This window comes from Carassius carassius, chromosome 15 (assembly GCF_963082965.1).
Source record: "Carassius carassius chromosome 15, fCarCar2.1, whole genome shotgun sequence".
NCBI lineage: Eukaryota > Metazoa > Chordata > Actinopteri > Cypriniformes > Cyprinidae > Carassius > Carassius carassius.
Window position 1 is genome coordinate 2101523 of NC_081769.1, and position 144179 is coordinate 2245701.

The 144179-nt window shown below is 39.0% G+C and overlaps 5 protein-coding genes and 1 long non-coding RNA gene across 6 annotated transcripts in view; 1 reads left to right on the forward strand and 5 right to left on the reverse strand.

Annotated features, from left to right (window-relative positions):
* Nucleotides 1-5372: 5372 nt before the first annotated feature.
* Nucleotides 5373-18098, forward strand: LOC132158994 (neuronal pentraxin-1-like). The gene is made up of 5 exons (XM_059568639.1): nucleotides 5373-6137; nucleotides 11260-11554; nucleotides 14452-14702; nucleotides 16061-16240; nucleotides 17521-18098. Exons 1-5 carry the CDS (start codon nucleotides 5532-5534, stop codon nucleotides 17728-17730), a joined length of 1542 nt encoding a protein of 513 aa, XP_059424622.1. The 5' UTR covers nucleotides 5373-5531; the 3' UTR covers nucleotides 17731-18098.
* A 12341-nt stretch (nucleotides 18099-30439) lies between these two features.
* Nucleotides 30440-43257, reverse strand: LOC132157989 (cytohesin-2-like). The gene is made up of 12 exons (XM_059567230.1): nucleotides 43077-43257; nucleotides 40657-40807; nucleotides 40300-40366; nucleotides 39119-39237; nucleotides 38133-38213; nucleotides 37895-38007; nucleotides 37509-37657; nucleotides 34031-34142; nucleotides 32550-32626; nucleotides 32196-32267; nucleotides 31907-32061; nucleotides 30440-31048 (listed from the first exon to the last, which is right to left on the reverse strand). Exons 1-12 carry the CDS (start codon nucleotides 43141-43143, stop codon nucleotides 30961-30963), a joined length of 1251 nt encoding a protein of 416 aa, XP_059423213.1. The 5' UTR covers nucleotides 43144-43257; the 3' UTR covers nucleotides 30440-30960.
* A 5053-nt stretch (nucleotides 43258-48310) lies between these two features.
* Nucleotides 48311-52424, reverse strand: LOC132157983 (solute carrier family 52, riboflavin transporter, member 3-B-like). Its single transcript, XM_059567224.1, has 4 exons — nucleotides 52197-52424; nucleotides 49490-50575; nucleotides 49280-49403; nucleotides 48311-48991 (listed from the first exon to the last, which is right to left on the reverse strand). The coding sequence occupies exons 2-4, from the start codon at nucleotides 50518-50520 to the stop codon at nucleotides 48779-48781; spliced, it is 1368 nt and encodes a 455-aa protein (XP_059423207.1). The 5' UTR covers nucleotides 50521-50575; nucleotides 52197-52424; the 3' UTR covers nucleotides 48311-48778.
* Nucleotides 52425-58359: 5935 nt separating this feature from the next.
* On the reverse strand, nucleotides 58360-85802 carry LOC132158995 (microtubule-actin cross-linking factor 1, isoforms 6/7-like). Its single transcript, XM_059568640.1, has 40 exons — nucleotides 85366-85802; nucleotides 80662-81288; nucleotides 80456-80512; nucleotides 80207-80377; nucleotides 76136-76302; nucleotides 75894-76053; nucleotides 75708-75792; nucleotides 75361-75602; nucleotides 75131-75250; nucleotides 74923-75030; nucleotides 74620-74838; nucleotides 74194-74397; nucleotides 72971-73202; nucleotides 72625-72851; nucleotides 72207-72329; nucleotides 72004-72105; nucleotides 71106-71207; nucleotides 70858-71022; nucleotides 70622-70777; nucleotides 69901-70098; nucleotides 69069-69197; nucleotides 68798-68968; nucleotides 67592-67747; nucleotides 67299-67505; nucleotides 67095-67214; nucleotides 66736-66905; nucleotides 66503-66662; nucleotides 65516-65710; nucleotides 64701-64826; nucleotides 64467-64610; nucleotides 63643-63831; nucleotides 62640-62754; nucleotides 62386-62552; nucleotides 62131-62293; nucleotides 61378-61532; nucleotides 61224-61298; nucleotides 60661-60778; nucleotides 60271-60437; nucleotides 60040-60151; nucleotides 58360-59476 (listed from the first exon to the last, which is right to left on the reverse strand). The coding sequence occupies exons 2-40, from the start codon at nucleotides 81223-81225 to the stop codon at nucleotides 59451-59453; spliced, it is 6267 nt and encodes a 2088-aa protein (XP_059424623.1). The 5' UTR covers nucleotides 81226-81288; nucleotides 85366-85802; the 3' UTR covers nucleotides 58360-59450.
* A 17580-nt stretch (nucleotides 85803-103382) lies between these two features.
* Nucleotides 103383-105178, reverse strand: LOC132157994 (uncharacterized). The gene is made up of 3 exons (XR_009437639.1): nucleotides 104600-105178; nucleotides 104307-104411; nucleotides 103383-104175 (listed from the first exon to the last, which is right to left on the reverse strand). It is a non-coding gene; the product is annotated as an uncharacterized LOC132157994 (long non-coding RNA).
* Nucleotides 105179-105198: 20 nt separating this feature from the next.
* Nucleotides 105199-144179, reverse strand: part of LOC132157987 (plectin-like) — a 73736-nt gene continuing 34755 nt past the window's right edge. The window contains exons 5-33 of the mRNA XM_059567228.1: nucleotides 142958-143035; nucleotides 142477-142569; nucleotides 140495-140661; nucleotides 137614-137729; nucleotides 136948-137054; nucleotides 135736-135855; nucleotides 134330-134425; nucleotides 134072-134199; nucleotides 132611-132704; nucleotides 132081-132235; nucleotides 131149-131473; nucleotides 130296-130373; nucleotides 130057-130218; nucleotides 129832-129936; nucleotides 129171-129266; nucleotides 128959-129084; nucleotides 128680-128832; nucleotides 128447-128601; nucleotides 127461-127587; nucleotides 126825-127008; nucleotides 126070-126227; nucleotides 124964-125139; nucleotides 124682-124820; nucleotides 124168-124524; nucleotides 117875-117958; nucleotides 117665-117769; nucleotides 117396-117494; nucleotides 111891-115244; nucleotides 105199-111659 (exon numbers count right to left, since the gene is read on the reverse strand). Of these exons, the coding sequence (XP_059423211.1) occupies nucleotides 105543-111659; nucleotides 111891-115244; nucleotides 117396-117494; nucleotides 117665-117769; nucleotides 117875-117958; nucleotides 124168-124524; nucleotides 124682-124820; nucleotides 124964-125139; nucleotides 126070-126227; nucleotides 126825-127008; nucleotides 127461-127587; nucleotides 128447-128601; nucleotides 128680-128832; nucleotides 128959-129084; nucleotides 129171-129266; nucleotides 129832-129936; nucleotides 130057-130218; nucleotides 130296-130373; nucleotides 131149-131473; nucleotides 132081-132235; nucleotides 132611-132704; nucleotides 134072-134199; nucleotides 134330-134425; nucleotides 135736-135855; nucleotides 136948-137054; nucleotides 137614-137729; nucleotides 140495-140661; nucleotides 142477-142569; nucleotides 142958-143035 (13254 nt within the window). The 3' untranslated portion in view covers nucleotides 105199-105542. The remainder of the gene's footprint in view (nucleotides 111660-111890; nucleotides 115245-117395; nucleotides 117495-117664; nucleotides 117770-117874; nucleotides 117959-124167; nucleotides 124525-124681; nucleotides 124821-124963; nucleotides 125140-126069; nucleotides 126228-126824; nucleotides 127009-127460; nucleotides 127588-128446; nucleotides 128602-128679; nucleotides 128833-128958; nucleotides 129085-129170; nucleotides 129267-129831; nucleotides 129937-130056; nucleotides 130219-130295; nucleotides 130374-131148; nucleotides 131474-132080; nucleotides 132236-132610; nucleotides 132705-134071; nucleotides 134200-134329; nucleotides 134426-135735; nucleotides 135856-136947; nucleotides 137055-137613; nucleotides 137730-140494; nucleotides 140662-142476; nucleotides 142570-142957; nucleotides 143036-144179) is intronic.

A 144179-nucleotide genomic window follows, 5' to 3' on the forward strand; every position in this document is an offset into this window, starting at 1 on the left:
GGTTTCTCCCAAGGTTTTTTTCTCCATTCTGTCACCGATGGAGTTTCGGTTCCTTGCTGCCGTCGCCTCTGGCTTAGTTGGGGTCACTTCATCTACAGCGATATCGTTGACTTGATTGCAAATAAATGCACAGACACTATTTAACTGAACAGAGATGACATCGCTGAATTCAGTGATGAACTGCCTTTAACTATCATTTTGCATTATTGACACACTGTTTTCCTAATGAATATTGTTCAGTTGCTTTGACGCAATGTATTTTGTTTAAAGCGCTATATAAATAAAGGTGACTTGACTTGACATGCTCAGGTGTGTTTGATTAGAGTTAGAGCTAAACTCTGCAGGACAGTGGATCTCGTGGGCCAGATTTGAGGATCCCTGATGTAAGGTGTGTGAGGTGCCAGTGCCGATGGGAAGCACAGGAAGTTGGAATGCTTTGCTCCCGAAAAGCAAATCTGAGAAACTTTCTGTGACTCTGGGCAATCTGGACGTGGAAATAAGCAACCTTTGTTTTTTTCAGTGACAAAGCAATCTTCAAGATGAATCTCCACCAGAATATGCTTATCAGACAACATCTTGATCTTGCTTTTTGCCAGAGCATAGTCCAGGATAGGTGCAGAACTCCATCCTTTCTGGAACTAGAAAACGATGGATGTAGAAACCGCTCTCCTCCTCTGAAAAAGAGACTTCTTCTATAGCTCTATTCTCCAAGAGCATAAAGCATTTGCCTCAAAACAGGAGTCTTCTTTACATTCATTATAGTGGAAAGCAGGCCACAATGTAGAACAAGCAGAGATCTTTTATACACTGCAGAAACTGTGTTTGCCACATCAAACCCTGAAATTAACATTTATTAAAATTGTTAATTTACCAAACTACTTAAACTAAAAAAACTGTAAATGAAAACCACCAGAACACTACTTACAATTAGTAAAAGTAAATGGCACTATTGGTAAAAAATAATTAAGTCTTATATATACAGTAAGTTGAGTAAAGTAACTTAAATGGATAGTTTGCCCAAAAATAAAAATCTTAAAATAAAAATTTGGAGGGTCAGAAAGCTCTTGGATATCATCAAATATCTTAATTTGTGTTCTGAAGACGAACGAAGGTCTGACAGGTTTGAAATGACATGAAGGCGAGGAATTAACAACAGAATTTTCATTTTTGGCTGAACTATCCCTTAAACCAGTTTAACCAACTTTTTACATTATTTTACATTTTCGGTTGGAACAAAAAATAAACAAAAAATATCACAGATGCTGAGACAGAGTTCAATAACCTTCAAATGGTAACCTGTTTTACAGTGTAACTAATGGAGAGTCCAATAAATCAGAGTTGTTTCCTTTAAGGAACTCTGTCTCGTTGTGACCTCATCTGAGTGTACAGCTGACCTCTGACCTCTGGCTGTGTTCCTGGAAACAGAAGCAGAGCAGACACACAAACACCCATCAGGTCACACGACTTAACTCACCTGACTGGAGAACAATGTGATAATGATACTAGTGTCTTCATGGAGTTAAATTTCTGCTCCGTTTCTGAGAGTTTCTATTTACGAACATCAACTCATCAGATTGATCAGTCAAGAGATCGCTTGGTTAAATGTTGTCAAGTCATTTCTTACATTTCTGTGCTAGTTTTATGTCTCTCATATCATATGCTCTAAGACAACACAAAATAAAACACCACAAACACTCAATATTTCATACAACTTTTTTATTTTTTCGGTCACAGTTTTACATTTCCATTCTGTTGACCAGAAAGACAAACTAGCTTTTTAAGCATCACAATAATCCAGTTTTTATATTCCTTGTTTGGTACAGAATAAAGGAAGTTTATGGATTTTCATCTTCCCAACTGTTAAGAGTGTGACCGGATGGTAATTAATGAATCGCCTTTCTGTGCATGTTCCCTCTGACCTCAATCAGCATCCATCTGTCTCTCTGGCTGCTGTGCTGGACTTTAACTTTAATTAGGCCACTTATCTTGTTAAGACCTGTGACAAGAGCTGCTTGAGCCGTATACAACCATCAACAAAGTCACAAGAAAGAAACATTTACGAGACAAAAATATAAAATAATTACTCGAAACAAAAGAAACTTTAAGTGAAAAAAAGGCAAAGAAAGAATTTTAAATTAAAAAAAAAATAGAACTAATATTAAAATACTAATTTAAAATATCGCTAAAAACTATAATAATAAAGTGAATTCTATTTACATAGAAACAGCAAGTGGAAACACATATTTGATTTTAACAATTAAAACATACACCTTTGAAAAATATATTTTTTATACACTTTTAATCTCAATGATAAAAAATATTGCTATCACAGAGTCAGCAAGGTTTGCGATATACAATGGCAGGTTATTAGACAGCTAGATGAGGAAGTAAACTTTTACTCAAAATCTCATGCTAATAATATATTGTTGTTGTTAAACTGCTATAAAGAAGCATTTTCACTAGTGGTTTTGGAGCCCGCTTTTTATATTGTCTGCTTGGATAATAGCAAATGTCAAACCTAAAGGTCTTTCTAGCACATCCCAAACATTTCATCACATCATTTTAACACAACAGAGGAACTCTAATGAAATTTACTAGAGATAGGCTGGGGTTAATGAGCACAGGACAAAGAGACTTTAACTGCTGCTGAGCACGAGAGGAGGAGAGGAGCGTGTTACACACACTCTGCTGGATTAAGTCCCTTACAAACCTGATTTAGACAAGCAGAACAGGACAAAGCTGCAGGAGTCCACAGACACAGACAGCCTCAACACAGAACATCAGGACAAACCCGATCTGCACTGTGACTGTGAGTCTCTGCTATTGACAGATGTGTTTGATTTGTGGGATGTTGTTATCTGTAGCACAGGTAAAGAGATGGAGATGATCTGATGTGTGTGTCTTACTCCAGTGTGAATCACACTGATGCGCCAGTTCTCTCTATATATTACACATAGAGATTTCTTTATGTTATACTCCATATGATTATATTTCATGAAAGACTGTCTACGGATTGCTGAGAACTTTAGACTGATTGTTTAGCTGCTTATTTTCTGAGAGTTTATTATTTTTAATTTGATCAACAGATGTTAGAACTCTTCAGAGGTTTTCTTTATGAATAGCGTTTTAGCTGAGGTAATGATTGAGGCATTAATGATTAAAACATTTGCATTATTGGCACAAAATAAGCATTGACCATGATAGTCATAACTGCAATACTTTTGTTAATATAGTGCAGGAAGCTTCTAGGATGTTGTGTCATTTTGTTAAGTTTATATCTCTCTTTTTTTGTCAGTGGTTGAGTTACCAGTGTTGTGGATAAACGTTGTGATTAACAATGATAAAAGACTAGAAACGTGCACTTAACTGTATATTGAATGTGCACTTGTAATGCATGTTTTAACATAGATAATATTAAATGAATGAAAATGAAATGAAACTTGTGTACTTAAAGAGAGACACATAAGCACAATTTTAAAATGTGCACATCATAGTAATGACAAATTAATGGTTTTACTTTCAAGTACAAGTCTAAATAATCTTGTGTTGTACTTTAAAGCACACTTATTTAGTTATGTTGACGAACACACAAAAACACATGCTAATTGTAATTTTAACTGTAGTGTATAATTCAGTAATACATTTAAAGCTGCAGTAATACATTTAAAACTTCTTTACTAGACTAAATATAGTTGTTAATACTCTCTCATGGATTCGGAAGGAGGTGCATTAAACTGCATTGTATGTGTCTGACTTAAAGTGCTGGCTTCATTCGATCCCAACAACCAGGCTAATCTTGTGGATTTCGACAGGAAGATAAAGTGATGAAGTGCTGATTGAGAGAGACTGTGGAAGCGGCTCTCAAACACGTCCATCTGTCACGCTTTCTAAGCTTGTGATCTTCCCACACGGTCCAGATTTGATCATGTGCTTCACAACACACAAGTGAGATATTCTTGCTGTATTTGGGTATCAGTAAATGCTTTTTAAAAGAACCAGAAAGTGTGAAAGTGTATGTGTTTTTATTATACATATTGTTTTATACTGAGGTCAGTGGTACGTTTTTCTGGTTTCATCAAAGGTTGGCTGTCTCACAGACTGCAAATATATTTTAATGTATCTGGCATTACAATTCTTGAACATCATCCTCATTTGTAAGTCTCTTTGGATAATGGGACATAACACTCTCTCTCTCACTTAAACACACGCTAATCCTCTGCAGACCCTTGATGACTCATCTTGATTTATCCTCATTAGGACAGACTCTGACGTACACACAGAAATGTTTGTCCGGTGTTAATTCAGTAGCTTTAAGGAACTTAAACTGATAATCCTGAACTCTTAAATGGAGCAACCTTCTTGAAACCTCCTTTGAAAGAGTTCTTGGTGTTAAATTACAGGTTCTACAGATTAATCTAATGGTTAACCGTGATTTTTAAATGTAGTAAATTGCAACTTCAATAGAAATGTGTAATTACTTAAAATATAATTTCAATAGAAATGACATTAAGGTATATTTGTGACCCTGGAGCACAAATGAGCAGTCTTAAGTCTCTGGTGTATATTTGTAGCAATAGCCAACAATACATTGTATGGGTCAAAATTATAGATTTTTATTGCATTCGTGAGAACAAGAGGCAGAGCAAAACAGCAAAAGACACTGGAGCCTGAAGACAAGACAAGGTGAGTACACGGACCAGCTCAAGCTATTGGTAAGAGTTACAACAGTATGGCCACGAACGGGGAATTATAAAGGGAAAAAATTAGAAGAACATTGAGAACAGGTGGCGAACAATTAAGGTTAACAACGGAGAAACAAGGAGGGCAGGGACTCAAATCAAACAGGCAGACACAGTGAGCTGTTAAACCATCCAAACACACATTCACAACCCCAAAAGGCAGGTGATTAGCCCCAAACTCTGACAAATATTGTCTTCCTAACAAACCATACATCAATGGAAAGATGATTTATCCAATATATTAATTATTATTATATAAAGTTTAAAAAATATACTCTTATGACTGGTTTTGTGGTCCAGGGTTTTAGTTGATCATAAATGCTTGTCAGTGCATTCAGCAGTAACTTTAACCTTTCCTTTCCTCCTTTACTTTAAAAAGACTATTAATACAGTTAAAATACAAAATAACATAAAAAGTTATAATTAAGTCCACATTAAGTGAGTCAAAAGAGCAATTTAATCATTTAAAATCATAGTTTAAATTAAAAGATGTTCCAGTCTTCTGAAAATGTATCATGACAAGACTTTTCTTTCTTTCTTTCTCCAGGTTCTGAAGAGGCAAGAGCAGGATCATCAGACAGATTACATGTAAATACACGTGGTCTCTGAACGGCTGATGATCTTGGAGAGAAGGAGGCTGAGAAAGACACAGGAAGCAGCAATTGAAGACGAGGACAGATACAAGTGTAAAAAAGCAGGCCTGCGCTAGTTCAGCTGAAGATACAGATCTAGAAGCTTTAAATATCAAATATTCGACTATTTGATGAGTTTGGCTGCATTCATCCCCCAGAAATGCTTCCAGCAAGCTCAAGAAAGAGCGAGCAGCTTTTCTCCTTCTTCTGTGCCATCTGTCTTTCCGTATGTGCTGGGACAGGAATGCCGGGTTCAGACTACACCCCTCATCCTCGCTTCATCTGCAGCCCTATTCCTGCGGATGCTGATCCCGGGTGTTTCCCCACAGCAGGCGGCCCCAGCGGCCCCGAATCCGGACACCAGGGCGGTCCTGGCGGGAGCAGCAGCGGCTGGTGGGGAATGTCCGAGGAGGCCAAAGCAATGATCCTACACCTGCGGGAGAGTTTGGTGCAGCAGAAGGAAACCATCCTGGACCAGAGGGAGACCATCCGAGAGCTCTCCGCCAAACTGAACCTGTGCAAAGGCTTGAGCCCCACATCCGCACACCTGGCCCATCACACCCACCACACCTACCCCTCAGCACCCGACAACGGACACCTCGGGCTGGAGCTGGGACACTATGGAGACGGGGTCGGAGGGCATCACGCTGGGGAAGGTGCTCTGAGCGAGAAGCACGTGATGGGGGAGATTCCTTCACCCTCATCCACACCGGAGCAGATGAACAAGATGCTGCAGAGCCTCAAGCAGCGGCTGGACAACCTGCAGGTACACGTTTATAATAGGGCTGCCAGTTTAACAAGTTAATGTAATTAAATAGTTATGAAAAAATAATGTGTTTATTACAGATGTGTCAAGAGTACCTGAAAACCATACTTGCGTAAAAGTCTTAGAGCATCTGAGTTTAACAGGATTTAAAAGGTGCAGTAAGCGATTTTTGCCAAACGATGTTGATATTTGAAAGCCCCATAACAAACACACCCCTATCTCAACAGGACCTCGCCCTCTGGCAATGACGATCGAAGAAATAAGCGAAGATCACTCACAAGCATATTCAAACAAAAGCCAACACGGATAAGTTGTGTGGAACACACAAAAAAATGATAATCATCTTTCAAAAAGAAACAACTCAACCCCAGCATACGGTTCGAGCCTTTGACGCTCCTTGAGTTCTCTCCAGCGCTGCTCTGATATTTTCGTGGGTCCTATCTCTTGCCTGATCATAACCCTTCTTTTTAATGTTTTGTTCCTCTGATATTTTCCTCTTTTTATGTTCCAGTTCTTTTAATCTATAGTCAGTCTGCTAATATCCGTCTGGTGCACTCAAATTGAGTGCTCTCTTCTCTCATTCATTATAAGAGATGCAATAGACAAATGCCATTCAAAAACTGTAATAGAATAAGCTGGAGAAAACAAGCAGAGGCAAGGATCTATGTGCTGGTATTACACAGAAAAACCAGAACAAACAATAAGCCAAAAACAAAAGGGAAAGAAGAACAGAATAAAGGGCTAACTGACAGCCATTACATTCAACAACTCACAAAGAACTAAAGAAACATTAGGATTATATATATATATATATATATATATATATATACATACAGTGTAACAGATAGATAAAATAATGTTAAGTTAAATTAAAAAGTCAGGGCCTTTTTGCACTGGATGTGCTGGTTAAGTAAAGTAGCCTTGTTGACAAGTTTGGGTGAGTAACAGTAAAACTCATAAGATATAGTACATTCAGTGCCCTGTAGTTGGCGATATCACTTCTTTAGTCACAGAAATAAACTGCTGCAGAAAAAGCTAGTTGCCATGCAAAATATAATGTGTAACTGACCAGCAGATGTCCCTAATGTGCACTGTGTTAAAAAATTCGAGTAATGAACCGTTTTTCTGTAAGATTTCATGGAAGCCTCAAACGGTTCAGAAAGCCTTAATTTCCCATCACTGCTTTACACCTCTGGGGATCATAACGTATTAACGCAGTTAGCGCTCTGGCTCCGCCCCCAGATCATACATTACATACAAATACGATGCAGTGTACAACTCCCTAAATAAAAATAATCTTTACTTGAGAAAGCAAGGTTACAAAGTACAAATAAATTAGAATAGCTGAGCTTCCACAAAACAGGGAAATACAACTAGACAAAACGGTCAAAAAGGTAAAATACGGCACAGACTTGAGAGCTGGAGACTGGAGAACGTACAGTAGACTCAAGACTGAACACAATAGCAGGGAACAAACACACTTATAAAGGGAAAAACACAGGTGAAGGGAATCTGGGCTAATGAGGAGAGCACTGAGAAAAGATTAGGTACAATAGTGTCATCTGGCGGAGCGGAGGGAGCATAACCGGGATGCATTTGGGCGTCCCCTGCAGGTCAGGAGTGGAACAGCAGTGCAAAGATGAGATCTTTACACAAGTCATGTGCATGAACAAAACAAGACACAAACATGCAACTAATGAGAATACTCATAAACCTTGTGTTCATACAAGATATGACAACATGAAAGCACGCAGCCAATGAAAACTTAAGCTGAGTACTACGCAATACATAGATTATATCGGGCCGTTGCAGCCTAAAGGTTTAGGCCTATGTGTGATAAATGTTATGTTAAATCAAATCAAATATTTCGTTCTAAAGCTACAATTTATGTCTACTTGATTTTTTCTTCTTCTCATTTAACACAATAAAGGCTTTAAAATATCTTTTTTGTGGGTATTTTCACAGCCAAATTTAACTTGTGATTAATTAGATTAATTAATTGAAACATCAGGTAATTAATTAAACAATTTTAATCGACTGACAGACCTGCTTTATTATTATTATTATTTACAATTTATTTGAGTTTATATATATTTTTGTTAACTTTAATAACTTTAATTAATATAATTAATATATATCAATTATTAATAATACAAGGGATGATTAAATGATTGGGCACTCAGTGGTTTAGGGAGGAGTGGTGATAGTCAAGTGAAATAAACGTTGGATTATTGATATACGATCTAAACAAACAGGGAAAAAAATACTTCATTCTGGACTTCAAGGTCATAAACTAGGGGAAATTAGGGGAAGTCGTGGCCTAATGGTTAGAGAGTTGGACTCCCAATCGAAAGGTTGTGAGTTCGAGTCCTGGGCTGGCAGGAATTGTGGGTGGGGGGAGTGCATGTACAGTTCTCTCTCCACCTTCAATACCACGACTTAGGTGCCCTTGAGCAAGGCATCGAACCCCCAACTGCTCCCCGGGCGCCGCAGCATAAATGGCTGCCCACTGCTCCGGGTGTGTGCTCACAGTGTGTGTGTGTGTGTTCACTGCTCTGTGTGTGTGCATTTCGGATGGGTTAAATGCAGAGCACGAATTCTGAGTATGGGTCACCATACTTGGCTGAATGTCACTTCACTTTTTTTTTTTTTTTTTTAAACTTCTTGACCATAGGAAATTAATGGGAAAGACCTTAAAAAAGGAAAACAAGTTTTAAAACAAGTTTTGAATAAAATCATATATATATATATTTATTTATTTTTTCAAATAAATTACATATTCTTATATTGGCTCTACATTTCAACTCATAGAAGTGTCGATTTTGAAGTTCCTAAAGTTTGCATATATGCTTATAGAAATGAAGGTAAAAGTGAGAAATGTGCTTGAAAATTAGATCTGAATGAGATATAAATAAGAATCAAATAAATCCAAAATAATAACAAAATTCAATTGTTCCTACTTATGCTGCTTCATTACAAAAGCTACACTTTTACTGTTCTATGTGTAAAATGACCCGCAACAACCAAGAGGGGCAAAGATTAATAACCTAAAATAACCTAAATCCCTCCAAAGTACATCATTTCATTGTTACTACCTCAAGAAAGTTAGTTTTATTAAACAACAACAGATACAAATACCAAGGCGTGACCATTTTTGAACCTGTCAACTGCAGTGAGATGAAGCCGATGGTACACTTTTTTGTCACATTAAACATTAAGCCCTTTCACACATACAGACTTTTCTGGAAAATTACCGGTAAATTGCCGTAAAGAGATCATGTGTGAACAGGATCTTTTCAAAAATACCGGTAAATTCGTTCTGGCAATTTACCGGTATGAGAAGTTGTAACATTACCAGTAAATTGCCGGAATTCTGCAGTGTGTGAACGCAGAAGGAAAATTACCGGTATGAGTACGTACGAGTTCAGAACTCAGTGACGTAAGATGTCTACTACGGGCCAATCATAACAATGTGACGCATTCACGCACTGTTTAAGAAAATAAAATAAAAATGTCATCCAACTGAAGCGACAGTGAAATTAAAGCGCTTCTCCTTATCCGGGTGGATGAAGAAATTTGTTTTCATCTGAGAGAAACTGTTAGTGATGCAGTAACGTATGATAAAATAACTGTTAACTGTCTCCGAGAGCAATGCATTCACAGGACAAAGTCAGGTCATCAATAAACTGAAAAGATTGCGTCTTAATATCTAAAAAAAAAATTAAAAAAATAAACAACCATCACAAACGAAGTAGTAGTGGAAGTATTTCTTGTTCCTATTATGACTTTTGTCAATCTATTTGGTGGTCCGGCTAATCCTGTAGCTCTAGACCAGTGGATCTCAACCCGCGGTACATCATGAAATCACAAGCGGCCCACCATGCCGAACACAATAAAAAAATAATAATAATAACTTTTAAGTTTTACAACTTATTTTAGTTTTTACATATGTAAAAACACATAGGGTACAAACGAGAAGTCGGAGCAGTGGAGAAGAGAAGAGTGCTGGACATTCGGCATCAACTTTCCATTTGCCCCGCAACTCACTTGAGGATGTTCAGCCCTTTTTTTCCCCAATTCTCCAAAAACAGCTTATACTACTGTTTCAGCTATTAAAATAGTTCAGTTTTGTATGTTTGGTACAGTTTTTGATCATTAAACAGGCCTATAAGTTTTGTTTTTAAAGCGGCCAGCACAGAGAGAGAGTTTACATAGCCTATGTTTAATAAGTTTAGCCTTCTCAAATCATCACGAATTGTCTAAAATAAAATCTAAAGATATAAAACAGTTCAAGCATGTAACAATGTTTTAACGTTAAACCCAGATACATCTGCACTATATCGAATATTTTGTGCGGAGAGTGCAAGATAAAGCACGCTTTTTTGGGACATATAAGTGCAAGTGCGATCATAATATAAAATAAAAAAATATAAAATAAAGAAAACAAACATGCTTTCTGCCGTGTCGTCTTGAACAGGAGAGCTTACAAAAATAAGCTGAAACTCAGCGAATACATGCTCACAGACATGATAAATATATATATAGAAAGTAGGGGTGCACAGATTTCACATAGAGCCGCTGTTACTACACAGAGCCGTTGTTAACTGTCTAGTTGCGCAAATAAACGCTGATGATGAACGTGGATTTGCGCAGCTTCTCCGTTAACAATGGCTCTGTGTAGTACCAGCTGCTCTATGTGAAATCACGCACCTGATGGAATTTACCGCTGATTAGATAACCGGCTTTACTGACGAGATGCGCATAACGATCGGCCGATCTTGATCGGTGCACCCCTAATAGAAAGCTTTAAATTACTACTTAACGAAATAATAAAAACATACAAACAAACAAAAATCTCAATACAATTATAATCCGTATAGAAGGCGCGTCTAATGAGGAGATGATGAGTCAGGCAACTTCAACCTTGGCACACAGACTCAGAAAACACTTGTTTATTATTAAATAATTCAAATATATTTTTACTTTTTCTATTTTTTGTAGGAGTGTGTTTCATTAGGGTCCTGGCTGTCAGTTTATTCAATATTATAATATGTGTTCAGCAGCATACAGTAGTGCAGCAGAGTGCAGGCCTTTTCTCAGAGCACTGTGACTGTGTTTGCAGATGAGAAACACCTCCGGCAGCCACTCCAGCTCCTTGAAGGACCTCCTGCAGAGGAAGATAAGCGCTCTGGAGCAACAGATGCAGCACCATGCAGATGACAGAGAGCATGACAGCCATGACGACCACAGTGATTCACACGATGAGAGTCACCACAGTGATCCACATGACAACAACAACCACCAGGACAACGAGGTGTCCGAGCATGGCCTGCAGGGTCTCGGAGAAGCACAGGGAGGAGCACACAGTAAACTGGACGCGGTCCTCAGTCAGCTGCAGCACAGGCTCGCTGACACGGGTGAGACAGCTGACCAGATGAACCCTGCACTTCAGATGGAACAATCAGGCCAGATTCAGACCTTAGATGCTCTAGACAGATCCCAGATTCAGACCTTAGATGCTCTAGACAGATCCCAGATTCAGACCTTAGATGCTCTAGATAGATCCCAGATTCAGACCTTAGATGATCTAGACAGATCCCAGATTCAGACCTTAGATGCTCTAGATAGATCCCAGATTCAGACCTTAGATGCTCTAGATAGATCCCAGATTCAGATCTTAGATGCTCTAGACAGATCCCAGATTCAGACCTTAGATAATCTAGACAGATCCCAGATTCAGACCTTAGATGCTCTAGACCGATCCCAGATTCAGACCTTAGATGCTCTAGACCGATCCCAGATTCAGACCTTAGATGCTCTAGACAGATCCCAGATTCAGACCTTAGATGCTCTAGACAGATCCCAGATTCAGACCTTAGATGCTCTAGACAGATCCCAGATTCAGACCTTAGATGATCTAGACAGATCCCAGATTCAGACCTTAGATGCTCTAGATAGATCCCAGATTCAGACCTTAGATGCTCTAGACAGATCCCAGATTCAGACCTTAGATGATCTAGACAGATCCCAGATTCAGACCTTAGATGCTCTAGACAGATCCCAGATTCAGACCTTAGATGCTCTAGACAGATCCCAGATTCAGACCTTAGATGATCTAGACAGATCCCAGATTCAGACCTTAGATGCTCTAGATAGATCCTAGATTCAGACCTTAGATGCTCTAGACAGGTCCCAGATTCAGACCTTAGATGCTCTAGACAGATCCCAGATTCAGACCTTAGATGCTCTAGACAGATCCCAGATTCAGACCTTAGATGCTCTAGACAGATCCCAGATTCAGACCTTAGATGCTCTAGACAGATCCCAGATTCAGACCTTAGATGCTCTAGACAGATCCCAGATTCAGACCTTAGATGCTCTAGACAGATCCCAGATTCAGACCTTAGATGCTCTAGACAGATCCCATATTCAGACCTTAGATGCTCTAGACAGATCCCAGATTCAGACCTTAGATGCTCTAGACAGATCCCAGATTCAGACCTTAGATGCTCTAGACAGATCCCAGATTCAGACCTTAGATGCTCTAGACAGATCCCAGATTCAGACCTTAGATGCTCTAGACAGATCCCAGATTCAGACCTTAGATGCTCTAGACAGATCCCAGATTCAGACCTTAGATGCTCTAGACAGATCCCAGATTCAGACCTTAGATGCTCTAGACAGATCCCAGATTCAGACCTTAGATGATCTAGACAGATCCCAGATTCAGACCTTAGATGCTCTAGACAGATCCCAGAATCAGACCTTAGATGCTCTAGATAGATCCCAGATTCAGATCTTAGATGCTCTAGACAGATCCCAGATTCAGACCTTAGATGATCTAGACAGATCCCAGATTCAGACCTTAGATGCTCTAGACAGATCCCATATTCAGACCTTAGATGCTCTAGACAGATCCCAGATTCAGACCTTAGATGCTCTAGACAGATCCCAGATTCAGACCTTAGATGCTCTAGACAGATCCCAGATTCAGACCTTAGATGCTCTAGACAGATCCCATATTCAGACCTTAGATGCTCTAGACCGATCCCAGATTCAGACCTTAGATGCTCTAGACAGATCCCAGATTCAAACCTTAGATGCTCTAGACAGATCCCAGATTCAGACCTTAGATGCTCTAGACAGATCCCAGATTCAGACCTTAGATGCTCTAGACAGATCCCAGATTCAGACCTTAGATGCTCTAGACAGATCCCAGATTCAGACCTTAGATGCTCTAGACAGATCCCAGATTCAGACCTTAGATGATCTAGACAGATCCCAGATTCAGACCTTAGATGCTCTAAACAGATCCCAGATTCAGACCTTAGATGCTCTAGACAGATCCCAGATTCAGACCTTAGATGATCTAGACAGATCCCAGATTCAGACCTTAGATGCTCTAGACAGATCCCAGATTCAGACCTTAGATGATCTAGATAGATCCCAGATTCAGACCTTAGATGCTCTAGACAGATCCCAGATTCAGACCTTAGATGCTCTAGACAGATCCCAGATTCAGACCGTAGATGATCTAGATAGATCCCAGATTCAGACCGTAGATGATCTAGATAGATCCCAGATTCAGACCTTAGATGCTCTAGACAGATCCCAGATTCAGACCTTAGATGCTCTAGACAGATCCCAGATTCAGACCTTAGATGATCTAGATAGATCCCAGATTCAGACCTTAGATGCTCTAGATAGATCCCAGATTCAGACCTTAGATGCTCTAGACAGATCCCAGATTCAGACCTTAGATGCTCTAGACAGATCCCAGATTCAGACCTTAGATGATCTAGATAGATCCCAGATTCAGACCTTAGATGCTCTAGACAGATCCCAGATTCAGACCTTAGATGCTCTAGAAAGATCCCAGATTCAGACCTTAGATGCTCTAGATAGATCCTGGTCAAGTTAGGTCACCTTTATTTATTCAGCGCTTTTAAAAATACAGACTGTGTCAAAGCAGCTTTACATTATTAATAGGAAAACAGTGTGTCAGTAATGCAAAACGATAAGAGTAAACACTCAATTCTCAGTTAAAAACGTTCTTCCATATATCCTGACAAATATGCATCTCCTTCGTCAAGTCTGGTTTAGAGCAGAACTGTCTGAAAAAATCAACCATATAATTTTTTTCTTTAAGACTGGTCATGACTTTTTAAACTTGGAAAATCGATAGATTGGTCTAGTCTGAAAAGTAAAACTGATTACTTCTAGAATAGCTGAAGCTAGTCAAACTAGTTCTTAACATAGTTGACGTTTCTGCAGCTGATAAATCACACGGTTCTGCTGATCATCATCTCCACAGGTTCTAGAAGGATCAGCAGACCCATGGAAGCTTTCCAGATGGGCTTCCCCATGAGGACCAACTACATGTACGGCCGTTTGAAGAGCACGCTGCTGCACGAGATCTTCTCCTTCACATTGTGTCTGTGGATGAAGGCTGGCGTCGACCCGGGGCTCGGGACTCCCTTCTCTTACTCTGTGCCCGGACAGGCCAACGAGCTGGTACTCATCGAGTGGGGAAACAACCCCATGGAGCTGCTGGTCGATGACACAGTGAGTGAAAGAGATAAAATAAATATTGGTAACACTTTAGAATAGGTAACACTTGTTAACTATTAACTACAACATTTCTCTCAACAAATTCTTCATTTGCTGCTGAATAATAGTTAGAAAGATAGTTGTTAGGTTTAGGTATTGGGTAAGATTAGGGATGTAGAATAAGGCATTAATATGTTCTTAATTAGCACTAATACATGGCTAATATTCTAGTAATATGCATGCTAATAAGCAACTAATAAGTGTGACCTATTCTAAAGTGTCTAAAGTGTTTATCTCTGGTTAACTTTATTACTCGCACCTAATAAACGACTTGGGAGTTGAGCACGTCTTCTCCACTACTATTCTAAAGTGTTACCAAAATATTTTACAGGGCCTTACTGAGAATTTTCTTTTTGCAATCCAACTACAGTTAAAAGGTGTGGGGTTGTTAAGATTTGTATTTATTTATTTATTTATTTTTTAATGATTTTAATGCATCTTGTGCCTAGCAAAGCTGCATTTATTTGATCAAAAATACAGTAAAATTGTGAAATATTATTCTAATGTAAAACAGCTGTTTTCTGTGTGAATATCTGTTGAACTGTAATTTATTTCTGTGATGCACAGCTGTATTTTCAGCATCATTACTCCAGTCTTCAGTGTCACATGATCTTCAGAAATCATTATAATATGCTGATTTGCTGCTCAAGAAGCATTTCTGATTTTTATCAATGATGAAAACAGTTGTGCTGCACAATATTTTTGTGGAAACTGCAATACATTTTATTTTTCAGGAATCACAGATGAATAGAAAGTTCAAAAGAACAGCATCTATTTAAAAATAGAAACGATTTGTAACATTATAAATGTCATTACTGTCACGTTTGAACAATTTAATACCCCCATGCTAATTAAAATAAATAAATTAATAATTTCTGATCCCAGACTTTGGGATGTACAACGGTTTCCAATAAGACTAGGATGATGATCGAAATATTATTATAAATATAATTAAAAATATTTTGTGTTTTAAAAGAAAAACCTGATTCCCTTTAACGGTCTAGTAAGACGTCTTCGTTAAACAATGTTTAACATTTAATAAATGTCTAGGTATCAATTTTCACAAATTTGAAAATCCAGAAGGATTCAGTTTCAATTCATCCAGCAGGGACTTATTTGAATTCTAGAGGATTCTATTTGATCCAGTTTGGATCTTAAGAGGATTAAATCATAAACATTCCATAAATGAGCCCACGAGTTCACATTCCTTAAGGATTTCTTTTGACCGACAAATGAAGGACAGATGGTGAAATAAGAGAGACGACAGAGCAGATCTGATCTGATCTGATGTGTGTGTGTGTGTGTGTGGACAGGCAGTGTCTTTGGCGCTCTCGGTGAGTGATGGTAAATGGCACCACGTGTGTGTGACGTGGTCGGCGCGGGACGGACTGTGGGAGGCCTATCAGGACGGAGTGAAGAGAGGCTCAGGGGAAAACCTCTCGCCCTGGCATCCCATCAAACCTGGAGGAGTCTTCATACTGGGACAGGAACAGGTGACATACAGATGCAGCATACAGTCAACAAACTCAGATCCTGCTCAGATTTTACCTGTGCCATTAATCAAAAAACATGAACAACTGGCAACCATACACAACCCCTAACACAGCGTCAAAAGCAATGAGAGATATTTAAACCCTTGTGAAAAAGAAGTGCACTTAATTGCATCGAAAGATAACTTATAGTATAAAATCTTAACTGTAGATGATATGTGACCCTGGACCACAAAACCACTCATAAGGGTCAATTTTTCAAAACTGAGATTCACCTGAAAACTAAATAAAGAAGCTTTCCATTTATGTATGGTTTGTTAGGACAGAACAATATTTGTCTGAAATACAACTATTTGAAAATCTTGAATCTGAGGGAGCAAAAAAAAAAAATAATAAAATAGAAATATTGAAATCATCTTTAAAGTTGTCCAAATGAAGTTCTTAGCAATGTATATTACTAATCAAAAATTTAATTAAATCTGATATATTAACGGTAGGAAATTAACAAAATATCTTCATGGAACATGATTTTTACTTAATATCCTAATGATTTTTGGCATAAAAGATAAATCAATAATTTTGACCCACACAATGTATTGTTGGTTATTGCTACAAATATACCCCAGAGACTTAAGACTGCTTTTGTGCTCCAGGGATACATTTATTAATGAAATGCCACTTAAGTGCACTTAAAGAGAGACACGTTCATGGCTCTTTTTTAACACACCTGAGTACACTTCTAAAAATGTGCTCTTTGTTATAATGTCAAATTATGTTTTCATTAAAAAAACAATTAAATACATGACATACAAGTTTGACCGTAAAGGGTAAGAAATGCCATTAAACTATATTTTAGTGTATCATAAATGCTTTCAGCGGTGCATTCCGCAGTAACACTTTAACCATATTTCAAAGACAACAGAAGTCATTGTTAAATCACGTGTATAAATATGTACTTAAGTGGGTCAAACACTCTAAAGTTCAGCTAATTGCATTGAATATAAATGTAAACTATGATATATAATTGTAAATAACTTGCAATCTTCGGAAAACATTACATGCAGTTTACGCTTAAGTGTATTATTTCCATAATGAATCCTTTATTTTTTACAACTATGCTAAAGGATACTTCTTTTTCACAAGGAATGTCATTAAAGTTGTTTTCAGAGTTGACTTTATGTATAAAGTCACAAGATGTTGAAGTGGTTGCCTTACAAACTAAGTACAAACTAACACCCTGAACTCTGTTTTGAGCTGCTGATCTAAAATTACCCAATCTCCAGGACACACTGGGGGGGCGCTTCGATGCCACGCAGGCGTTCGTTGGTGAGATCTCAGACGTTCAGATGTGGTCTCACGTTCTCACGCCGCACGACATCTACAGCCTGGCATCATGTGGAGGTCACATGACCGGTGACATCATCGCCTGGGCGGAGTCAGAAGTGGAGCTGCACGGCGGGGTCACCAAATACCCCTTTGACCCCTGCCATTAAAGAGAAGGACACGTGATGACAAAGCATTCTGACCAGTCCTGACCTGATCATAATGCAAAACTCATTCAATATTGCCTTCTGTTTACATGAGGACCTTGAACGACCCCATGACCTCTAGGTGTTCACCAGGGACACATGTTTTGTATTGTTTTCATATTCTACACATGGCTCTTCATTGCCATTCAATGTCTGATGCGAGTATTTGACATATTGTCCTAACTTGGACAGAAAGCCATAGATCATAAGCAGGATGTGAAGACATAAATGTAGAAACAGACGGCTCTCGAGGCACTATTTGAGCAGTGAGCTGAAGTTAAAAGACTGATTTACTTGAACTGTAAGAAGAATCTAAAGATACAGTGAAACCAAAGAGACGAGTCGCACACTGCTGATCAGGCTGTTGTGTTTTTACACTGTTTCTGTAAACGTTCTAACTGAAATAAGGGTTTGACTTTATTGTCCAGATGTTCAAATGTTTAGCCGACTCAAAGCGGAGCTAAATAAGCAGCTATTTTGTCATACTTTGAGTGTCAGATTGTCGTAATTTGAATAAGTGTTTAATTTACTGTCAGGGTTTCAAACTAATATAATTTTCCACTAATATACAGTACAGACCAAAAGTTTGGACACACCTTTTCATTCAAAGAGTTTTCTTTATTTCCATGACTATGAAAATTGTAGAGTCACACTGAAGGCATTAAAACTATGAATTAACACATGTGGAATTATATATGGAATTATATACATAACAAAAATGTGTATCATGTGTAAATGTATGTCATATTGTAGGTTCTTCAGAGTAGCCACCTTTTGCTTTGATTACTGCTTTGCACACTCTTGGCTTTCTCTTGATGAGCTTCAAGAGGTAGTCACCTGAAATGGTCTTCCAACAGTCTTGAAGGAGTTCCCCGAGAGATGCTTAGCACTTGTTGGCCCTTTTGCCTTCTGTCTGTGGTCCAGCTCACCCCTAAACCATCTGGATTGGGTTCAGGTCCAGTGACTGTGGAGGCCAGGTCATCTGGCGCAGCACCCCATCACTCTCCTTCTTGGTCAAATAACCCTCGATGCATTCAGTGTGACTCTACAATTATCATAGTCATGAAAATAAAGAAAACTCTTTGAATGAGAAGGTGTGTCCAAACATTTGGTCTGTACTGTATGTGCATTGGAATTTATTATGCATTTAATGTTTTAAATCAACCTGATTTCATTTGTTTGCTGTTTTTAAAATGCAGAAATTCAATAAAGGGGCTTCATTTTGAAAACAGCTTTCATAGCGATTTCATGGTTTCTGACTAATTCTAAAAACTTTTTGCATAATGTTGTAAATGATTTTGACAGCATTTCCAAAGTGAATCCTTCCGGCTCCTCTGCAGTACTGACCTCTCAGTGAACCTGAAGCATGGTCTTCACTGCTATTATCAGAAACTAAGCTATTTAAACAGACCTGCAGAATGCATAAAAACATATTGACTTCACTTGAGATGAGAACCGGTTTGTCTGGAAGTGAACTTGATGTTCTGAGCTGAAATGCATGTGTTTGTGTTCACTGTGGCATTTTGGGAAGACTCTGGTCCGAGTGTCTGTGGTCTGCTGAGGACAGAATAACAAGATTAGACAGTGCTAATCGTTCTGGTTATCAGTCAGGAAATGAGCTAACAAGCTAAAGCGGAGCAGGATGAAAAACAGGACATCACAGCGACACACTTGATATTTAGAGTCCAAGAAGGACATTACATTACCATCTAATGCAAACATAAGCACTGCTTGCAACTGTAAGCTTACATCTTTATATCAAACTGTCAACCCTGAAAATGACATCGTACACATAGTTTTAGGTAGTTTCAAAGTAACAATAACGTTCTTTAAAAAAGTGTGTAAATACTTTGACCTATCAACAACTCTATTACTGCAACAGAGCCACATGACAAAAAAAATATTTTAAGTATGCATTTGTATGACCTGCTCACTAAAACCATAAAAACAGCACTTTAAATAAATGTTAAATGAATAAATAAATAAACATTTATTTCAGCTATTTTCTAAGGATTTTTTTTGCATATCGGTCTAGTTTGTCTTTTAGTACTAAACCTTAAACAAATAAAAGTGTTAAAAAATGTAATTATTCTGTACAGATTATTACAGAATTGCAACTTCATAAAAGTGGTTTCTCATGAGGAAGAGGCTGAATATTCATAGTTTCAATTTTGTAGGTTTAACAGGACAAATAATATTCTTGCCAAGGAAACATTTCACATCTTGTTTCTAGTTTAACTTGAAGTACTAAAACTAAACCTTAAAAAAAAGAATTAACAAGAAATATGTTAAAATAAAAAATCTTAAAAAAGACAATTTAAAAGAAACTGAAGTGATAACTAAAAGACTAAATCTAATTGGAAATTTTAACAAAAAAAATGTGTGTGTATATATATATATATATATATATATATATATATATATATATATATATATATATATATATATAAATAAAATCATACGCTTTCCTATATACTGTACAAATGAGAACAAAATTGCAACTTTATGTTCTCATGAGATAGAGATCGAATATTCATAGTGTCTATTATGCAGGTTTAACAAGACAAATAAAAAAATATATATTTCTTGCCAAGGTAACATTTCACATCTTGGTCTAGTTTAACAACAACAACAAAAAAATCTAATTAAATACATTTAACGATTAAGAACTACATAAACATAAAAAAACTAAAAAGATAAAGGAAATAAAGAAACATTAAAAACATTAATTAAAAATATTAACTATATATATATATATATATATATATATATATATATATATATAATGAGCATACATTACACTGTGCAAATGAGTACAAAATTGCAACTCGATAAAAATTGTTTCAGTGTGTGCAGGTGCCAAGTCTTGTTGGTAAATGAAATCTGCATCTCCATAAAGTTGATCAGCAGCAGGAAGCATGAAGTGCTCTTAAACTTCCTGGTATACGGCTGCGTTGACCTTTGACCTCAGAAAATACAGTGGACCAACACCAGCAGATGACATGGCACCCCAAACCATCACTGACTGTGGAAACTTTACACTGGACCTCAAGCAATGTGGATTGTGTGCCTCTCCTCTCTTCCCCCAGACTCTGGGACCCTGATTTCCAAAGGAAATGCAAAATTTACTTTCATCAGAGAACATAACTTTGGACCACTCAGCAGCAGTCCAGTCCTTTTTGAAGCGAGACGCTTCTGACGCGGTCTGTTGTTCAAGAGTGGCTTGACACCAGGAGTGCGACAGCTGAAACCCATGTCTTGCATACGTCTGTGTGTAGTGGTTCTTGAAGCACTGACTCCAGCTGCAGTCCACTCTTTGTGAATCTCCCCCACATTTTTTAATTGGTTTTGTTTCACAATCCTCTACAGGGAGCGGTTATCCCTATTGCTTGTACACTTCTTTTCTACCACATCTTTTCCTTCCCTTCGCCTCTCTATTAATGTGCTTGGACACAGAGCTCTGTGAACAGCCAAGCTCTTTTGGAATGATTTCTTGTGTCTTGCCCTCCTTTTGCAAGGTGTCAATGGTTGTCTTTTGGACAACTGTCAAGTCAGCAGTTTTTTGTTTGTTTGTTTAGAGTTTATACACAAATACCACTACCAGCAAATTCTATAATACAGTGAGGGTACAGAAATACATTTGGTATAATGAAATGGGTCCCCAAAAGAAACTAAAAAAGCTTATAGGTGGGGGCCCATAGTTTATATAATTTTTTTTATAATAATAAGTGGTAAAGACAAAGTACACAGTTACCACCTGTAACCAGACGATGGTAAATGAACTGAAAGCATGCAAGAGCACACCAATACAGACATAAAAATACATACACATACAATCATACAATCATAAACATACATCCCAGTAGACCATGAAAAGACAGTTATATATTAAATATAGGTTTATAATATTTTTTAGTTGTCTTTTAAAGTTGGAGATAGAGGGCAACACCTTAAGGCCATCATCAATCCCGTTCCAAATCTGCGGCCCCTACAGACAATGCTCATACTGGCGCGAACTGATTTGGTTCTCGTTTGGTATGTGTGCTGGGGGCTGGAGATAGGAACAAGGCTACTCAATCTAGAGTTCAGATTATTAACAATTTGAAACATAAAGCAGGCATTATGATATTTATTTAGCTCAGTCTTAGTAACTCATAGCGATAAAATAGAGGGTGAGTAGGAGAATTTATCTCTGACCAGGACAGAGCCCATATGGCTTTCTTTTGTAATGATGCATGGTTTTTAAGATGACTTGTGAAGGTGTGGCACCATATCACATTACAGTAATTAAGATGTGGTTCAAAGAGAGTTTTATACAACAAGAGTAGGGTAGACAACGGAAGGACATGTCTGATCTTATAAAACAAGCCAACATACTTTGACAGTTTGTTTACAAGATGATCAATATGACATTTAAAGGTAAGAGATTCATCAATACAATACATCAATACAATCTTTTCTATCACCCGATTTAAAAATTGGAATTATCTTAGCGATTTTTGTCATTTTAGGTATAATACCAGTAAATAAAGAAAGATTAATACAATGAGCCAGTGGCTCTACAATGATGTTCGCAATGGCCTTCATGATCTTACAAGATATTCCATCTACACCAGTGGTATATGAGCTCCTCAAGTCCAAAATGATTTTGAGGAGTTCGGTACTGTCTGATGGTATCATGAAGAATGAGTGAATGTAACTACCAGAAAGAAAATTCTTAAAAGTGACACCCTTGGATTGACTTTTTGACAGATTTACACCCATTGAGGCAAAATGATTATTAAAACTCTGTGCAAGATCAGCTTTGGCATCATAGTAATGATATTGTCAATAATACTTTTGGATGTAGGTGTTACTCTAGTAAATCTGTCAATGGTGGGGAAAAAAGAGGAGGAATGCAATGTGTTCATGAAGTCACGTTTTGTTTGATTATTCAGTTTATGTAATAGATCTTCCAGTTTACAATAAAAGGTGTCAAGAGCAGAGTCTGGTGGACGATAGATTACACCGACGATAAATGTTTTGTCATAATTGTTGATCTCAATGACTAAAGACTCACAATGTTTATCCTCTAAAATCACAGATATTTACTTGGAGGCTACTCTTAACATAAAGGCAGACCCCTCCACCTATTCTATTTGGTCTGTTCTTAATGTGTAGATTGTATCCATCAAGGTTAAGTAGTTCGGCATTTGAAAATTCATTGAGCCAGGTTTTACCACACCCAATAACATCGAAATGACAGCTTAAGTTAGGTAGAAGAGAAACAAAATCAGAATGATGTTTGTTTAGACTTCTGATGTGTAAATGTAAAAATGAATAAATATATATATAATTTAATAGTTTCAAGTTATCAGAGTCAAAGACATTGCAAGTAGTATTGGCATCCATATCAATGCAGACGTACCCTCACTGCGGGTGATGCGATTCGTCGAAGGGCCCCCCGACTGGGAATGCAAACTAATACATACAGGGGTTTGTGAAACGCTGCCTGGCCCACGCACCCTCGCCGTGGCCGGGGGGAGTCGAAAGACAACCACCCTCCCCAAGGCTCCGGGACAGGCGGGGAAAGACCCACGTGTAGGAAAGAAGCACGCTGTGGTTGTCCATCCCACACCCCCTCCCGAGGGCTACCTGGTTGATCCTGCCAGTAACATATGCTTGTCTCAAAGATTAAGCCATGCAGGTCTAAGTGCACACAGCCGGTACAGTGAAACTGCGAATGTCTTATTAAATCAGTTCGGTTCAGACCCACCGGCAGTCGCAGAGAGGAGGACCTCTCTTGAACCCAGACGCACCCTTCGGTTCCAACTTTCATGCGCCCCCGGCCTCCGAACTCCTTCGCAGACGGCATTTGCTTTTGCCAGGCCAACCTTAATGATCCTTCCGCAGGTTCACCTACGGAAACCTTGTTACGACTTTTACGTCTAATAGTCAAGTTTGATCATCTTCTCGGCCGATCCGAGGACCTCACTAAACCATCCAATCGGTAGTAGCGACGGATGGTGTGTACAAAGGACAGGGACTTAATCAACGCAAGCTTATGACCCGCGCTTACTGGGAATTCCTTGTTTATGGGAAATATTTTCAATCCCCAGTCCCGATAATGACCGGGGTTCAGACACAAGATGATCTGCCCATTGTGGCACGCGTGCTGCCCCGGACATCTAAGGGCATCACAGACCAGTTATTGCTCCATCTCGCATGGCTAAATGCCACTTGTCCCTCTAAGAAGTTGAGCGCCGACTGCACGGGGCTGCGTAACTATTTAACAAGCTGGAGTCTCATTAGTTATCAGAATGAACCAGACAAATTGCTACACCAACTAAGAATGGCCATGCACCACCACCCACAGAATTGAGAAAAAGAGCTTTCAATCTGTCAATCCTTTCAGTGGCCGGATGAGGTTTCCCATGTTGAACCCAAAGACTCGTGGTTTCCCGCACGCTGCCCAACAGGTCATGGGAATAACGCTGCCGGATCGCGGGTCGGCATCATTTACGGTCGAAATTAAGATGGTATCTGATCATCTTCGAACCTTCGACTTTCGTTCTTGATTAATGAAAACAATCTTGGCCAATGCTTTCGCACGTCTTGCGCCAGTCCACGAATTTCACATGTATACGAATGGCAATACGAATGCCCCCGGCCGTCCCTCTTGATCATGGCCCCAGGTTCCAGAAACCCCACAAATTTAACCCTATTCCATTATTCCTAGCTGCAGTATTCAGCAGCGACAGGCAGCTGTTTGAACACTCTAATTTTTTCAAATTAAACGCTCTGGGCCTCGAAGTGACTGGACACCCAGTTAAGGGCATCCGGGGGGGCGCAGGGAGGCAGGGTCCGGGATAAACGGTGGCTCGCCTCGTGGCAGACCACCAGCCCACTCCCGAGATCCAACTACAAGCTTTTTAACTGCAGCAACTTTCATATACGCTATTGGAGCTGGAATTACCATGGCTCCTGGCACCAGACTTGCCCTCCAATGGGTCCTTGCCCATGGGTTTAGGATATGCTCAATCCAATTACAGGGCCTCGAAAGAGACCTGTATTGTTATTTTTCGTCACTACCTCTCTGAATGGAAATGGGTAATTTGCGCGCCTGCTGCCTTCCTTGGATGTGGTAGCCATTTCTCAGGCTCCCTCTCCGGAATCGAACCCTGATTCCCCGTTACCTGTGGTCACCATGGTAGACGCCTAAAGTACCATCGAAAGTTGATTGGGCAGTAGGGCTGTGAATCTTTGGGTAGACAGCGAATCGATTCGATTTACGATTCAGAGGTTTTTGATTCGATTCAAAAACGATTTTTGCAAATCAGAACGATTCAATTCGATTCGATTAACAATGAAATTTGATTAGATTCGATTATTAACGATTCTATTCTGTAGATTTTAGTATACATCTGTATCTGAGCAAATAAAATATTTTTGGGGGAAATTAATGACCATTCAATAGATTTAAAAACTTGATTCAGAACTTCATTTCAATAGCTTAACTTCTTAGGACTCAAAAATACATTAAGGCAAGTAAACCAAGAAAAATAAAACTACTTCTACATATTCAATGCACCATGAGTGCTTTTATTGTAAACATTGCACACATTTCCTGAACATTTAGGAAATACAGCAAAGTGTGTAAATACAGCAAAGAAAGTGTGTAAATACAGCAAAGTGTGTAAAAACTGACGGCTGAGTATTTTGTATCTTGGTTCTAAAGTGTTTATCATTTCTCGGAAACCAGTGTTTTCCACCACGCTATAGGGGCGCATATCCTTGCAAATAAATCTTGCAATAGATGCAGTTATTGCTTTAGAACGATGGGTGTTCTCGGGAAGACTCTGAAGTTGACCAAATAGGTTAGGAGTAGCACTTCTCACGTCTGACCCTGAAATACTAGCAGCTGCTTTAGGTGCAGGTATTTCTATATTAATGGCATGACGTCTGCGGAGATGGTTGCTAAGGTTCGTTGTATTTCCAAAGTATTTTAATTCAGATTTACAATGTCTGCAAACTGTAACGGACTTGTCAATCTTTCCATTTACTTTGTGAAAGCCGAAGTAATCCCAAACCTTTGATCTCATGTTGGCTGGTGCCTTGCAAATTTCTCCTTCTTCGTTGCCCTCCCTCCATTGTGCACTGCTGCGTTTATTCGAATGAAAACAAACAGGTGCGAATTGAAGATTAGTGACTTAATCCACTGCACCACTGCAGTGAGGGCGCACTTTACGTGCAGACGCAACTAATTTAAGATTTATATTTATTTATTTTAAATAATCCATCGTATATTCGTTATAAAATCGCGATTCATTCGATTTTTTTATATAAAATCGATTATTGACCAAAACAAACGATTCACGATTCAAAAATCCATGTTTCAAGATCGATGCATTTGCATCGGCAGGATTTGTAATCGATGCATCGAGAAAATGAATGAATTGTTACACCCCTATTGGGCAGACATTCGAAAGAGTCGCTGCTGCGGGGGGTGCGCGATCGGCCCAGGTTATCTAGAGTAACCAAAGGGACCAGGGCGGGGACAGATCCCCGACCCCGGATGGGTTTTGGATCTGATAAATGCACACGTCACCGCCCATGAGGGAGGGTCGGCACTCGTTTGCATGTATTAGCTCTGGAATTGCCACAGTTATCCAAGTACCGGGTGGAGCGTTCAAAGGGACCATAACTGATTTAATGAGCCATTCGCAGTTTCACTGTACCGGCCATGTGTACTTAAACCTGCATGGATTAATCTTTGAGACAAGCATATGTTACTGGCAGGATCAACCAGGTAGCCCTCGGGAGGAGGTGTGGGATGGACAACCGCAGCGCAATTGTTTCCTATACACGGGTCTCACTCCGCAGTGGGTGTTGCGCACCCGACCGAGGGTGCGTGGGCCAGGCAGCGGTCCACAAAACCCCTGTATGTATCAGTTTGCGTTCCCATTCAATTGGTCCTTCGACGATTCTCATCACACCGGCCACGGCGAGGGTACGTGGGCCACGCAACCCTCCAGACAGTCCCTTGGTTCAAAATTGGTTTCCGCCAGAACCTAAGTCCACAAAATGACGCATCCGTCCAAATAGAGATGTCAAGTAAAAACGCCATCCCCTATCGGGCTTACCTCCTGAGTGACATTTCCCGGCCTGCCCCGTAGCCTTCGGGAGGGTGGATGTCTGGACAAAGCCCGCATTTCCGACTTAGTCATTTTTCCAACCCCAAATTCCTCCAGGGCCTCCGACCTGCCGAGCGAGGCCGAAGAGGTCGAGGGCCCGCCAGATAGGCCTCTTGCCGAAGAGGCCCTGAAGCCTACGACATGCCACTGGTCACCCAGCGAACCAAGAAATGGAGTAGGGGGCACCATCTCACCCTCATGCCCAGGAGATAGCAGTCTTCCCCATGATAGTGTATCCTACAGAACTAGACTGAGATACCATTTAAAGACCTTTGCAGGGGTTTTGAGTTAATTAGCTGATTAGAGTGTGGCACCAGGTATCTTCAATATTGAACCTTTTCACAATATTCTAATTTTCTGAGATACTGAATTTGGGATTTTGAAAGTGAAAGTCGTGACATTTGGTGCTCTTTTAACCCATCCAAGTGCACACACAGCAGTGAGAAGTGAACACACTGTGAACACACACCCGGACCAGTGGGCAGCTATAGATCCAGCGCCCGGGTATCAACTGGGGGTTTAGTGCCTTGCTCAAGGGCACTTCAGCCATGGGTATTAAGGGTGGTTCATTAACTCCATCCCACCTACAACTCCTGCCAGCACCGAGACTCTAACCGGCGACCTTTGGGTAACTAGTCCGGCTCGCTTAAAATAAATAAACATTTGAAATATATCAGTCTGTGTGTAATGAATGAATACAATATACAAGTTTTACTTTTTGAATGGAATTAGTGAAATAAATCAACTTTTTGATGATATTATAATTATATGACAAGCACGTGTAAGACAGAATGTGTTAAAGGGATCATCAAAATAAAGTGAAACTCTGATATCTTATGAAAGAGGTTGAATACTCACAGTTTCTATTTTGTATGTTTAATAAAATACCCCATGTTTGGTAATAATACGATTCATAGGCAGCAATCAATAAAAGTACACACAGCGTGAATATTTTTATCCATTTTGTTTATTAGAGTCGATTGGCACAAGTGTACCATAACTGAGTTTTCCTTTTGCTACATGAATTTTCCAACAATCTGTACCATTCTGTGGCCAATCAGAAGCCAGGAGAGAAAACTAAGAGGAGGAAGAGGAAATGCTTTCACTTGTTCTACTGTGTTCACGGACTAGCTGAGAGGCTTTGGCACCTTTGCACTTCTCATCAAGAGTCTCCAAAACATATTCAAGTCATTCTAGTGTCTTCATCAGACCACGTCATGCCCGAAATAGGAGTTTAAACGCATAGCTTATTTATCAAGGAATGTATGCTATGTAACACTTGGGAGTCTCTCAGTCACATACGGACGGCCTGTGGCTTCGCACACAACACAATGTGAAGCGGATTCACTTCAAATGATTCGCTACGGATGCTGAATACTGGCATCCTAAACATGTATAGCGAAGCTTAACTGCTCAAGAACTGCAGTACTAGTTACGTACATACTCATAGAGAGTAAAACAAGCTGTGGTTTGTGCTGAACTCTAGTAAAGTGCCATATAAACACAGATTCTAACCCCAAACTATTAAATATGTCTCAATTACTACAGTCAAGCTTTATATTAATTGGGGAAAATCACAAAAGTCGAGCAATATGCACTGCTTAACAACTCTCAGTATTAACCGTTTCATAATTAGTATATTTAAATAGAGCAGTTATTATATTAGACTCCAGGCGAGTCTATTAGTGTTCTGTATGTTCAGTCATTTTAAAGACCTTTATGGATTATTTCATTTCTGATTCTGTGGCCACAAGTAATCTGTAGCCTATTTTAACAGCGATGCCAATTCTTTGACCAGCAGGTTCATGTGAGTGTAGAAATACAGAGCGCTAATAGTCACCCGGACCGCTGGCGTCAGATTCACCCTTTATAGAAAGATGCTTCAGTTCAGTACAACATGCAACCCCCATCCTTAATTCTCACACAGAAAGAAAGAATAAAAAATAAATAAAATAAAAAATGCCATCAATGTGTGTTGTAAACAATCATAACAACATGTATTTATAAACAGAAAAGACAAAATATAAAGTACAGTGGAAAAAGCTGCCATGGACTCCTTCAAACCCAACAGACAGCACTGAGTAAGAGGAGTGACTAGTGTTCACACAAGCAGCAGGTCATCGCTTCGGCGGGCACACATCAGGATCGGGATCTTTTCATGACACGTCGTTCTCTGCCATAGCAAACACATTCGGGAAGATAGGATTTCCAATTGGAATAGCTCACCATAAAATGAACATTCGCTGAAAATGCACTCACTCTCAGGCTTGATGGCAACATGTAATGTAGCATTGCATCAGTGTCTCATCAATGGATGCACTGCAGTGAATGTGTGCAGTCAGAATGAGAGTCCAAACAGATGATAAAAACATCCACAGCACTCCAGTCCATCAGTTAACATCTGAAGAAAGACAAAAGCTGAAACAAATCCAGCATTAAGACATTTATAACTAATTTAACGAGTCCATAATCCATAATAACACTTCCTCCAGTGAAAACATACTTGAAAAATCAGCCTGTTATAGAGTGGTTTCATCAGGTAAATCCGTGCAGATTTCTCTCCTGATTCAGACCAGATGACTGATTCACTGGAGGAAGTGTTGTTATGCATTATGGACTCATATATTCAACAGTTTGAAGTTAAACAAATATATCTTTAAAACATTTCTGAATTACTGTGATGTTTTTATCAGCTGTTTGGACTCTCATTCTGACGGCACCCATTCACTGCAGAGCATCCATTGATGAGACACTGATGCAATGCTACATTTCTACAAACCTGATGAAGAAACATCTCGAATGGACTGTGGGTGAGTACATTTTCAGCAAATACCATAATCAGTCCTTCAATAACATCTTTTTCCATTTTTTTGTTTTGCTTGTGGTAGGAAAGAGTAAGAGAGCTCTTAGCTCACCGAGTCTGTCAAGATCATGAGTCAAATTTCGTTCCAAATTTCATGGAAATTAAAAATTCGATGTCACCCATCAAATGCCTGTATGCATCCAGGAGGAAATGTGCTGCTTGGTTATGGAAATAATGCCAAATAATAATATTAAATAAATACAAATCAGCATTTTTATGACACAAAATCTGTTCTCTTAGTGTGCGGTATAATCTGGACATGTTTTCGTGAGTTCAGTTGAAATACTAGTGTAAGAACATTCAGAAACAGGGCTGTGGGACTTTTAAGGCTCTTTTCTCAAAGTGAAGGAGCTTATTCGAGGATTCACATGTAATGACGTGCGTTCCTACAGATGTTCTGATAGGTCAGTGGAGGAAAACACAACTGTGCACAGGAAATGACATCACCGGTGGGTTTACCACGCGGCCGATACCAACATTAGTGTAAAACGCATATTCTGTTTCACAGATATGCTGAAGTGATATATAACAGGTGAACTCCGTAGCGTTCGATATGTGGTGTAAACAACTTCATTTACATCTTCATTTATAATGTAAAAAAACAAAAAAATAAGTCAGAGATAAATAGTGTCAGTTCAGACTCAGTAAATCACCAGCGACTGAACTAACAAAAGCCTTCAGCGTGAAGCAAACGTCCCGCTCGTCTCTGCTAAAGGCTTGGTTAGATCCGTCCCTGATGATGATGAAGATGAATACACCGATCAGGCTGTTTGGACGTCTACACTGTTTGTGTAAGAACTTCACAGTGCAACGCTGTAAATAGCAGGAACTGGAGCTGTGAGATGAGGATGGAGAATAAAGCAGATTCAACGTCAGCATAACACAGTGAGAATCTGTACAGACTAGTGTGATAGTGAATAACACTGTGTAGTGTGCAAGTGTAGGAGAAGTGTGGAGATAAGAGCTGCAGTCCAGACCACCGCAATCCAGACCCAAGATGGTGACGTTCTGATTCCCCAACGACATCCAACTCTCCATGAACCAGAATAACAGACTGATCTGACGAGAGGACGAGAGCCACCTTAATGAAGGATCACTGGTTTCCCAGAGGATGGAGGGAGCGTATGGATGGATGGATTGAGGAGGAGCGGAGGACTTTCAGGGCTGCTCTTCTTTCTTCTTTAGAGAAATGCGTTTCTTTCTGGCTGCAAGCATCTCGTAGAAGGGGTCCACGCTCACAGCGGATCTGAAACAACACACGATCATCTCATGTCTATTGTCTCATAATTCATATGCACACTTCTAATTCCTCTAAATGATCTGCACGATCAAAACTCTGCTGTTAAACCTGTCGCACACAATCTGACGCAATGTCTTACTAACAGTTTTTTTATTAATCAACTAAAACTTATTTTAGAGTAATTGGTGCATTTGCTTCAGCTGGTGCTCCTTGTGTTGAATCTTGAGTGATTGTGATCAACTAAAGGTCAGAATAAGGTCAGTAATATCTCCAGATGAACTCTTACTGGACTGAAGCAGCTCAGCTTTACTTGATTCTCCATCAATCATGCTTTAGAGTCTCAAATCTGATCCTCAGGATCTTCTTAGGAGCGTTTACTTGTTCGTCTCTCAATCATCATCGTCTTGCATTGCATTATATGTTTTCTGATCATTTAAACATCATCTTACGAGAACATAGATATAGATAGATATAGAGTGACAACTGAAATTGAAATCATTTTATGTAAGTATCTGCTATGCCCTGCTATTATCTTATTTTTGTCCAATAAAATATCAGCATCTGCACCAGATTTCAAACCTTTAATATTCTGCTGGTGAGGGACATATTGGAAGACTTGTGAGGTCAAAATCTACAACTACTCATTTTTCTAGCCTAAGAAGTACACTAGCATATATAATGTGGTTCCTATCAGGAAATGCAAATGTACTTCAGTTATGCAAACATTTGTCAGAGGCTGATAAAAGTTTGGACTGAAATCAGGTTAAATAAGTGTATCCATTTGCGCCCCTTGTTTTTAACAGTCCTCAACTCTGTTTCCTCTGAGCTCGTCCTGAGCCCCTCCAGCGTTGACGGTTCACTCACTTGATGCTGTGGATCCACTCGTCCTTCTCCTCCGGGGTGGGAGCTGAGATCCGGTACACCATGTGGTTTCCCTCCACCACTCGACCGTCGGCCTCCGTCTTACACGCCTTTATCAGCTGCCCGCGGTTATTAGGGATGTACAGCTCAAAACAGTTCTGCACAGAAACACCATCCTATCAACAGTCTGTCTGTGATGCACAGCCCAGCCCTAATGGTCAATAAAGAAACCTGCAGTTGATCTATGAATTAGCTGTATTTGACTGGGTAATGAGAATGTCAACAGACTTACTGGCTTTCTGGGATCTTCGACCTCTCGAATGCTCAGGTTCTCTAATGGTATGATGCCTCTGGGCTCCTTATCCTACACACACACACACACACACACACACACACACACACACATACACAGTCAGTACAAGTTTATTTATACGGCACATTCCACACACAATGTTAATTTAAAGGCCTTTACATAAAAGGAAGTAAAATAATCATAAAAAAACAAGGAATTTAAAAACGTTTTAAATGATTTTAAATTGAATTTAAAGCCGTTAAAAACAGAGAATGATGTTTTTAACATCAAAGAGAACGGACGCAGCACAGTGCTCAATCAGCTAAGCAGAGGAGTTTTGAGTTCTTGACTTACTGTTGTGTACTCAAAGTAATAGAGGCAGTTATCAGTCAGAATGAACCACCGTCTCTTCCATGTCTTCACACGACCTCCTGAGAAAGATGATTACACAGATTAGAGGTGTAAAACACACAAGAAATGAATCATCTCCTCTGTGTCAGCCTGCTGAACTACACAGATACAGGAAGACACGTCTACACATGCTACATTATTAGTGGAGTCTCCTGACTTAAAGAACCAAACTAAATTTATTATAAACCAGATGATTAGGCCTGATGGGTGATGTTTGTCATGTTGGATTGACTGAATTAATTGCAATTCCAATTTTTTGAAAGATTTTTTGCAGATTTTTGTGACTATAAAAAAGATAGAAATAACAACTAACTGAAAATTAGTTGCTGTATGTAACAAAACAGATGTTATTTCCCACTACGTTTCTTACATTTTATTTTTTCACTAACTTTGTGTAAAACTGTTATCTTCCACATCAAATTCAGTATCAACAAACTCTTTCATCTTTCCACCGCAGGAAACACAGAAGCTGCATCTGAAGTGGCATTAGATGTTTGATGAGCTGAGGTGCCATCAATGCATTTACAATGCAACATTTCTAATGCATAAGGAATTTGATAAGATTAAGGTTTTAAATAGTTTTTAAACATACAAATAAGAAATGTTGGGAAAAATGCAAAGATAGTTTTAAATATGAAACCAAACCAGTAGGTGGTTTTAAGGAGTCATTTAGTCCTTCATCCAACAGATTCATTCAAACGCTGATTCATTCAGAAACGAGGCAACTGACTTCATGAAAGGGCTCTTGATTCATTGACTCACTCGATTTGTTCAGATATGTGGATTCATTCAGTAACGAAACACCGCTGTGTTGCTCAGAGACTAAAACAGTTCTGCTGTGGCTTTGATTGGAATTACATTCATCAGCGAAATTGAGTAAAAACACTCAATATTGTGTGTAAAATTTGAGTCACTTAATTTTAACCTCTTGTGTACTGAACTACTAATGTTGTGTATCTAAACCATAGATTACAATTATTATATATATATATTTTTTTAGATGTATGTGATGTCATAGTCAGAGAGAAACGGCTGTACGTACCTCCTGAAGGGTGGACAGCACCAGCATCAGCAGAGAAATCACAGGTCAAGCACAGCAGGAGCCAGAAGAGATGGGGAAAAGAGAACGGGGGACGGATCACGGGAAACAGAAACACACAGAGACACAGGGAGAGGGAAGAAGATTCAAAAGCTTTTAGTGCTTAAGAGATCACAGAGCTCGCCATGCAGAAAGAAAGCAAATCTCTGAAAGTGCGAAACACATTAGAAGTGATGTTTTGCAAGTTTTTTTTTTTTTTTTTTGGAAAACAGAGCAAAGCACAGCACTGAAATAACAGAAAAAATCATGCGACGGCAACGATAGAGACCCCTCCAACAACTTCTGTTAAACGGAAACGCTCCTGGCATTCATCAGTAGGACTCACCCAGTTTGAGGAGCCAGCCTTCTCTGTCCGGGTTGAAGAAAGTGTGCGTCAGGTCATTCCCATCATCCTCTGGGATCTTGAAGGGCTCGTTCTTGATGCTGTCATACAGATTCTGAAGAAAACAACAAGAGTGATTATTTAAAAACATTAAATGTGATGCATTATTTTTTTTAAAGCAAACAAAAAAAAACACTGACTGTGATTTGGGGGAACACAGAGACCCGAGTAAGGCCATTTTAACTGTATTTATGCCCAAATTCAATTTTATTATTATATATTTATTTATTTATTTTTAAGTTTTCTTATATTTTAGTAATTTTAGTGTTCAAAAAGCACAGATTGAAATCATGAAACTTATACGCATTATATTATACGTTATATGCAGAGGTGGAAAGAGTACAAAAATATTCTACTCAAGTAAAAGTACCATTACATTAATGAAATTTTACTTAAGTATAAGTAAAAGTACCAGTCTAAAAAATCCACTCAAGTAAAAGTAAAAAGTAGCTCATTTAAAATTTACTCAGAGTAAAAATTACTTAGTTACATTTTAACCAGTGGGAGGGAGTCAAAAATGGGACAGACCAAGGGTGTCAAACTCAGTTCCTGGAGGGCCACAGTCCTGCACAGTTTAGATTTAACCCTAATTAAACACACTTGATCCAGCTAATCTAATCATTTAGGTTTATTTGAAAACTACATGATATGTGTGCTGGAGCAGGGTTAGGGCTATGGCCCTCCAGGAACTGAGTTTGACACCCCTGGGATAGGTCTATTAATCTCAAACTAGTTGTTTTTAATTAAAGGAATCAGTTATTTAGAATAATAAAACATTTGGGCTGTTATCTGGCAAATCAGTATCAACAAACTCATCTTTTCAATACAGAGGAAATGCAAAAGCTTCATCGGACGTGACATTTAGATGTATTACACTGTTTAGTGCAGGACAAGAATGCATTTAACCTGCAGTTACAAATGCATGAATAATGTTTTGATATGCCAGACATAAAATGTTGAATACTCATTTGAAATTATAAAAACTTAATTATAAAAAAAAAAAAAATCAAAAGATACTTTAAATGTGAAATTAAAATGGCCAGTATGTGTCAGCAAGTCACTGTTAATAAGTGAGTCATTGCGATTGAACCAAATAATTTAAACAGTTGATTCATTCAGAAACGAAACACTGTCATGTTGCTCAGAGATGCAAAATTTTGCTTTGGTGGCTGTGTTTGGAATAAATTTTTGTTGTAGAAATAGAGCAAAAACAATGGCAATATGGTGTCTAAAACGCAAGTCTCTTAGTTTACTGTCCTGTTGTAAAAAAAAAAAAAAAAAAAAAAATATATATATATATATATATATATATATATATATATCAGTGGCGGCTGCTGGTCTTTCAAAGAGGGGAAGCTCATTTTCGGCCTACATTATAACCCTCTGATGGTCTTCATTTGTAGTGACACTCGGGGTCTTTTTGACCCCAGACAATAACATTTCATTTTGTAATAGTAAAATATTTAAATTTTTTACAAATATAATTTTACTCTGTTCATTTATGTTTTTACTAAACTTTGTACAGTTTTTGGAGGATTTAAATCTTTTACATTTCTATAAATAAATAAATATTTATTTAAATAGGCTTTTTTTACAAAAAAAGAAAAAAGCATTTCAGGTAAAATTCACTTCATAAAAGACCCAGATTTCTAACTTTCATACATGGGGATACCATGGATAATTTTATAAGGTTTAATGTAAGATTTTTGCCCATTTTTGGGGAAATTCAGTTCAAAAATTGTAATAAATCACTTTAACCACTAGATGGCTATAGTGTGTGTGTGTGTGTATGTGTGTGTGTGTGTGCGCGCACATTTTCAATCTGTCTTAGTTACCAATTTAATTTTGTGGTGGTTCTGCATTTTACAAATATCAAGAAATATTGCCGCAGTTTGTCTTTCGAATACACTTGAGAAATCCGCGATCATGGGACTGAGCGTGAAACAGCTTCACCGACTTCTTATGGTGCAGACCGCTGTCAGTCAAAAGGAGATCGACAGATCCTCCAATCATCACGCGGAAGCCCAGTCTTCATTCACCTCCAGAGACGCTGAGCGTCCGTGGGCGGGACATAATCGCAGCATTTATCCAATGACCGTCTAGCTTCGGAGCACTGAAAAAAACTGTTCAAAGCAGCCCCATCGAAGTCAATGGACGCTCGGCTTCAACAGGGAAATGCACTGTGACGCTACGGGAATGTATGAGAAGAAAATCGAGTCAGCCGACATGTAGCTGATTAACACAATACATAATACACAATAGTACATATTTGACCGTTGGGTTTTTTTTACATTAGAGGGGAAGCTGAGCTTCCCTTGCAGTCTTAAAGAAATCCCCACTGATCTATATATATATATATATATATATATATATATATGTGTGTGTGTGATTATGATTTTTAGAGGAAAAGACAGTATTCTTTGTGTGATTTTGATTCTAAATGATTTTGATTGATTTCATTCTAAATGCATTTCAACAGACTGAATCACACAGTGAAAGAACACTCTAAATGCGCGCGTACATCATTAAAACAACAATTATGATATTATCGCAGACAATATATATCGCACACTCCGCACCAGTCTTTTTGGCTAATTTGTGCAAAACCTCTTGCTAAAATGTCAAAGCATCATTTTAACCACCAATGCAATGACGCAATTATTTAGCTCACCTCTATATGCTTACGTGGGGTTGATGTCTTGTCGAGATTTTATAAACTGCTAGTTTGGTCTCCCTAGGCAAGCACAGCATACACAGCATAATAGAGCATACATATGGCCAGGGGTTCACTTCATTTCCTTGAGTTCAACTTCAGAATATGACGGGGTTTCGTTTTCAGCGGTGTCTGCACCACTAACGCCTGTTTTGTCCGTCTGCATCTTTCTTGTGATTTTAGCGCCAGTTTGCCATACCTTCCAGGGAGCGATTTTTTTTTTTTACTCAGTAATTAATGTGTTTTAAAATGTAGCGAAGTACAATACTTCAAACAAAATATACTTAAGTAAAAGTAAAATTACAGATTAAAAAAAATACTTAAAAAAGTAGAAGTACACAAAAAAGCTACTCAATTACAGTAACGCGAGTAAATGTAATTCGTTACTTTCCACCTCTGGTTATATGTTACAGTTCAAATTAAAACATGAAAGAAAAATGGTGGGGTACTTCTCAGTTAACAATAAAATTATTATCATTACTTTGAGAGTGTCATAGCAGTCTTTTTGCACTCTAATATTCACAGACACTAGTCCATATCATGATTTGGTTAAATATTTAGACTTACCTTTGATGGATTCATGCAAAATATGCCAGTGACATTCTACAGAAAATTCTATTTTTATGACTGGACTCTAAGTTTTCCTCATCACTGAACTCAGCGGACACTACAGAAGTAACTGAGTTTCTCATGCGTGTGCGCACTCACTCGGAGCAGCTCCTCGGGTAGATCTCCTCCGTCGTTGATGCCTCTGTTCATGCTGATGAAGCGCTCCACCGAGGGCTTGTCCCGCACGTTGGGGTTGTGCAGACTGGTGTTTAACATGATGATGGAAAACGACAGCACGTAACAGGTGTCTGCGAGGAGAACACAGAGTTTAAGGACTGAGAGACATGGTGCGTCTACTCTAGGCTGACTCTCTAACATTAAAATACTCCTGAACTCTAGCAGCAACAGGTTTGTGGTCGACAAGCTCTGAATTGTTTTCTGAATTCCACAAGTTGTTAAATCCAGACACACCTTTTTAATTATGACTATACTGTGCAGCGTGCATTTCTGATTAACCCGATGGGAACTATGTATGCATGTATGACCTGTGCTCTGGAAGACTCCAGGATTGCAGTGACAGTATCTCTGTGCGAAAGCCTCCATCATCCTGTCGATCTTCTGAGCCTCGCCGGGCAAGCGGAAGCTCCACAGGAACTGTCTGTAGTAAACATAAACGTGCGGACACATCAGGGACACAAGCACTGCACAACAACTGCATGAATACTATTCAACAACCAGGTTTATTTTTGTATGAAGAAACATCCAGAAAATCTGCTGACTTACCGAAGTGCTTGTACCAAGTTCAGATCCGTGAATTCGTGAAGATCAACAAAAGCTTGCAATACTTTAATATTGAAGTCATCTCTGAAAGAGAGGGAGACTCATGTATTAACATCTATGTTTTAATATGTTCGGTTCTCAATGATTGTCTAGCCTTCACTTAACTACACGACCGGCGAGATTGAGTCAAATCAGATTCATTTGTATAGCGCTTTTCACATTATTTCAAAGTAGCTTTACATAAAATCATGATGTTAATGTTTATAATATCTAATATATCTTCATGCATTATAATTGCATTTAGCAGATTAGAGCTGGTCGATAATATAGTTTACATTTTGCAAGCAAGTGACAACAAGGCTAGTTGTAAATTATAAAAAAATAAATACTGTAATTAGCATGCTGTTAGACCGTTTGCAGGGTAAATCCTTCACAGAAGACGGTCTTTAAATTAATCTCAAATGCACTCCACTTGCTGCTACTTTTTTTTTGAGCATCAGAAATATAGTTTTTATACAGCTTTTTTCACCAATTCGAAACTTCTTATTTTTTTTACAATGTAATAAAAAAAATATTTACCGTATTTTTCGGACTATAAGTCGCATCAGTCCAAAAATACGTCATGACGAGAAAAAAAAAAAACATATATAAGTCGCACTGGACTATAAGTTGCATTTATTTAGAACCAAGAACCAAGAGTTCACATTACCGTCTCCAGCCGCGAGAGGGCACTCTATGTCTTCAGTGTAGACTACAGGAGCACTGAGCATCATAGAGCGCCCTCTCATGGCTGGAGACGGTAGTGTTTTCTCTTGGTTCATGTCTCTTGGTTCATGTCAAATTAATTTTGATAAATAAGTCACACCTGACTATAAGTCGCAGGACCAGCCAAACTATGAAAAAAAGTGCGACTACGGAAAATACGGTATATATATAAAATCTTGATAATTGTAGCATGTAAGTGTAACACAGAAAATAATTAACAATACCTTTCACCCAGATAGTCTCCTATTGCAGTTTTATTGAGTCCTTCTCCTTTGTACAGAAACTGGGCAATGTCCTCTGAAGTGTGTCTAAGAAGCTCATTCTCCACTAGGAATACAATGCCCTGTGAAACAGAGGACAAAATGTAGAAAAATTAAGGGAAAAAATTATAAAATAAAAATACGATTTAACTTTAAAAAAAGAAATAGTTAAAGCCTAGTCTTTGTGGTAATACAGTACTTGTGCAGCACATCCAAACATTTGCCTGTCATTTATCGACCTCAAATATGGATTATTAAGTAAAAATTTGTAAGTAGCAGCAACTTTACATGGCCGCTCAATCTGATGTTAACTAGAGAAATGTGCGCTATACAGGCGCATCACTACTGAGGAGATGACGAGTCAGTCACCGAAAGCACTAGTTTATCAATACATTATTAAAATGTTAATGCTGCCTTCTGATAGTTTTCCCCTTACACATTCAAAATCATTAGCTTCTGCGGTGTGGCAAGCTTTATGTGTGTACTTGAGCGCTTATTAGGCTACGTAGGCAATGAAAGGCTTATTATAATGATTTAAATGGTTTATTAATAAATGTGCGATTAGTCGACTAATTCTTCAAATGAACGGCTTTTAAGTCGACTAGAAATATCCTTAGTCAAGAGCAGCCCTATAAAATATCCTATGCTCCTGCAACATGACAAAATATTTTAGTTACATATTTTCGTCAGGGAAACCTATATGCATTTTTGATTAAATATATATGGATCTCAAAATCATAAAGTCACTGCTGGAAAGGGTTCAAATATGCAGAAAATGTTGGAAAACCAAAGAATGTGCAGGAGCTGGAGGATTTTTCTGAAGAACAGCAGGAAGTTTAACTGCTCAGGACCAATGAGGGACTCATGAACAGCTATCACAACACAGAAAAACAGTTGTGGATCATCCAGGAAACAACACAGATTACTATGATTCATTGAACTGGGTAATTTTTTATGAATTCAGTTATTATGTTATCTTGTGGAGTATATATAACCATCTGTTATATGAAATGATCAACGTTTGCATATTCTGCAAGGGGTATGTAACATTATGAGCACTGTATAACTGTATATTAAAATGCAACCCTGTGATATTATTGCTGGTAAACAATGGCTCAATTTTTTTTTTAAACAGGACGGCTTACCTTTTTCGGGTCCATGTTGAATTTCTTCCTGCCCATGGCCACATGCCGACTCTTCTGTAATGTTTTACTACAAAAATAAAAAACAGAGAGGAGATCAATACCATTTTCACTATTGAGGGGTGAAGTACAAGGACTGTCTTTGAGTGTTCAACAAACCTACAGCATGTAGAGTTCAAGTTCATGTCAACGACTGCACTGTATACACAGCAACTGAGAGATAACATCTGTGTGCTTTTATTTGAGTGTTATCTCTCAGAGAAGGCAAATTGAAGAACTAAATAAAGCAAACACTGGAGCAACAACAACCAGCAGCCGAAACCGGTTCCCATCCATGAAACCGGCTCATGTGAGACTGACCTGCCGTCCGTGCTGCTCTCCAGCCCCTCCACCTCTATGATGGCTTCCCTCAGCTCCTCCTTCAGCCGCTGGATCTCCAGAAGCAGCGCTCCCTTCCTGCGCCGGATCTCCTCAAGCTCGGAGCGCTCCTCCGGGCTCAGGTCCGCTGGGACTGTGGAGGGACAGAAAGGGCGATGAAATGAGGACACAGTCTGCACAGGCTTTTCATTCCGTTCCTATTCACTATACATCCAGGCCTCTTTCACACAAATCCACACAGTTTTCCTGCTGCGCTTGACATTCCTTAATTGCTGGCCTGTGTCTAATATCATTCACTTTATGATGTGGGATGGAAATGCAAACATGATTCGGCCAGCACACATGGGCAGGGACTGTTTACATACTGGAGACGTTTATATTCAGGATATCTGTGGACTAACGGACGTCTGTTACGACACCAGCTGGTGTTTGGAGGGTTTAAAGAGAGCAAGCCGGGACAGAACAGAGCCAAACCCACAGCGGCTCAGAAAGCAGCGCCTGCAGGCAGAGACACATGCTCTGACGCTCCCCGCAAAACAACATTTTCACAACCTTCATCTCAAATCCTCAAGCTAATCGCTTAAAATAAAAAATGACACCATCGGCTTCTGCTTTCTGAACTGAGTCGGTGATATAAAGCACAATGGGGTGTGACGTCTGAGATCGCTAATGAAAATGCTTCTGCTTTGCATTTTTCAACTTATTATACAATTAATTTCCATTGCACTTTAAATTAGCAGAATGACAATTGTGTTACATTTGGATGACAGAACCAAAAGTACCAACTCACATCAATCCCTTTTCTCCAAACTCCACCTCAAGTATTTTAACTAAAAAAGGTACAGTAGTAATAATAGTATATGTTTTATTTAATGCCATGTCAGTATCTTAGGCTAATTTCATGGCAAAAAAATAAATAAAACATTCCAAGTATAACAAATACAATAAAAACCAGCAAAGAAACAAGATATACTACACAAGATTTATTACATTAACATATGATAACTTTTTCTAGCAAACTTATACTAAACTCTATATGTGAGTTCACTTCATAAAACCGTTTTCTACATACACACATTAAAATCTGGACAGTCCAATAAAATGTGTTTGACACAAAGGGGAATCTTGCAGATCATCGTCACCTTTCAGCAAAAATGTGCTAAATCCCACTAGATCAAATCTCATTTTAAAAGAGATTAAAAATCTGTTTTACATTTCTGGATGTGTTTTATTATTTGTATAAAAAAAAGTAAAAAAAAAAAGCCTTTTGTTCTCTAAAACAGCAGTTACAAAAATGTTTAAAGGCATTGATTTAAAGGAAAAAAATGTGCCAATTTTATTAACGTAAGTTTCATGACATTTGAACCTATTTTTATTTCATCTCCAAATCGTAATTTTTCACTAATACTGAAAAAATTATTTCTCTTTCTTTTCTTTTAGTTTAAAATAATAGTAAAAATAACCATCCAAAAATACCATGAATCCCTTGTTTCAAAGTCCCCTGATCCTGCTTCAGGTGTTTTCATTTCAAAAGATTCAAAATAGGAAACATTTTATTCTAAAACAGCAGTTTCGAAACTTTTTAAACAATTATGAAAATAGGTTAACAATTACAAAAAAAAACTGATTATAGATGTTTTGTCATTTCAACTGCAAATTCGAAATTTGTACATATATGCTTTAAAAATCTTTTTTTGATGGTCATTGTTAGAATATTTCATAATGTTCATAATGAGATGATCTTGAGCTTCAACAGAAGACAATCTCCGAGACAGATACTCACAGATCAATTACACTTATTTACTTCAATCCAAAGGATGGGTTCAGCACAATGTGCCTTTGTTATTTAAACCCCAGGTTTTGAATGTGGCCTCTGTGGACATTTTTATAAGCCTATCTTCAGGATCTTCCAGAAAGGTATGATGTGTGCAGGCAGATGATGACGACAGATGACGAGCACAATTGAGTTTAGATTTCACTTAAAATTAAGTTATGACAAGATCAGGCTGAATCTGTATATGGTTTCCCTAAAAATAAACAACTACTGAAACATCCAAGAATGACACCCAAAACATATGTGATGAACAGCTGAAAAATATTACACAAGGCCTATAAGAAACTATGAAACACACCATGTTGGCATTAATTTATTCAGCCTCTGTTAAACCCAGTAGACACAATACAGATGTAAACAACTGAAGGAGGCCAAACATGAATGAACCCAGAACAATGACTGCTGATGACAGGCTGAATTATGTCCTGCAGCTGCACAAACCATAGATGTGACAACAAACGGCTGACATTAGCGTTTAAACCTTTAAAATATCCAAAGCATCCTTCTACATGACGCCTTCCCAGAGCTCAAGAGAACAAGGAAAGTCGAAACACAACGCTTCACTTACTGTAGTCCACATCATCCATTTTGGGGGCTTTGCTTTTAGGCATATATGTGTCGGAATCGAGTGTCATTCAATAACCGAGAGATAAGGATATATAAAATATACCCCACAAACGAAAAGGAAATAAATAAATAACTAGGCGGAGGAGCGAAAGGACTCAGACAAAGGAGGAGTCGAGAGCGGAAGTTACGCCTCAGCCAGTGGAATTGACGAGCCGGAACGGCGGCCATTTTGGTAAGGGAACAGTATTCTGTTTCTTCTTCTTCTTCTTTTCGTTTTTTGGCAGATTGCAACCATGACTATAAAGGTGCATACCGCCACCTACTGTATAGGAGTATGTAACATGAGAAGATATTATCATGACTATATCAAAAAAAAAAAAAAAAAAAAAAAATATACTACCTAAATCCTATTATATATTCCAATATTTTTCAAATATTGTACAACTGCTTTCTGTGCATCCTTTACCCCATCTCCTGTTGTGCCTAACAAACCTTCAATATTCCACTTTCTTCCTACCTGACTTATCTTTTGATTTAGTCTCATCCTCTCATCCCTATATTTCTTACAATGCAATAATACGTGTTCAACATCTTCCTTGGACCTACATTCTATACATTCATCAGATTGGCTTTTACCCATTAAAAACAATGTTTTATTTAATCCTGTGTGATCAAACCTTAGCCTGGTTAAAACACTCTCCTCTCTTCTGTTACTTCTATTCACCCCCTGTGTATTAATAGATTTTTGCAATCTGTAATATTTCCTTCCACTTTTATCCACATCCCACCTGTCCTGCCATTTTTTCATAATTTCTTTTTTGATTATTGCCTTAGCCTCTCCTTTTCCAAGGGGTATATTTATTTTATCATTTGTCCTGGTTGATTTTTTGCGATTTTATCTGCTCCCTCATTCCCTTTTATTCCTATATGAGCAGGTACCCAACATAATCTCACATCTATCTGTAGTCTCTGTAATCTAAATAAACTTTGTTGGATTTCTAGCATTAGATCTTCTCTACTAGATTTCATATTTTGAATACTATATAAAGCTGCTACAGAATCAACACAACACACCACTCTGTCTGGTTTTACTTCCTCAACCCACTGTAGTCCTACAATAATCGCCATCATCTCTGCCGTATACACTGAAGCCTGATCAGGTAATCTTTTTCCAATACTTATGTTCATTGTTGGTATATATATTCCTATTCCTACATTGTCCTTCTCATCCTTAGATCCATCTGTATAAATTTCTAAGTAACTATAATATTTGTTCCTTATATATTGACTTGCCAGGTGTCCTTTCTCACTCTCTTCCCATTCATTTTTTAGTTCCAAAATGTTTAAGTCTATCTCAGTTTTGGTAAATAACCATATAGGTATATTACTAATAGGTATAGGTGAATTAAACCATATATTTTTCACTCTATATTCCTCTGATTTTGTCTTTGTTACCCATCCAAAGCCATTACCTTTAAAAGACCTATACTCCCAACATTCTTGAATAACACTTTTTGCATGATTTTCATGTCCACATCCACTTAAGCGACTCCAATATGTAAGCATGAGCTTATCTCTTCTCAGATCTGACGGCACTTCTCCTAACTCAACCTGTATTGCTTTAATTGGTGTTGATCTCATTACACCTGCACATATCCTCAATGCTTTGTTACTAATTCTATCTAGCTTCAGTAAATGTGTTTTAGCTGCTGCTCCATATACATAACATCCATAATCGATTGTTGACCTCATTAAAGCCCTGTAAATATATATTAGTGATTGTTTATTTGCTCCCCAGTCTTTCCCCACTACTGCTCTCATTAAATTGATGACTTTCTTGCATTTTGATTCCACCTTTTCAATGTGTATTTTCCATGTTCCCTTTTGGTCTAACCACATACCAAGATATTTAAAATGATCTACTGTTTCCATATTATGTCCATATAACTGTAGGTTCTGTTTTTCTATCCCTTTCTTCCTTGTAAATATCATATGGCAAGACTTACTTGGAGAAAGCTTAAAGCCCCAGCTATACGACCATTGTTCTACCTTTCCTATGGCTTCCTTGATTTTATTTCAGTATTCTGTTTAGTTCGGGGCAGTTTTTAAATGTAATAATGTAATTTATTATTTACTAGTACCTACTCAGTACGCAGTAGTAGTAGAAAATTAGTAGTTTTCACTTTAACATTTGTAACTTAGTGACGATGATGTTACAACCAAATAACAGTAGGATGAAAACATGGACATCTATTTAAAATTGAACATGAATTTATTTTGTAAATCAAAAAATACCAACACCCATCAACCCCTTCCCCAAGTCCTCTATTTATACTAGTAGGCCTGCTTATTTAGTTAGTACTTTTTAATTATTATATGTGTATAGGCCTATAATAAGAAAAAAATAATTAAATCAAATGTTGTCATTATATATATTATGTGTGCTGAAATAGTAGTATGAAAGAATACAAACTGTCTTAAAATAAGTTGATTATACAAGGTATAATTAGCTGGTCTACCTATAATTATAACATTTTTTTGGGGTGGATTATTTAGGCAGTTGATTTGTGTTTGTGTTTTACTTAATGCACATAAACAACATTCAGGATTCAAGATTCAGGCTTTCTTTCTCATTTTAACACCTCAGGGAGTTTTTGGGCCACTATCACCAATGGCTTGCTCACTTGGGGTTTCAGCCTTACTAAAGCTAATTTCTAAATATAGCTGCAAGCAGCAATAACGGGGCCAAGCACTACAGAAGCAAGCTTCAGACGAACTGCAGGAATGAGTAATTCTAAGATTATTTTAGGCAAAATGGCTTGAAAACAATAAACACAACAACTAGTAATAGGATTTATTGGCTTATCATGTGTAACCAATAGGTGGCGCTCTTACCAAATTAGTGTGGAATGGTCAGTGTGAGGTGACTATTGCACATACAAAGTTTGGTGTCAGTATGTCAAAGCTTTGAAGATATATAGCCTTAGAGTAATTTTGACACAGTGCTTAATGTTCATAGTGGCGCTGTACAAAAACGGTTGCGTCTATCGACACGAAATCCATAACTTTTGGTCAGCACAGTCTGAAGATGATTTGAATCAATTTTGATGAAAATCGCACCAAAGGTTGATGAGAAGTGCAAAAAAGTAGGTTAACAACATAAATCAAAATGGACGACAGGAGGTTCAGCTTATTATAACAATTGATATGTATGTTGTCGGCTTGACCCAAGGAATATTTTGAGACCAGTTTCATTAAAATAGGTGAATGCAATCAAAAGTTATGAAATTTTCAAAAATGCTAATAATTAAGAATTAATGATTGGTTTATTTCTCTTGACCAATAGGTGGCGTTGTTACAAAATTGATGTGGCATGGTCAGTGTAAGGTGACAATGACACATACAATGTTTGATGCAAAAATGTCAAAGCTTTGCTGAGATACAGCCTCAAATGCATTTTGGCATCCTTCCAGCAAATTCATTGATGAGCTAAATGAGAACCATCTCGTATATCGACACGAAATCAATATCTTTTAGTTGGCTCAGTCTGAAGGAGGTCTAGGAGGAGTTCGAAAAAGTAGGTTTTAACTGAAAATCAAGATGGCGGACAGGAAGTTCGGCCAAATAAGGAGAACTTGGTATCTATGTTTTCGACTTGACCCAAGGAATCTATTGAGACCAGAAGCTTTTCAATAGCCAGATTTATTCAAAAGTTATAAGCCTTTTTGGAAATTTTGTTATAACTTTTGACAACTATGTGGCGCTGTTTTGAATTATTTTGAGTACCTTCAGGGGATGGTGTTGTTGGCACATTCTGAGTTTCATAATATTACACCAATGCATTTGTTTAGTTCTATTATACCGCCACCAAGAGGCTCAGTCCCACCATTTTTTCTATGTGTCCTTAGAGTGAGCCCATACATATGTGTGTCCATTTTGGTGAAATTATCTCAATTCACTTCAAAGTTATAGACATTTATATGAAAAAACATGTAAAAAATGACTGACACATGATTGACTATTACTACCCCTTACTATCAATATTTTCGCATTTGGGCATTAGCATTTGGCTATCGACCTATGTTTCCGAACTTCTGACGGTGGTTTCGTCTCGATCGGACAAGCGGTTTCGAAGATATAGCCAATATAGACGGTTTCAACGGCAACAACATAAACAAATGTTACTGCGCATGCGCGCTTTTGTGGCCCTAACTTAACTTCCGGTAGACTTCCAAATGAAATCAATAACAACAGCCAAGTACCTCTAGAGTAGATTTTTTTTTTTGATAACAAACAAAATATGTTTGCTGCGTAAATCAGGTGGACTTAATGAAAATGCAAATTAATTATTTCCGAGCAGGAGATACATAAAGCGCGAGAAATAGAGGTTTCTCCAGTAACAGCTGTAAACAAAGCAGAGCTACGCTCACAAACGCTGCGTTATCAGGCATATAACATGCAAGTCTTCCTTCAGAAATAGTGATATAAAAACACCCATGCCTTGTTTTGATATTTAAACATATAAATGTAAGGAATTATTATTATTAAACGTGCAGTACGTAACGTTACTCATGTTTATTCAACGAAGCCTTTTTGAAAATCGATCAGTTTTAAAATCATGGCGAGTCATGGCGAGAAATTTCATTTTCTGGCTTACAGTTCAAAAGTAATTAGCATACAAACATTGAAAGTTTGGACAAGTGGTGGCGCTAGAGAGTTGGAGTTAGAGACTTCAAATTTGCTATAGTTAATGTTGGGACTGCCCTCTATCAGAATGTCAAGCCATTACAACTTTCCCGCAATCAGTTGTATGGGCTGCCATAGACTTGCGGCGGAAGAAGAATAATAATAACGCCAACGATTACAATAGGTGCCTACGCACCTTCGGTGCTTGGCCCCTAATAATAAGAACAGGAACAAATACAATAGGGTCCTACGCACCTTCAGTGCTTGGCCCCTAAAAATGTGTTGAATAAAAAGAGCTGTATCGAGTCTGATGACTTATGGAAATGAAAATTATGTCACATTTGCTGATATGTGATATATATATATATATATATATATATATATATATATATATATATATATATATATATATATATATATATATATATATGCATGCCCATCAGAGTTTCCCAGTGTGACCAACTTTATGATGGAGTTCGATGAGTTAATGTGATAGACTTATATTAATCAACTAGATGTTAATAGAAATCAGCACGACACAGCTTTATTCTTAGAGAACAAATATTTATTTTTTACCAAACCAAAGGAACAGGAATAGGATTTGGCAAGGCTTATATAAAAGCATAAATATTTTCAAATTCTTTTAAAAACCATGACCTCATGCTTTAGCAACAGTTCAGTATGATACCAAAAACACTACATATTAAGTATAAACATTGAACTATAACAAAAATGTCATAACTGACAAGTTACACTGTAACTATAAGGCAGTTCCAGATTTTACAGAAGGTTATAAAGCTTGTTTTGTCATGATGTAACAGTACTAAGAACTATATGGCCATATACAACCAAATGGCAAAATAGTTGTTGGAACAATACAGTAGCTGAGATTTGGGTTGTATGTAAATGTGGGGGGAAAAAAAGTTATAATGGAAAAATGTGCTTGGTCTTACCTCTGTGTATTATTCAACCTTGTTCGCTAACATATAAGTGTTTTACTCTGAATAATGATTGCTTTTATTTAGGACACTTGGTATTACAGGGATCTCCTGACTGGAAAAGTCTATAAACACTAACCAAAGGGAACATAGACAGGGCACCTAACATAGAGCCCAGCTGCACCACAGCTCCACACCACACGAGAGCACTGTGGCCTTCATCTCGCAGGATCACTCCAATAATCACCTTCACATAAGACAAAGTCAGGACAAATATGACCCAGGTTATGACCTAAAGATAAAGCGAGAAAGAGCACATGGAGATTATGTGTTTTGTTGCCATCCCAAACATTTTTAAAAGAACCATTTTGAACGGCATTTTAAACCTTTTTTCACTTTAAATAACCTTTTGTGCAGTTTAAACATTCCGTGGAATGTCAACGGTTCTTCATGGAACCAGTTACGCCCAAATAAAGAACCTTAATTATTGAGAATATAAATTGTAGTGCAAGTACATTTACTTATGCTTGTAAAATATGGAACAGCTCAGACCAATAGAAAGCATGCGTGTAAGTCTTACGATGAGTGCTGGTCCTAGGTCATGATTGATCAGCAGAGGGCAAGGGCTTTGTGCTGCCATGGCCATTATATATGCTCCAAACCCTGTGCCAGTCACTGTCAGAACCCCCATCAGCACCAGAGACCTTCGAAATGATTTAAGAAAGCACGTTAGCCAAATGCAATTCAGACATGGAATAGTTGCATGAATATAGCGCATCATTGTTCTCACCTTATTGGCACAAACATGGCAATGAAACAAGCCACTGGATTGGCTACTGAAGACAATGTGGCTGCAAGATGATAGGCCTGATTTCCATACGGCAAACAGGAGTAAGCCTGGACTGAGGGCAGGACTGCATTGGTCAGTGCATTTACCCAGGACAGAACTACAAATATGAAGACCAGCTCAGTTCTGCTGTAGGTTCCTTTCCCAAATGAACTGTGTTGCTTTATCACAGGGCCTTCTGGGAAATCCAACATGGGCCTTTGTTCTGGAGTTTCATTATCTGGGACTTGGCTCATATCAATCTTCTCCACCCGCTGAGAATCATCAATATAACCTTTGCTCTTCTGTTCCCTCGCCACTGCTGGGTGGAAGTTGAGTAACAAGAAAGCGCCCAGACACACCATCATCATCGCACTAAGGAACAAGAAGAAACCCTGAGCAGAGAAGTTGGCTGGTTGGTAGTGTGCCTGCAGTTCTCCATCGAAGCCCCAGGATGAGTTTTCCATGCTAAAGTTTGCATTAACACTGGCATTTTTGCAGTGGACCACCCCTACGCCTTGGATAAGAGCCACCAGTGCTGGTACCAGGCCACTTAGACCCTCTCCAATGAAGTAGGTGGTGAGATACCGAGGCTGCAGACGCATCATGAAGGGAAGAAAGGTGACGGATGAGGTGCAGTCCACCACAGACAGCAGGAAGCTGAGGGACAGTAAGGCAGCACTGTGTTCGCCTCCTCCAATAGTAAGTCTGAGGTTCCAGAGGAACGCCAGGAGGAAGGTGGCCACCACACCAACCGTTACGATCATGTAGATAACCGGCCGCTCATCCAGCACGCCCGGTCTGAAGCGGTGCATGAGCGTGATGAAGAGAGGCCCGATGTTAGCCATCTGGATAATGATTGTGAGGTAGGAGGGCAGGAACCAACCCTCAGGAATGGAGGGGACGATCAGAGGTAGCTCCACCCACATCCCATTAATGGCCACCCATGATCCGATGCCAAAAAGGCAGGCCAACACGTGTGTGAGCAGTGACATGATGAAGGCACTGAGGTCCACACGTCAAAAAGGCAACTGGTTTTTTATAGGTTATCTGAAAGATGGAAGCACAGGGGAACTAATTAGTTTTACGATAGACTTTCAATTTCTTTGACTTTAAAGTGCTGTTTTGCTGTCAGAAAAGAGCACTGACACTACTTTAACATTGTATTGTGCATAACAGATAAGAGAATATTATTTGGTTGAATTATACAGGTTTTCCGGGAGACATGTGTGTCATGTTCTTTAACGTTCTGCCTGGAAACAAAGATGCTGTGATGCCAAACCCCCTCATGAAAGAAGAGAGCTGTTGTGTTTACTGTAACTGTATTTTTAAGGATCAACTAAACGATGGATTTTCAAAAGTATGTGAAATATTTAAAGTCTGCAGCATATCATCTTTAAAATACGTCCAAGAGTTTTACACAGCAGTCTGTTATCGTGGGGACATTTCCCTGCCCCTAAACATTACGCGGCACAAAATAAACCGTGATTGGTTGCTTTACCTGTCAGTCATAATGTCTCTTGGGCTGTCCATTCAAAGCAGCCAAGGTTCCCAGACCTTCAGCCATCAGTCTACACGAGACTACCACAATGCCATGGTGGTTTCAAGGTGTTTCTAAGCAATTGCTGGGTTGTTTTGAGTGGTTGTTAGTGTGTTGTTATGATTTTTTGGGTGGTTGTAGGCAGTTGCTTTAGTGGGCCAAGTCTCTGATCTTCTGGTCCCTCCTTCAATGTAAATCTGTGGGATTGTTTTTCAGCTCTTTTATCGTACAGGGGTGCGTTTATTGTATAATTATGTAAGTTTCTGCTTAACAAGTTGCATCGTTGGAGAAGTTAACTAGTTATTTGCGAAACCATTGTAACAATGTCACACTTTTGTTGTTTGAACAACATTGGTTCAATAATAGGATGGTCCATTATAACGTGCGTAGGTGGTGGAGAATTATAGTTCATATACATAAACAACAGAAAGCCATACATTTTTTTATAAAGCTAATATGCAGTTTACTTTAATTCCTTGGGCATGTGGTTCATTTAGTCAGCAGCTTTCTCTGTAAGATAATTTCTTCAAAATACTGCTGTAACCAGGGCTGGAGCTAAATTCTGCTGGAAAGTGGCCCTCTGGGAGCAAGATTGGACATCCCTATGGATAGTGACATTTGCCTTATTACACTCAAAATAGAAACATGTATTTTCAATTGTATTTACTTCCCTTTAGTGAGTCACATTTTCACTGCTATTGAATTCTTGCAGTTCTCTATTATATTTTCTGGGTTTGGTAATGTTTGAAAATCCAGTCTGAATCAGAGATGTCACATGACCTTTCCCATTCAAATGTACAGTACTAAAAACAAACAGATTACACATAAACTCACTAGACTTAATACTACACTAACAGTTCCAGTAATTACCGCTGTATTCACTCCCTGATCACCTGATCACTGATAACCATTTCCTTCAGCCTGATTAATTCATTCCATTCACAATAACCAGTTTGTGCTCATACCAGTGGCTAACAACTCTTCAGTGCCCTTGAATCTCCTTTGGCTCTTTGGTTTACAGAACACCACTTTTAGTGCACTAAACTGGATAATCACAAGCACACACACACACACACACACACACACACACACACACACACACACACACACACACACACACACACGTCCCACCTGATTGTCCTGAGGTTTCAGTACATTCTGACAGCAGTTTCATCAGCCTTCAGCATGTGAGTTTGAGCCCTGTTTTTCTTGCTCTCTATGTTCCTGTTCGTTCTAAAATTCACCGGATGGTAATGAGAGCACACAGGCGCGAGCTGTGAGAAGCAGGGGTCCTTTATCCCAGTGGGCTAACATTCAAAACCATGTGCTCGGCTTTCCCGGCGAAGGGTGAACAGAGAAGGCAAGTAAGCATGGCGCAGTAACCCCTCCCTCCTTCTCTCTCTCTCTCTCTCTCTCTCTCTCTCTCTCTCTCTCTCCTAACAAGCTTGACCTTGAGCTGAAGCAGGAAGTGTAGCTTATTACTTGACTGAGGCTGAAGCAGCTGACATTTAAATGATCCTTTAACTCTCAACGTAAACTCTGGCAAGAATAGTTACAAATATAATTTTATTTATTTATGTCTATTTACTTAATATGTGTTAAACAACATACAAGTCCAGCCCACAGTTTAATATTTATCATAACAGTTTTGGGAGGAACACATTTAATGGTGTTGGAGTTGGGACTTTTTTTTTTACATTGTGTTGACTGAGAAAACAGTCAAATTATCCTGAATTAACCCTATAATTAAAGTCTCTCAGAATGATGCTTATTGATATGGTTAAGTGTTATTGCCGAATAGCATTTATGATAGACTAAAATATACTTTTTACTGAAACTTGTATGTTTTTAAATATATTTGCAATGAATGACACGCTTGTAAAGATGAAGTTGTAATTTAGTGCATATATTATTGAATAAAGGTTAAAATTATAATCAAGTACTTCATGTGCTTTAGTTTGTTAGTCAACACATCAAAATAAGTGCATTCTTTAAAACATGACAAAATATATACAGTACAGACCAAAAGTTTGGACACACCTTCTCATTCAAAGAGTTTTCTTTATTTTCATGACTATGAAAATTGTAGAGTCACACTGAAGGCATCGAGGGCTATTTGAGCAAGAAGGAGAGTGATGGGGTGCTGCGCCAGATGACCTGGCCTCCACAGTCACCGGACCTGAACCCAATCGAGATGGTTTAGGGGTGAGCTGGACCACAGACAGAAGGCAAAAGGGCCAACAAGTGCTAAGCATCTCTCGGGGAACTCCTTCAAGACTGTTGGAAGACCATTTCAGGTGACTACCTCTTGAAGCTCATCAAGAGAAAGCCAAGAGTGTGCAAAGCAGTAATCAAAGCAAAAGGTGGCTACTTTGAAGAACCTACAATATGACATAATTTCAGTTGTTTCACACTTTTTTGTTATGTATATAATTCCACATGTGTTAATTCATAGTTTTAATGCCTTCAGTGTGAATCTACAATTTTCATAGTCATGAAAATAAAGAAAACTCTTTGAATGAGCAGGTGTGTCCAAACTTTTGGGCTGTACTGTATATTTTTGTACATTTTGAAATGATTGCAATTTTTTTTTAAGTTTAGAAACAAGTGGCTATTCTTTACACAGAGCTATCACATGTCAGGAAGACAGGGTACTACTCATATGATATTTGAATGTTGTTTTTAGAGCCTGATTAAAACGTGGTCGCTCTAAACTGTCTTTGTATGTAAAGTTTGTTAGATTAACATTTTTAGATGTTTCTCTTTTCACGGTTTTATGCGCACTGCATGTTGTCAAGTAAATTTCTGTGAATGATTTCTTTGAAAAGTTCTCTGACACTGATGTGTTCTGGCTCTGAACAACAGCTCCACGGTCACTTGTTAAGATCTGCTCCTCCAAGGCCTCGCAGTGAGAGCTGTCAGTGTTTATAATATCCTGGAGCAGTCGTAGTTTGTAATCACACAAAGAATGTTGAGGCTAGAGAAGATCATTTCAGAAGAAACAATTCCCAAAAAACCTAAAACAGTCCGGTGTGAGACACAGCAGAATGAACACATATTATGAGCAACTTGAGTAAGTTTTACAATACCATACTGTAAAACTATCCTGCCACATCTAGAAAAAAGAAAACAACTGGTAGCTGTGTAAACAAAACTGTACATTTCACAGTTTAAAATGGTAAATTACAAAAAAAGTATTAGAGTTATCAAGCCAACACTTATTATTAAAATCAGTTTTTACCTTTATAATACTGACAATCACCTTAAAGAAACACAGGTTGCCAAGAGCAAAACAGACGATTAATCAAAACTCATTACAAGTAGTTTTTCCAAAAGCTGAGGTAAAAACTAACATATAGAAGGGGCAAACAAACAAAATATTACAAAACTCTAAAATAATGCAATGAACATTAATTTAACAAGACATAACACAAAACCCTAATGCATATATCTGATAACGTATAATTAAGGAACAGTCTTTTAAATAAAAAGCATTAAATGTGTTTTTTTTTTTCACTTTGAAATTAAAAGAAGGCTTGTTCTTTTTCACTTCCAAAAACACATTTAATTTCATTTTTCACCATATATATACAGGTGGTGGTCATATAATTAGAATATCATCAAAAAGTTGATTTATTTCACTAATTTCATTCAGAAAGTGAAACGTGTATATTTTATTAATTCATTACACACAGACTGATATGTTTCAAATGTTTATTTCTTTTAATTTTGATGTATATTACTGACAACTAAGGAAAATCAGTATCTCAGAAAATTAGAATATTGTGAAAAGGTTGAATATTGAAGACACCTGGTGCCACACTCTAATCAGCTTATTAACTCAAAACACCTGCAAAGGCCTTTAAATGGTCTCTCAGTCTAGTTCTGTAGGATACACTATCATGGGGAAGACTGCTGACTTGACAGTTGTCCAAAAGACGACCATTGACACCTTGCACAAGGAGGGAAAGACACAAAAGGTCATTGCAAAAGAGGCTGGCTGTTCACAGAGCTCTGTGCCCAAGCACGTTAATAGAGAGACGAAGGGAAGGAAAAGATGTGGTAGAAAAAAGTGTACAAGCAATAGGGATAACCGCACCCTGGAGAGGATTGTGAAACAAAACCCATTCAAAAATGTGGTGGAGATTGTGACGACTGGGTGAAAGAGAAGCTGGAAACAAGTGCGATCAATATTTAATGAAACAAAACAAAACTAACAAGAATACAAACAATGCTGGGAAGACGACAATCCAAGATGGTGAAGGTGGTGAGTAATCCAGATGGTGGTGGAGAGTTGGCATCAGGAGAGGATGGCACAGGAACTGCGGGGAATCGAGCCGAAGGTAAGTTGTGATGCTTGTGAAGGTGTGATGAGTGGATGAGGTTCCGGGGGAAGACACGGACATCCAAACGCAGAACAACACAGAAGCAAAGAACAGTTACCAACATGAAACAACGCTCTCACAAACACAAGACGTGAGACAAGCCATTATATAGAGAGAGAGTGATGAGTGACAGCTGCTGCTGGTGACAATTAATGGAGACGCCCACAAACTAATCAGTGCAGATACGAAACACACAGATTTCACCACAAAGTGCAAAACCCAGAGATCATGGTTTACCAACCGTGACAGAAATTCACAAAGAGTGGACTGCAGCTGGAGTCAGTGCTTCAAGAACCACTACACACAGACGTATGCAAGACATGGGTTCCAGCTGTCGCACTCCTTGTGTCCAGCCAATCTTGAACAACAGACCGCGTCAGAAGCGTCTCGCTTCAAAAAGGACTGGACTGCTGCTGAGTGGTCCAAAGTTATGTTCTCTGATGAAAGTGAATTTTGCATTTCCTTTGGAAATCAGGGTCCCAGAGTCTGGAGGAAGAGAGGAGAGGCACACAATCCACATTGCTTGAGGTCCAGTGTAAAGTTTCCACCGTCAGAGATGGTTTGGGTGCCATGTCATCTGCTGGTGTTGGTCCACAGTGTTTTCTGAGGTCCAAGGTCAACACAGCCGTATACCAGGAAGTTTAAGAGCACTTCATGCTTCCTGCTGCTGACCAACTTTATGGAGATGCAGATTTCATTTTCACTTGGCACCTGTAAACAGTGCCAAAGCTACCAGTACCTGGTTTAAGGACCATGGTATCCCTGTTCTCAATTGGCCAGCAAACTCGCCTGACCATAGAAAATCTATGGTGTATTGTGAAGAGGAAGATATTGATATGCCAGACCCAAGAATACAGAAGAGCTGAAGGCCACTATCAGAGCAACCTGGGCTCTCATAACCCCTGAGCAGTGCCACAGACTGATCGACTCCATGCCACGCCGCATTGCTGCAGTCATTCAGGCAAAAGGAGCCCCAACTAAGTATTGAGTGCTGTACATGCTCATACTTTTCATTTTTATACTTTTTAGTTGGCTAAGGTTTCTAAAAGTCCTTTCTTTGTACTGGTCTTAAGTTATATTCTAATTTTCTGAGATACTGAATTTGGGATTTACCTTAGTTGTCAGTTACAGTCATCAAAATGTGTGTGTGTGTGTGTGTGTGTTTATTTTTACCTTACAATTTCTCTTGGCTTTCTTTCTTTTTTATTTATTTATTTAAATTGAACCAAAATCAGTGTATTCATGTACTTAATCAAATTCCTGTTTGCTCCTCTTTCTGCCAAATGATTTGTCATAGTATTTGGTGTCCCTCATCATAAGAAAAGAAATGTAATCTGTTAAGTTTAAGCAGATTTCCATTAACGTCAAAACACAACATTAAATGTGTAAATCTAAATATGGCACAAACAGTTGTGAAAAATCAATATGGAAAACTCCTTATTACCACAGTACATCAGCCTGGGTCTTTTTTTAGCACTGAATTTTGCAAAAATGCACAGTTTATAGACCATTTTATACACAACTTTCTATGAAACATTTTATTTGAACAGATTTATAACTACAAGAAATGTTATGATTAGTGTCATTCCACAACTAAAAGTAATTCAGCGCTGATCTCAAATTCTATGTAACCTTATTTTACAAAATCAGAAATGTACAGTAAACAAGCAATAATGCTACTGAACATACCATTATTTACAGCATCAGAGATTTACAGTAAAACATCAGCAGGTGCATATCAGAAGACGATCTCTTTCCAGAAATGGATTATATAAACCAGCATTTAAAAGATGATGAATAATCACAGAATTTTGAGTTTTTGAGAGTCTTTTATTAATATGACTTCATTTGTAGATTCTCAGATGAAGCAGAGTAGAGCAAAGCAAAAAGCTAAAGCAAAGTATGCCTGCTAAGCAATCCTGAACCCTTCAAACCCATTTCAACTCAAAATTAAGAGAACCGAACCGCATATGCACAAAATTAAAAGACACACATATTTGATATGTACTGTAATTAGAATCAAATGCTTCATTCTTAACAACTTGGTACAATGGTATAAGAATTCAACCCCAAACATTCACAAGTAGGTTTAAGGCAAGAAAATGAATACAGCAGACTTTGCCCTGAGCAGGACACTATGAAAAAGCAGGTCATATCAATGTTGATTTGTTTGGCTCAAATAAAAGTCAAAAATCACAGCTGGAGCATCTGTGATGAGTATAATTCTCATTGAGACCTACACTTTCAAATCCTCAAATGAAGTTATTACAACCGGTGGCATGATTGTTCAAATTCAAATTAGAAACAAACAACAACAACAACAACAATTCTATAGATAAATGTCTGTATACTGGAAATTACACTAATATACATTTTACAAACACTGAGGTGTAAAAAATTAGAGAGACATACAGCAAACGCAATGCTAAAATGCTAAAGAACATCTCTAAACAGACTCAAAGTATTTAAAGACCTCATGTTCTTGTTTGTCCAAGTCATATTGGAATGATTGTATTTACACCATCATGAAGTTATAATTACCAGGATTTTCTTAAGCTCCAACTTCTAGTGTCATGGCATCAAAGAATCATGGCAGATAGTTTTTTTTCGATTAAGCTATAATAAGAATATTGACAGCAAAGTTAAACGTGACTCTGCTTACATTTGACTGCAGTTTCCAGATGAAATGAACAATAAACGCTAACAACTTTTGTTGCTTTTCACACAGTTTTGCATGTTGTCTTGCACAATACTCTGTTATCAATACAGAATACTTTTACCATGGTGCATTACTTGTAAATGAATGCATTTTGTCATTTGCATCGCATAATCAGCTCAGTATGTGTGGCATTTTTGACGCAGTAAACTTGCTCAGTAGCACACCTGGTAAAGTAATTAGCAAGCACATTTGCTTTTGTAAACAATATAGGTTAGATTTCACAGATGAAACGTCAGAATATTTTACCAACAACCATTGTAATGAAACATTGCCACGGTCACATTTAACTCTTTTGGAGACATTTGATCATGCCGTTTAGCATCAGACACCAGACCTTTTGATTTGGAACTGCCATGAAATGTGCTTTAACCAACACAATGTCATTTTGCAACCATTGTGTATCCATAGGCACATTTTCTTTACTTTTAATTTTTTTTTACATGACAATGTGCTGTTTAATATATCTGCATCTGCAATGGGGAACAACTATAAATTAGCTTATACCAACTCTTGTAGACATGTCATGTGAAAAGTGCACTAAAATGTACCTGGAACGATTGTATTTCTGGTTTTGCTATTTGCTATTTACACATTTCAGAAAATGTAAGCAAAGTCATGTATTTCTGGGGCTCATTTACCACCGTTAACCAGTATTTATTATTTGCTAATGGTGACAGCTGGTATATATCATGTGGTCTTTAAATTCATAATCTAGACCCTGAAATATTCTAGAACTTCAGACCTGAGGATATAATAGCCACACTTACACAAAACATTAACATGGACCCCAAAAGCTCTGCATATCAAAAAGCCTAAACCATAAGACAGCAGTATTTTGGTTTGCATTTTGCATCACTAACTGTGGGATGAAACTGAGACAAAGGCAGTGGAGGATGCAGGGTCAGATTGAACATTTGTCCCTACATCAGGCAACTACAGAAAATAAAGAGAACTGTGCATATACATGTATGCTGTGTAAAGCACTACATAAGCTATTGCTCTTTGATACTACAGGCGTCGTGCTGCTCAAACCCATGCAAAACATTCCAGCGGTCTCTCGTTTCTCACAAAGCAGGGAGTCCGTTTTGTAAAAACAAAGTCTGTGAAGGTAAAAAGTCAATGCTATGCTATGAAACGGATGGTGTAACACACCTCAGAGCACTAGTGACCAGCTGTGTCTGAGCGTGTCCACTGATCTGAGGTCTGCTCGAGTGGTTTCTGTCCATCCTGTGGATCAGGAACGTCTGCCTGGTTGAGCTCATGGTACGGGACAAGATGTGTTCATGTTGGTGGTCTTTCTGCCTCTTCTAAAGAAAACAAATCACAAAATCACTCAATGTGCTAATAATCTATTGTGACTTGGCCCAAGCCATCTTAAAAATAAAATGTGAAACTAGGACTCAGATCAAAATAAAACACAATGATCTTGCTTTTCAGTACACTAATATTTAAAATTACGGAGCCCTGCACATGACATGCAGGACAAAATCGAATTATTTTTTTTGTTTCCAAAACTGTTATTGATAATGATAATAAATGTTTCTTGAGCAGTAAATCATCATATTATTCTGATTTCTGAAGATCACGTGACACTGAAGACTGGAGGAATGATGCTGAAAATACAGCGGCGCATCACAGAAATAAATGACATTTCACAGTATGTTAACAAAAAAACAGCAATACTCCACAATTTTACTGTATTTTTGATTCAGAACTGTACACAACCGTACAGTACAACACAGCAATAAAATTTTTCATTTTTTAACGATAATCTAAAACAAGCAATAACATTTTACATCTAGACATTTTTTTAGGTGAAAACGGGACACTTTATGGTAAATGCAGACTGTAGCAGAGCTGTGAGTTTAACCTGTAGGTGAAGGAGAGTCGATGTCGGCAGAGAAATGGTCGCTCCCTAAAGCTGCGATAGAGCTCCTGGGTCGAATGCACCTCTCACCAGAGAAGCTTCTGCATAGCAATGCCTATGTCAGCACAAAAACAGAGTTACTTTATGAAAATCAGTCTGAGCAGTGACACACAGGTACAAGAAACAGCATGTATGTATGAATATGGTTTGCTAGTGAGCGGTTAGCTGGTGTACCTTGCGTGTCAGAGGGCTGCTGGGAGCCGAAGCGCTGCTGTATAAACTGAGGCTGGAGCTGGATCTGCTGACGGTCAGGCCTTTAGCACTGCCTCTGCGGCCCGACGCCTCGAACCCGTCCGGAGAGAGATACTTCTCCTTTATCTTCAGGTTTGTGCGTCCCTTTACTGTGTGTGATGCATAACAGTCTTTACTCACACCACAATAACAAAAATGCAGCCTTGCTGAATAGGTTTTATTAATAAGCGAGAATTAGGAAGCAAAGATTTTAGGCAACAATACTAAAGTGTGACCCATTAGATAATATTACACAGAAAATAGCGAGAACCTCTGTTTGTCCTCTGATTTCACCTACAATAAACAGATTTCGAATAAGTGGGAGATATTCACCTCTGCAGGGGTCATTCTTCACTAGAAACTCATCTAATGCCGTCCATCCACCGCCAACTCGAACCATCAGAGTGCTTCTGAGAACACGAACCATCCGCAACTGCTGAGAGTCGCCAAACTTGTGGAAATCACAGACATATCATCAGGCGTGTGGACTAGTCATGGATATATAGCTGTGCTGCTCCATGTACACCTGGTATCAACATCTGACCTGAGCATTCGGACAGCACTAAGACTGTGTGTATACACTTGGTTATACTCCATTCAGTCCTGGGCTGTGTTTCTTTAAAGCATTGTGAGATAAGTTGATCTTAGGGACCACTGGTGACTCTTATAGTTTACTTAGGTTTACAACACTTTTGGGAAACATAGCCCTGGTTTGTTTAGCATTCACAAGAACCAGATATGCTTGTACTGTACATTCTGTCCTTTTTACGGACGAATCTTGTGACATCATGTCCTGTTTTTGGTTCTTTTAGTCCGTGTTGCATTGATATATCAGTTCAGGTGTTAATAACAGGTATAAACAGCATTATTTGTACTGAGAACAGATTTCCACTCACCCTGTAGCGATTTGAGCTAATTTGCTTCACTAGAAATCTCTTTGGACAGTTGCACTGAGAGACCTGACGACTCACCTGCAGAAGTGAGGTTTCTGATAATCGTCTTACAGGAATACTCAATGTAGAAAGAATATAGAAACAGAGCTACACACACCTCCTCATTGATTTGGTCTGCATCTACCGTCTTTCTGTAAGGGTCTCGGCTTGGATGGAGGGCACTCACAAATTCATAGTAGTCAATGAATCCATCAGCGTTAACATCAAATATGTTAGCAACCGCAGTCATTTCCAGAGAGTTGGTGGGGAACTCTGTACATATGCAAAGTCAAATATTGCAAACAGTTACATAATATGACCATACGACAAGGCGATATGAAATATTCACATATGCATATTCTCTGGGTGGATGAAGATATGCTTATAGCATATATTAAATTATTTACATCTATTAATTATATATATGTGATGATATTTATATAGTATTATCTGATGCAACGACCTATGTCAGCAATATATATTTTTTTATATATGTGTGTGTGTGTGCAACTTTATTAAAACAACATATATATAAAAAAATCTGCAATATATATACACTTATATATTTACAGTATATACACACACAGATATATGTGTCTATTTTGTATATTTACTCATAATATCTACATGTAATGACTGGATTTAGGACGGATATACAAAAAATCTTAAAATATATCACATCTATATATTACATATATTTTATTTATACATTTGAAATTGTTCTAATTTCTAATACTATTCACGTATGTTTTCAAATCATATGACAGTTTCATAAATGGAAATGTAAAGCATGTACACATATTTTTGGATATGGGTATTCACCCAAACAACTTGATGCAAAAAATCAGCAAGCAAGAGTTTTAATGCTCACTAGAGGCCAGCACGCTGTCGATGAACTCCTTGTGAGTGATCCGGCCATCCTGATCTCGATCAATGCTACGGAAAACATCCAGGATCCGGGATTTGAGGTGACTTATCCACTGCATGTATCTTTTCCGCCAGATGTTGAAGTCAAAATTAGCAAACTCCTCCAGCTGCATGAGTTAAAGAGATGGTTCTTAGACACACACATGGATTCAAACACAGATGTATTGTTTTATCAAAGCTACAGAGCAGTCTTGATCACCTCTTTCAGCCTCTGCAGATGTTCCTCCAGTCTGCTCTGTGTGCCGTGGGCCAGGAGCCAGAGTTTCCTCCATTGACTCACCAGCTGACACATCACAGGTGTCTGAGGGTCCAGCTTCTCCAGAGGAAGAGGAACAGACGGCGGGGGCTTCGCTGTGCCTCTCCTCTCTATGAGTGAATACAGTCCACAGAGATTACAGCCGAAGACATGCACACAGTACTCACAGCAGCGGATCACACTGGTTCTTTACTCACTTGCTGGTGTCCTGCGACTGGGAGAAACCTGCTGCTTGGGAACCAGCTTGTGTTTACAGGATTTTGTGGCGTTTTCGATTTCTGGTAGCTTCCCTTTCATCTCATCCATGAAATCCTTAAAAAGAAATCACTAACATTTCTTGACCTTTGACCTTCAGCATGGTTTTGGTTTTTTAGAGGCGGATCTGCTCTGTTTTTTTTTTTTTTATTGTGGGTTTGTACGTGTCTATGTTTTCATATTTTCAACTTTCTTTTAAAAAAATGTCTATATAGTTTTTATTCATATTTATTTCAGTTTTAGGTTATGTTATTTTATTACGTTAAGCTAAATGTAAATGAGAAGTGAGCCTTAGGCAACTAGCAGAAATTAAACAATTTATTTTATTTTAGTTAACATTCATTTTATTTCAAGTAACAAAACTGCAAAACTGGTGTTTTAGTTTAGCTAATGATGTACTATGCATCTGATGGATTTTTTGTGTTTTTATTTTGTACATTTTGAAGTATTATGGATTCGTATTACTTCACAGATTTTTGTTTGAGACCCAGAATAAAACAGGAAACATAATAATAAAAATTGACAGGACCTTCGGGATGAAAACTGATGTTGATTTGGCTGATTTTATAAAGGGTTTTGAAGTTGATACACAGGACCTTCTAACCTTATAAAAACTGTATTTTTTAACTGAACCTCTTCCTTCTGTCAGGATAAAGTACTGACATTTTATTTACAGTTTTGCTTTTCTTAAAGGGACAGTTCACTCCAAAATGAAAATTCTGTCATCATTAGTGCTCTCAAAAGATTAATCGCATCCAAAGTAAAAGATTTTGTTTAAATAATATATGTGTACTGTGTGTGTTTATTATGTATATATAAATGCACATGCATGCATTTATATATTTAAAATATGTTATGTTTATATATTAACCAGATTTATTTCTAATATAAATTATATTAATATAAATATATACATACTGTATGTGTTTGTATTTCTGTATTTACCGTGTGTTGTGTGATGAGATCTGCGGTGAGCTCGAGGTCCTCAGGCAGTGGCTCCTGCTCCTTCAGACTGAGAGTCTCTTCAGCGGAGGAGATCCAGTCCAGTAATCGCTGGATCTCTTCTCTCTCTCCCTCGAGAGCAGACAGCGTGGTCTGGATCCTCTCGGCCTGCTGCTTCGCCCACGTCTGGACCTGAGCCATGAAATCACACACATAACACATGCACATCATTTTGCTGCTGTAAAACTGTTGATTTGTCTGCTCCTGATGTTCCTGCTATCTCTCTGATGGTTTTATTTCGTTTTTGAAGCCTAACTATTATCTGTTTCACTTATATGGAGAGATGCTTTGACTGCATGATGTAGTTCACAGAAACAGCTTTCAAATGCAAATAGAATCAACTTAGAATCAAGTCCAGACCTTTTACCTGCTACAGTAACTGATGTAGAAATAATGAAGGAATAGCCCACATCTGTCCATGAAACAGCTTTTGAGTCAACTATTCAATTACTTATATTCCCTTGAAAAAGGGGGGAATTACATATTAATGAGCTGTAATTCCTTAACCTTTCCTCCGATTGTGATGCGAATACCCTCAAATTAAAGCTCAGTGTGCACTTTAAACCCATATTCATTATATAACTGCAGCTTAAATAATAAAACAAATATATTTGGACCTAAATATATATATCATCAAGTCATAATATTTTAGTATAATTGTACAAACGTCCATGTTCAGCTCGTGTTATATATCTTTTTTTAAGTAAATGTCAGAATAACTGTCATGATCCAGTCACTGCACATCCACATTAATATCTAGTAATCACCTCTTCGTAGCGAGTGTTTGTGATGCTGGTCCATGATCTGATGGTGATGACAGAGTCTGGATGGCAGGAGGACAGGATCTCCTCTCCTAGTCTGTGAATGTTCTCCAGCACCGTCTGCTGAGCGCTCAAGGAGCTAATCGACTCCTGCAGATCACAAAGACAACGATGTGAAACTCATATGATACTGTACAACTCTCTGGACTGGACTATTAAATGAGTCCATGTCCACCGTACCTGGTGACAGGTGTGAAATGCCAGAAGAGCCTGCTCTTCCTCAGGCAGCACTCCGTACTTCAGGACCCTCTCAACATCCGAAAGATGATCCAGGAACGAGTGAACCATCCCATCAAACTCCTCCGCCTGAGAACGAATGTGTTGGGATTATCAAATATGTCTGAATCTACCTCACAAACATTCATCACCATTAAGAAGGAAAAAAAATTACGTAGTGTTATTTTTGTATTATCATACTTTGTATTTTAATTATTTTTTCTTTGAAATCTTAAGAGTTAAATCTAGTAATTTTTTGTCGTTTTTATTAGTTTTGCTTTTTTGAATGTTTATTTTTATTTGAGTTTTAGTGATTCAAGTACTTAAACTAAAAGAAAATTTGACATTTTGGGAATATCAAATATGTCTGAATGTACTGTACAATGTGAATGTGTATGGTATAAATAATGTACAGTGACATTTCAGACTTTTTTCCTGTAGTGTGCAATATGTTGGGATTATCTTAATGTGCCTTAAATGTGTGTTTTAGGCACTTTTATTAGTTTTTCTATTTTAAAATATCTTTTCATTTTGATTTCAGTTTTAGTTTTAGTAATTAGTCAGTTATACAATAATAATAATTAAAAAAAAAAACTTACTGAAAAACCTTTACAACTTACTGAATATTCAGTCGTGTTTATGTTAAAAGTAACAACACTACAGTACTTTGAATGTTATGTAAGTGCTTGGGATTAAAGTGTCAGCTAAATGCATAAATGTAAGTATAAATGTTTGTGAATGAAGGTGAAGCTGTGATTATCAGGGGTGTGTGCTGGCACCTGCTGCAGCGCGGCTTCTAGTCGAGTCTGTCTGGACACAGAGAGTTTACACACAGCCTCCCAGCGTCCCTCCAGCTCCTCCATCTGCTCCTGCAGCCAGTGTGCATCGGCCGTGCTGCTCAGCGTCAGATCCCTGACCGAGCGCTTCAGTGTGCGGATACAGCTGGCACGCTTCCCGAGCTCCCGCTGGAACACCTGCGCATCAGAGCATCACCTACAGCAGACTATAGACTAAAATACAACGCACTGAGTTCATGGGAGACCCGTGCTGGCAGAATGAGTCGGAATGTGCACGGGCCAATTTTGAGCGACAAAAATAAAAAGTGAAAAATTAAGATTTTGGTCAGATTTAAGGTTTTCAAAAAAAAACTGTAAATTAAGCCCTTGTCTAGTGATCCAAATGCTACAAATAGCACACGATTATCCTTATTTATATGTTTTCAGAAAACAGTACCTTTTTCTCTGCTCACTTCTTGCGCTGCCGTTGAATGGCGTATAGATATAAAATGAAAAAAGTAATGCACTAGGCCTATTTGTTTCTTTCTTGTATTTTTTCTACTGTTGTTGTTCTTTTGCATTAAACAATAAAAGAAAAGAGTGAATCACTTGCTGCTCTTGACTGCACTGCTTTTAAAGTTTTAATAATCAATTTATTAGTTTTCATTATTACATTTGTTCTTATTGCATCTGTTCTTATTTATAACAACAGAGATAAAAATAAAAATAGCTGTATTATGATTATTCATATAGTAATGATTATTAAGAAAAGAACTGGAGGAAAAGATGCAATCTTGCTAAGTGATTTTGCTCTCAAAAAACCTTTAACTTTATTTTTTTCTAAATGGATTTTGCTGACTTTATTGACTACAAACAGGTTTTGCTAAGTTATTTTGTGTCCAATTCCAACAACTCATATATCATTATAAAGGCCTTTTAATGGAGAATGTAAAATAAAAAGAACTCATTTTACTCTGAGACGTGCTGTACCTTGTGCTTGTCCATCAGATTGTTGACCAGGTCTTTTTCCCCACAGACAGGCACATCTTCAGCCAGCTGTGGCTCGGTTCTGTACAGCCAGTCATGAAGAGCCTGCAGAGCGTCAGTGAATCTGCCTGAAAACAGCAGAGCCTCTTCCAGCTTGTGCTGCCTTGGGACAGAAAAGCAGAGTTCAGAGCTCAGAAACAGACTCACAGCACACTACAGAGCTCCGGTCGGCTCACCTCTCGCTGGATTTGCCGCTGATGGTGTCCCATGAGTCCCTGAGCTCAGACACCATGTTCTCCAGGTGCTGCGTGTCTGCAGGAGTCTGGGCTTTCTCCTGCAGCGAGCGGCCACTCTTCAGACAGGCCTCGTACATCGGCCGCTTCGAGCGGAGCAACTTCTGGAACTCCTGAAAATATACAAATTCACCTTATGACTTCTTCTGTGGTGAAATTTCCAGTGTGGTTTATACATTATATATATATATATATATATACATATACTTCACTGTCAAGTTTTAATTTACTGAGGTTTTTTTTACAGCAACTTGTATCAGGTGCAGCAGGCCATCGTTGCTGAGTCCTGAGATGTGAAGTACCTTTTGTTCAGTGAGCTGTTGTTTGATCTCTTCCTGTGACACAGAGATCTCTTTGTGTGTGTCCAGCGTCTGTTCAACCTCCGTCATCCAGTCCACCAGCAAGTGCCATGATTCACTGAACTGTGGAGGTGAAAAGCACAGAAGTTTGGTATTTGCTGAATGTTTCTTTCTGTCAGTGTTGTGGTTCATATGAGAAGTCGATACCTGGTTAGCATGTCTTTTGACGTCCTCGAGTGTTTTCCCCCTGTCTGTGGTGTGCTGGAGGAGTTTCTTGTATCGGTCCTGAACAGTCATGATAAGGTTCTGCACCACATCGCAGTCTTCCTTCCTGCTGAGCTCCGACAGACGCATGGCAGCGGTCTCCACACTCGTCTTCCTCTCTCCGTAAGACTGCACCTCACCTACCAGCATCTAGAGACAGCACGACTGAATCACACAGACACTCACAGCAGCACATGCACATGCACACACACACACACACACACAGACACACGTACCCTGTGCTCCTGAAGCTGAGCGCAGACGGTGTCCAGGATGAAGCTGGGCACAGACAGAGTGTTTATGGTCTCCTCACACTTGGCCATTTTGATCAGCAGGTCCTGGACATTACTGTTAAACTCCTTTGCAAGACCAAGTCCCTCTGTTAACTTTGCCTACAAAAATCAGGGATATTATAGTTGACTAAACTAAAACTGTACTTTGAATAAACTGTTACTTTAAATACAAAACATAAATCTAACTGTAATAAAACTAAAATAAAACATACTTAACATACAGCGCACATTCAATACTTCAATAAATGTTGCACACCATTTCCAAGCAATTCCATATCATAACATAAAATTATTTTTAAAACACTGATGGAAAAGTATTTTGTTTCTTTGAGATTAGCCAGTAGAGAAATATTTTAATCATTTTACTTTAAAGTGTTAATGTCAACACCGCCACACATTTGGATACTTCGGTTACATTTTACAACAAGGTTCCATTTGTCAATAGTAGATAACTTCATAGTTATCATGAACTAACAATGAAAAACATTTCTAAAGCATTTATTAATCTCAATAAATGTTAATGTCAACATTTATTCATATTTTATTAAAATCAAAAGTGATACCTTTTAATATTATTTATTCGAGCTGGCATGAACCAACAATAAACAGCTGTATTTTAACTAAAACTAATGGAACTAATGTTAACAAAGATGTATCAATTCTGTAACAAATGTATTGCTCATTGTAGTTTATGTTATTTAATGTGTCAGTAAATGTTCACTAATGAGACCATACTGTTAAGTGCTATCCTAATTTTTAAATTGGTCACACTTTAGTTTGGTGTCCAATTCTATTACATTCTATTACGACTTTTGCCTCCTAATTAGTTGCTTATTAATAGTCAGTAAGGTAGTTGTTAAGTTTAGGTATGGGGTTTTTACAATTAAGGGATCTAAAATTTGTTCATGTTGAATAAGGCATTTATATGTGCTTTATAAGTACTATTAACACTCAATATGCTAGTAATATGCATGCTAATAAGCAACTAGTTAATAGTGAGAATTGGTGCCTTAACTAAAGTGTTACCTATATATATATATATATATATATATATATATAATATGTATAAAATCTTTTTAAAATGAAATGCTCAAAACTTTCTGTGATATCTGTAGATGGCTATAATTATGCAGAAAATGCTGTCATCACCTTTCTTTCTTGCATTTTGGCATAGACAGCGCTCCACTTCTGCTCCAGCATGCATAAGCTATGTTCCGTGCTGGAGCCCCGGGCCCCTTCACTGCCCTCCAACATCCTGTGGATGGCGCTGCGCACATTTGTGTAAGTGTGCATTTTAGAATCCATCTCATTACACAACTCCTGCCACACAAGATACAGAAATGAGACTTCAGTGTTTTATAAACACAGTTTGCAAGGTTAACACTCCAAGTTCAGCATGCAGCATTTAAGTGCTTATTACCAAATGAGCGCTCAGTCTTTCGTTGGCAGAGTCTGGCATTCTCCACACCGTCTTACTGGACGACAGCCTCAGGTCTGTGTGTTCCAGCCACTGCAGGAGATCCTGGATCTCCATGGTTACATCCTGAACCTGCAATACAGTTATAAGGGCTGAGTTTATGATACACACTCACACTTAAGGTATACGTTTCTATTGTATTCTAATGCAAAACTATTTGATTTTTAATTTCATGACCAATTTAATTAATTAATTAAATGATTAATTAATCATTCAATGCAACTGGTAAACAATTCAACAGGCTAATTGAAAATAATCTACTCAAAAGTGTAACAACGTGAGGAAAAATCCTCCTGCTTATTAATATCTCATTATGCTGCATTATTGCCACATATTGATTTGAATACTTTATCAAATTGTTTTATTTCAATGAGCACAGGTTCTGTAATTCATTTTTAACTAACTGGTTGAAGGCCTCGTTGATCTGTGCTTATGCACCTTAGTTTTGGACTGAACATTGCCAAAATAATCTACGATGCTTTTTTCACTCAAAACTGAAAGTGCACAAGTTCATATCAATGAGGACAATGATCAGTCAGTTACAAAAATAAATACAAAACCTGAAAGAAAACCAGAAGAGGAAAAAATTGAATCTGAAAATTGGTAATAATATAGAATAAAAAGAGATTTACAAAGCAAAGGCCAGTCATTTATGGCTGAGCACCAAATTAGGTAAAGTATTTTCAGCACAACACAAAGGGTTAAGGATTGTGTCTTTTTTTTTTCCAAACCAGGAATTCTGTAATCTGGTTTATTAGCTGGTGTTTGTGGTCACCTGACTGAGGTTATTTTCCAGCTCTAGCTGTCTGCGCTCTGTCTCACAGCGCACAAATTCCCAGCGTTCGTTCAGCTGTTCTAGACGAGTCTGCAGGACATGTGAACTGTCTCCTGCCCCAGACTCAATCAGGTTTCTGCCGGCCAGGTTCAGAGAGTCTACCGTGTGCACATGGGACATCACATCGTTCCGCAGAACCTAAAGACAAACAAAAACAAGTCATAGCCAGTATAGAGTACAGACTGTGTAAAGACTGTGTAGGATACAGTAAGCAGTGTCTGGAGTGAACATGATTTCACCAGGTACAACATTTAATCTAACCATCGGAATTGAGTGATTCATTTAAAGGAAATGTGAGTTTCAGGCTTACAACCAGGGTTACTTGTTTTGTTTTTCTTTTTCTTGGCTATATGAATGTTAAGGAAACATGTAAACATTACATTTTTAAACAAGTAGGAACATTTTAAAATAAAATGCTAAAACATCCAACTAAAACATTTTCTATAACTATTGAACTGTTGTAGAACTGTTGTTCATAACGCTGAGGGAACATTGCCAGAACGTTAGGTTCTTTCATTCTAACATCTGTGCAGCATTCAGTAAGCAGTACATAGTGTTTCATTCGATATGAGCAAAAAGCACTGCAAAAGTGAGGACACAACATTGGCAAGAATGTGCATATAAAAACATACCAATGACAACACAGAGTTTGTGTTTGTACCTTGTGCTTGGCTAGCTCTATCTCACAGGTTTGCAGGTCAATGCTGATTGGCTGAGAGGCCTGCAGTAGGACAGCCGTGTGGGAGAGCCAGGCATGCAACTCATCAAGAGTGTTCTGGAACTGACCCAAGCCCAGGAGTGCACACTCCAACTGGTGCTGCTCGAAAACACAGTGCTCTCATTGAAGTACCATTATGAAAAACAGTATTTTTCTTTGACATTTAGCTGTGATTTTACCTGTCTGCTGACAGTCTCTGACTCCAGATAGTCCCATCGCTGACGGAAGTCACACAGTGGAGAGATGGACCCAGGCCGCTCAGTGCCCGGGGAGAAACGACACACATAGCGATGGTTTAGACTCTCAATCTCGATCTTCTTCTGATAGAGCTCTCGCTTATATTCCTGAAAGAACAGGTGATGGAATCACCACTAATTTGTTTGTGACACAGTTTTCAGTTTCTCAAAGTAAGTTTGTGTGGTCTAACCTTCAGGTCACATAGCTGCTCTTTAACTGATCCTAGGTCAGATCCTACAGAGAAGTCCTTGGTGGATTTCAGCTCTGCAGACTTCAGCCACTCAAAGAGACCCTTCAATAGAAGGTCATATTTTTTAAACGTGCTTTTGTAGTGTTCTCTTGACCCACTCTACAGTGTATGAATATTTATAAAGGCACATTGTCGATTTCCTCCATTGTTTCATGAAGTCAGTCCAACCAAGAAGAGAATTCACTGGAATATGCAGACTTTAATCAAAATTCTCTATGGCTAGCTTTGGTCTCTCTAGACGGGCATCCAAAAGTCCTGCCAATTGGCCAAAAATTAGCCAGTCTTTTAGAGACTCATCACTACAACCACATGGAGGCATGAATATTGAAATACTACAATGAATCTGAATATTGAAATAATACAACTGTAGAAAGAGACCTACCACCACTGGATGAGACTAGATTGAAAAAGTAATGAACACACTATTCTTTGGGATTGTGTTTTGAAGTGTGGTACAGTAAGTAATAATTTCATTAGGTAGGGTGACCATAAGCATTTTTTCTAAATTGCCTAAAATGTCTGATTTTTGACATTGTTTTCATACTTGCTGAAGGTAATGACTGAAAAGTAGCTTGACCAATTGCATGTAGGCATTGTACACAATCGACCAATCATGGCGTGCGAGAAGGTGGGATCAACAGAGAACGGTCAAAGCAATGCAAATATGCATACATAAAATTTATGAGGACAGTAGAGAGAACATCAAATAAAGGAAAATAAAACCAAAACCAGGACATTTTAGAAATCCTGTCTAGGACATGTCCAATCTGAAAAAAAAAAATTAGGAATAAGGAATGCCTTGAAAGGAATTGAAACTTGTTCTTTGCGGCTTACTCACCTGCATACTGTCCTGATAATGGAGAGCCATTCGTAAGCATTCTTCTAACTTACTGTTGCACTCTGTCCAGATCTTACTGAGATTGTTCCATGTTCCATAAAGCTGCAGAAAAAGACAGCTGGACAGTGAGATGTGAACAAATGACCACATGATGTACAACAGTTTCTGTGAGGATTAGTCTCACTTCAGTTTCAAATACAAACCTCATCCAAACTTTTGGTGACCTCTGGTTTGTCTGTGTCACCATATGCTGACATGAGTTCCATTCCCAGAATTCCCAGTGTGTCCAGGTCACCTTGTAGAGAATCAATGTCCTCCCTGAGTGTCTGAGAAGGAAGGATAAGAGAGTTTGGATGGTTCAAAACTTTCAGGATGCAATGAGGAAATATTCTTAACTAACCCTGCTGAAAGTACAAAACCAGGTATATGAGCATATGTTCTGTTTAAAACATGTGATGTACTTTTAAAAGCTGCTAAGTAAAACTAGTAATATTACATTGGTCAACCAGCTTCGCCAGCATTTCTGGTTCACCAGCTAGACCAGCACTAAACCAGCAAGGGCCAGCCTGGGATAGGAAAGAGCAGAGTAGCATTGACCACAGTATCATTTTTGTAGCCTACCTGCATGGTCTCCAGGCTCTGTCGAATGGTTTCTGAATCTGATCGATTGGAGTTGAGGTCCAGAACAGCTTGCTGGGTATCATTCAGGGCAGATGTCATGTCACTCACATCATTCCAGAACCTGACTGCTAGATCCAGGAGATTGAGAAGCCACTTCTCCCTCTCCTGAGCTTGTCTTTGAGCCTCCTCCCAGCGGCTTGTAAGACTGCAAACCCGCTCTTGGATAGCTGAAATTACCAAGATCATCATAGACAGACCATGCTTATGAAATAATATTGTTTATGAGATGTTTTAGCATATAAAGCTGTATGTGCCAGAAGATGTATATGATTCATGTTTGAGGTACCCGTGCCAATAGAACTGTCTGCAAGAGCCCCTGTGTTGGTCAGGAGCTCCTGAGCCTGTGTCCTCACACTGCTGAGGTCCAGATCCATTTTTGAGAGCTCAGACAGTGTGTGCTTGTTGTCCTGTAGCTGCTCTTGAATTCGTGGAGTGAGGCCTTGAAGAGCCATTGAGGCCTGCAGGTGACTACACAGACGCTCCAGTCTTTCTCCAATCAGAGTCATCCTCTCATTCAGCTGACAAGGACATAGAGAGTTTCAGGAGTGAGCTAGCATTTATGTAGCTAAAATGTGACAATGTTGTCTTTTTATTGCCACTTTAACAAATTAAAACATATGGCTACTTTGAAAACAGGTTATATCAGTGTATTGCATCGTGGGTTGCATTCTTGTAGCTCAATGGAGCATGGCGTTAGCACGCCAAGTTCATGGGTTTCAGTCCCTGGAATGGTATAAACTACTATACTGTAAGTTATGAAAAAGCTTTTAATAACAGGTCAATTTTTTAATCCTTCTTAAAGTGGTCAGTACACTAGTCTCAGCATCTACAATGACATTTTGGGGCATTCATCAAAAGCACAGTAGGTTCCCTCTATGGAGGTTTGACATTTTAAGAATGTCGGATTTATAACTACAAACCATGTTAAACCAACTACCATAAGAAGCCAATTTAGCTGGATTCTCCAGTATGTGTCTCCAGTATCTGTCTTGCAAAATATTGCAGAGGCGGCAGAGTTCAAGAAGTCAAAATTAGACGCAAGAAGACAATAAATCTGAGATCCCTGCAGAAAATCTGGCTCACTCACAGCTCACCCTTTTATACAGTTTCAACCAATGATCTTATTGCAGGTGTTCTCCTCCCAATACTCCCTAACTCTTCACCATATTAATTGGTCTCTTGTTCTCTTGTAAGGGTGGCATACTGCCAACCAGCCTAACATATAATAACAAAGTGACTATTTGGTGTATTTGCCTCATAATTTTTATCCAAAGAACATGTTGAAGGCCATGTGGCCCAAAAGAGAAACTTAGTATCACTGCAGATGCCATCCACAAGCAACTTCAGCCAAAATCCCATTCTTTCCCATGTGACTTCTCTCACAGTCAAGTAGGCTATGAGGCCTTCAAAACACATTGGCTTTTACAGCATTCCAACTACTTCTACAATCGTTTTCTATAGGATAAATAAAATATTATCATATAAACCAGGAATCAGCAGCAAATCTACCTGTGTATAGCGGGGCAGAGATTCCTCCAGTATTCCAGCAGCTTCTCGAACCCTGTCTCTGATGGACAGGTGCTGCTCTTCAGTGTCCCAAGCTTTCTGGCAGAACTCCTGTCCCTGAGCTGCATTCAGGTCTGATAGACGCTGGGCCAGCATGATCAGCCGTGCTATCAGTGGCTTATGCTCTGCTGTGGATTCCCTGATTCTCTGTTTGAAAGTTATGCAGAAACATGAACAAACATTGATGTTTTTATTGCTTTGTCTGAAACAACTAATGAGGTCCAATGATTACCAATGTGTTTCCAATGTGAAATGCCAATGAGAAAAAGACAATGTGTTTGAACTTGAACTTGTACTATAGCAAATGTGAGCCCAAACACGAGCATGTATTGTTAATATCTTGCTCTGAAGAAGTAAGTTGTTTAGTACCTGTAAGAGGTCCTGTTGTTCTCGGAAAGCCTCATAGCTGATGGTGTTCAGGGTAAACTGGCCAATAAGGGCTTTGGTTTCCTGCAACCATGGTAAAACCTCAGCATAGCCCTCTGAGAACTGAGACAAGAGTGACTGAGCATGTTCCAGTTGAAGCAAGATTTGGGAATTAGTGGCAGTAGTGACTCGATACTGCTCCTGTAAGGTGTCTATGGAAGACTTCAGAGGGGAAAAGACATTAGTATTATGTTGGTTCTTATGTCAAAATATTTAAAAAGATATTAAGGATAAATATTGGCTTACCAGGAGTCTCAGTGTCTCCCCATCCTCAGTGTACATCTGCAGGAGTTCCAATATCTTCACCATTTTCTCAATGTTAAACTTGTGCTGCAGAATCTCTACAGCAAGTATCTAAGGGAAAAACAGACATTCTATGGGTTGTTTTAAAGAATTTTACAAAAATTCTAGCTTATTGCACAGAGAACATCATTGTGAATATGCAAAAACTAACTTTCTGCTCATTGAACTTGGCTGCGATGATGTCTGGTTCCAGATTAATGGCTCTGAGCTCCTCCAGTGCAAGTGAGGTGTCTTTAAACCAAGCCAACTCTTTTTCTACAGCCTGTTCCAGCTGATTAAATGCAAACAGGCTGATATGTAAGCAGGCATTTAGCAGCTGTATTTATCCAAAGTGACTTACAGTACACTTCTAGAAACCTGAGGTATCCACCTTTCTCTTACCTTCTGCCTCTCAGAAGAACACAAGACTGCATCCCCAGTTTGGCTCTGGGCAGCAGGAGCAAGCAGCTCTCTCTCGATTCGACCAAGCCACATGTGGAGGTCCTCCTGACTGGAGGTACATCGACTAGATGCCTCCAAAGCCTGTTCCAGCCTCTGCAGGACATCAGCACTACCCAGTCTCATCACTGAGTAGCGGATACGCAGACTGTCTACCTGCTCCTGCACCAGCTGGGTTTCCTCCTCTTTAGATTAGCATGTGAAAGATAGAAACTTGTTTGAAACATGTCCTTGTGGGCACTGTGCAAAGTTTTGTGTATACAATGACACAAAATGGGAGAAAACACCACCTGAAAATTTTTCCATGAGCTCATGAGCACATTGTTGGAGTTTCCCCAGGTCGACACTCTTAGCTTTTATCTCTTCCATGACTGCCTATAAGGTGACAGAGAGAGGCACTTTGATTCCACACTGAAATCTTGTAGTATACAAATTTATTAATGGATAAACAAAACATTTTCTAATGTTTTGCTGACCTTGGCTTGTCCTGTGGCTTCCTGCAGATGGAGCATCCCTCTTTCTGCAGAGCGGAGCTCAGCTAATTCCTGATCCACAGTTATAAGCCATTGCTGAAGTCTGTCTGTCATCTCCTGGAATAGCTGAGCTCTTGGCAGAATGTCCTCCAGAGTCCTGTGTCTGTAAAAACAAATTAATTGTCAAAACACAACGTGGGTCTTCCTGGGACCAAAATATGGACCAGTGTGTCAAACAGACTGACCTGCTGTTGGCACCCTGAAGTAGAGCCTCCCACTTGAGCTTGAGCTGTGCAAGCTGCACTTTGGTCTTTTCACTGTCATTTTCCTGATGCCGTTCTGCCAGGTGTGGACCCTCCTGCATCATGGTCTCCATACTGGGTCTCCTGTCTTCTACAAGGCGCTGTAAGAGCTGCAGGACAAGAAACGTGTTATTTTTATTATGCTGAAGAAATGTATTATGCTTCCACCAAGGGCAAGGAAGTGGTTCTCAATCCTGGGATGTTTCTCGTTATTCAATTTGATGCCAGAGACTGTCTTAATATAGGGAGATTAGAGGGTCTGTATTACTTACTAATGGAGAAAGCGCAATGGCTAACTTGGATCACGTGTGCCGTAATAACCAATCACATTATAGCTTTGACATCACTGAATTTCAGTCAGAGTTGTATGACACTCAATTGCTCAATCGGATACCATAGGAATGAATGGAAATTGTCGTAAGCTGAATCACACCTGTCACAAAAGAGCTGAGAATATTTTTCAGGTTTTTGGGGGAGTGGGGGATAAATTAAAAGAACACCATTTTTTGTTACATTTGTTACAGTTACATATATTTACATTTATATTATTTACATCAAGCTTTTGAATGGTATAATATTGCATATTGTTATTGAAACTTCATAATATTTCACTTAATTATACATTTAGTCAGGAATTATAGTTTGGAAAAAGTCTAACTAGTAAAATGTTTACGCGTTATGTGAAAACTAGTACAAGTATATAAATAAATAAAAAGAGACTTTCTTATGTTTATGATCTCTGCTGAATAAAGTGCTTCATTCTTCTTTTTTTCTGAGGAAATCCATTTCTCAAATCCTCAACCACATCACATCTTTTTGGGGTGATTTATGACTTATTCCTCTCATCGCGAAGCAAACAGTAAAATAAAAACTTGAAGAACAGGCTCGCTGCTTTTTCTTCTGTGTGGGTGTATTCAAGCCGCGCGCTTCAGTTTGAATCTGAATAGCGCGTTCAGCGCGGGGGCGTGGTCACATTAGATATAATGAAGGGAGACATGAAAAACAGACATCGCTTTGTTTTCATATGGATTACTTTATCACAGAATATTTGTTTTCGGCAGCACTTGTTTAGTTTAAAAGTAGACACGTCAAGCTTTCTATAGATATCTCTCTCATGTCTCTTCGTTGAGTATTCACAGAGTTACAGTAAATTTTAATGACGTGTTTGTAAATGAAGATCAGCGTAGACAAAGGCTGCAGACAGCACACCTTGTTTGTTATCTTTATTTTGTAAGTGCACAAAGTTTTGTTGTTATTATGTCTGTATCAAAAAAAAGTAGACCCTTTACAGATTCGATTGATATATTGCTCTTATCTGTACCATTAAAACTGAAAGTGTAATTTAAGTTCTTTTCAGGGTTATCAGGAGAAAATGACTCATAATGCGTATCTGCGTTAATCGACTCCAGCAGCATGTTGAGGATTAGCCAATAGGCTGTGGATTCATTAAATGATGAGCTGTTTCCTCTAAAAAGCTGTTTATTCTGCGTAGTGAAGCCTCTCTACCATTGTCATCCATTTAAATAAAATGGCCTCTGGTCTCCTTTCCATTAGCATTAGCCATTACACTTTTTTGGCTAATGTTTGTAAGCTTGCCATTTATTGGCTTTGTTGATGCTTCCTCGTCTCCTCGCTTTTTTGTCCTCAAGCCTGTGACCTGTAAACCGATTGAACTCAGCCAGTTTAAAGGCCATCTCAATTCCTTTGAGTGAGGAGGCTTCCAGAGAAGCTTTGAGCTATGAGCGAGAATACACAGATGCATCCTATGTGGGAGTCTTTCTCGTCCATATATCCATACATGATATATATTTTAACAGGGCATCTTGCTTTATTAATATTTATTATAAATATCTTAAATAAATAACTTTAACAACATAAGGCCAGATCCTCTTGGAGATGTCTAGCTCAACACTGCTCCTAGGTCAACACTTTAACCCTGCTTCTGGGGACCCACTGTCCTGCAACTTTATCTCCAACTTGCTTTATCTCCAACTGTGATTTTTCAAGTGGTCCTGAAGACCTTATTTAGCTGGTTCAGTTTTGTTTGATTAGAGTTGTAGCTAAACTCATCAAGACTTTCCTCTTTTATAAAACGACCTTATAGGTTGTATGTGCAAGCCAGTGTTGCCAACTTCTCTGTACCAAAAGTAGCTAAAGCCCACTTGAAAAGTCACTAAATGTCACTAGATGATGTCATACACTAATTAGCATATTGACAACCTGATTGCTTCATATTTCCTTTGCATTTGTTTGCCTTTCTGTGATAGCAAGCGGTGTTTTAATGCAGTCAATTCTCAATAAAATTGTTTTCATTTATATATTTTTCTATCTCTGTTGTCAGACACACACAAAAAGTGAAAGTGATGTGACATTCAGCCAAGTACAGTGACCCATACTCAGAATTCGTGCTCTGCATTTAACCCATCCAAAGTTCACACACACAAACTGTGAACACGCACCCGGAGCAGTGGGGAGCCATTTATGCTGCGGCACCCAGGGAGCAGGCTCAAGGGTACCTAAGTCGTGGTATTGCCGGCCCAGAGATTTGAACCCACAACCCTAGGGTTAGGAGTCAAACTCTCTAACCACTAGGCCACGACTTCCCCGTGGGACAAATATGAAATAGTGACTGAAACGTAGCCCATTAAGACTCCATAACCAACTCTCCTTTCCAAGATATAATCTACACAAAAATCCTGATTTATAATCGAGCCGTCGTCTAATGGAATTAAATATACATATGATAAAAACAATGGCTGTGTTCATTGAGTTCGAAGCAATAGAATATCTTTTTTTTTTAACTGAAAGCACTGCTGCTCATAACTGCTCGCTAAACAGAACAGACACATAGAGAAGTGAGTGTTCGCTGGCAAAGCAAGACCTTGTGCTTGTGCAGCAGTACTGGTGAGGTTTTGAAACTGAATTAGGTTTGTCCAAGAAGTCACTAGATTTGTCGCTAGGCGCTTTTTTGGAAAAAAGTTGCTAAAGGGGTCTGAAAAGTCACTAAATCCAGTGACAAAGTCCCTAAGTTGGCAACACAGGTGCAAGCACCTTATTATGACCTAGTATATTTACATCTAAAAGTTAAGCACCCTCTAGCTGATGCAAAAATAAGTGTTGTGTTACATCTGCTGTCATATATCTGCTGTCGAATAATGTCATGATGACCAATCAGATTGTGTGTTCATTTAAATAAAAGGTGTGAACTTTATATATGGTCCCTTACCCACCACCGTCTCATTTCCATTTTGCAAAGTACATTAAGGCACAATTAATGCATTTGACAGATGAGTTGGAAAGTGATTTATAGTGCTTATACATTTTATGAGCACATGCGTTGCCTGGGATCGAACCCATAATCGCATCATAACACATTGCTCTACCAATTGAGCTACACGAAACACAAATTATGATGCAAATCATGCATTAATAGGAAAGTGTGCTGTTGTCAATAGGAGCACAAATTTAAAAGATGCTCTGATGGGTCATATTTCAAGGAAGCGACAACATGTTGGAGTACATGTTGGGAATTGCCTTCCTAATACAGTTTTGTAGAACACCCCCTTTTGCATCTTCAAAGATGCTTTGTATTAGGAAGCAAACAGAGAGATATTGCTCCTTCTGAGAATTTACGAGCTTTATAATGCACCTTGTTCTATCTTTGTGGTACTTAAGCCAAATACTTGTATCATGTGTCAGAGGATCATTGTGGCCATTCAGGTATGCTTTACCTTACTCACTAAGCTTACAAAGATCTCAAAAGATCTCAACTTACTTTTTACCCACCCATTCCCATATCATACACAAAGGCATTGAAAGCTTATTATATGCATGAACTTACACAGTATGCTTTTCAGTTCAAGAAAAGTGTTAGAATGGAATTAGAAATTACATGACAAGGTTTTAAAACTGGGTCACCTTTTTTAATCGACAGTTTATGTAAATATTAATTTATTAGTTTATTGTTTGTTTATATAGCAACAACTTAACTATTTTTAAAGGTTTTTAACATACCTTCTGTTCTTGCAGCTGTGCTTTCACCACTTTAAACTCTGAGGATGGTGGTTTTAGATTGGCTGTCAGCTCCTCAATCTCGCAGACCCACATCAGCAGCATTTCCAGATTTTGCTGGAATTTCAATGGATCCCTAAACTCATCTTTCAGAGTCAAAACACTTCTGCCATCCTTAACAGAAGACCAGACAATATGCAGTCACGTTTTCATAAAGGAAGTACAGGTTAAGGAAAGATCAGTATGCAGTACCTTCCATTGATCTAGACTTGATTCCTGGTCTGAACTTGATTGACCATGACTCTGCAGCTGTGAATCAGAACAATTTTATTGAATTGGAAACTGAACAAATTTGTGAAACTTTGTTGATACAACGACTTCAAAATAAGTTAAATGAAAATGGTAAATGATGGTATATAAAAAATAGAAATAAAAAACATTGACAAAAATTGAATAACCTCTGCAAGTTCCCCAGCAGCTCCAGCAAGGACTCTAACAGTTCTAGTTACAATATGGTTACCTCCTTTCCCTGAAGAAGGATACTCTGTCACCTCTACAATCTCTGTAACAATTGTCTCTGTCACCTCTGTGACTTCAGTGACCTCTCGAGTGTTTAGAGGCTTCCAGGACCAGGGACTTCCAGAATCCCTTCTCTGCAGGCTGCCTCTCCTGTCCACGGATCCATACTGACTCAGGGGGGACCTTCTATACTCCGGAATATTACACCTTCTGGGCAAAGAATCATTTTGTGGTGTTTTTACCGGGGACGGAGTGCTTCGCCAGGCATTGTCCAAAGTGCTGGTCGTGGTGACAGTAGGGGCTGGGGAACTCCTCTGCTTGTCTGGTGTTGGAGTTTGTCGAAGAACCTCTTCCACATCCTCTTTCCTTGTTTCTTCTCTAGGAGGCTCTGGGAGCGACCATTCTCTCCGTTGATTGTAGCACTCTTTCAAGACGCTCTCCTCTGACTTAACTTGTTTGGACTTTTGTCCCAAACAGCTAGGTCTGCTAATTAGGTTACCCATGATTCTTCAGTCCACAGGATAATTGGGTCCCTGTGCCATACATACAGGTGTCATCTAAACTACCTACAACACAAGGAAGGTCAAAGTGAGAAGATACTGTTTAAAGATCTTACCCTTTCAAGGAAATAGTAGTCTATTAGTTTCCAGTTTCCACTCCAGTCTTCAAAAGAGATTCATCAGCTCTGACAAAGACCATTAAGCTTAAATCTCAATTAGATTCCTTGCTGTCCTACAAAAGAGAGTCTTTTACCACTTTCATGCCAACAAACACAACTGTGGTTATTAATACGCAGAGATGGTAACACTTGACTGAGGCTCTTTCCTGACCAAGAGGGGCCAGATTACTGCTGGAAAACTACAACATTAACTCAGAATTGCTAGTACTATCCATACAAATGCAAGTGACAAGCCTGTTTATGAGGGCATTCTCCTCCAGGATACCCACAGCTCCTCCTGGCAGCCACAGCCACTGTCCTCTGCCAAGACTATCTGCAGGATGGCCCTGGGAAACCATTTAGCTCCTGATCAAATATGACAGGCATGGAAATGCTGCCTTATTTCTTTTCCACAGAAGAATGAACAGTGTTTTTTTAGTGCACATGTTCATGGTTTACTGGGAAACACAGACCACATGCCTGAGGAGCAGGACAGCGATGAACACATAGACACACGGCAAGTATAATGTACAGGAATGCTTTTTCATAGATATTTTTTAAGGTGAATGTGTGTGGCTGAAATTCATTCAGGCCTTTACCAGTGATCATCCTTGACTAAATTACTGTCCTGTAGCCGGTAGTACAAAGCTGGTTTCAGTTTTACCCAGGTAAGTTCACATTTAGTTTCCGCAAACTCAAGTTTGAGAGTTTTCAAGCTCAAGAAGATGGGTTGGTTCTGCGTGGGTTTCTTCACCATGGTAACTTACGCAACACATCTACCCTGCTTCCGAGTTGGTTCTATTCTGGGATAGAGACCACAAACCTAAATTGGACCAATCAGCTGTGAGCACATTGACATATATCTGATTCAGTGAAGCCACTCCCCCATATCTCTCACTCCAAATTAAAACAGTTCACAGTCAAAGAATTGTAGGGACAAATTGGCTGAATTTTGCTGCTACTTATTTAATTATATGTATATTATATTAATTCTAATCGTTTATAATTCATATAATATATTCATATAATTATTATTTGAAGTCGCAAAATAATTTTAAGCTTTGAACTTAAATTAAATTAAATTATATTATATATATATATAAATATATATATATATATATATATATATATATATATATATATATATATATATATATATATATATAAGCGTTTATTACTCTGCAACTCTGAGTTTGTTCATGTGGCTTTGTGCGACAGGCCACAGATGAATAGGAAATGTACATATTTGTAAAATAAAAGATTACGGGCTGTGGATTACAATAACACAATTAATAATAATAATAATAATAATAATAATAAAAACATGCAACAGTGCTATTTCAGTGCTCATAGAATGTGCCTGAAAATTGCAGGTGGTAAGTGAATATGCACCTGTTAAGTGAAAAAAGATAGCCTTAGTGTTGTTAAATGATTAAATGCGATTAATTGCATCCAAAATAAAAGTTTTTGTTTTATGTAATATATGAGTGTATACTATGTATATTTATTAAGTATAAATATTATATATAAATAGATACAAATGCATGTATATATTTAAGAAAATATGCTATGTTTATATATTAAATATATTTATTTATACTACAATAATATAAATATATACATGTATATACATGTAAATATTTTCAAAAATATGGTCAAATTGACAAAAATGGCATCTCCTCTTATGCAGGATCCCATAGACGAGGAGGCTGCATTTTTTTTTTTTTTTTGCGGTGGTATACCAGGAATATGACATTTTGTTAAACAATTAACAGTTTTTACCTTTGATATTATAACAGTGATTAAGAATTAAAGTTAATTATAGACTCAGTTAGTGCTGTTGCCATGGTGAATCATAATTTTGGAGCTCCTCATTGTCGTGGTGCACGTGCCAAACTCAGAGTCAACCTGCTCAGAGTCGACTGAACTAACACAATTTAGCTGTTCTGAAACTGAAAACTCGGTCTCCCATCTCAGGGTAAGTCAACTCAGAGTTGGTTGAACCTCCTTATTGAAACAGGCCCCAGGAGACGAAAAATTTGCTCTCTGTTTAACCTCATTCCTATCTAAGAGAAACAATTGAACAGATCTAATTTCTGATTTTATTTTTCTAATACATAAAAGCAGACAAAAAAATAAAATAATAATAATCAAAATGGTAAAAAACCTCTTTTGTTTTAAAACCTAACAAAGTTACAAACCCTTGTATTTTAAACAATGTAATAACATGTTAACCTTTGGGCTGATGGTTTGGTTGAGTTCTGTTGAATTCAGCTAAGTGTGCATGTTAATTGCACAGGTGATCTGGGTCAGTCCAGGTCATTGTAGTTCACTGCATGCTAATGATGAGTGCTGAGGGATCTGGCTCCAGACCGCAGAAAGACTCAGTGTTTCTAGATCACTGGAGCAGAAGACTCTTAGTATCAGCCCACATTCTAGCAGGTGGGATTAGATTGTATAATGTGTGAATTGAGATTGGTAAAACATGACAGGAAATACTGTAATGATGAGCTTGATGCTCTAGACTAGCTTATAAACTGATTAACAACACTACATGGTAAAAATATGGCTTTTTTTCTATATTTGTTTACCATAAAGTGAGTACAAAATCTATGTAATCTAAACAATATCACTTTCGACAAATGCTCATCCTGAAATCAAGTTTAATTATTTTAACTCGTTCCATCCATCTCACGCCCAGCCTACATCCTTGATGGATTACACAAGGAGGATGGGAAGGAGTTTACAAACAGTCAATAACTGAATATAAAGATTTACAAGCATTATTACACCTGCAATGGCTGTTTCCACTGAGTTAGAGGTGACACAACATTTTACATCTCAATGCTGAACATTTCAATAGAGGTGATGCCATCTTCTGCATCTGATCGTCTAAATGAGCTAACTGCACTACTCAAAAAGCAATTCCAGGCTTGATTATTGTGGATGTTGTTAGTTTGGTGCTGTGTAAAACTGAGCCAGTGATGTTGGTCAATCTACAAGGATTTTCTTCTGATTCTGTTTGACCATTGAGGTCTTGCTGATTCAGCTACTCAAGAAACCTTGTTGTAACAGCACACTAAGATCCAACGATCTCCAAAACAAAACACACTGTGCAATGGTGACCAGTTCAGTGCATGCACAAATTAATCTACTTGTCTAAAGCTTGAGATAAATGATACAGATTGATTCCCCTTTGCTTGTTTATCAAGAAGCAGCCACCCTCTTAACCCAACTCTAATGTATTCTCTGATTTAAGACCACCCTGTGTAGCCTCTTGATATTGATTTATGAGGCATGTCTCAGACCGGCCCCCAGGGAGCTAGATTAACCCCTGTGATGGACAGCTTTGTGCATCTACAATCCATAAAGAATGATTAATATAGTCTCATCTCCTACAACAATAGACTCAAACGGAAATATTCTTGTCATATTCTAATGAATGATGTGCAAACAAACATAAGTGGCAGAGATGCTGGACTCAGCAATGAGTGTGGGTACTGTCAGAGACCACCGTGACAATACCCTTTCCTAATCTGACCTCAATATGGCAGACAGATGGTATACACTGGTGTCGTGCCATGTTCTGCTGGTGGATTAATTCGTATATACAGCAGCGAAAGTGTTACCACTCTTGGGATGTACTTATGTACTAATTTCTTAATAGTCATAAATCGATACTTTCTGTGTAGGTGAGTTCGTGCAGTGGTCATGACAATGGTTTCTCTAATTAACATAAGAGTGTCTGGTGTTACGTGAATGCATAACATGAATAAACTGCATAAATAATATACTATATTTTACTGAACTAATGTCATGTGTTAAGGCAACATGTTGGTTAGAATTTAAGAGTTGATTCAGTTCTAAAAGTTTATATATATAAATAAGGAAACTAGAAGGAAGAATATACAGTTATATATTTAACTTCAGTAGCAATGAATATATAGCACATGAATGTACTCATTCAAAATAAATAGATACTCACAGTATAGTGAAACAGACTTATTTTATCCAAATCCTTGCAAGCTGTTTTTACCCGTACCAATTTTGTGCCATAATCAATGAAATTGAAGTGGTTCTGATAGCATCACTGCATCCAAAGCATCTGCTGGTTTCAGTGAGAAAGTTTAAATTAGTCCAGAAAGTGGTGGCGGTTGTGGCGGTTGGGGTGCATACATTCTTACCCCCGTGCATAGAGGAGGACAAACGGCCAAACGAACAATTCCACAAGTTCCTCCGTCATCATTCAAACAGGAGAACAAAAAACCTGTCTTCTCTCAGCATCCTTTGAGAGGCCTTCCTTTCCAGACGTATAAACATGTGAAAACCTTCACATTCACTTGCTCAAACAGGACTTCACTTACACACAAATCACGGTTTAAACACACACACGCACTCACACACACACACACACACACACACACACACACACACACACACACACACACACATACACTTTATGCAAGATGACCCATGCTTTTCGGTTACCCACAGCCACAAGCAAACAATGTCCCTCTCTCCCTCCGGCTGCCCCCTCCCGTCAGCTGTATTCTCTCTCTCTCGCTTTTGTTGTGCACAGTCCCATAGAGGAATTCCTTCATGAGGCAACCGACGGGATGTTCTGCTGCTGGAAAGGTCCTGTATGCTGTGTTTTCCGAGCTCCAGAATAGCTGGTGTTCCCCATCCGGTGGTTTTGATAGAGTTAAGGCAGGTCCGTAAGTCGGCAGCCTGTTGTGTGAACTCTTGTGCCAGACGTTTAGACAGAGGAGCAGTCCCTTCACCTCCCTCTTTCCCTCCCAGCGATAGCCCCTCCCCCAGCTCCTCTTTTGGCTCACAAACTCCGCTTCAAATGAAAACGCTGGATAAAAAGCTTTCTAAAGGCTCCCAGGCTGCTCCCGAACATTCACATGTTAAGTGACAGCTGCCTCTTGCCCCTCGTTCTCGTTTTTCCCTCCCTCTCCAGGGCAGACCGAGGCAGGCTACAAAAGGAGGCAACCATCCTGCACACAAAGTCCCCATCACCATTCAAAGCCCCCGCCACAGCTACAAAGACGACTTATTACTGTAAGACATCTCTGATTACTTTCAAGTCACTTTCAGTCCCAAAATTGCCAAACAAACAGTAGATGAACCAATAGAGTGGAGGACTCGGCCGCGTCTGGCTGAGCTTCAAGGGAGTTGCGTGATGCTTCGTCTCCACTTTTTGGAGTCTTTTCTGCTCCGTTGCTGCTTGAGAATAGAAGGTTCTGTCGCCATTATGTCTGTAAGTGTCAGATTTTAAATAATCCCTCTGATTGGTTCCCATGGGGGACGAGAGGGAGAGTGAGGACAGGTGTGTATAGCAGGTGCAGTGAGGAGACTCAGGTGTGCAACACACACAATTCCCCCATTCTTTCACCACACAAAAGACTCTACCCAACACCTGCACTGTTACTTATCCTTCATCTCACACAAGAATCACTCGATTGCTTAAAAGAACAGGTCACTAACATATGGGAGAGAAGTGGAGGACCTTGTGATGTCATTACATTTACATACAATGACCCTAAAATGCAGGATGTCATTGCAGCAGATACAAAACAAAAATAATTAAATAAGGTTGCGCTCTGAAAAATGAAAACATGGCTCTCTGTCAGAAATATGAGATATTTATTTATATGTATTCTTTTCTTTCATAGCAGAAACCAGCTTCCACAGGGTAAGTCTGGGGTTTGTGCTGCCAGTGTCAGGTGTTACAGCTCTGACTAGGGTTGCTCCTGCAGGTGTAAATCTGTTGTTGTCTTGCTCAGTTTCCTGTCTCTGAATACAGTGAGTGTAAGAATGTGAGTCTTGACCTCGAGCATAATGAGCACACACCCCCAGACTGAAGTTAAAACAGGGAAGTGGAAGGAGGAAGAGAAGAATATAAAGAAGAGCGCTTGTGACTTTATGATGATGAATGTGTACCTCTAATTCAGTAGGGACTGGCAGAAGAGGGGGACGACATCCGCCAGTGCACTAACCACAGTACTTCAGTTATTAACCCCATCCCATCCCCCGACTGAGACACCACAGCCAGCTAAATAAAACAGACAAAAGGAGGAGACCAGGAAGAAAGAGGAGCAACAATGCCTGTCACCCTGACTGTCCTGGGAAAGGGAATTCAGTGCTGTGAGCCCAAGAGGTCAAGATATTTAACCTGACCAGGCTCTTAAACAAAGATGGGACATCAGTGTCTGTCCTGAGTTATGGTCCTAAAACAGACCACCTCTGAAATTCTGTTTTTGTGATGTGTATGAATGCACATGCATAGAATTTAAATTCTAGATCAGATTTAGGTAGAAAATCATATAAATATACACGGATTAAAAAGAAAAGTCAGGATTGCAATTGCAAGATATAAACTCACAATTCTGAGAAGAAACAATTGGGAGATATATACTTATAACTGATAGAAAAAGAAGTAAAAATTGTGAGATAAAATGTCAATTATAATTTTTTTTTTATTATTGTTTTAAATTGATTTAAGCATATAATACATCGTCACAATATTTACAATTATAATGTGGAAAAGATTTATATTTCAAAAAAAAAAAATCTATCATTAGCATATAGGAATGGTTTCTGAAGATCATGTGACACTGAAGATAAGTAACGATGCTGAAAATTCAGCTTTGATCACAGAAATAAATGACAGTTATCATATACTTACATATAAAACAGCTATTTTAAATTGTAATAATATTTCACAATATTACTGTGTTTTTGATCAAATAAATGCAGCCTTGGTGAGCACAACAGACTTATCATCTGCAAGATTTTAAACAGTAGTATATACGGTAGTCTCTTATTATTTCTTGAGTCTAGCTTAATTATCATTTACCATTTTTATCTATATGTTGCCCATTTGTGTGATAATTCCAATGTAGTAATTATGATAGGAGATGAAAAAGTGAGTGCAGTTGTGTGCACATATGGCAGTACTGTACAGCCTTTATAAACCCAATTTGACACAGACACCTGATCCAGGCCTGGTTACTCACAGGGAAATAAAATTTTCCACCCATATCATTTACCCAGTGTGTGAATCATATGATAGCATTCAAGGCAGTGCACTTCAGGTTTTTAACTCCTATGGTAATGCCAGTATTCTGATCTTACAAATTTAACTTCATGAACAATCAAATCAAACGTATATGAATTCCACAAAATCCATGTGCCCTAAAAATATCCTGCAGTTCACATGCATATATATATATTGTGCATAAAGGGCTCTATGAAAGCTGTGATATGAGTAATATTTCAGCTAGGATCTATTGTGTGCTGCACATGTGGCTCATATGTTCAGAGAGCAGCAGATGAATCAGTGTAATGCCAAATGGGTTGCAGATGTGGTCAAATGTGATCACAGGTTACCTGTGTGCAAATACCCAGAGAGCCCTGAAGTGGATTAATCCCACTGACATGTTCTCCTCCTCCACCACTCCTGCTTCAAATCAAATAACACACAAGGGCTCCTCCTGTATATAATTAGCACCTCAGTGGATGGGTTGTGTGCTGCCGGTGAGACCTGCCTGGTGATAAAAAAACTACACACTGATCTCCTTTGGGCAGCAAAATCAAAGTGTTGTTCCACAAACAACGATGTGCACACTAACGGTCACCTCCCGAAACACACTGACGCTGACCGCTCATTCTGCTGGGATACTGGAAATTACAGAAAACAGGCTGACAGAACACTTGCAGTCATGTTACCCTTTTGAGAGAGTTACTTTAAAAGCTATTATTAACACAGTCACTACATATACTGAAACTAGTTAAGAAGGTGTTTTTAAATATATATGATAAAATAATGAGAAATGTATTTATCTCATACAAAACAATGATAATTTTCTCAGTTAGGGTGTCTGTTTTCAACCACAAAAGATAAATGTTCAAACAATTAAAGACCGCTCAAAACTCAGAAGACACCCTGATTTGTAATAAAAACTGTAATTTTGCTTTGTAAGAAGCTGCACAGGGAATCAAAACATGATCATCTACTGAATCACTTTTTGAACGGCTTAATTTATATCAGTTGTCAAAAAAAAAAAAAAAAAACTAAAATATTTTTTAGTAAAATATTTTATTTTGCATTCTAAGCCAAAATGTTAGCAGTACCACATTACTAGTTGAGTTAATAGCATTGGCTATTTTTTTCTTTAACTAGGCTATACAAATGCTAAAACATATTTCATACACTGTGAAAGTGTGTCACGGTTCATGAATCGGCTGTCTCACACTGATGGGTCTGCGTGAGTGTAATTGTGTGGGTGTGGTTACTCGTTGTGTTGATTAGTGTCACCAGCTGTCGTTAATTCCTGTTCCTTTATATGCCCAGTAATTTCCCTCTCATGTTGTCAGATCGTTGTGGTTGTTCCTCGGTGTGTGTCCTGTTCTCGTGCCTCGTCAGCTCAATTCTTCGTCTGGATTTCGTCAGTTCTTCGTGTCGTCTGGATGTTCCACGGTTCCTGGGTTTCTCTAGCACGCTCTTCACCGCACCACCACCGGATCGCCATCTCGTCCCTGCTTCGACTACCACCTGAGTGTTTGTCCCCGACCTGTGTCTTTACTTCTGACTTTCATGTATTAAACTGTGTTTACTTGCATCTTGCATACTCCTGTTATTTCAGCACAGAACGATCTGACCAAAACCATTGATGCAGCAAGCACGTCCCAGCTCAAGGACTTCATCGCTCACAGCATCTCACGTATGGACCAACAAGAGGAGAACATTTCGGGCACAGGTCGTGCGGTGCAAACACTCGTGAAGCAGGTGTCCGAACTCACCCAACAGGTACAGCTTCTACGGACTCCCACTGCGCTCCCCACGCCGCCCGTTCCCCCACCACCAGCGCCTGCAGCAGCAGAGGGACCAGAGCCACGCCTACCCACACCAGAGGGATATTTCGGTGAGCCTGAATTTTGCAGAGCATTCCTCACGAGATGTTCCATGCATTTCGCCTTACAGCCACGCACTTTTCAGAGCGAACAGACAAAGATAGCATTTGTATTAACCCTGCTGTCAGGGAGAGCAGCGCTTTGGGGAAAGGCGGTGTGGGAGAACGGACATGACTGCTGCACCTCGTTCCAGGCACTCTCCGAAGAAATGAAGAGAGTTTTCGATCGTGCAGTGGCGGGTAAGGAGGCGGCCAGATTACTCACCGAACTGCGACAGGGAGAAGGCTCGGTGGCAGATTTTTCCATTCGATTCCGCATCCTGGCCGCAGTGTGCCGTTGGAACGAGGAAGCGTAGTGGGATATGTTCCTGCATGGGCTGGCTGACTGCGTTCATAAGGAGATTTACGCCATGGACTTACCAGAGATGCTGAACGGACTGATAGAACTCGCTCTGAGAGTTGACGCTCGTCTGAATCACGTGACTAGGTTGACGCGCCCCAGCCGTCCACAGCCCAGCTCAGAGGACCACCAGCCCGATGGTGCGAGTGCGGTCAGCCCCGCATTCGACCATGAGCCCATGCAGGTGGGGAGAGCTCGGCTTTCCCGGAAGGAGAGGGAGAGGTGGAGATCCCAGGGACTTTGCCTATACTGTGGACGGGAGGGCCACTTCATCCACTACTGTCAGGTAAAAGAGCAGGCCCGGTAGTAAGTATGAGGCTACTATCGGGTGGGATCTCCACCGAGAAGACCTCATCACCACCATCAAACCTCCTCCCGGTAAGACTGAGATGGCGAACGTCGACGCACTTCACCAACGCACTTCTGGATTCGGGAGCGGAGGGTAATTTCATGGACTTCAAACTGGCTGTTAAACTTCAGATCCCCATCACTCCTCTCTCGCACCAGATCACCGTCATCGCACTCAATGGTCAAGAACTTACCCGGATTACACATTCCACTGAAAGTATCAACCTCATCACCTCTGGCCATCACACAGAAATCCTCTCATTCCTACTCATGGACTCACCACTTGCACCAGTGGTTTTGGGACACCCGTGGCTTTCCAAACACAACCCCCCAGGTAGACTGGTGCAATAACACTATTTCCACATGGAGTAACCACTGTCATGAATCCTGTTTAGTGTCTGCCTGTCCCTCTGTGTCTGGTTCTGTGTTTCAGAGTAAGGCAGCGGATTTGTCTAACGTGCCCATGGAGTACCTCGACCTGAAGGAGGTGTTCGGTAAGTCCCGTGCTGCCTCTCTCCCTCCGCATCGTTCCTATGACTGTGCGATAGATCTACTGCCAGGTAAGACTCCACCTAAGGGCAAACTTTAGTCTCTTTCTGTTCCCGAGAGGGAGGCCATGGAGAAATATATTTCTGATTCTCTGGCCTCTGGGTTCATCCAGCCTTCCTCTTCTCCTGCGGGGGCGGGGTTCTTTTTCGTTGGGAAGAAGGATGGTTCTCTGCGACCTTGCATTGACTAACGAGAGCAGAACAACATCACGGTAAAGAACTCTTATCCTTTGCCGTTGATGTCTTCAGCTTTCGAGAGGTTGCAGGGAGCATCCATTTTCACGAAACTTGACTTACGCAATGCATATCATTTGGTTCGTATCAGGAAGGGGGATGAATGGAAAACCGCTTTTTATACCCCCAGGGGGCACTTTGAATATTTGGTTATGCTCTTCAGGCTTTCCAACAGCCCAGCGGTTTTCCAAGCACTCGTGAATGACGTGTTGAGAGACATGGTAGATCAATTCATATATGTTTACCTGGATGATATATAGTTTTTTTTCTTCGTCTCTCCAGGAACACGTTCAACATGTCAGACGAGTGCTCCAGAGACTGTTAGAGAATGGGCTTTTTGTCAAGGCGGAGAAATGCTCGTTTCATGTACAGTCTGTTCCCTTCCTAGGGTACATCATCTCTTCTGAGGGAGTGCGCATGGATCCTGACAAGGTTAAGGCTGTGGTAGATTGGCCAAGTCCAGATTCCCGTAAGGCCCTACAGCGGTTTCTGGGGTTCGCCAATTTTTGCCGGCGTTTCATTCGCAACTTCAGCCAACTAGTCGCGCCTCTGACTGCCTTGACCTCCCCCCGAATGATGTTCAAGTGGTCTAATATTGCCGAGGCAGTGTTCACCAACCTCAAAGGTCGCTTCGTTTCGGCTCCTATTCTTGTCACCCCTGATCCCACACGTCAGTTCGTGGTGGAGGTCGACGCGTCAGAGTTGGGAGTAGGAGCAGTGCTTTCACAACGCGCTTCCTCAGACGACAAGATGCATCCCTGCGCGTTCTTTTCTCATCGACTATTGCCTGCCGAACGTAATTATGACATTGGTAACAGAGAGTTGAGGGCAGTTAAGTTAGCGTTGGAGGAATGGCGTCATTGGTTAGAGGGTTCGGGTGTACCTTTTATCGTTTGGACCGATCATAAGAATCTTGAATACATCAGATCGGTTAAGAGACTCAACTCCAGGCAGGCTCGGTGGGCTCTTTTTTTCGGACGTTTTGATTTTGTTCTCTCGTACCGCCCGGGGTCTAAAAACATCAAACCTGACTCTTTATCTCGTATTTTTGATCCATCCGAACGCCCGGTCACTCCCGAGTGTATTTTACCTGAGAAAGTTGTCATCTCCACTCTGGTATGGGAGGTCGAATCTTAGAAAGGGTAACGCCTCCGCCTGGTTGCCCAGGTCGTTTGTTTGTGCCATAGGGGTTACGGTCCGACGTTATTCGATGGGGTCATTGCTCCAACGTGGCTTTACATCCAGGAGTGACTCACACTAGTTTTCTAGTAAAGCAACGATTCTGGTGGCCATTCACGATTTTGTTTTGGCTTGCTCAGTCTGTGCCACTGGTAAGACATCTAACCGACCCCCAGACGGGCTACTTCGACCGCTGCCTGTCCCTTCGAGACCCTGGTCCCATATCGCTCTAGATTTTGTCACCGCCCTCCCGCCCTCCAATGGCATGACGGTTATTTTAACCATAGTGGACCGGTTCTCGAAGGCGGCACATTTCATTCCCTTGCCCAAATTACCTTCAGCCAAGGAGACAGCGGTCACAGTCATAGATCATGTCTTTCGGTTACATGGCCTCCCAATGGACGTGGTCTCTGACAGGGGTTCCCAATTCGTATCCAAATTTTGGCAAGAATTTTGTAAGTTACTGGGGGCCACGGTCAGTCTGTCCTCGGGCTATCATCCCCAGAGTAATGGTCAGTCTGAGCGAGCCAATCAGGACCTCGAGAGAATGTTGTGATGTTTTGTTGCCAAGAATCCGTCATCCTGGAGCCAACAGCTTTCTAAGGTGGAGTACGCCCACAATTCGTTGCCAGTGTCATCCACGGGCCTCTCGCCATTTTAAGTGTAGTTTAGGTTACCAGCCACCAATTTTTACGAGTCTGGAATCCGAGGTCGCGGTCCCCTCCGCTCACGCATTTGTCCAGAGGTGCTGCCATACTTGGACTAGAGCCCGTGAGACTCTACTCCAAGCAGGGGGGCGCATGAAGGCCAAGGCCGATCGCCACCGGTCAAAGCCTCCCGTTTACGTCGTGGGTCAAAAAGTATGGCTTTCAACAAAAAATATTCCTTTCCGCTCCGTGTCTAACAAGTTAGCTCCCAAATTCATTGGCCCGTTTCCTGTCACCAAAATTATTAGTCCGGTGACAGTCCGACTCAAACTCCCTCCTGCGTACAGGAGAATTCACCCCGCCTTCCATGTGTCTAAAATCAAGCCCGTATTTTATTCTCACATTAATCCGCATGCCCCGGTCGTTAATTCCTGCTGTCGTTAATTCCTGTTCCTTTATATGCCCAGTAATTTCCCTCTTATGTTGTCAGATCGTTGTGGTTGTTCCTCGGTGTGTCTCCTGTTCTCGTGCCTCGTCAGTAGGGCTGGGATAAACGATTATTTTTTAAACGATTAATCTAGCGATTATTTTTTCGATGCATCGATTAAACTAACGATTAATTTTTCAGACCGATTTGATTTCGATTATCTCCCCATTAATTGACTACTAACAATTTATACATGTTGATTTACATATCTGAATGAAAAAAACATCAATTCCTTAACATTGCAATATATGTTTATTGCTCTTAAAATTACAAAATAAAAGACTGACTAAGAATGCATTACTTTGCACTTGTATAGAGACAGCATTCAATAAAACCTTGAAACCTTGAAAACACATAGCTTACTGAAACAAGCTTACTGAACACATAGGGCCTAGCTTACTGAAAAAAGAAGTTCTTTCAGATGAAAACAACAACAACTTGATGTCTAGTATTCAATAAAAAAGGTCACTCAAAATACTTGTTTAGAGCAATTGAAAGAATACAGTATGTAAATGTAAATTAATTAACAGTGGGAGCCAGCAGCCTGTCATGGAGAAAAAAAATCTCCGAATGCTCCACGTGAAACTTTGGCGTTCCGCCCTTTTTCTATCGTGTCTAATGATTTTGGTTAATATGCACAAGGGAGGGAGAGAGCAAGAAGCGCTCGTGTTGTTTGAAGACTGTGAGTGCGCGCGCAGCCGGGGCTCTCTCTCGTACGCGCCCTGTCACTGTCACTCACCGATCAAATAAGGCTTTGACAGCCGCCAAAAAAAAAGATCAATGCAGAAAAACCCCTGGATTGGTTATATAACGTTGGACAGAATGTTGATCCGGCCATCGCGTATATTCAGCGCACATAAGGTAAGCGTTTTGCAGACGTTTTTTAGTGAAATAAAAACAGGTCGACGAATCGATGCGCATATTTTCCGTCGACGTATTTTTTGCGTCGACGTCATCGATGACCTCGACGCGTTGTCCCAGCCCTACTCGTCAGCTCAATTCTTCGTCTGGATTTCGTCAGTTCTTCGTGTCGTCTGGATGTTCCACGGTTCCTGGGTTTCTCTAGCACGCTATTCACCGCACCACCACTGGTTCGCCATCTCGTACCTGCTTCGACTACCAGCTGAGTGTTTGTCCCCGACCGGTGTCTTTACTTCTGACTTTCATTTATTAAAATGTGTTTATTTGCATCTTGCATCCTCCTGTTATTTCAGCACAAAGTGGTAACCTGCAATTGTTATGTTGAAGAGCTATACCTGGTCTTACCCTTAAATTTATTTTTGTTGGTGTAAACAGTTAATTTAGGTTGATTTAGCAATGTTAAAAAACATCTTTATTTGAATTAAACAGAATTAGTTTAGATGTTAAAGCAAATTTTTAAGGTTATACCTTTTTTTTCAGTGTACTTTAAGCTGTTTGTGGGACGCATCTGAAGCTGATCTGACGAACAGATGTGTATGTGGTAATTAATGTGACAGGATCGTGTTGGGGCTCAACCTCCACACCTGAGTCAATCACTGTGTGCAGGCAGAGTCTCCTGTGAATACTAACAAGACCACAGTCTACTGTACCTGCTGTGATGAGAGGACAATACACTACTTATGTCCACACCAAACATTTCTAGTGTGCATTATAAAAAGACTTTTACCTTAAAGCCTGACATTCTGTCATCATTTACTTACCCGCATGTCATTGCAAATCTGCAAGAATTTATTTCTCAGATATTTTGAAATGATGGCCAAATGATGACAGAATTTTTCATTTTTAGATTAACTTTATGAGATATATAATGCATAGACTGGTATTTCACACTGATGATGTGCACTATTATGAATCAGGCATGTGATCAGCTAGAGACAAAAAAGTAGGAAAAACTGACCACGTCACATTACTTATTATTAAAAATATCTATATTTCGGCAGATTAAAATATGTCTTATATCTTAATAATACTGCTGTCCAGTAAAAAATAAGCGACATTCAACAATCATGATACCAGTTAATATATTTTAATAAAGAATTAATAGAATTGTTATTATTATTAAAGTACCTGACAAAAGTTTGGTAACGTAATAATTTTGAAATAAAGATCTTCTCCTCATTAAGACATAATTTATTAATTCTTGCTCACTGTATCGGCTGGGTAAGCCTCGCAGGCCGTAGAATGGAAATGATAAGTTTGTGTGACCTTGAGACTCTCGCCGACGTCTTATGGGAGCTCGCTACTAACGGCATACAACGGTTAAGCTTCGACAACCATAGACTGGGAAAGGAGGCTTTTGCATCCTCCCTTGGGAGCTTGGTACGTTCATACTGGGTAGAATGGTTTGCTTGCTTGCTTTGTTTGATTAAAAAAGCGATTGTTTTGTCGTCGAGTATGGTTAGGTCTGATACGGTAGGGTTGATTTTTAGATTGACATTTGAAGAGACCGTGAGCTCCGAGCACCTAAGAAAACCAAAAAAGGCTAGGATGAACATGGCGTTGAGTGTATGAGCTATGCTGAGGGGTTGGTAATTTGTGCGGAGGGTGTAGATACATTTTGTGAGGATATCTAGTGTTATGGGTTGTCTAGTGTCGGGATGGGTGGGCTGGGATCGCTGGATTCCTTTGATCAAGAAGGAGGTTTGCGAATTGTTTATTTCGGGTGAGGGAGCACCGAACATCAGTTTATGAAAAAACTGCACTCCGCTCAGGGAGCCTTTGATGGAACCGACTTGGAGACCCTTGGCGCCATTGAGAAATGAAATAAAAGAGGTGATAGAGAGTAGGGAAAAATCTGGGAATGGAATGAAGTGAGGTGAAATGCATTTTCACGCTCAGTCACGTATGACTGGAGGGTTCTGGGAAAAAATGCCTGGAGAATAGTATTGAGCGATGCTTCAAGGAGTGGTTTAAGAGGGTGGGTTATGGGAATGTTAATTCCAAATAACTGGCTGTGTTTGGCAGTGATTGTGGCCAAGTGCTTGCTTGAGCCGCGGGCCCAGAGTTGGAAGGAGCTGGCGGAAGGGCTATGTTTGACGGCCAGGCATTTGCTTGAACCGCGGGCCCAGAGCTGGAATGAGCGAGAGGCAGGACTGTGTTAGGTGGCCAGTTCGGCCAAGCGCTAGCATGAGCGGAGAAGAACTAGATGGGTCTTTGGACGAGGAATCTCTATTTTGGGACATGGTGCTATTTGAGCGGACCAACATGCTGATAAACCATCAATGGACAGAGGTAAGTCAGCTGTATTTATACTATGGTATTGATTACTTGATTGTGGTCCACCGGTGTTGATTAGGCTAAGTATCTGACGCGCTCCTCCCGAACCTTGTTACTAAAACATAATTTATTGGAACTAAGCAAACTAACATGATATAACATTGAATAGTTGTAACAAAAATGAATAAACAATAAATGCATTGTTCATTGTTAGTTAATGTTAGTTAATGCATTAACTATAATTGATAATGGGACCTCACTGTAAAGTGTTACCAATTTGCAGTAATAGATTATTTTATGGACCAGTTGCCACTATTAACTATTTGTTTAATGGCATGCATTTTACTAGCATATTGGCTGTTCATTAGTACTTATAAAGCACATATTAATGCTTTATTGTGTGTGACTATATTTTAGATCCCTTAATCCTTAAATCCCACACTTAAACTTAACAACTACATCACTAACTACAGTTTTAATAAGCAGAAAATTTGGAGTTTACTGAGGCAAAAGTTAATAGAAATTAATAGTGAGAAATTGTCCTCAAACTAATTTGTGACCAAATTATAATTTAACAGTGTATGATACTTAATGTTATGTGTGCTGTCCAAAGTTCATGTAGTCAGGTTACAACAATAAATAGGCTATTTTACTGAAACCGTAGACACATTTTTAAAACTCTGTGTGCAAGTAGAAGGAAGGAAGTGAGAATTGTGTTTGTCTAAAGAGCGCTGAACAGGAGGAGCGAGCTGATGTTTGTGGCTGTCATTATAAGGGTCCGGACGGGGAAAAAGAGACCACGCTGTGCCGTAACGCTTAACCTTCTCCATCACGGCTCTGTTTGCAGGTTATGTGTACGAGGCTCATTTGAGATGCAGAGTTTGCCACAGGCTCAAATAAAGACACACAGACACACAAAGACTTCACCGTTTGCAGGAAGCAATGGATGAGGCCCTGGGCAAGAATCAGACCCACTGACTCCAGTCATAAATGATGACACCAAGCAGTGAACTGCACTTTAGTGAAGCACAAAACACCAAAACTGAAATTTAAGTTTACATTCAGCTGAAAGCAAGTTTTTGTAATTATATTTGATATAGTTTGCTACAAGCGACAAAGCTCATAGTAAGGATTTTCACCTGTAAAACAAATCAACAGGTGAAATCCCAACAATATACATGCAACAGTCCCATAGACTGACACTGGATGAGGAACCTGATAAACCATATTTAGGAACTAGACCAGGTCACAGAGACTCTTTTGACTGGGACCAACAAGCCACCACCTCATAGCAACATCATCGCAACAACTAATTGTGACTCTTTATCTTACAGTTTTGGCTTTTTTTCTCGCAATTTTGGCTTTTCTTCTTACAATTGCAAGTTTATATCTCAATTCAAATTTTAATTTTTATTATATATTTTTTATTATTGTGAGACAAATATGTGCAATTGCCAGTTAAGTCCAATTCTGTGGAAAAAAGACAAACTTGTTTCTCAGAATGTATATCTTGTAGTTCTGACTTTATTAACATGCAATTGCAACTTTTTGAGAATTCTGAGAAAGTCAGCAATTACCTTTTTTTCAGTGACGAAAATAGGCTACAATTGCGAGTTCATATCTCAATTCAAATTTAGTTTTATTAGAATTGTGTGATAAATATTTGCAATTGCCAGTTATTCCAATTCTGAGGAAAAAAATATATATACTTTTTTCAGAATTTCTGTATTGTTATTCTGACTTTATAACATTCAATTGCTACTTTCTGAGAATTACATTTTTTTTTTTTTTTTTTTGTGAAGAAAATGGGCTTCCGCGTGTTTTCACCAAGGAATAAAAAAAAAAAGTGAAATCTTTTTCACAAAATTCAGAGTTTCAGGAATTCAGAATTTAGAGATTTAAACTTTTCTTATTTAAACCTAAAATAGTCAGAATTATGAGATTGCAAATGCAACAATTGCTATTATCTTTTTTATTCCTTGGCAGAAACAGCTATTTTAATTTTTTTTATTCTTGCAATTGTGAGTATATCTCATAATTCTGAATTTCATTCCTTTCTCATAATTTTTAGATTAAAAGTTGCAAATACTTTTTTTCCTTGGTGGAAATAAGCTTCCATATTTTCTTCTGTAGGCTGTAAGTACAAAATTAGTCCTGTAACTAAGACTGTAAGACGATGTGTTTTCTCCAGTCCATCGGTGTCTCATCAGTGTCTAATGTGCTTTCAGAGTGTTCTCTCATGTGTGCGTCAGGTCCAACACAAACCTGCACCCCGATTCCAGATGTATCCAGGATAGGACTCATGTGCTTTTTCTAATGTATTTTATCCAGGTGGTCATGTTATAAGAATATTTCACCCACTCACACACACACACACACACACCTACACACACACACACACACACATACAAACACCTACACACACACACACATACAAACACATATATATAAATGTCTCTCCACTTTTCTCCAAACCTTAATGTTAATCTCCTTACAGTACTTCATCATAAGACAAAGGGATGGAAAGTCAGGGTAGAGAGGGTCAAAGACTGCTGAAGACTGCAAAGTTTGCTGAAGAAAATTCAGTACTGGTTTCTTAGTAACTTTCTCACAAAATATGGGGCATTTCGTAGCATTGTTGCTTTCCACAACAATTTGTAAGATGATACACAGGATTATTTTCTGTGTATTCTATGCATTATTCCTTAACCATTAGACATGATTCCTGTCTTCATTTAAGCCACATTACAACTATTTATTCAATTCTCAGCTAATTTTCACATTTATTAATGAATCTGAAGACACTAATTTATGCCTAATCCTGATTTCCACTGTTTTGCACTGTGAGTCAAATGATAGATGAAAAGAAATGTGAATAAGAACTATTTTAGATTAGTTGTTATTTATTGGTTACTAATTAAATGTTAGTAAATGGGTGACTTTGATTGTGTGACTTGAGTGCTTGAGCATGTGATGTTTATTGGGGACATTCTCAAATAAGAACAAATAAATCTTTTGAAATAAATTAATACATTTGATATCAGTTTGAGAAGTGTCCTCAGATGTTGGGCTGGGGTGTATGAGAGACTCACAGCAGGATTCGGTGGAGGGAGTCTCTTCTCCATGGTCTTCAGCCAGTGTCGCAGAGCCCTGATCTGCCCTCTGAACTCACTCTGCCACTGAATCCACTCCTCTGTATCCATCCTAGCAACAGTACAAGAACACATTCACACCTCACATATACAGTGGGAAGATTGGGGACAAAGAAGCAGCTCAAAAATGAATATCATATATATATATATATATATATATAGAAAACAGGCCCTCCAGCGTGTCTTTGTCACGATCTTTGTCACGCTGGCGTGCCCATGAACTCCACTAGAGAGCACTCCACTTAGGATTTAGGGCATTTTGTGTCCATTCCCATTTCCAACTCCATTTCCCAGAATCCCATGCTTAGGGCTAATCTCCACCAGGTGTTCCCCATTACCACTCCCCTATATATACTGTGTTTGGACTCTCAATGATTGCAAAGTCTTGTTTAGTTTTTGTCTGGCATTCCTGAGCATTTTCCCTGTGTTTGTTCCTTCCGTGTCTGATCTTGGATTGTTTATTCTGATTGTTGGATTGTGATTCTCTGCTGCCTGCCCCGACCTCTGCTTGTTACTGGTTCTGATTTTAGATATGCCCCGACATACTTGACACTGTGCTCTGGTTACTGCCTGTCTGAACATTCTCTATAATAAACTACTGCATATGGATCCGGACGTCTCTGACTCCTTGTTACAGTCGTAATAGAATAGAATAGAATAGATAATTAAACATTATTGTATGCAAGGCTGTACTGTATGTGAATGTAGTATAATGTTAGACATGGCAGAGAGTGGAGTGACTATATTCAAAACAGCGTCCTTGCCTTAAAAATGTAATAAAATTAACACAGGCACAAATTAATCAGTGGAATGTTGTCTTTCTGCTAGTGGACCGCAACAGATGTGAAAAGTCCTGATGGAAGAAGAAGAAGAAAAGCAGTCTGAGATGGAATGCTGGTCTTAACTGGTTTTGTCTGGTCTTGACTTCTGCGCCCACCCCTTATGGTGTTCCACAGGGCTCTATTTTTGGCACTTTATTTTTATTGCTCTACATGTTTCCCCTAGGCTTCATCCAGAAATACAATATTAACTATCATTGCTGATTACCTCCAGCTTTACCTTCCAATCAAACTTGAAAATGACTATTCTTTACAACATCTTTTCTCGTGTTTTAACAAAGTGAGAACTTGGATGGCTAATAATTTATTGCAACTAAACACTGACAAAACTGAGGTGCTTCCACTGCACTCAGAAGTACTCTTACAAGTAAGGTAAGGTTCCTTTAACTTACAACACCATTCAAAAAATCTAGGGATCCATTTCGATTCATTACTACAATTTTACAAGCATGTTAACACGGTTGTAAATAGTAACTTCTTCCACCTCAGACCAAGTAAAATATTTTCTCTCTCTAAAAGATATTGAAATTGTTACTCTCTTCCAGGCTGGACTATTGTAACTCTCTGTATGTCGGCATTCCTCAAAGCACTCTGTCTGGGCTTCAGATGCTTCAGAATTGGACATAGGGGCAGCCAGATAGCTGACAGGAAAAAAGAGTGAGCATATTACTCCTGTTCTTGTGTCATTCATTACACTTGCTCCCTTTAAAAATCAGAGTAAATTTTAAGATCCTTCTTTTTAATATTAAATGAAAATATAAAATGGGAAATGGAAATTATATGTGTAGTTTACCCATACCGTCTTCCTTTCTGAGCAGCTGCTTCCTGAAACAAAGGGACACCAACTGAACACACTCTTATTAAACCACAACAAGCACATACTTATTGATTCATTCACAATTCACTATTATTTGCATATGGAATATTTTCAGCTTGTTCTCTCTGCTGATCTGAAGACATACCATAGAGCCGCCATCATGCAGCATGGGCACAGTTAATGCAGGAGGAGCAGAGAGGCTGTCGGCAGTGTAATGGCACAAAGGCAGGCCATCCATAAATGTGTCTCCTTCTTGGTTCTGTCTTTCATCCTAAAGATTTAACATAATGTCATCTGAGCCTGCCATTGAACTTCCCTACCACCAGAGGACAGTATCCACTGAATACTGACTGCTTCTCTAATCAGCACCATACTTCCTGTCTGTATGTTTAAGCAGACTGGTGATTACCATAGACAGTAAAAGAAATGGACACAGCAACCCCATTGGATTCACAAGAGAAAAATTAAGTCAATTAGAAGCACGCACTTCCTGGGGGTCGAGCGTACTGCGCAGACTCAAACTGAGCTTGATGACGTAGATGTCACGTGAGCAACCTGTACGTCTTCTAATGTGCCAAGAGAAATCTGAATCACCCACCGAATCTTGCAGAGAAGGCAAGCGTGAACAGGAGCAAGTTTTGGTAAGTATTCTGATTAATTATCTCCCTTGACTTTATGCCTCCACGTCCCCCCGATAGTCTCATAAACAGTAAAAGATTTCCTGCGAGCTTCTCCTCCTGTCCATACGGTAATTTCTCTTCTGTGCGACAGAGAGTCGCTGGTTATGACGCAATCGTTAGCCTATTTTTTACAAAAACTGCTTCTACGGGACCGTAACGTAAGATAGAAGGTAATGGAGCCTTTTATACATTTTCGTGTTTCTTTAGAAATAATTAATGGACAAATGGAGTCTTTAAATGCCTCAGATGTAAAGTTATTCGCTGTCAAAGTGACGCCAAAATGAATGGGAGTCAATGGAATGCTAACGGCAGGTGGGGGTCCGCTAGGCAATGGCGGCGCCCAGGGGTGCTTCAAAAAAATATGAAACCCTTCCCCCCTGGTGATTACTCATCTTTGTTCTTTAACTAATTACTTTGTAAAAGTATTCTGATATATGATTGCTAGAAATATGTGTACTGTACTGTTTATATATTGGGATGTCATAGTGACATGGATGATCATTTAGATTAAACAAAAGATAAAAGATAAAACACAAACTCTACAAAGTCTGGAAGTGATCTTTCCAAAATAATATTTATTTACACTTGAATATAGTGTCATTAACTCATTCTTTATTACCACTATCTCATAAGGAAAAAGTTCATCCACCAGTTAGTATTTCATACATCTTTTAGTCATATAATCTTCCATATATTGGTGTAAATTCCAAAATCTATTCTTCATCTTTTTAGAACACTTTATAGCAATTTAGTAAAACATGCAACAAATATTTTACATATACAACATCAAAAAAAAAAAAAAAAAAAAAAATGAAAAAAGTCAAGTCAAGTCCAATTAATATAAAAAGAAGCAAAGAAATACATGGGATGCAACAAATGACCAAAACATGTTTGTTTGTTTTTTGTCACAGGAAATGTAAAAAAAAAAATAATAATTAATTGCCGTACACTAAATTAGCCTAAATACATTAATTAAAAGATTTAATCAATATTTATTTGTATTATGGAAATGTGTTATGCAATACAATGGTTTGCATACTGTATCTAATGCATTGAGTGCTTTATTTAAAAACTCATGTTGGGGCTAGAAACAATATAGGCAATAGAACTCTGAGATTCTACATATAAGTCCACATTAATATCAATTTAATGGATCCAATTATTTTGTTGTTTTTAATCATTTTGTGTAAACTCCAAAGTCCAGCTCCCAGCTGATGAAAACAGGAGCAGTCCACTAAAGTGTCAGTTCTTGATATGATATCCAAGGCAAACTTCAAGGTAGCCCTAGCCTCTAGTGTCTTCATGCAAATGGCAGAAGCAATGGAAGGAGGAATCCCTCAGTGAGGCTCTAAAAATAACAAAAAAATAAATCTGTGAAGCAACAAAAGGGCAACAAAACAGTAAATGAAGGGCAACAAAAATATCATAGGTACAAAGAAAAATCATAGAGAGATCATAGAGTGAATATTTAATAAATACCAGAATGTCTAAGAATGTGGGCTGCTGATGAGCATCATTCATCTCCAGATCAAAGACCAAATGGGAGGCATCATCAAGGTCTCCATATCTAGTAACCAATGATCTCTGTGAGAGAAAAGCATGACAAAACAGACACTATAAATGACACAAGAACTTTTATATGGCTTAATGCTGTCAAGAAATTCCTTTAGAATAAGCAGACACACAGTATGGCATTTAATTTATTAAATAAGAAGCTGTCAATGTGCTCATTAGGAAACTGCGGCAATAAATGTAAATTTAGTTTAACTTACAAGTACTACATTTCATCCAGATCTGCCCAGATGTTATGAGTGAGGAATGGATCTGACACCAGAGCCATTTGAAATCTTCACTGGATATCACATGAGTGGAGGACTGACAGTAAATCTGGGCCTTGAGGACTCCTTTATAGGGTAGACAGTAGTTTTGAAAAGGACTTTGGAGATGGACTGGATCCAGTAAATGAAAAATGGACTTTCATAACAAAAATATCATCCAGTTTTAGGGGACATTAAATTGGCTTGTTGTACAGTCCTTGCTCCTCCTTTAGTATTTATGTATGTTTATGTATAGGTGTAGTGTTTTTTTTTTTTTTTACATTCTGTGAAACCAGCGGCAACCTATATTTGATATGATGGCTAGCCTCCTCTAATATATCCATCAATCAAATGTATACAAATATGTAAAAAATAACACACTCTTTGTGAATCTAATTACTTTTCTTTTTGTAAAACTTGGTATATTTTTTCTGGTACATTATGCTTAAATAAACCAAAGTATAAAAATTATTTCCTAAAGTAACATGTAGAAATGTAAATGTAAGTAATATTAAATATTAAAGTAATATTACAGTCTGATCAGAGTTTGATTTTAGATGCTGTACTTAGTATAAAATAAAAGAAAAATATCACTTTCAAAATATGCAATATCTGTATGAACTGAAATAAAACTAAATTGGACTACTATGATTAAAGCTAACCAGGCAATATTTCTTATGCATCCAAAATAAATAAAATGGGAACTTAACCATTGCCATACAAAAAGATAATGGTAGTTTTTGGAATGCATTTTCCTATAGCAAACACATGCAAAGCAGAATAAGTAGATTTTTTTTCTTGAATTAATTTCTGTGTCTTATGCAACTGTAGTGTATAGAGTCAGCATTAATAATGAAAGCTGCAGGACCAAGTGGTAGGTTTGTTGTGAGGTCCCTCTTTAAAATCTGCGACTGTAACTGGAGGAAGTATATGAGGATGAGGAGAAGTTCATGCTGAATCCAGAGCCAGTAGCATCAACACTCCCTCTTCTTGAACCTGACCTAGAGCCTGTTCTGGATCCAGACCGAGAACCAGAAGCTGATGCAGCACCGCTGACATTGTAGGGACTGTAAAGACCTTTACTGGATACTGATGAAGCTTCCAGAAGCCTAAGGCCAGATCCCTCCTCAACCATGCTTCTGTCCATGGCATCTTTGTAGGAGATCTTCAGTTTGGTTTTCGGGCACGTAAGGTATTTTGTGTAAGCACTCACATCTCTGAGCTTTTGTGCTGTACGGCCATCAATTACACCTTTCCTGATTGCCTCCTCTAGGGATATTCGTCCCTCAACCTCTGGCTCAATAAGGCCACCAGTGAGATACTGCACTTCCAGGAAACGTTGCCCTGCCTCATAGTAAAGCCAACCTTTCTTGAGAGCCTGAGCAGCAGACATTCTGACTTTAGTGCGAGGATCCTCAAACCCATGGAAAGCTTTCTGGGCCAAGTTGAGTCTGTCAACCATTTTCTTGTCTATAAGACCCTTCTCTGTGGCTTCAGTAACTGAGAATTTCTCTCCAGTAGATGGGTCTATTATGCCACCAGTGCAAGCCTGTGCCTCCAACAGTCTCTGGCCAGATATTGAATCCACTAAGTTCCTACATATGGCTTCAGTGATTGAAACTTTTTCTAGGCTATCTGTATCAAGAATTCCAGCCACAGGACCGGTCTCCTCAGTTGGATCATTCCATACAGTTGCAGGAGTTTTGATGGAAGGTATGGGGCTCATTGGATAAGAAGAGGTGGAGCCAAAGGAAGAGGAGCGGGAACGGAAGCCACTCATGTTTCCAGATAACATATCAGCAAATTCTGTGATAGAGAGTGTGCCAGCACGGTACTGCTCAATAGCATTCTGGTCGATAAGACCTCTTGCAATAGCATCATCAATGTCATACTGTCGACCTGATCTTCGGTCGATGAGTATAGACTTTTCAACTCCTTCTGATGATGTCATTGTGATTTCTTCCCACTCACACTCTTGCTCTGAAAGTTCAAGGTAAGTCTGATGGTCAATTAGTCCTTTGCGGTAGGCTTCATACACAGACATCTCTTTGCCAGAATCAGGATCAACAATGACGACTCTGCGTTTGCGAACAGAGGATTTGGAAGACGTCTTTCTCTCGCGTTTCTTTTCTTTAAGAAGCAAGAGCACAAGACCTGTGTCTGGGTCGACAATACACCTGTCCATCAGTTGCAAGTAGGTGAGATTCTCCTCTGTGTTTGGGTCAAAGAAGCCCTTGGTGTCGTCCGATGGGTCACTGAGGATCTCATTCATCTCCTCATCAAAAAAGCCTCGGTTGTAGGCCACTTCAACTGGCAATCGGTGACTCTGCTCTGGGTCAATGATTCCTCCAGTAGCAATCTGGGCTTCGAGAAGACGAATTCCATGGTCTCTCAAAATCAGGCCCTTTTTCATAGCCTGGAACAGGGAGATCATTTTGCCTGTATAAGGATCTCTATAGCCAGTCACAGCCCTCTCAGCAGACAGGAGCTTATCTTTGAACTCTGGACCGACAATTCCCATCTTGACTGCTTCATTTACAGTTAACTTAAGGTTCTTGATAGGGTCAATGATATAACCTGTAGCTGCTTGAGCTTCCAGCAACTCGAAAGCAGTGCCTGGCCTGATCATATTCTTTTTCATGGCTTGGTAGATAGATAGTCTGTCTTTAGTAGACTCCACAAACACGCCAGCAATACAGCTTGAGCCTTCAAGATATTTTTGCAAGCTATTGCTCACCTCCTCCACTGTTAGGAGTCCTTCATTAAGCTTGCTGACTGTTTGTTCATCAATGATTTTTGAGCGGAATAACTCTTCTATTGTTATTTCTTTTCTGAGTCCTTTGAAGAGCAGTCTTTTGGCTCCTAGAGACAACAGATATTGCCCATCTTTGTCTACCTTGCACCTTTTTAGGAGCTGAGAATATGAAACTTTTTCATCATTCAGTGGGTCTACGAATCCCTTAAAGTCATCGGAGATCTTTTCATTTGTCTCTTTATTAATATATCCACGTTGTGTGGCAATCTCTGTTGGCAAATGGAAGTTATATTCTGGATCAATGATACCGCCTGTTGCCGTTTGAGCTTCAAGAAGCCTTAGGGCATAGTCCTCTGGGACAAGATCCTTTTTCATTGCTTGAAAGAGGGAGATCACCTTTCTACTATATGGATCCTTATAGCCAGTGACTGCTCTCTCTGCAGACAGGAGCTTATCATGAAGTTCTGGGCCCACCACGCCTTTACGCACTGCTTCATCTACTGTGAGAATTTCATTCCTGACAGGATCAATAATGAATCCAGTGGCCGCTTGAGCTTCCAAGAGGGCCATTGCAATGTCTGGCTTCATCAGCTCTCTCTTCATTGCTTGATAAATGCTTATCTTGGAATTTGAATCAGTTACCACACCAGCAACACAGCCAGTTCCATACAAATATTGCTTAACTCTTTGCATCTCCATGACATCACGCATAGTCTTATTCTCTTTCTTCAGCAGGTTGTAAGTCTCAAGGTCGATGATACGGGCATTGTAGAGATCTTCAATAGTGATTTGACATCTGCTTGTGCTGCTGGTCTGGGTGCTCCTCCCTGTAATGATTTCTCTCTGCTCCAGAATCTCAATTATAATGATAATCATTCGTTCCTTTGTTATGTTGCCAGAACGATATTCTTCTAGAAGCCGAGCCCTATGATCTTCAGGTAGTAGATTTGAATTCATAACATCCCAGAGAGACATAGAGCCCTGACTCTCAATGGGTAGGTCAATCTGGGTATTGGATAGATCACTCTGGGTTTGTTCTTCACTGTAAAGGTATGTTTTCTCCACAACCGTTGGGGCCTGTGGTTTGGACAGCTTTAGTAGATGTAAGCCTGTTTCAGGATCTGCCATGCACTTGTCTTTCAACTGTTTGTATGATACGTTCTCATCAGATGAAGGGTCAGAGAAGTACTTGCTTTCAGAAATGCTGCTGGCCAGCTGTTTGGTAACATATCCACGCTGGATTGCAGTCTCAACAGGAATACGATGACTGTTTACTGGATCAATAATTCCACCAGATGCCAGTTGTGCCTCCAAGAGAGGCATGGCATGTTCTTTGGGGATGAGGTCTTTGTCCATGGCTTGATATAGGGAGATCTTATTGCCTGTGAATGGGTCTTTATATCCAGTGACAGCTTTTTCAGCAGAGAGAAGTTTCTCATGAAGCTCCGGGCCGACAAGTCCTGCTTTAACAGCATCATCCACAGTGAGACATTCATTTCTTGATGGATCCACAATAAATCCTGTGGCAGCTTGAGCTTCAAGCAAGGCAATACCTGTGTTCTGTCTGAGGAATTTCATTTTCATTGCTTGGTAGATGCTAACTTTCTCTTTTGTAGGCTCAAGGTAAAGTCCAGCAATGCTTTCAGAGCCTTGGAGATACTTGTTGACTGAAGCATTTTTGCTGACCTCTTTTAGAGTGTTTTTACCTTGTTCCAGCAAATTATAGGTAGACTTATCAATGATTTTAGAGTCAAATAATGACTTGGCTGGAACTGGTGCCCTGAGTCCCTTAAAGCATCCCTCTTCTTGTTTCTTTGCATCTTTCTTAGTAACAATTTCAATTAAAACCTTTATAATCTTCTCAATTGTCATTTTCCCAGATCTGTATTGCCTTATTAAGTCAAGCCTTTGCTCTTCAGTGATATAGTCAGAGTAAATGAGCTCCCATAAGGTAACTTTTCTCCCTTTGAATGGTTCACTCTGAAGTTCAACAGTTGCCTGAGTCATTGCGTCTTTGGTCTGGGCATCAGTGTACTTCATCTCCTCTTTGGCATTGATAGCTTGTTCAGACAAAGGCAGAAGCTGAAGGCCAGTCTTTTTGTCAGTGACACACCGTTTGTAAAGCTGTGGATATGTGAGATATTCCTGAGTGTTTGGGTCAAAGTATCCCTTAACTTCTTCACTTGGGCTACTCAAAAACTTCTGGGTGGCATCATCAAAGCAGCCCTTTGTACAGGCAATGTCATGTGGAATACGGTGACTTTGAACAGGATCAATAATGCCTCCGGTTGCCAGTTGCGCGTCAAGCAGTCGAATTCCTTGTTCCTTCATGATCAGGTCTTTCTTCATAGCCTCAAACAGAGAAATGGTTTTTCCAGTGTAAGGATCTTTATAGCCAGTGACAGCTCTCTCTGCAGACAGTAGTTTTTCATGAAGTTCTGGACCAACAACACCTGCTTTGACAGCCTCATCTACTGTAAGTTTTTGGTTTTTAACAGGATCTATAATATATCCCGTGGCAGCTTGTGCTTCCAAGAGATTAAGAGCAGGTCCATGTCTCATCATGTCTCTTTTCATGGCATCATAAAGGGACATTGTTTGTTTGGTTGAGTCTATAATTACTCCAGCAATGCAGTTAGAGCCTTTCAAGGCATTGCGCACATGCTCCATCTCAGACACGTCTTTTACCAGCATTTGTCCTTTCTGCAACTTGTTATAGAGATCTTTGTCAATAACTTTTGATTCAAGAAGTTTTGTAGCAGGTACAGGTGCTCTCAGTCCATCAAAGGCAAGCTCATTCTTTTTCTCTTTTTCCTCTGCCACAGTTAGAACAATTTTGATTATCTTTTCAACTGTAATTTTTCCTGTTTTGTACTGGCGGATAAGATCTTTTTTCTGGTCTTCGGTGAAGTACTCAGAGTTTATAATCTCCCATATGGTCACAGTCTTTCCTTTAAAACGGCCGAATGGCACAGACACTGTTGTCTTGTCAAACACATCTCTTGTTTCCTCATCTGTGAATATCCTGGCATTTTGAGCAGCCTCCTCAGAAATGGGCAAAAGTAGAAGTCCTGTTCCTGGATCAGTGACACACCTTTCTAGTAGCTGTTGGTACAACATATTTTCTTGGGTGTTTGGATCATAGAATCCCTTGACATCATCTGTTGGATTTTGTATTATTTTATTAGTGGCTGCATCAAACTGTCCCTGCTTATAAGCTATTTCATTAGGCACACGATGACTATTGACTGGATCAATAATGCCACCTGTTGCTATCTGAGCCTCAAGCAACCTGATGGCATGATCCTCCCCAATGAGACCCTTCTTCATAGCTTCAAAGAGGCAGATCTTTGCCTCTGTGTATGGATCCTTGTAGCCAGTGACAGCTCTCTCTGCAGACAGCATCTTGTTATGAAGTTCAGGTCCAATTAGACCCTCTTTAACTGCCTCATTGACAGAGAGTTTTTTATTTTTAATTGGGTCTATCATGTGTCCAGAAGCAGCCTGTGCCTCCAGCAGCACTAGCCCTGTCCCAGGAGCAATCTTCTTCTCCTTGACAGCTTGATAGATGGGCATTTTTTGATTTGGATGCACAAGCAGGCCACCAATGCAGTTCTTGCCCCGAAGAACTGTTTTAAGTTTGTCTGTCTTACTGAGTTCTTCGACTGTGGTATCACCACTCTGGAGCTTATCATAATCCATTTTGCTTAAAAGTCCTGTTTCAAAAAGTCTACTTGCAGGCACCTTCTCACGAATGCCATCAAATGATAATGGAGAGAAGCCATGTGGGCTGTCAACTTCATCAGAAATACTTTGACCATTGAGTACTTTTTTGCATTCTGTCTGGATGTGAATCTCCTGGGTTATTTTTTGAGCAACTTCAAGCTGCTGAAGTTTCTCACGCAGTTTCTGGTTTTCCTCAGCAAGAACCCTTTCTTGTTCAAGCCTTTTCCTTTCAAGTTCTTGGATCTCTTTCTGCTTGTTGAGCATCTCCTGTTCAGCCTCTTTTTGTTTTATCAGAGCAGCATCCATAGTGGCCTTCAGTTTAATCTTATCATCCTCCATTTGTTTTCTTTGATGTTCCTGCTCATCCTTAAGAGCTTTTGACTTTTTGACCTCTTCTTCAAATTGGCTCTCTAACCTCTTCTTTTCATCCTCAATTTGCTTTTCCTTCTTCAGGAGCATCTCCTTTTCTGACATAAATGTCTGCTGGAGAATTGTTTTCTCCTGTTTAATTTGTTCTTGCTGAGCATTCGCCATCTGTAAAAGAACAAAGAACAAAGTTAAAACAATGTTAAAAAATACATTCAGACAAATAATTTTAAATTATGTAAATATCCATTTTAAGATTAATGAGAAATCATAAAGGGAATATAATCAAAGAATGGAACATTTGTAACAAAAAAGCATCTGATTTAAGGCAATGTTAGTTTTTGGAAAGAGGGTTAACAATGACATAAGCAGCGATTTATGCCATCTTTTACACAATACCTCTTTGGACTTTTTCTGTAACTCTTCAGCCTCTTTTTTCAATTTTGCCTTCTCTTTCTCAAGATCAGCAATGGCTTTGCGCAAGTCATCTGCTTCTTTGTTACTGCCCAATCTCTGTACTTCCAATGCTTCAACAATTGTCAGTTTATCTTTGGTGGCAAGCTCAGTCTCATGAAGTCGGGCACTAATCTCATCTGCCTGCTTTTTGAATTTCTTGGCTTCCTCCTCAGCTCTAGACTGGGCATCACTGAGCTGGGACACCTGAAGTCTCAGTTTCTCTGCCTCAGCTGTTATCTCCAACTTTCTTCTGCGCTCAGCCTCCAATGATTTTTGGAAGCCCTCAGTTTCCTCCTCAAGACGTTGCTGCATCAGTTGTTTGTCTTCAAGCAGCTTTTGAGCTTGCTCTTGGGCAAGGTCTTTCTGTCTCTGTAGCATTTCTGCCTCTGCTCTAAGTTTAGAGGCCTCCTGAATGGCTTGCATCTTTTCTTTTAGCATCTTTTCAGCAAGTGCTCTTTGCTCAGCAAGGTCAGTCTCTGCAATATGTCTCAAGCGAGCAGTTTCCTGTGCCTCAATGCTGAGCCTGGCAGCCTCCTCTGCAAGTTTTTTCATGTTCTCAGCCTCCTCAGCCAAGAGTTTTTGAGTATTATCTTTGTCCTTCTGGATGAGACGTTGGTTCTCCTCTTCAATTCTGAGCTTGAGTTTGATGAGCTCCTCCATTTGAATCTTGACTTTGAACAGTTCCTCCTCTACCTGGGCTTTCTGTTTAACAGCATCACTGACTTCGTCCTTTAGACGATGAAGCTCATCATCCAGGAGAGTCTTCTGTTTGTCTGTCTCATCCAACCGCAGTTTCACTTTAGCGAGCTCTTCCTCAACCTGAGATTTCTGCTTAAGTGTCTGCTCTGCAAGTGTCTTCTGCCTAGCCATCTCCTCATCAGCTTGCTGTTTCTGTTTCAGTGCTGCTGCTTCTGCCTGAGCACGCTTTTCTGCTTCTAGCTCTGCCTCTTTTCTGAGCCTTTTAGCATCTTCTTGGGCTTTGGCCTGATTGGCTGCCTCAACCTCAGCAGCCTGACGCTGACGATCTGCATCTTCTGCTTGTTGGCGGAGAATGGCAGCCTCTTTCTCTGCCTTCTCTTTGGCCTTTTCCACTTCTTGGGCAAGCCTTTTGGCTTTCTCAAACTCCTCCTTGAGCCTTTTCTGTACCAGACTGTCCTCTTTCTGCTGAACTAGAACACTTTGGACTTGCTGCTCAGCTGTAGTTGCTTTCTCAGCAGCCTCTTTTGCAGCGAGTATTTGCCTATCAGCTTCTTTATCAGCATCTTCTTTTTGCTTTCTGGCCTCATCAGCTTTCTTTTTGAGACGCTCCACTTCTTCTTGGGCAACCTGGCGCTGTCGAGCTGCTTCCTGCTCTGCGGCAGTAATTATTTTCAGTTTTTCTTCAGCCTCCCTTCTTCGGGTTTCTTCCTCAAGGGCAAGCTTGCGCAGCTTCTCGGCTTCCTCCTCAGCTCGCAGTTTGCTTTGTTGTGTTTCCTCTGCAATATTCTTCAGCTTATTCAATTCAAGCTCCAAATCAAGCTTGCCTGATGAAGCATTCTCAAAGTTCACTTTCAAGATACGAATCTCCTCTTCAACTATTCTTTTCTGTTTGAGAGTTTCGTCCACAATTGATTTTTGTCTGTCTAATTCCATTTCAGAGGACTTCTTGAGCTGTTCGATCTTCTGATCAATGTCTTGCTTGTGCTGGCTTGCCTGATCTTCAAGAGCTTTTCTCTGGTAAGCCTCATCCTCGGCTTTCCTTCTCAGGCGTTCATTTTCTGCCTCTTTTTCTTTTAGAGCAATCTCTGCTTCAGTTTTCAAGCGAGTGGCCTCATTAATGGCAGCAAGTTTCTCTTTGAGAATTCTTTCAGCTTCTGCTCTCTGTCTCGCTGCTTCTTCCTCAGCCACCTGTCTCTGTCTTTTTGCCTCTTCAGCAATGGCACGGAGCTTGGCTGCTTCGTCTGCAAGATCCCTCAGTTTAGCAGCTTCAGCTTCCAAGAGTTGTTTACTCTTTTCAGTGGTGGACATGCTGTCCTTTTCAGCTTTAGACTTCAGCTGCAAAAGTATTTCCATTTCACTTCTAACTTTGGAAAGCTCATCTTCAAGCTGCTTCCGTTGCTGCACTGCAGCACTAATCTCTTTCTTTAGACGGTAAAGTTCACCGTCTAGCAGTGATCTCTGTTGCTCAGCATGATCAAAATCAGCCCTCAAGCGGATCAGCTCCTGCTCTGCGGAGAGCTTTTGTTGCGCTGTGCTCTCTGCCAGCTTCCTCTGCCGCTCCAGCTCTTGCTCGGCAATGTCTTTCTGTTTCAGGGCAGACTCTTCAGCTTTGGCCCGTTTTTTGGCCTCACGCTCAGCCTCATCTTTCTGTTTTTCAGCATCTTCCTGTGCAAGAGTCTTTTTGTGGGCTTCTTCCTCTGCCTGGAGCCTTAGACGAAGGGCTTCATTGGCTTTTTGCCTCCACTTTTCAAGCTCCTTCTCAGCCTCCTCCCTTGCTTTGTCTGCCTCTTCCTGTTGCTTCTTGAGGCGTTCTGCCTCCTCCTGCAGTTGCACAACAGTCCCATGCTTCTCTCGGAGCGTCTCTTCAAGTTTGGATGTCTTTTCGACGAAGGACATGCGCTTGCTCTGCAGCTCAGCAGCAGCACTTTTCTGAGCAACTTCTTGAGCGAGCTTGATTTGTCTGTCTTTCTCAATCTCAGCCTGCTTCATTTGTCTTTCTGCCTCCTCTGCCTGCATCTTGAGCTTTGCAAGGTCATCTAGGGCTTTCTGCTTCTGTCTGGCTGCCTCTTTCTCTGCTTCAGACTTCAGCTTCAACTCTTCCTCTGCCATCCGCTTCTTCTGGGTCTCCCCGTTAACCTGTTTACGAAGTTTCTCAGCCTCTTCCTGAGCAGCTTTACGAAGTGTGTCCGCCTCTGCAGCCTTGTCTCTAAGCTGTCTGAGCTCGTCCTCTGCAGTGGACTTTTGCTTTAATGTAGTTTCCAGCTGAAGTCTTATGATGCGGATTTCTTCCTCTATTTTGGACCGGCTTAGCAGAGCCTCCTCCACTTGTTGGCTCTTTGATTTGATCTGTTGTTCTGAGAGGTTTTTGAGCTCGTGCAGCTCCAGCTGGATGTTCTGTTTTTGCCTTTCAGCATCCACAGCAACAATCTCTCGTTTGCTAACCTCCTCTTGCATCATGAGCTTGAGCTCCTGTGCTTCTTTCTCTGCTCTGGCAATGGCCTTGGCATGAGCTTCAGCTAGCTGCTTCTGTTTCTCTAACTCTGCCTGCATCTCAGCCATTTTTTTCCTCTCTTCTGCTTTTAGTTTCTCAGCAGCTTTCTGTATTAGTGGAAGTAAATCGTAAAGAAAGATGATTAAGATTAAGCATGACGGGGTGTTAAAGGAGTAGTTTACCCAAAAATGAAAATTCTGTTATTATTTACTCACCCTGTCATTCCAAAACTGTATTGACTATCTATAATATTATATTTTAACTTTCTTCCATAGAACACAAAAAGTGATGCTTGTGATATATACATATGTATCTCGACCACTCTTTTTAACATAACAGAAGTAAATGATAACAGCAGATGTCAAACTTCAAAATGATGATAGCTTTGTTTGAGGAGCTGATCATCAATCAGCAAGTTACTATTCACTAATATATTTTTCACTGAATAGTGACTAAAGTTTTCACCCAACTGAATATCTTCAGAAATCTAGGAAGCCAACACACAAGTTTTATGGACAACTGTTATTGTGTTTCATCACTTTTGAAGCTTGAAAGCTTCAAATCCTATTCATTATTAAAATGTTTCTCTTTTGGGTTCCATGGAAGCAAGACAGATATTTAGGGTTTGGAATAACATCAGGATGAGCAAATGATGACAAAGTTTGCATTTTTCAGTGAATTCTTTAAGTGTTAAGATGATTATTTGGCTCAAAGAAAAACTTAGTTTAGATACAATCATGACAAATGGAGGTAAATTAACAATCAAAAATGATATGCAATTATTTGGGTTATGGTAAGATGATATAATTAATGTATGGACACACACGACATTGGTTTATAACACAACACTCTCATAACATGCAAGGGAGATGCTCCCAAATGGTAGAACTATAAAGATAATGTACTCCATTCCAGTTAAACAAAGTGATAAAAAAAGCTCTGCAGAAAAATATAGAATGTAATCAATATGCTGTTGCTATAAATTAAATGACTGGATGAAAACGGAGCACACAATTAATGCAAACTATCAGAATTCTGCCTTTCAAAAATCAAGTTAAGAATGAGAACTTGATTTTTTGGCCTGAGAAAATGGTGAGAAAAACAGAACTAAATACCAACAGTGCAAGCAAGTACTCTAGTTAGCAATGGAAAATGAGCTATGAGTGTTAAAAACAATGATTCATGCAGACAAGCAGGTCTTTACCCACAGATAAAGAGGAAAGGTTAGTATAAAAAAAGGTCTAAAAATTACTTTAAAATATCATGACAATAAGGGCAGTAGGAATCTGATTCTCAAATAAGATTATTTACACCTATATATATATATATATATATATATATATATATATATATATATATATATATATATATATATATATATATATATATATTAACTTTTATTATAGTTATGTATTAAAGGTAATTAAAAATAAATTAAGTAGACAATCTAACATATGAAAAATGAGAATCAGAACACTACAATGAACAAAAGTGCTATAACATTTAACTAGAAAGGGTAAATCATAAAAGCTTGACAGAAGGAAATGCAGAATATTAATGAAGGAGGATACTGGAATATTGCTATGAAATTACTATAGCATAATGAAAAGTTTTACCTCTTTAGAGCCCAAAAAAGTTCAAGCAATCATCAAGACAAAGCACTGGCAAGCAGTTAAGAGAAGCAAAGAAATCAAAGGTTAGGGTTTGAAAGACATACAGTAGTGAGAAAACAGAAAAGTATATAGGAAATGTGGGCCTCATATGACTTGCTTTCTCTAGTGTGTATCAGACACTGTCTGATGTATAAATATAACATTTACTGTTCTGCTAAAATATGTCAAAATACCTCATCAGCTGCTTGTACCTTTTCAAATAAATTAAATGCAACTGCAAATTAATCATCATGAGCTATTCTTTCTTCTTTAATTGTTGTGAAAATAGAAGTGTAAAAATAGAAAAACTAAATAAATTGCCCTTAACGGATAATGTGATTAGCAGTGCTTAATATTTTAAGCAAGACATAATTAGAACATGATTTATTCAAATGTGTTCTACCCGTCACATATTTCTGAAACATTTGAAGTAGAATACTATTGAAAATAGTTGTATTTGGGCCCAAAATGACATAGAAGAAATGTCGAGTCCACCATACATTAATTATATCTAGATGTTTTTTTTCTGATGAGTGGTTGGTAGGGTTGGTTAATGTTAGGTGTTGGGTTAGTTTGGTATGAACAGGGTCCCCTGATGTCACGCACCTCCTCGTCCTCGATGCGCCGCTGACTGTCTGTGATGAACTTGATGTATTGACTGGTCAGCGTCATCAATTCACTATAGCGAGTTCTCAGAGTGACATACTATAGAAGAGACAAAGCATATTGAAAAATTACAATTAAAATATTTCAATTAAAGTTTGTAGGATAACATAAGTGCTTACTGAAAATAATAAACACCATAGTTACTTATGCAGCAGTCAAATACAGTAATGCAAATGTATAAGAAGTGAATGATCTGAGCTCTTTCAAACCTCTTGAATGATGTTATCAGAGGCAGACTCCATCTTGGTTTTCTTCAAAGGAGAAGTCAGAGGTTCGACCTGAGCTTTGTAGGCAACCAATTGCAATTCATAGTCCTGGGGAAATAAATAAAATAAATAAATAAGATTGTAGCACTCCATCCACAAATTGTAGGTAAATAAATACATTTAAATACACTCTCTATTAGAACTCTCTCTCACCTTAATGGTATCGATGTACGCTTTGGCGTATTTCTGGCACTCATCCACTTTCTCTTTGTTTTTCTCAATCTCTTCAAGCAGTTTCTGTGAAAAAAAATCTGCAGGTTAACAAAAAGAATCTCATTTCAATGTATGTCAGACAACTAATGCACATAAATTAATATTCCAGAGGCTTCTCTTCTGAGATTGGTCTTGTTCCATATTTCACACAGCTTAAACTTTAATTTATAAAATACTACCCACTAAGACAAATATATATATATACATACATATAAATATATATATATATATATATATATATATATATATATATATGCGCGCACAATATATTAATTTGTAGCTTTATTTGAAGTTGCAAAGACTCAAAGTTTTAAACCTAAAGAAATATTCTTTATAAAAGTTTAGTCAAACACACCATCCTAAAACGGCTTGTTTAAACACACCCCCATATGTCTACGTCACTGTTTGGGAAGATTTGCATAACACCACTCAAATGTTTACGCAAAAAGAAAGAAGGCGTAACCTTTATTCTCTCTGTTGTCGCCGGCAATGTTGGGAAGATTACTTTGGAAATGTAATAGGTTACAGATTACAAGTTACCCTATTTAAAATGTAATAGTAGTGTAACTTCTTAAATTACTTTAATAAAGTAATGTAACTAATTACTTTTGAGTACTTTTTGATTACTTTTTTAAATTTCTAATGAATGTTTTTTGGCAACTGTAAATCATTTTCAAACATTTACACCATGCAGGTTTAAGTAGTGCTCAAGACTGTCAGACTTTCACCATCCTTCATCACCTGAATTAAGATGATCACATTTGAACACATCCACCACACAATCACTTTAGTACTGCATTTTACTTTGAGATTGATCTGAAGTTCAATGCAGATTTAAAATCTAAAAAAATAGTTTATAGATACTGTTTTTGAAACCAAATCTTTGCATACAGGAAACACTGTACTCTAACAATGGTTTGGGGAAAAAATTGTTAATAAAAAAATACAAGCATATACATCAACTCATACACGGTTATCTAATAAGCATGTGTCCTATTTTCTGTACTAAACTCCTGAAACGTTGGTGTCTTTTTGAAACACTGCTGTCTCTTTGTATGATGATAGTTTCTCAAAGTAAGTAAAATGCTCATGAAGGGACACACAGCAGTTCTAGAGATTATGTTTGTGTTCAAAAATTAGGCTGGGAAATCTCACACTCATACACCCACAACACATTCTGAAACATGGACAACCCTATTTTGTGTATGGACCTGTCATGAAAAAGATTTAAATCCTTAGGTTGGGGACATGCAATATAATTTAGAGTTCTCTCCTGAACTGCACCTTCACTTCTATTATCCATCCATCCTCTCATGACTTTAATACTGAAGATTTTTATTTGACTTTTACCATGTTGTAAGTGCATTTTTGTTTTTTGGCAAATTAATTACCACTTTATTTATTTTTACTACAAATTCCATGGTTAAACTCCGCGGTTAGTGTTAAATAAGTAATTGTGTGCACATCCCACCTTCTGGCAGGTGCAGGACAAAAGAAACTACTGAAGTGAAAAATTAATAATGTCCGCAACACTGCTAAACATGGGAGTTAGAAGCAGTGTTGCGGACATTTCTATATTTTTTTCACTAAACTATGGTTAGTGCCATACTATAGGCTACATATATTTTCCTAAGGGTTGTTTTTTTGTCTGCATTAGCTCCCCCTAAACCTATGATAAAATATGATCATTCGTCTGCTAAATTACTACTGTAACATTACAATAGATATTAATGATGTCGTTTTATACAGTATTTTGAGTGAGTGTGAGCAATGTGCTGCTGCTGCTTGACTAAGTAAACAAAGTCAAAACTACAATAGCATATTTACAGATAAAACTGACCTGCACTTCAAGATTCAAGATTTTTATTCATCACATACAAAATTATATATAGTATATATAACCAGCAGTGAAATGTGAGTGAAACCCTGAACAGAAGTGTCGCTTCTCTGCTCCAGCTGTGCGCTTCCACAGTCCACTCTATTCTCTGTCTCTCTCGTATTGATTACTTGAAGTCTGATCCAAACCGTTCAGCGGAGGCACGGAGAGCGCGCGCGCCCAACCATTTCCAGTCACGACTAACAGATCCATGATTTATTAGAGATTTAATTATGAATGGCGGATTCGGAAATAATCGCTTTAGTACATTCTGCGTGCAATTATACAATAACAATATTAAAATAGCGGGCCAAATCTGCCAGGCCACGGGGAATTGTCCCGGTTCTCCTGATGGCCAGTCAGCGCCAGGTTTCCACAGACACGCAGAAAGTGCTGGATTCATAGATTGTCATTTTGCGGCTTAATATTCACAGACACTCTCATATCGCGTTTTGAGTCAAGTGTACTGACCTAGTTTTGATTTATCCTTCCAAAATGTGACATATTCCGTCCGCGTTAGGCTGAATTCCATTTTTATGACTGGATTCTACGAACCAGACTGTGTTTTCCGCGTCGCGGAGATTATGGGCCATATTTCTTAGTGCAATTTGGGAAAGAAATAAGCTGTATGAGGATGTGTAAATATTCAAATGTAATCCCCTTTGTAATCGTTAAAATTTTCAAAAGTAACTGTAATTTAATTACTCATTTTTTCTTAGTAACTGATTACAGTTACATTAATTTAGTAATTAAATTACGTAACGCCGTTACATGTAACTAGTTACTCCCCAACACTGGTCGCCGGTGCCATGTTGTGGAGATGCTGTTTCATAGATACAACTATATTTTACTGTTTCTGTGTTAATGTTAATACCGTTCTGAAACCGGTTTGAGTAGAAAACATGGTTAGCATTTTTTACTTAAACTTTGTGTTTGTCTTGTAAGCAATAGCTGAAAATTCATCTATTTCGATGCTAATTTGACTTCATCTTAAATAAATAAAAAAAAATAAAAAATAAAAAACATTATCTTTCTTTATTCCTTCCCTTTCTAGCTAGTACGTATTTAAACAATGCCTTAAACTTGGTATAACGAGCACTTCCTGTATCTGTTTCCCTTTTTAAGAAGAAGAATTTCTTTATGTATTCCCCGATTTTAAGTATTTCCATATTTGTGACGTATTTATTTTGTACAGTTTTTACACTTAACTCCTTCTACATCCATCTCAAAAGCTATCACAGCACAGTGAGGCGCTGTTCACTCTGAACACAACAAAGGACTATTTAAATTGAGCATTGTAACTTGTATATGTTTCTTTTTATGTATTTTATTTTGATAATGAACAGGCTGCGATGTCAAGGTATCAAAAACATTGTGTGTGCGTGATCTCTGCACTGTTTTCCCAACTGTTACTAGTAATTTAATCACATACCAACGCTGGCTAGTCATACAAGCAAGATATCAATCATCACTGTAAAGCCTCTGAATAATAATAAGAAGAAGAATAAAAAGAAAAGAAAACTGTAAAGCTTTTGCAAAATTCTTTTTCATGAACTTTAAATCGTGGTACAATGAATAGAATCTCAGCACATTTTTTTCCCCTTTCATTTTGTTAATCTGTAAATGATTTAAGTGAAATACATTTGTGTTTTGTGCCCTGGTCCGCTGCTGCGCTTCTCTGACAATGACCTGTTTCAATGGCAAAAGCTTTAGCGGCTCACTGACGACTTGTCACCAGATCTTGTCATGCAATTAATCCTTCGTTCTCGAAATTGAAAATGATCAAGACATTTCTCCGGAGCACAATGTCACAAGAAAGAAGATTGTCCGGTCTAGCTCTAAGGCCCAATCGCAATTCTATGTTATACCCCTTCCCCTACCCCTCCGCCTACCCCTTCCCCTTGTCCCTTGAAACAGAGTGTCAAGGGGTAGGGGAGAAAATATTCCCCTAAGGATTGAGACACCACTACCATGATGTCACACACCATCATACGTCGTCTAACTCTTTCAATACAGACATATACTGGTGTGCATTAGAGCCTTTAATTATCGTTCTGTATTAATGAGCTGTTTACTCACACACACACACACATATAAGAAATCACGCAACTCACACATCCAGGAGAAAATAAACTTGTCAACGCTGCCCCATGACTTTTATTAAATACAGTTTAAATACTGAATCGCTACATTATATTTTCCAGCGATGAGAGGATAAAATCGCTGTTTTTAAGAAAACTTACTCTAAAAAGATAAACGCAGACGCGAATACACGCAACTTCCATTTCTCTCTCTCTCTCTCTTTCTCTCTCGAATAGGCAATATTTGAGAAAATGGTTTAGCTATTTCTAATTATTGGGGGATTAGTCTATGGCAGTTATCTCCCTGATCAGACATATAATGTGTATCATGCAGTCTGTAATCATATGACGTTGGCAAATATTAGCGATATTTTGCTAACATGTCTTTGAGTAACATGACCGTTAATATGAACTCACAATTGAATGTAACATAAAACAAATGATTACTTTTCGTTGAAATCTTTATTTATGCCAAAAAAGCTTACATTTATGTGTCTTTTTGTTTGCTGTAGCTGCCATGTTTCCGAGATAATTAATACCCCATCGCTTGAAGTGTGGTCCCGTAAAATCTTCGTTTGAAGGGTTATCTGGCCCTTCCCCTTCCCCTACCCCTCCAACCAAAAGAGAATCGAGACAGGGGGAAGGGCTAAGGGGTAGAATTGGGATTGGGCCTAAGTATTGAGAATGCCTGCTCTCGCAACATCCATATTAAAGCTACAGTCCTGCAGAGCGCAAAGGATGGCAGTAAATAAAAATAATAAATAAGTTAATTGCAAAAGTTGTTATACGTGTATGTATAGAAAGTAATTTTTCTGAAAATGTAGCATATACTGTATACAAAAACTGCATTCTTCCATCTTAGAAACATTGCCAAGCTATGAAACATGTTATCTGTTTCTGATGCAGAAAAGCTAGTTCATGCATTCATGACCTCTAGACTGGACTATTGTAATGCACTTCTTGGTAGTTGTCCTGCTTCTTCAATAAACAAGCTACAGGTAGTCCAAAATGCAGCAGCTAGAGTCCTTACCAGGTCAAGAAAATATGATCATATTACCCCAATTTTACAGTCTCTGCACTGGCTACCTATTACGTTCTGTATCAGTTACAAATTATCATTACTTACCTATAAGGCCCTAAATGGTTTAGCTCCTGCGTACCTAACTAGCCTTATACCACGTTACAACCCATCACGCTCCCTAAGGTCACAAAACGCTCGACTTTTGGTAGTTCCTAGGATAGCAAAGTCCACTAAAGGAGGTAGAGCTTTTTCACATTTGGCTCCCAAACTCTGGAATAGCCTTCCTGATAATGTTCGGGGTTCAGACACACTCTCTCGGTTTAAATCTAGATTAAAAACACATCTCTTTCGCCAAGCATACGAATAATGTATCTCTTAAATTGTGAGTGTAGCTGCATCTGATCAAATGTGCATTCTTATTCTTTAGCTTGGGTTAAACTAATTAATTTTACTCTGTTGGAACAGCAGCTATGCTAATGATGTCTCTATTTGTTTCTCTGTTTCTGCTGGATCTTCATCCCGTGGTAACTAGGATTTACACAAGCTCCAGTCTGGATCCAGAACACCTGAGAAGAGATGATGCTGACCCTCAGAGGACCCCAGATGATGCTAACCCTGAATCAACAAACAGAACTAACAAATATTGCTACAAGTGTGACTGCATCATATAATAACTGCTGTTAATAATGTTCATCGTCTGGCTGACTACGTCTGGTATTAATTTTTCAGAAAAATCCTGTCATATGCACATAAACTGACAGTCACCACTTATAAGCTACTACTAAATATTGTAGAAACGTAAAGTTGCTTTGTAATGATTTGTATCGTAAAAAGCGCTATACAAATAAACTTGAATTGAATAATTGAAGCCGGTTGCATAATTTTCATTAATGACATCACTGCTGGTGGGAGGAGCCCAATCTCGCTCTTCGGGGAGGGCATCTAAGATGTGAGTAAAGCCACTGCACGTACTATAAAAAGAATACTTTATTTATTACATTTGATGTCACTGGTTCTTGTTATTTTCAGTTTCACTTGGACATTGATAACTGAATGACGTAAAGTTAGCAAGTGAGTGTTGGGTGTAACTCACAGCATTCACACTGTTCACCTTCGGACAGGCAATTTAGATTATCACTAAAAATTCGTAAAAATATTGTGAGCTATTGCTTAACCCATTGTTTAATCTATCTGTCACTAGCAGTTAACCCACGGTTTGTAAACCTCTGTGGAGAAAGCTTGTGTCATTCAGTACCTTCTCCTGTGCCAGCTGCTCTTGGAGCGTCTTGCTGTCGATTATAGGCCCATCCTGGATCTTCTCCTGCCGCTGTTTGGCGTCTGCGATCCAGTGGATGAGCCAGTCGTAGCTCTCTCTGTAGTAGCCCAGCTGCCGGCCCAGCTGCTCGAGCTCGCGCTGCCGCAGGTCGATCTGAGCGAAGACGGCACGCCAGCGGTCCTGAAGGCTGCCCAGGAGCTGCTGGTAGTGATCCAGCTCAGCGTCCCGCTCGCTGTGAACCTGAAGCATGCGCTGGCTGACCGCCGTGGCCCTGGCCAGCTCACTCTCCATGTCATCAAACACGGGCCGCTGGGTGTCTGCCTCCGAACGCATCCGCTAAACACAAGTCAACAAGTTACTGAAGCCCAGTTTTGATGTAACTACATTGTAAGAACACTGACCCACATCTTTGTACATGTTATAAAGTGCTAGAAGATTCACCTGGTGTTACACAAGACAAAGCATCAAGCAGTACATGAAGAGTGAATATTACCTTGAGCTCAGAGCAGTAGTTCTCCACCTCCTGGACGTTTGTAGGGACCGTGTGAACCTCACGCAGACGATTCTCATATTTCTTCACCACATCTTCTGCCCCTTGTGTGTTCCGGATCACGATTTCTATTGTCTTAAGTCTACGGAAAAAAAAACAATTGCCTTAATCTAATCTTATGCTTAAGATTACTGTACAAATGAACAAGAGACAAAAGATGAAGGACAAGCAGCAGTAGGTATGCAGTGCAAACACAGACACTAGACAGGTGAGAGCGCCCCTCACTTCTCCAGGTAGACCGAGGACAGGTTGTAGGTTTGGTCCATCTTCTTCAGGGTGATGTCCAGCTCTGAGCGCAGGACTGGAGAGCTGGACTGCTGCGGAGAGGACAGCACCTCCTCAGCTTTCTGAGACACTCGCTCCAGGCTCTTCTTAATGCCGTCCAGCTCCATGTGCACTTTCTGTTTGAGCCAGAGACAAAGCACAATGACTCATTTGGTTAAATATGACAAAGAAACATGGTCTGAGTCATAATTCACATAATAATCTAAATACAAAATTTTACTCAAGGTACAGTTAATTAAAACAATTAAACATAAAATTGTGGCTTGAAATAAAATAAATGTTAACTGATAAAAATTAAATATATTGATTTATAATATCAAAATATATATTCCCTTATTTTGAAGCAACACCTTTCATTTTTTAGTCTAAGTTGATGTAAAAAAAAAAACTAAAATGAAAACTGAAATAAAAACGTCTAAAATCTCTCTCTCTATACAAACAGTGACAAACACAACAAAATCACCACAATTTTAACTTGAAGAGTAAAAACTGATCCAAAATATGAATACAGACTACAATAGTATCTCAAAAACACTAAAATAACACTGATTATATCTTAGAGATTTTCTTAGTATCTTTTTTGTTTTTGATATTATGATATTATTTTCAGGACAATTAAGCACACATTGTAATAGAACGACAGGTTAAAATCTCACCACTCAGTTTCATTTATATCTCGTATTGTTTTAGTATTTGTTTTCTGCCTTTAATTTAGGTTGTATTGCAGTAATAAGCATTTCATGACTATCCCAATAATTAAGAAATGAGAAACAAAATAAGGAAATGGATCCATTACAATAAGAAGGATATCTCAGGGAAACGTGCTTAAATCTCACAAAAATAACATCACAAAGCAAAAAATCTTAATGGACATATATTGCTATTTTGGGGATGTGTTTGTTGAAATTCCCCCATTTATGAGTCACAAATATGATTTGAATTTGTATACACATACATCAGTTGCCCAATACTTTTTAACTGGATACAATATGACGAAGAAGAGTTTATTATGATAAAATATGAAGAAGAAGAGTGGTGTGTCGTACTCTCTGATCAGCAGTCTTCTGAATGCAGTCTCGGAGCGGATCTTTGTCCACAGGTTGCCGGATACGAGCCACCGTACGAGACTCACAGTCTTCGATCTGCAGCCGCAGGTTTTTGGTTTGGGTGATGTACGTCTTGCATATGGATTCATCCTGCTCACCTGCGAAGAGAAAAGAGTTGTTATTATGCTTTTCCATCAACACTAAAGACAAACAACAGTTTATCTTTCATGACACTTCGTCACTTCACACACATTCCATCTGTGTTAGTGGCTCACATTTCATCCCAAAACCAAAAAAAATAAAATAATTCATTAAACGTGCATGAATTAAATAAGGCATATATTAAGAACTCTTACAGCTCAAACCAGTAAAATATGTTTTACTGCATTAACAAGCACTACAATGATGCATCTTCTTCAGTTTTGTTTTAGTTAACTATAATAACCCTGTCATGTTTCGATGGATTTTTCCGATTGGACGTCATCTAAAAGCAAACTATACTCTGTTTACAGTTTCAGGGCTCCATCGTTTGACCAGGCTGTGGGTTTACTCTGTTGAGTGTTTCAGTACATGCACACTCTGTAGAGATGTGCCGTTAGCTAAAGCACAGGAAGCAAAAAACGTCAAGAGCTGTCCATTACAGACTCACCCTGCGCTCTGACGGCTGCTCCTGAAACGTGAATTCAACAGTTACACAACATCCTCGTGTTTCAGTGTAATGCACACAGGGCTCTGTCAGGGCTTGGTGTCTGTACCTTTCTCCAGGGAGCGCAGCAGGCTGTCGTAATGCTGTACGGCCTCCTTGTAGTCCCTCTCCACCTGCAGGTTATCACTGGAGTCGAAGAGCCTGGAGTCCTGGGAGTCTTTGAGGAAGTCCTGATAGTGCAGCTGCAGGTTCCTCAGCATCAGCTGGTACTCGTCTGACTTCATCGTCTTGAACTGAAACATAAACATTACAAATCAATCTTTCCAGAAAGGACTGTATTTAATTATTGCAATGTCAAATTTACAATAACAGGCCTATTTAATAGTCTTGATCTCATCTCTCCTCTGAAATCTGTTGCAAAACTATCACGTCTACTCTTTAATTCATTTAGAAGAGCCCTTGGAAATCCTGTTATTCAATAAAGCAATTTTCCTTGTTTACCGCCTGTTTCCTAAATATAACTGTGACCTTACAATCAAGTTACTCAATTAGAGGTAAAATCCCATGTTGTTTAGTAGAACGGGTGTTATTTTCTTTTAGAAAGAAATAACCAGACAGTGCATATAAGTCTCAAAGCATATATGCACTGATCTCTTTCAGTAGCAAATACATTTCATCAGTCAATTTTGCTAAATCCTAAGGTAATGACTATAACACAGTGTCATGAGTGAGGTGTAGAACAGACCGTGGTGATGTTCCAGGAGCGGATGAGATGGATGTCTTTCATCAGGTATTGCCAGGACAGCAGACTCCTGAGGTCAGCGTGAAGCTTCTGCCACAGAGCCAGAGTCTGCTGGTGACCGGCGTCCAGACTGACAGAAACAACCACACAACATCACGTCTAAACATTACAGTCTGCTTCAGCTCATACTGTGTTCTAAGAAAGAGAAATCTGAACAAAGAAAAAAACTCAGCTAGTTGCCAAGACGTTTCACTTTTTTTATTTTTTTTTACTTGTATTAAAATAGCTACCACTGATGCAGTAAATTCTCATAACAACAGTACACATACTGTTGAAAAATGCACAAAAAAACCCTAATAAAAATAACTAAAGACAGCATACAACATACTGACCCCCACCCCTCAAGAAAATAATAAATAAAAAAACGAATGAAAATATAATATAATACAAAAATATAGTAGTATCTTATAATCATTTTTATTTCAGCTAGTTGCCGAAGCAACATTTCTCATTTTTGTTTCTTTTTTTAGCTGAAATTCAAAATATAAATAAAATTATATAAACTAAAACGTAATAATAATTAATGAATACTATAAATATGCATGTTTAAAAACACTACCGTATTTTTCAGACTATAAGTCGCACCTGAGTATAAGTCAAAGGACCAGCCAAACTATGAAAAAAAGTGTGACTTATAGCCCGGAAAATACGTTAATAAAAAGGTAAAAAACACAAAACAAAACAACTCAAACGTGAAAACAGAAAATAGATATCAAAATAATATGATAGCATATCAATGAAACAAACAAAATAAATAAATAACGACTACAAAAACACACGACAAAATGATTAAACTTTAAAAAAAGAAATTCATATTTCTTCTGAAAACCTATACTAGTACATCAATGACAGTAAAATAACGCTGGTGGACAGGAAGCACTAAAGTTGTCCAGAAAACAGTGTTTCCCAGTGTAGTGTGTATAACGCACCTGGACACGCTCTCCACAGCCTCCTTGTTGACGGGGGGCACGAGGAAGCAGATGGAGGGCACCAGGGCCTCGTTCCCCGAGCGGTTCAGGACCTTCCACCTGAAGGGCTGTGAGTTACTGATGAGCGCGCACTCTTCGCCCTTGTGCATGGTGATCTGTCAGCAGAAGCAGAGGTCAAGCGTGCAGCACAAGCACTCTGTGAGCGTGTGTGACCGGTGTCAGCGAGTCCCTACCTCCATCTGTTTGAAGTCACACACAGCTTGGATGGGCAGCTTTCCTCTGGAGGGGCTGGTGGGGTCCCGTGGCTTCAGCTGGACGATGGACTTGGCTCTGTTGCTCAGGCCAGCGATGTCAGACTTGAACTCGTTCAGCTGCTCTCTTTCCTCCTGTGGTCAAACTCACTTAGCTAGCTTACAGCTTCCTATTAATATGACTTTTTAAACACTAAACAAACACTAGCATTAAAGTTTAGTTTTTGAGAGCCATCTGCTGACAGTGGAAAGCAAACTCACGACAGCGTCCTGCAGTAGATCCTCCAGACGAGTGGCAGTGGTGCTGCGGTCACACGTGTACTTCTTCTTCATGGTCTCCTGCATCTTCTTCATCCTCTGCTCAGCATCTCTCACATCAGCAAAGAACTACGGGAGGAGAAAGAGAAGAATAATGCTCATACATGGTTGACCAACAAAGAATTGCACATGGTTAGATGATACTGATGCTGTACCTGGAAGTATGCAGTGTTTTCTCTGAGATGAGTTTCAATGCAACAGCACACCTGGAGGATCCAGCTCCACTGCGTCTGCAGAGCTGCGCTGAACTCCTGCAGATCAACACAACACACACTTAACCCTTACTGATCAGAGCGGTTTCTAGAGCAGCAAATCAGCATATCAGATTGATCTCTGAAGACCATGTGACACTGAAGACTGGAGGAATGATGCTGAAAATTCAGCTGTGCATCACAGAAATACATTACACTTTAAAAGATACTCACATAGAAAACAGTTATTGTAAACTGTAATACTATATCACAATATTACTGTACTTTAATAATCATTTACTCTAAATAAATGCAGCCTTGGTAAGCAGAGGAGTCTTTGGTAATGCCTTTATGCATAATGCATTATAAAAGTAGTTTTAATGCATTCTTTATGCCTCATTGTAATGCATTGCATGATCTCATTAATAATTATAAGCACAGATAATACTTTATAACACTTATTAATTCAACGATACGCTGTGCATTTTAAATTTAAGATATAATGTATCACAATGCACATAATGAATAATTATAATAATCCACTATAGCTTTTGATAACTCTTTGTAATGCATTGTAAAGATTAACCATGTCTTCTTTTAAAAACAGGGACGGTTGACTCCGTACCTCGACAGTCTTCTTGCCCGGATGTCCGTCTTTGATCAGTCTGTCTCCAGTGGCCTGGATGTCGTTGATTTTCTTCTCTCTAAGTTCCAGTTCTCGCATGAGTCCCTGAGGAATGAATTAAACCATGAAGATCAATCCAAACTGTCAGTATTCTCCATTTACACCTGATTAAACTACAATGAGCAACAGACAACCCTCCAGCCCTAAACAGAGCTCTGCACTTACAGAGTAGTTTTCTTTCTTCGCAGCCATGTTGTTGTTGCGCTCGCTCCAGTCGTAGTTGATCTCCTCTTCCTCTTTGTCTTTGAGCCACATCAGTTCCTTGGTGGCGGCGCTGACGAAGTTATACAGCTGGTCAAGGTTTCTCAGACGGGACTTGGACGAGTTCTAGAGAAGAAGAGAGATGTGTGCTGACACTCTGCAAGGCCTAGTGGTTTTTAACAGTCACTGGTTAAAGCACTCACCAGCAGTCTGTTGTACTGCAGATCCAGTTTGCCCAGATAGTCTCTGTATGTGCCTTTACTTGCAGGCGAGAGCTGGCTCTGAAACACACAAAGAGGAAGAAAGCTCAGGTTTTTATTAAAATCACATTTATTTTTGTATTGAGCCTTTTTCGTTCTGCCTTAAGGGCTGCTCGCACCAACGACTAATACTATAAAGTTTGTATAATTGTTCTAATTCAATAAGAACAGCATAATCCACACCACAACTATAAAGATAACAAGAAAGATGAATGAATGATATGAGTGGAATATGAGGGTGTTTTTTTTCAGCTGATGAACAATAAAGACTTTGACAGCCAATCAGAATCCATTCTGCTTTAACGAGCTTGAGTATTTAAAGTGGCAGACAACAACAATAATAAACAGAACCGTACTGTCCACTGATAACACTGCTAATACAGCTATATTTATCTTTATAGTTATCAGTCTATTTTGCCACAATATAAAAAAGTTGTTAAAATTTGCAATGTTTTATATATTGCTTTGCTTGAATTCACTGTATGTCTGTTGGTGAAATGTTTATTTATTCAACTTTAAATATAGAGCTATGTGATAAGACTTTCTATTTTGTGACAGTATAAACAATTCAGCAGTTGAGATTTGCAAAATAGTTGTACATACTGCTTTACATCACTCTACAGTATGTGTGAAGGTAGAGTTTGTTAATTAATTGATTTGTTAATAATTATTAATTTGTAAATTACTTTTAATTATTCATTCACAGTAATTTTTAACTAGAATATTTTAATTACTATAATTAGTTATATGGTAAGTAAAAAATCATGGATGAAAAAAAAGTAAACAGTTAAAGTACCTCATCTGTTCGTGCGCGCTCGATCTTAGCCCTGAAGTCCTCGATGGTTTGGTGAAGTCCTCTGTGGCTGCCCAGCTGAGACTCCACAGAGGGAAGATCGATGCCCCACTCGCCCACATCGATCCGCCGCTGGTTCTCCTCCACCCAGGATAACAGGTCCTGCGCGTAACGCAGGGTGACCTCATCCAGCTCGGGCCGTGCACGCTGCACAGACTTCTGGGAAATCTGTGTGATGGAGACGTGAGAGGCAGTGCTGACGCTGGGCTTGAGCCTCAGGTTGTAGTCGCTGCGCAGGTTCACCAAGCGCTCGTGTAAGCGGTACACCCTGAGGAAGGAAAACCACTGTCATTCAGTTTGCTTACATTATTTGTAACAGATTACAGAGTAGTTTCATTAAATAAAATTACTCATTGGTCCAAAAGGGAAAGAAATATCCCTTTTTAACCCTTCCCCACCAGCGTTTTGGAAAAAAAGTTTTTGCTTTTTTGACGATTTTCATTAAAATTTCATGACCCCCAGAATATATATATTTTTTGTAGAAATATCTGAACGTGCAATACATCAACACTTGACTGTTGGTAAGTTTAATTAAAAAGCAGTGGATGGTTTCCATCAGCACTCCTAGGCCTTTACCACTTCCTGGATCGACATTTCACACGATAACTTTAGGCTGTTTTCATTTATATGTTATTTATTTTTGATGATAGCATTATTTTTCATATGCATATGCTTACATATGAGATCGCTCGTTTCTGTGCCCCCACGCCTGTGTTTTTGATCGGCACTTTCTAGACTCATTCAGGAGATGCATAATAGCGCCCCCGAGTGTATAACAGTGAAAACGCAGAAACACGGAAAATTCAGTGTTTGGTAGGGAAAGAGTTAATGCACTGAAGTCTTCTGGAAGAAGGTTTTCCACTAAATGGACTCACCTGCGATACATCTGCTCTGCCTGCAGGTGGCGGCCGTCTTTGAGCAGCTGAACGTCGTTGAAGAGGAGCCGGATCATACCGTCAGCTTTGTCCAGATCCCTCTCCACCTCAGCCGTGTGCTGCGCTGGTTTCCCAGCACTCAGGAGACGGATATCCTGCAGCAAAAGTCAAAGTTTATACAGCAACTCACATTTGTGTCCCTGGACCAAAAAAAAATCAGTCATAAGGGTCTTTTTTTATATACAGTATATAATAAAAAGCTTTCCACTGATGTATGGTTTGTTATGATAGAACAGTATTTGACTGATATACAACTATTTGAAACAAAAAAAAATCTAAATAATCCCAAATGAAGTTCTTAGCAATGCATATCATACTGCATGAATAAATTGAACATTTTGACTTATACAATGTATCGTTGGTTATTGCTACAAATATGCCTGTGCTACTTATGACTGCTTCTGTGCTCCAGGGTCACGTTTGACTGAACAGTAACTATAAGAGTGTGTTGTGAGGATGTCTGATCTCACCGTCTGCAGCAGAGACTCAGTCTGGTTGATCTGTTCCTCACACATGCCTGATTCAGTCTGTACTTTACTGGCGATCTGCTGGAGACGCTCTAACCTGCAAAAGGACAATTCGATTACATTTTTTTTTCAAATAAGCTGCTATGAGCACCAGACATTTCGCCGATCAGGTCTGATGTACGCGAGACTATTTCACAAACGACTGGAAGATTTTTCAATAATAATAAAAATGAAGAGACAGGATTTTCAAGAACAGTAAAACTTTGAAACTAAAATAAAACAAATGTGAAAAATATGATGGGGAATTGACGTGAGCTGGTTACAAGTTATTGAAAAAAACAACAAAACAAAGAAGAAACTCACAGTTTTCCACCACGAAGCAAATACTCAAAACGAAACAGGTCTGTCACAAATGCCATTTTCTACAGTCCAACAGAATGCAAGACTCTCCCCAAAATGCATAAAAAGCATGTTATTCCTGTCATAATCCTGTCATGGGACTCGCACAGACCAAACCACAGCCAGGATGAAGTTGTTGTGGTGCTTGTTCAGCCATTCCACGGCCCATGAAGAAACTGTGTGCTGCATATTACTCTCGTCCAGCGAGAAGCAGCATTGTGTTGAGACAGGGGACGTGTCCTGGTGCGGATGATACTCCCTCTCCTTCAAGATGACGGACATCCAGGACTATTTCATTTCATTGAATCGCAGCATTCTTTTATGGGTCTCATCGACACTGAAATCAGTAAACTTGCTACACTGCTTCACAGAAACTGAAGAGAACAATCAATACTTTTGTTTGGAAATCACTCATGCGTCGAATACACATTCATCAGTCTCTATATAACTAGGAAGGTTAAAACCCCAGAATTTGGATCCATTAAAACTATGATAATCACACTAAGCAAAACCAAAATTGTTTAATGTTTTATAACGAAAACAGAAACACAGATTCTTTTCTCCATTCTCCTTGATTGTGAAAAACTCAAGCCCTGACAAACAGTTCAAGGTTTTTCCTGCATCAAAACAGCTATAATTTAGTTCATACAGGCGATTATTCAGTAGAGTATTGCTGAATTTTGAACAGTAAACATAGTTTGTGGTTACGGCAGATTTAAATGATTAAACCAAGTGATGAAAAACATACACACAGTCAGTGTTTTAACATGTTCGTATATTCTACGACAAACTAAAAATCACCAAAACATCAGCTGATTACAAGTCACTAAGCAAAAATGAAGAGAGAAGCTCTGTTTATGGATACCACTTATTGGTAATTGCATTAAATGCAATAAAATGTATGCATTTTAAGTGCTAAAGTGATGCATTTAGAGGCCGCATTATTCTCATGCAGCTCTCATTAGTCTAGAATGGCCTTCATTGTGTCATAACGGCTGATGTAATGTAAGTCTTCGCCAGTTTAAAGCCCCTAAGACAAATCTGTGTTTGAGACATCTTCCTAACCTCTCAAACTCTATCCGGAGCAGTCTCTCCCTCTCCAGAATAGACACCTGTAGACGACCCCATTCCTTCTCCACCTCAGTGGGATGATAACCTGGAGGAACCTTGACCTGACCAGCGTGGACTGCGCTCTGTGAGGAAATGGTGGAAAATCATGTTAAAGCAGAGGAAACATATCATTGTACAGATTCAAAAACTGAAATGACTTTCACATCTCGTGAATGCAACACAATAGAGTGTATTCTGATCATGTGTACAAACCTCAAAGGACTGGTAGAGGTGTTTGGAGCGGCTCTTGTCCGACTGTTTTGCGGGAAGCTCTGTTTCTTTAAATTTCAGAAACTGACGCCACAGAATCTGCAATATAACCACACAAGCAAATTAATAAATAAACACACAGATATATAATGCAGTGTAATAACTTGGGAGTAACAGGGTTATCATCATCAACTGAAACAAGACCTTCATTAATTTAAATATGTAAAATACAAAAGAAAAAAAATCTTGTAACCTATTTTATTTTAGCCAAAGTACTAAGATAAAAAAACTAAAACTTAAAAACTGAAAATAACTGTCTGTAACACTTTATAATAAACTTAACTAGGTTAGTTAACATGAAATAACAATAACACTTTTGAAACTTGTATCTATTAATTTAATTGAGTCAAAAGCCATAGTTACCGGCTAGTTAGTGAGAATTGGTGCTCAAACAAAAGTGTGACACATATTTATTATTTACTATTTAATGAACCTGAGCTAACATGAACAGGTGCATTTTTATTAACTTACATTAACAAAGATATATATATATATATATATATATATATCTACGGTATTGTATATGTATTTTAAGGCGTAAATGATTTGCGAGATGTAAACTCAAAGTTTATTTCTCGCAATTGTGAACTTTTTTATAAACTCGCAATTCCGAATACAAATATGTCAAAATTGCAAGATAAAAAGTCGCAATTAACTTGTTTTATCTTTTATTTAGTGGTGGAAATGGGTTTCCATAATAAAGAGATAAATAAAGAGATAACTCGCAATTCTGACATTTTAACTCACAATTTTGACTTTAGAACTCACTTTAGCAGTTTATATCACGCAATTCTATCTCGCAACTTTGAGTTATAAAATCTGAATTGCAAGATATGAACTCGCATTTCTTAGAAGAAAAAAAGTCATAATCGCAAGATAAAAATGTCCCATAAAATGTCCCATAAAATAAATGACTATTAAATAATCAAATAAAAATAAATAAATACATGCAAAAAAATAACAAATATAATTTGTAATAAGACTAAATGCAATAAAACTATAAATTAAAACAAAGTAAAAATTATATGCTAGTTATAATAGTGTTCATTTGGTGCTGGTCTAATATTTAAATCAGCATAACCAAGTTGTTGACCATCAAACCAATTAGGTGTAGCCAATTATGGAGTTTACTGGTTAAAATAGTGAGAACTCAAGCATTCTAGGCATTCTCCAAATAACTTATAACTCTAACTTATCTGGTCCTTTAAAGGACACAAAAAAAACACAAAAAACAGTGTGCAACTCACAGACAGCACAGCACGACAGATAATGAATACTGCAATGCATTCAATAACTGAATACAAACAGAGTTACTAGTAACAACCCAGAGCACACAACAGCAGACTCACCTCGATCTCCTCATAGCTGCTGGGAAACTTCCTCTCCTCAAAGATGAGTACATGATGTCTGATCCACTGGAGAAGAACGGTGACCAGCTCATAATACTCCTGCCAGCGCAGCTCCAGCTCCTGCAGCCGGGAACAAAACACACAAAAACTATTCAGAGAGGAACAGGAAAGCTCTTTTGCCACTTACCACATTCACTCAATTAGGTGTCAACAATCAGAGCCTTGTCTGATAACAGCATATGAAGGGAGGGACGAATCAAAGCACACCAATAGCTGATTCAGGGGCTTATTTATCGATGGTTTGTGACACAGCTCATAGATCATCTAATTCTCTTCTCATAATAGATGCTGATGGCGTGAAGGAGGAATGAAATAAACTGCCTCTAACAGCAGCTGGACACTGTTATATGAGGTCAGATGGCTGAGATCCAGATCACACAACATCTATTACCTCGTCAAGTTCATATTCCTAACCTTTTATCCTCCGTAAAAGTGTAAACAAGGACGTGGAAGAGGAGTCTTCTTAAGCAACCAAAAAATGGTTCTTCATCACTGCAAAAATCTCTTTTTTGGAGCCTTTTTTAAAGAGACATCTTGGAATATAGTCATGTGCGATTTTAGGAGATCAATAGTCTTAAAGTGTAACAGTAGTGAAATTTGGGCTCAATTTTGCATGCAAAAATAATCCATTGTCTACTGTTAATAGAGCAGAGAAGTATGAAGCACAGAATACACAAAAGTCACTTACAAAACAAGCATCTTTCTATTGATGATTTTGCATAACCAGCATGAGCTAAACCTGTGTGGGGAACCTTTCGTCTTCACACAAAACTCCAGATTGTTTGGATTATGCTCATGAAATTTCTCTGAGCAACAGTAAAGGTCCCCATTCACTCTAATTGTATTGAAAAGAGCAGCACGAAGAACATTTTGATAAAAACGTCTTCTTTTGTGCTGTGCAAATCAAATCAAATCATGAGGTCTGGAATGTGTTTCTGAGAACATGACGATCATCTTGTCATATGTCAGAGAGACACTGATACTACTCAGCAGAAGTGTGGGAATTTTCACAGGCAACCTTAAGAAACCTCATTTTTAAAAATGCTTCATTAGTTTTATTAGATTTGGTTCGACAGCATATTAACTGGACTATGTGCTGAAAGCCTACGTCTGGAACTGGGTCGTTATTTAGAAATGATGAGTGAAACTCACATTGGCTTTGACGCCGTCCTGGACATCTGGGACACGGGGGATAGCATCGTAAAGGGAGGACACATAGGTGATGATGGACTTCTCATCAGGATGAGGCACATCCACATCTGCAATGAAACGAATTGTAGATTTAAAAGCGTTGATTGTTTCATTCAGCATGTTCAATAAAGAGATGAAAAGATGCTTTGTTTTATCAGACTGCATTTGTCTACTGCAACTTCATGGAAGATCAGATCAAATTTCAATAAAATAATTTAGATTTCATTAACATGAAAGGGAAACTGTGAATGTATTTTCTTCTCCACTGTGATGCATATCCAAATGAAACAGGTAAATGTAGAAAAAAAAAGATTAAAAAAATGGTCCATCAGGAATTGATTAGTTTAGTTTGGCTGTTTTCTTTGCTAATTGCTGCAATCTTGCACCAGTGAATAAATCATAAATAAAATTATGTGGATGGATATACCAGGAATAATAAACACTGTAATATTCATGAAAAGTCAAAGGGGGTCACATACTTTTGACACTTTTCAAATGTCAAAGGATTTTAAACTTAATGGAAGATCAACCTACTGTGTTACATTTAATCTGAATTTAGCTCCAGTATTAGGTGTTAATATCTAATAACTTTCTTAAAAATCAGCTTATAGCCAGATTTAACATTACCCTCTGGGTCAAGCAGTCGTGTGACCCCAAGCTCTCGCTCTGCCACTGAAAAGGCCTGCTCCAGGTTCTCCAGGTTGGTTTGGCGGTACACCTTCCCCATGTCAATAAACCTGGGCCTGGTGAAATCAAGAGAAACAAACCCATCAGCCTCAGAAAGTGTGTAATAAATGCAGCATACTGTAAAACGTTGAAATCACTGGATCACTGAACAAAAAAATCCAATGCATAAAAAATGCAAACACTTTACGACATCATGCCTAACATTAACTAAACAATACCATCATACGTGTTAGAGTTCATGTTACCTCTGGTCCCTCAAGAAACATTAACAGAAACAACTTTTGAATGCAATAATGTATTATTAAATGTTGAACATTAACTAAGATTAATAAATGCATTCTGAAGTATTTTTCAGTTTTAGTTTGCACAACTAAAATAGTTAATGTTAACAAATGGAACCTTACTGTAAAGTGTTACCAAAACAAAATGTATAATGCGCAATATAATAAGTATAAATGTTGCTTGATACTAGGGGACACAATTCAGAGAGTTCAGAGAGTTAAAGTGACCATCTGCTCCATAAATCCTAAAAACATTTGTTTCCTGAGGGATGGAGCCATAACTCACATGCCACGAATAACCAGAGATTGGAGCGGCTCCAAACAACAGAGAGCGAACAAACTATACAGATTTACACCGAATGATTAAAACATTGAAACCTTTCGATTCTGGACCATAAAAAGTGTTAAAGTGTGTTAAAGAAGCAAGCACCCAGGCATGTCTGTAAAATGTGTGTTGGAAGGCAATGCATAAAATCCTCCAGCGTGGTATTGAGCGTCTGCCACCATGCTCTGATCGTCCGTCCTGAAGCCTCCATGGATCTGCCTCAGGTCTCTCTCTCGTAAAGAGCCCACTGAGCTCCAGTACGGCCCGTGTCCTGTCTGAGAGTCTCCGCTGGAGCGAGCGCCTGGACTCTGGGAGCCCTGGCCCGAGTCCAGGGAACCCTCGGAGGGAATATCTTCACACAGCATGACCACACGGTCCTCCACGTCACTCGCAGAAGCCATAGTGCTGCTGGAGCTGGCCCGACGCTTCTTGAAGGACAGACGCCTCTTCATGTTGAGCATCATCGTGGCACCCAAAATGTGCTACCAAGCAATGCAATTCCAAAGACAGTATACAGTTCTTGCAATTCCAAATATCAATATCTACGTACTCTGCATGGTATTAGTTACTCAAAATTGGTTTCCAGTGAGCTCCAAAAGAGAAAGCAAACTGTACTTGCAGTGCTGTTTTCTGTCATGCAGGTGGTGCCTGTAAAAGCCTCTTGCTCATTTCTGAAAGGAGGCAGAGCTGACAAATCCTACGGGTGTTCCTGGCTGACAAAAGCATCAAATCCTCTCCCTTCATGTCAGGGTCAGTGGGGCGTTCCCAAGCATTGCAGGTACATGTCAACATTTCAGAAAAGCTGCCCTGCGGGGAGGCCTGTCTCCACTCCGACAGGCACCACACCTCACGGTACAGTATTTCTCTTTTCAGCCTTCATTGTAGATTTCTTCTAAAACTATTTTCTCATTCATTTTCTTCCTGCTCTCTTTTGTCCTTGTGTCTGCTTACAGAACACACCCTCATTAGAGAAAAACTGCTTTCATTTGGCCTGGATAGACGATTGTTTCATACTTACAAAAAACTGTATTAGTCATTTTAATTGATGCTCATATCGTTCGAAACCCATGTGGAGCACACTAGAACATGTTTTTAATAGTGTCACGGTGTCTGGTCTGTGTTTCCCTGGGTGTCCAATAGTGGTCTCACTTCCCCATAGGCACCTCACTGCAGGCACTACATTTCCCACAAAGCCTTGTCCCTTTATCACGGTAATTGCACACCTGATAATTGCACTTAGCTGTCTTTACTTTCATCGTCATTACCCTGTCTATTTAAACCTGTCTGTTTTCTCTCTGTGTCATGGAGTCCTTATTTTCCTTCACCCAGTTTCCTCGAGTTCCCTTGCGGTTCTAGTTTCTTGTTTGTTTCATGTTCTGGCTGCTTACCTGGATTTTGACCTTTGCTTACTGGATTATGATTTTTGGATTACCCAATAAACACACACTGCTCTTGGATCTCTCGTCTCCTGTGTCTCGATCGTATCAAATAGTCTACATGCTGCTCTTTCCCCATGCAATAAAATTAGTTTGGGTCACCAAGCTCCAAAAACTAAAATTACATTAATCTATTTTAGACTATCCCTAGCCGCTACATGTTGACTTTTTTCATAATTAATTGCAACCAAAGTTTAAATGCATTATAATATTTAAAGGTTTGTTTGTTGTAATGCATTATATTTTCTAAAGGTGAAACAATAGATAAAAAAGTATTGTAATGTATTATATAGCTGTGATCACAATATTCATGAAATCATGCAATTCATTGTAAAGTGCATTACGATGCATTAATAATGCCTTTATATTTAGTTTAAAATAGTCAAACTTCAAAGTCTGATTAAACTCTAGAAGACCACAAGAATAAACTGTCAGTGGTGTGCACAGCGCTGATTTGACACATCTGTGCTCAGGGCGTTTATCTCCACAGAAATATGTGCAGAATTCAGATCAGAACATTTCACTCCATGGCACCTAGGACAAGTTTGATCAAGACTGAAGCTCAAACTTGAGTCAGGCAACACATTTCTATATTCCAACATTGCTAAAAGAAGGCTGTACTTTGAGTAACTATCAGAAACATTTCAAGAAAATATCAGGAAACTCCAAAACAATTAAATAAAAAAGAATGAATTCTGTGACAATGCACTGGTGACTACTACTACTTTATATTTTACAAGCCAAACCCCGATCTTGAGATGTGGTACACTGGGACTTACTCGTGTTTGTGTATAACAGCGTTGAAGAGCTTTCCGTCCCTCCAGCTAGTGGTGAAGTTATCGCAGCGGACACCAGAGTAACCCTCCGCCATCCGCTGAGACCAGAGGAGCAGCTTCTCCTTCGCTGACATATCATCTGACTGACCGTTCACCTGGATATCTGAAATCTACCAGCCCAGAAAAATGAGTTGCATGGATTTAATAACAAGTGGCAGCAGCAGCCATATGTTTATCATGTGCAAATCAATAAATAATCAATAGTGGTTGATTTCTCACACAAATTTCAGTCATGCACTACAAACAAACTCAGCCCCACTGAATACCATTGACCTCCTAAAACCACTCTGAGACCCGTCATTAAACTTAATCCATTAACAAAATCAATAAGGTTCATTAAAGAAAAATCAAAGCTCGGAAACTGGTTCACCTTCAGTGTTGGGTCAAGCATTTAAACAACAGTATCTGCCAAAATAAACGTGCATTTTTATACTACTCATAGTCAATAAAACAAGCCTTAAACTAGATACTGTATGTATTTGACTACAAGAAAAGACAAAAGATATACTTCTGGCAACATTGACAAAGATTATCCAATAATCCTGTTTCAATCAATCAGTCACAAAACAAACAAAGAGCTGGCTAAAATGAAAGTCAGACTTCCAGACAGTATTGAATATTGTAATTGTTCATGTACAATACAACATGCCATTGAAAACAGTGCACCTTTTCTCCCTACAATACTACATGTTAGAAAAGTTGCTTCTTATTGAAAGAGGTGCTATTTTGATAACTCTTTTACAATGACTGATGTAGTACAGATGCTTTTAGTTACTCACAAACACTGTTTTAAGGCTTTCGATTTCAACAAATTATGGTGACCAAATGTCCCAGATTATCCTGGATTGTCCTGTGTTATATCGGTCCCCACATTTCACACACACACACACACACACACACACACACACACACACAGACAAAGACAGACACACACCCCCAAACACACACACACACACACACACACACACACACACACACACACACAGACACAGACACAATAAAAAATGTAAAATAACAAAAATGTAAACAAAAAAAGTGACAATTTAATGTTTAATGCAGGATTCTGTTTAGAAATTTGGGGAAACTCAACAGAACACGATAAAGGGATGAAACACTCTACGTAGACTTAAACTACTGTAAACTTAATTTTGAGGAAATCTGTGAAATAGTGCTTTTCTATCCTTATTTAAACAATCATGTTTAATGTCACTCCGGATAGAAGACAAGCACATGGGAGGTTGCAAAGCCTCAATTAATTTCAAGCAGAAGTTTGGCACCATTCTAAAACCCTGGTCATGAGACTCTGTTTTCGGTCAAAAGAGAAAGCTCTTTTATTTCTTGAGGAGGTGGGCAGAAGTTCAGACGCCACATCTCTACATAAACCTCTGTGTCACTGCATGCTGGATGAACCACAAGTCCTGCCAATTTATTTGATCGATCAAACAATGGAAGGACATACTGGAGCATTACAATCGTCTGAATGTGTGACAGTCTCCAGGCAGCTGTAGTTTAGTTGTTTGAGGTGGAATAAATCAGAGTGTGGTTGTAATTAAACACCTTGGACAACAGACTCACATAATGTAGATCTACGAAACAGCCTGGATATTAGATTATGAAACACCGAACAAATTTGATTAGAGAATCAAACAAACTGCATCATTTGAACACTCTACGACTGTTGTGCTTGATCATAATGCATATTCCTGATTAAAAAGGGATTATAAAAAAATAGCATGTTTTTGCATGAGGCAGATACTGGTTTGAAGCAAAAACGATTGACCCTGTTGATGTTTGATTGGAAAACAACAAATCGATGACACCCAAAGAATTAAATGAACCAGTGACTGAAGTGATTGATCAGACTGATCAGGAGCAGGAGGAGGAGGTAAATGGTATGGGAACTCAACACTGACAGAACAGGAGACCTGGAAGTGCAGGATGATGGTCCATATCAGACCCAGTGTCAGCTTCGGGTTTCCGTCTGCAATGTCATCGTTCCTGATGTTCACAAGCTTGACCTGTGATTTACAGAGAAGAACAGCATTTCACATTTGAATCCTCAATCCTCTATGATATACTTTTCCATGAATGTACTTTTTCCAAGGAGACACTTAAGGTAAAATGTCTATACTGCTCTTTTCCCCACTAAGACGCCTGAAAATGCACATATTGTCTAGATGGCTTTTTCTAATGCTTTGATGGTCAGTTTTGTTTTGATCGTTGTGAACTTTTCATGTGAGGAAGCAGCTCGGACATTCCGCTAAACATCTCCTTTGATAATCCACGAATGAAAGAAAATAAACAGGTTTGGAAACCAACAAGCTTGAATAAGGACAGCAAGGACAACTATCATTTTTGGACAAACTATGCTTTTAATTTAGTTTGTGAGTTGAGTTGTTCACGTACCTGCCGCCGTCTGAGGAAATCCAGTGCTATCTGCACATTCTGCAGCTTGTGGAATCGCATGCGTCCTCTCTCACGAGGCTGTGGAGACAGACAGAGAGTCAATGAGACACATGACATGGTTTAAAGAAGAGACGAGACTGAGACCTGTCCTTGAGTGCCCAGAGAAACTTCTTTGGAAGGTCTAAATGAAGAAAGAATGGAGAACGAGGAGGACCTTGAAGTGAGGCTACAATATTAATGAACACTAATAATGCAAAGAAAAGAATTTAAAGACCCCATGAAATCAAAATGTTTAGTCTATGTCTGCTAGCACTGAGGACATATGTGTGCTAGGTGACAGAAAAACTAAATCTGCATTTAAAATATACATTTTTGATATTCTTATTCATGTTGTTGTGATCAGGAGCATATACATTTTTTGTCCAATAAGCTCCACACAAGAAAAAGCATGTTCTCTACATAAATAATACCTGCTTTGATATGCCAAGCCCCAATTTCCTCTTTCAATATGTCAACACAGATAAGCCAAAAAAATAATAATAATAATTTAAACAATAAAATGCATGTTGAGTCCCTTCATGGGGTCTTTAAGCTTATTTGACAGAAGTGATGATCTTTTGTATTTAGGGATGTGATGTGGTATAATATTGTGGATAAATGCTAAATAACTACTGAAGGCTGAAAAAACAAAACTGTATTATAGGAAACAACCCAAAATATTTGAGTCCCCAAGAGACTGCAGACATCATTTTGTGACCTGAACAACTTTAACTTAAAAAAGCATGTTTTGCACAACTTATAATCAGTTATATATTGCTTCAAAATAAATGTGGATTAATCTGGCAGTCACTTAGATATCAGTCATTCACTGAATCGGTCACACACCCAAACCATGACGAGGTTCAGATAGATGATGTCATAAAGAGAAACAGCGTCAGTCATGCGCAAGCGGAACCAGTTCCAGTCAAACTAGAAGCAAACACATGCTTTATTAAGACAGCAATGTTGTTTTTTATCTTAAATCTTATCAATATTTTTTGTATAAATCTTAAAAAAGGTTTTACAATATTATTGTATAAGAGTAAATTAAATTGCTACCGTAATGCTATTCCTAATAGTACACTTTCAAAATAAAAGTCCCAACAATTTTGAAGAAAATATGCTTTTTTTTTAAATCTTGAATCTTTTAAATATTTAAATATAGAAGTCTTTCAACATTTAG

Excerpts from the sequence above, each read along its gene's own strand:
- LOC132157983 (XM_059567224.1), bottom strand. The coding sequence starts at position 50,520 with ATGTCACTGCTCACACACGTGTTGGCCTGCCTTTTTGGCATCGGATCA. Across the intron at positions 49,404-49,489 it reads GCCATGTTTGTGCCAATAAG|GTCTCTGGTGCTGATGGGGG; the intron begins GTGAGAACAATG and ends ATCATTTCGAAG. Across the intron at positions 48,992-49,279 it reads ACCTAGGACCAGCACTCATC|GTCATAACCTGGGTCATATT; the intron begins GTAAGACTTACA and ends CTTTATCTTTAG.
- LOC132157989 (XM_059567230.1), bottom strand. The coding sequence starts at position 43,143 with ATGACACTCGATTCCGACACATATATGCCTAAAAGCAAAGCCCCCAAA. Across the intron at positions 37,658-37,894 it reads TGGAGTCTTCCAGAGCACAG|ACACCTGTTACGTGCTGTCG; the intron begins GTCATACATGCA and ends TTCTCCTCGCAG. Across the intron at positions 32,268-32,549 it reads ATTACTTTGAGTACACAACA|GATAAGGAGCCCAGAGGCAT; the intron begins GTAAGTCAAGAA and ends GTGTGTGTGTAG.
- LOC132158995 (XM_059568640.1), bottom strand. The coding sequence starts at position 81,225 with ATGGGTAACCTAATTAGCAGACCTAGCTGTTTGGGACAAAAGTCCAAA. Across the intron at positions 71,208-72,003 it reads ATTATCAGGACAGTATGCAG|GGTCTCTTTGAGTGGCTGAA; the intron begins GTGAGTAAGCCG and ends CTTCTATTGAAG. Across the intron at positions 64,827-65,515 it reads TAGAAGCCGCGCTGCAGCAG|GCGGAGGAGTTTGATGGGAT; the intron begins GTGCCAGCACAC and ends ATTCGTTCTCAG.
- LOC132158994 (XM_059568639.1), top strand. The coding sequence starts at position 5,532 with ATGCTTCCAGCAAGCTCAAGAAAGAGCGAGCAGCTTTTCTCCTTCTTC. Across the intron at positions 11,555-14,451 it reads GCACAGGCTCGCTGACACGG|GTTCTAGAAGGATCAGCAGA; the intron begins GTGAGACAGCTG and ends TCATCTCCACAG. Across the intron at positions 16,241-17,520 it reads TCATACTGGGACAGGAACAG|GACACACTGGGGGGGCGCTT; the intron begins GTGACATACAGA and ends CCCAATCTCCAG.